Source organism: Leptonotus elevatus, chromosome 1 (assembly GCF_054856555.1).
Source record: "Leptonotus elevatus isolate MCC_2025b chromosome 1, RoL_Lele_1.0, whole genome shotgun sequence".
NCBI classification, from domain to species: Eukaryota; Metazoa; Chordata; class Actinopteri; order Syngnathiformes; family Syngnathidae; genus Leptonotus; species Leptonotus elevatus.
The window spans coordinates 5373068-5494378 of record NC_141239.1 but is presented as its reverse complement, the minus strand read 5'-3'; the positions used below and the strand labels follow the sequence as shown (position 1 = coordinate 5494378).

General features: G+C 40.0%; 9 protein-coding genes and 1 pseudogene across 16 annotated transcripts; 5 read left to right on the top strand and 5 right to left on the bottom strand.

The window, feature by feature from the left end:
• Window positions 1-5915: 5915 nt before the first annotated feature.
• On the top strand, window positions 5916-13197 carry LOC147180494 (presenilin-associated rhomboid-like protein A, mitochondrial). The gene is made up of 10 exons (XM_086077271.1): window positions 5916-6018; window positions 6361-6526; window positions 7357-7464; window positions 7545-7677; window positions 8578-8673; window positions 10138-10287; window positions 11420-11490; window positions 11560-11661; window positions 11853-11950; window positions 12737-13197. The coding sequence occupies exons 1-10, from the start codon at window positions 5939-5941 to the stop codon at window positions 12888-12890; spliced, it is 1158 nt and encodes a 385-aa protein (XP_085933397.1). The 5' UTR covers window positions 5916-5938; the 3' UTR covers window positions 12891-13197.
• A 1988-nt stretch (window positions 13198-15185) lies between these two features.
• On the bottom strand, window positions 15186-37735 carry rc3h1b (ring finger and CCCH-type domains 1b). Of its 2 annotated transcripts, XM_086072015.1 has the most exons (20): window positions 37394-37735; window positions 36264-36297; window positions 35888-36164; window positions 33253-33373; window positions 30377-30616; window positions 30102-30277; window positions 29729-29929; window positions 28015-28147; window positions 27729-27847; window positions 27542-27654; window positions 27198-27437; window positions 25137-25348; window positions 24658-25055; window positions 23043-23177; window positions 22752-22907; window positions 22455-22674; window positions 22221-22363; window positions 19834-20052; window positions 18069-18172; window positions 15186-17987 (listed from the first exon to the last, which is right to left on the bottom strand). In XM_086072015.1, the coding sequence occupies exons 3-20, from the start codon at window positions 36116-36118 to the stop codon at window positions 17831-17833; spliced, it is 3318 nt and encodes a 1105-aa protein (XP_085928141.1). In that variant the 5' UTR covers window positions 36119-36164; window positions 36264-36297; window positions 37394-37735; the 3' UTR covers window positions 15186-17830. The 2 variants fall into 2 exon arrangements, with proteins under 2 accessions (XP_085928141.1, XP_085928133.1); XM_086072007.1 differs by having other exon boundaries at window positions 35888-36297; window positions 37394-37734.
• On the top strand, window positions 36822-54030 carry LOC147180492 (uncharacterized). 6 transcript variants are annotated; one of them, XM_086072043.1, is made up of 12 exons: window positions 36822-37186; window positions 37915-37949; window positions 38027-38158; window positions 38445-39160; window positions 42343-42409; window positions 45287-45436; window positions 45529-46658; window positions 48799-48946; window positions 49784-50000; window positions 51625-51737; window positions 51935-52125; window positions 52954-54030. In XM_086072043.1, exons 4-12 carry the CDS (start codon window positions 38479-38481, stop codon window positions 53145-53147), a joined length of 2892 nt encoding a protein of 963 aa, XP_085928169.1. In that variant the 5' UTR covers window positions 36822-37186; window positions 37915-37949; window positions 38027-38158; window positions 38445-38478; the 3' UTR covers window positions 53148-54030. The 6 variants fall into 6 exon arrangements, with proteins under 6 accessions (XP_085928169.1, XP_085928177.1, XP_085928160.1 ...); XM_086072051.1 differs by lacking the exon at window positions 37915-37949; XM_086072034.1 differs by lacking the exon at window positions 36822-37186 and having other exon boundaries at window positions 37526-37949.
• Window positions 54031-55940: 1910 nt separating this feature from the next.
• Window positions 55941-65361, top strand: LOC147180491 (T-cell acute lymphocytic leukemia protein 1-like). The gene is made up of 4 exons (XM_086072078.1): window positions 55941-56078; window positions 57117-57773; window positions 59211-59299; window positions 62212-65361. The coding sequence occupies exons 2-4, from the start codon at window positions 57202-57204 to the stop codon at window positions 62718-62720; spliced, it is 1170 nt and encodes a 389-aa protein (XP_085928204.1). The 5' UTR covers window positions 55941-56078; window positions 57117-57201; the 3' UTR covers window positions 62721-65361.
• A 5921-nt stretch (window positions 65362-71282) lies between these two features.
• LOC147180490 (uncharacterized) lies at window positions 71283-72058 on the bottom strand (annotated as a pseudogene).
• Window positions 72059-75323: 3265 nt separating this feature from the next.
• Window positions 75324-87501, top strand: ppm1la (protein phosphatase, Mg2+/Mn2+ dependent, 1La). The gene is made up of 4 exons (XM_086072813.1): window positions 75324-75986; window positions 79138-79312; window positions 81776-81937; window positions 83141-87501. Exons 1-4 carry the CDS (start codon window positions 75588-75590, stop codon window positions 83494-83496), a joined length of 1092 nt encoding a protein of 363 aa, XP_085928939.1. The 5' UTR covers window positions 75324-75587; the 3' UTR covers window positions 83497-87501.
• A 5294-nt stretch (window positions 87502-92795) lies between these two features.
• On the top strand, window positions 92796-94345 carry arl14 (ADP-ribosylation factor-like 14). Its single transcript, XM_086072827.1, has one exon. It carries the CDS (start codon window positions 92909-92911, stop codon window positions 93521-93523), a length of 615 nt encoding a protein of 204 aa, XP_085928953.1. The 5' UTR covers window positions 92796-92908; the 3' UTR covers window positions 93524-94345.
• Window positions 94346-95332: 987 nt separating this feature from the next.
• LOC147180487 (putative membrane protein C3orf80 homolog) lies at window positions 95333-96444 on the bottom strand. The gene is made up of 2 exons (XM_086085387.1): window positions 96031-96444; window positions 95333-95341 (listed from the first exon to the last, which is right to left on the bottom strand). Exons 1-2 carry the CDS (start codon window positions 96442-96444, stop codon window positions 95333-95335), a joined length of 423 nt encoding a protein of 140 aa, XP_085941513.1.
• Window positions 96445-98490: 2046 nt separating this feature from the next.
• zp3b (zona pellucida glycoprotein 3b) lies at window positions 98491-102523 on the bottom strand. Its single transcript, XM_086079423.1, has 8 exons — window positions 101936-102523; window positions 101288-101403; window positions 100957-101060; window positions 100698-100875; window positions 100493-100610; window positions 99161-99246; window positions 98847-99076; window positions 98491-98701 (listed from the first exon to the last, which is right to left on the bottom strand). Exons 1-8 carry the CDS (start codon window positions 102317-102319, stop codon window positions 98664-98666), a joined length of 1254 nt encoding a protein of 417 aa, XP_085935549.1. The 5' UTR covers window positions 102320-102523; the 3' UTR covers window positions 98491-98663.
• Window positions 102524-103709: 1186 nt separating this feature from the next.
• Window positions 103710-118999, bottom strand: LOC147180485 (schwannomin-interacting protein 1). 2 transcript variants are annotated; one of them, XM_086090343.1, is made up of 8 exons: window positions 118768-118999; window positions 118397-118648; window positions 110487-110596; window positions 109931-110048; window positions 108627-108833; window positions 108383-108506; window positions 106284-106377; window positions 103710-104573 (listed from the first exon to the last, which is right to left on the bottom strand). In XM_086090343.1, exons 2-8 carry the CDS (start codon window positions 118586-118588, stop codon window positions 104522-104524), a joined length of 897 nt encoding a protein of 298 aa, XP_085946469.1. In that variant the 5' UTR covers window positions 118589-118648; window positions 118768-118999; the 3' UTR covers window positions 103710-104521. The 2 variants fall into 2 exon arrangements, with proteins under 2 accessions (XP_085946469.1, XP_085946471.1); XM_086090345.1 differs by lacking the exons at window positions 118397-118648; window positions 118768-118999 and adding an exon at window positions 114324-114459.
• Window positions 119000-121311: the final 2312 nt, after the last annotated feature.

Here is a 121311-nt window from a genome sequence, read left to right as displayed (position 1 = left end):
TCGCTCTTGCTCTCGCTCTACATCCCCCCTCTCTCTCACTCTCTCCCTCTCTCACTCTTGCTCTCACTATCGCTCTGTCTCTCTATGTCTCTCTCTCGCTCTCTGTCGCTCTCTCCCTCCCTCCCTCCCTTTCTCTCTCTCTATCTCTCCCTCCCTCCCTTTTCCTCCCTCCCTTTCCCTCCCTCTCTCTCTCTCACTCTCTCGCTCTTGCTCTCACTCTCGCTCTCTATTTCTCCCCCTCCGCCCCTACCTCTCTCTCTCTCTCTTTCCCTCTATGTCTCTCTCGGTCCCTCTTGCTGTCTCCCTCCATCTCCCTACCTCCCTCCCTTTCTCTCTCTCCCTCCCTCCCTCCATTTCCCTCTCTCCCTCTCTCTCTCTCTGTCTCTCTATGTCTCTCTATGTCTCTCTCTCACTCCCTCTCGCTCTCGGTTGCTCTCTCCCTCCCTCCCTCCCTTTCTCTCTCTCTCTATCTCTCCCTTCCTCTCTTTCCCTCCCTCCCTTTCTCTCTCTCTCTATCTCTCCCTTCCTCCCTTTCCCTCCCTCCCTCTCTCTCTCTCACTCTCTCGCTCTTGCTCTCACTCTCGCTCTCTATTTCTCCCCCTCCGCCCCTACCTCTCTCTCTCTCTCTTTCCCTCTATGTCTCTCTCGGTCCCTCTTGCTGTCTCCCTCCATCTCCCTACCTCCCTCCCTTTCTCTCTCTCCCTCCCTCCCTCCATTTCCCTCTCTCCCTCTCTCTCTCTCTGTCTCTCTATGTCTCTCTATGTCTCTCTCTCACTCCCTCTCGCTCTCGGTTGCTCTCTCCCTCCCTCCCTCCCTTTCTCTCTCTCTCTATCTCTCCCTTCCTCTCTTTCCCTCCCTCCCTTTCTCTCTCTCTCTATCTCTCCCTTCCTCCCTTTCCCTCCCTCCCTCTCTCTCTCTCTTTCTCTCTCTTGCTCTCTCTCTCTCTCCCCCAACCCTCCCACTCTCTCTCCCTCTCTCCCGGCTGATAAAGGCACAGTAGATTTGAACTTGTCTCTGACTTCTTATGATTAAGATACAGTAAGCTTGTTTGTGGGTCTTATTAAAGCCCATAAGTCAGAACGTAGACTAGGCATCAATTTACGAGATCGATGAACGAATGAATGTTTTATCACAATATTTGACAAAACCATCCCAATATGCCCTTCGGTGTGGTACCTTTATTAACACATTATGTCTCAGGTTCGGCCCAACGGTGAAGCATTCTGTCTCATAACTGCTGACCTAATGCTGTAATGTTTTAACAGCAGGGCAGGCAGGTGATAATTTGCTGCGGGGATATCAATATTTAATGAAAGAATGCGATCGATAGATGACGTCCTGAGCGTCCACTCCATATTGTGGCAGTTATTTGATACGGTGGCAGATTTCTGATGGATATTGTGTGCGGTAGATTGAGTTTGGACTACAATGAATTTTTTACCCATATTTGATGTACAATCGGTTTTAATTTAATCATTATTTAAGTTGGTTTTTCCAATATTGTAAGTACAATGTTAATGCTACTGTGGCTTCAAATAATAATAAATATACTTCTTAGTGATGAACACTTAGGAGTGCTTCTGCACCTATCAAATGTTTTTCCAAACAAATGTTCCACTGATTATTCCATCAGGCAATCGTAAACACAATACGGTGTGCATGTGAAGTGCAGTTCAAATTTTGGTCCCCTAGGGGTCGCCATCCTCACATTCTACTGTTAGTGTCTATGACTTTGAGTGTGTATGGTTTGAAAAGGCAGGGCCCAGGGCTGGTGAGTGACATGGGTGTCAGCGAAAGAGAGTGTAGCGCTGGCTACATGAAAACTGGCTAACCCGTTAGCCAGCCTGTGTGTTGAGTGACTCGGCATGAGTTGTTCCAGATCATGCCTGAATGTGTTTTAATTATTTGAACTTTTTTCAACATTCCAACTTGCACATTCCTCCGTGGATACAAGCTAACGTCAAAATGTTCAGGTCACTCGGAATGCTACTATTGACCCTGCTATTTTTCACATTCCAAATAATTGCATATTTTCAATTTTAAAAAAATATGACAATTTCTCATGTGACATTCAAAATGACATTTTTAAGATTCCACATTTTTAAATCCCCAAATTTGGAAAAACTTTACATATTTGTATTTTTCTATACATTCTCTATAAATCGGCTTTTACGAGTCTCAAATTCTGCATTTCCTTCATTTCAATTCATTCTCCAGCATTTCCCTTCAACATCTGCTCTTGAGCGTTTACACGCAATTTCTACCAAAACGACACTTTCTAGTTGTTTTGTTGTTGAGCTACACTTAATATGTTGCATTTTTAATGCTAAAAACATAAAAAAAAAATGATGCGTGGTCAAATAACTAATGTGCAGTGGTGGCTTTATTTGAAATGTCACTGTATTAACGTCCCACTGTGACCAAACAGCGCAGCCGGGAGAGAAAATGACAGAAAACAAGCGTCAGTGTGTTCATGTCCAACGGGCTCATTGATCAGTGTTGGAGAAAGCGCCCTGTCAGCACTTGCGGGACTTCATGATAACAGCTCCAGTTTCCTCTGATGTCCAAAAAAGACTTCTGGCAGCTAGAGGCTAACGTGTCATACTTGTGCCAGTGAATGTATCTGCGTAAATTGCCACAGAAGACACCGTCATTTTTTATTTCATTCTTTAAAAGAAAAATGAATGAATGAATGACATGAATGTTTTTGTCAACTGTTGTCGCTTTAAGATCGTGCACGTACGCGCACGCGCACCATGAACGAGCCGGACACAGATGCTGCTGTTACGCTTTGGGCCAGGGGTGGCAGTCATGAGTAAAAAAGTGGCAAACTGCACAAATTAAATTATTTAAAATAATCGCCTAAGTCATTTTGGAAAGATTTTTTTCAGGAAACACAAAAAAAATTGACCATTTGACTGGCATCATGAAAAGATGATTTAGGCACACAAAAAAAAAAAGTTTGCAAAAGAATGACTTAGGCAATTATTTTAAGAGGGTGACGATATTATTATTATTATTATTATGATTATTATACGAATGATTTTTCTCATATCGACGCCTTCTTAAACACCTAAGTAATTTTGGGGGGAAATTTTCAGGAAACACAAACAATTTAACCATTTGCATCATGAGGGGAGGATTTAGGCAAAAAAATAATAATGGAAAAAAAAATGACATTGGCAATTATTTTAAGAGGGTTACAATATTACATTATTATTATCATTATTATTATTATTATTATTATTATATGAATTATTTTTCTCATATAGATGCCTTCTTAATCATCTAAGTCATTTTTTTGAGAATTTTTTTCAGGAAACACAAACAATTTAACCATTTGCATCATGAGGAGATGATAAAGGCAAAAACAAAAAATGCAAAAAAAATGATTTAGGCAATTATTTTAAGAGGATTATAATATTACATTATTATTATTATTATATGAATTATTTTTCTCATATCGACGCCTTCTTAATCAACTAAGTCATTTTTGAAAGATTTTTCAGGAAACACAAACAATTTAACCATTTGCATCATGAAGAGATGATTAAGGCAAAAAATGCAAAAAAATCATACTTAGGCAATTATTTTAAGAGGGTTACAATATGACATTATTATTATTTTTATAAATTATTTTTATTATATTTTTATTTTGTTATTTCAGACATCTCTTTTCCTGCTCCACGATGGAGACCCGGTGCCTTATTGCCGTCAGTTCCCTGAGTGAATCGATGACAGTACCCTATGAAAGAGGACACGTCTGCTAAGGGCAAATAAATGTCCTGCATTGATCAGGAAAGGAACCTGAACTCTTGCATAGATTTTGATATCAATCATTCCATTAAAAAAAAACATGTACAAATGGAGCTTTTGAACCAAAGGGGATTGTTCTCATATTGATGATGATCACCTTGTTTTTTAATGTGTGCTCTCCGATTACTGTCACCCTTCATCATGTTTCTCCTCTGCTCACCGTGTCCTGATCCGACCCACTGGATAATATCGTCAATAGGATATCATCTAACTTGGCAGAGTGTCCTTGGGTCTATACGGTGGCAAAGACATAATGCAGTCCTTTTAGGGTATATTTTCACACGAGTGCAAATAAGCAAGAGGAGCAGCCGTCGCTTCTATGATGCCAAAGGCCGGCACGTGTATTGCGGACGTGGCCTTTTGGAAGTGAGCCCTTGCTTCTCTGCGGACACTGCAGTGCAGCTATATTGGAACTTCTTCCCCTAATTCCGGAGTCAATGGCGAGCTTGTGCGAAGTTTGTGGAACTTGTCCGGATGCCAATAGCAACGCCCACCGCCGTCAATACTGCTCACCTCGGCCGCGAGGCCTTTCGATGCTTTCTCTCGTTTGCTTGGGAACAAAACTTTGACCTGTTGTATGACTCAATAAGCTAAATGATTGTATATTAGAAATATATGAGTAGATGGTTATATTGGGCAGGTGTGGCTTTATGCAACCGATCTTCATTCACAGTCTGGACACGGGAAAGAAGGTACGGCAATGAACGGAGATCTAAATCCAGGTTTGAATATAGTGAATGAAATTTTTTTTTTTTTTACTCATTCACTGCCATTGACGGCTAAAAACGTCAAAAAAATAATTTGAACTATTTCTATTAGTTTAACTTTTTTTTCTCTTGAATGAAAAGCTAGATTTTTTTTTATTGTACATTTAGAACAGATATAAAATTTGTGATCGTGAGTTAACTAGTAAAGTCATGCGATTAATTACGATTAAAATTTTAATCACCCGACGTCCCAAATTTCGAATCTTCTTTTTTTATATATATATATATATATATATTCTTTTAACTATTTCTATTCATTAAAAAAAATCCACTTTTGTTAACAAGAATATGAAAACCTTGAATTTTTTTCATTGTTCATTTAGAACAGATATATAATTTTCGATTAATCGTGAGTTAACTCCTGAAGTCATACGATTAATTAAAATGTTTTGCCTGTCGCACCCCTAATTTTTTATATTTTGTTAAATTAATTCATGGCAGTGAATTAGTTAATAATAAATTATGATCAAATATTATTTTAGTTAATTATTAATAATAAAAAGTGATAACTTAAAATAAAATAGCATAGGCACACCTGCTTCACTTTCTCCTTTTTATAAGCAGAACTAGAGCTTGCTGTTAGTAAAACAGTCCTATTACCAATCGACGGAAGCATATTAAATCTTTGATATACATTTTAAGCTATGGCTACAATTAATAAGTGTAGTTTGATGAATTATTGTAAATTTATTATTAGGTTAGCATCTACTTAGTAAAAAAATATTTTTGTATGTAATTATGTCCTAGTAACTTTCATTTCTTGTGCTATGGTTATTATCTATTATTTCCATTACTGGTTGAAGGTTACTCAGTTGTCTGAAGTCTCACATAAAAATGAGCATTTAATACAATAATGCGTCATTTGTACTTGAATTCACTACATACAGAAAAAGTGTGATAAGTAATTGTGTAATTGATCAGAATTTGAACGTAATACATGCATGTGATACTCAAAATGTAATTCATTGATGACAAATAATTTCATTGCGTTTTTAATTTGGTCAAAACACATTCTGAAGTGCCTACTTTGGCCACAAGAGGGAAGTGCTGCATAGGTGCTCACAAAAGATGCTGCTTTCATGTTCAAAGACTCCACTCGGTCTATATTTTGACTTGAAACATCGAGTACAGTACTTTATGTTTTTCTTTTTGTCTTTGATGTACTGGACACTCAACGCATCTATGATTTGATTCAGTCGCTAAACATACGCTACGTTTTGTTTTGTTTTCTTTGTTTTACGTAGCGACAAGTGAACGCACCAATTTTGACGTACGATGACGTTAGGAACCTAGTAACGCAATTGGCTGAAAATTAACTTGTGGGCGGGACTTCCGGGGAGATCACCAACACAAACATGGCGTGGAGATGCTGCATTATAAAATGTACCCGAATAAACCTAATTCCTGCGGAAAACATAGCTTCGCGAGCTTCCAGGCAAGTTGACAAAAGATGATCGACTACGTATTATATTTGTCGAGAATTATAATAATAACAGCAAGCTTGTGAGTGCGTGATGCTAGCATAACAGCTAGCTACTGTCATTGAGAACCAACTGTCATTTAATGACATCTTACTGTCCTTTTTGCATTTCATGTCTGCTAATCATCTCGATTTTGCACAATGCATACTAATCACATCGAACATGCTGTTGACATGTCGTACATATCTACGCCATGCATACTATGCAGCCTCTTTCAACTGAAATTGTGACGTAAGCTTTTAGTGTTTATGTCATTTGATGATCCTTTGACATGCTTCCCCCGTTTTTTTTTAAAGGCTGGACTTTAACTGTCAAGCGAGGCGTGGATTCCGTCGTGACGTGAAAAGACCAGAAACAAAGAAAGGCAACATTTCCCCTCCGGAGCGCCCACAAGGACCAACAACACTCCGTTCTCATGTCCCCAAGCCGAAGCTGCTCAAGCCTCTGATGTTTACAGCGGGCGTAAGTCAGGGCCTTTTGCAAGATGACAGATCATTCCTGCAGAATAATTGCACTATACTGTTAAAGATAGCTATGTACTTTATCCAGCAATTTACAAAAAATAAATAAACAAAATGTATCGAGTTCAGTCGACCTGCGCCAAGTCTCTAATTAAGATAGCCTGCCTTTAATTTGGCATAAATCAATTCCTACCAAAGCAATGTATTGATCTTGAGTTTTTGCAGAAAAAAAATCAACCAAAAATCTATGTTGTATTAAATAAATATTAAATTCGCAATTTTCTTGTTTCGTACCCAAAAAATAAATGATCGTCTTTCTGCACAGTCCACAAGCTGCACTACAACTTAAAGTTTTTGCCAACATAAACAAAGAAATAAATATATATTATTATAGATATATATTATTAGAAATATATATTATTAGACATTCTGTTTGGTCCAAAAGGAACTTACATAATTATAGTGTTTCTATTTCTTTTTTAATTGGTCTTAATATTTTTAAATGCATTTTCTTGTTTTGTACCCAAAAAAATAATCGTTTGAATAATCGTGATTTCAATTATTGCCAAAATAATCATGATTATTATTTTTCCCACAATTGAGCAGCTTTGTTTAAATGACCTTAATCAAACGTATAGGTCCAAAAAATAGTGTGCAGCATAACTGCTATATGCCGCTTCACTGTGTTTGCTTTGAACTCCGGGCTAAAAAAAAAAAATAAAAATGCTGTCGATTTCATCTTAAGTCTGTGTATTACTAGAACTTTTTTATCTTCATATGAGCTTTCCAACTTTGTGTCACGTGACCCAGTTTGCCCTAACGCCACATCAGTTTACAGGCTGCTGTTTCGGTGCCGCGGCCATCTTGCAGCATGAGAACTTACTAAAGTCAAGAGTCCGAACTTTAAGGGACGAAGAGGAGTCCGAAAAACTCTTACGGGTCAGGTTACGTCAAAAAAAATTATAATAATAATGATTCCGCTTGGACAGTCATTGCGGATGTTGGTGTTGTGTGGTCAGGGTTCCACAGACATGGCGTACTGGCACGACTGGTGGGGTCAGCTGACGCTCTTCCAGCGCCAGGTCATCCTCTTCATGTCCGTGGCCGACAACTTCTGGAGCCGACTCACCGAAGGCCAGAAGACCGTCACTGGTGAGCAACATGGCTTTGTTCAAATGTCTGTAGTGGGGTTGCGCAAGTATGCACGCCCTCTTGAATTGAACAATTTTGGGAATTGATACATGTTTTGGATGTCTCCCTCCCCCAACACACCTGAATCAAATACTGTGTGAATCAAATGCCGACAAGCTGATCTGATTCAGGTGTGTTGGAGGAGGGAAACATAGAAAACAGGCTGCACAGGGGCTCTCAAGAACCGGACTTGGGCACCACTGCTTTAAATCATGATGTCATGTTTTCCACAGCAACACATTTTTTGTATTAACTCATTCACTGCCATTGACGGCTATAGACGTCATAAATTAATTTGAGCTATTTCTATTAGTTCAACATTTTTTCCCACTTTTGTCAACAAGAGTATGAAACCCTAGAAAAAAAATTTGGAGTACATTTAGAAGAGATATAAAATTTGTGATTAATCGTGAGTTAACTAGTGAAGTCATGCGATTAATTACGATTTAAAAAAGTATTCATTTGACACCCCTAATTTTTAATTATCTTTTCTTTTTAAAAAATTACAATAATTGTAATAATTTAAAAATAATAATAATAATCTTTTTTTTTAAAGAAAATATTATTAAAAAATTTGGGGCGTCAGGCGATTACCATTTTTAATCGTAATTAATCGCATGACACGATTAATCACAAATTTTATATCTGTTCTAATACAATAAAAACAATGTAGGTTTTCATACTCTTGTTAACAAAAGTGGGAAAAATGTTAAACTAATCGAAATATTTCAAATTCATTTTTGACGTCAGTAGCCTTCAATGGCAGTGAATGAGTTAATTGTACAGGTCAGAGGTCACATTCATGGTGGAAAATTTGAACAGGGGGTGTGTAGACTTTTACTAACTGCCATGGCTGTGTAGGTATCATTGTGGCGAACGCCGTGGTGCTGTGCTGCTGGAGGATCCCCTCGATGCAAAGGAGCATGTGGAAATATTTCACATCGAACCCCGCCGCCAGTGAGTAGCGCAACAATCAAACGGACTTTCGCAATCAAATGTTGTTGTGTTTTTTTTCCCCAGTAATTTCATATATTCATTGGTATCTATACAGGGGAAATTTACAGTCACTAATTGTATGACTTTTTCTTTCATGTATCCTCTTCTTGTAATATTTATTTTGTAATTATAAATGTCAGCTTTGTTTAAAAAACAACAAAAAACAACAACGGTGTACTCCCACGACTGGAGATAAGGGACCAGTCCAGCCTGTGAATAGTGAAAATCTGCCTATAAAAAAACATTAGAAATCCACTGGGATTAGCTCTCAAAAGTAAAAACAAACTCTTAAAAAATATATTGGGGAAAAAAATCCGTTCATACAGTAGCTTTTTGTATTTGATTTGCAAATGGTTGTATATTTTTTTATGAATCTTGCTCACAAATACACAAAACAATTGAATACTAAAATGAATTAAAACAACTACAACAAAGGACTTTTGAAGAAAAAAACTAAAACTAACACTCCTGCTCTGAAAACTATTTAAAACGAACATAATTTTAAATACAATTCAGTTTTAAGCACAACTTAAAATAAAATCAAAACTATAATGAAATTCCCAAAACTATTCTAATAACCCTGATGGGGGTTTATGGGAAATAATAATAAAAACAATGTGTCCATATTTGGACATGCAAAGTTTGCACGTGACAGCAACGATACAGAATTAAACTGACTTGATCGTAAAATATATATTTTTTATTTTCTTGCATCATTTTGGACTTTCCCTGTTCCATTTGACTTTTTCCGTACAATCTTGCAACTTGTAGTTTTATTTAGGGGTGTGCCAAAATATTGATTCCCATAAGAATCACGATTCTCATTTAGAACGATTCAGAATCTATTTAAAAATTTCCCCAAATCGATTTTATTTAAATAATTTTATACTTTCTTGACTTTGTCTGTGTGTGCCTTTATTGGGAGCGCTGTTCTTGTTGTACCCGATTTGGCCCCTGAGGGGCAGTGTGGTTCCACGCGGTCTAATACACTGTTAAGTTGTAGCCACATTAGAGAGTAGAAGGAAAAAGTCCCGATCAAGTTATTCCAATAAAATAAGTTTTTTTTTTCAGTGTGGAGCCGTTCTTTTGAGTGATAAAAGTGCCGCGAGTAGCGCGCTAATTAGCATTAGCGAGTCAGACTGGAGCAGATCATTACAATTCCTTGCACATCTATAAATTGAAACAAAAATCGTTCTTAATCGAAAATCGATTCTGAATCGAATCTTGAGACGTTCAAAGATTCCCACCCCTAGTTTTATTGCATATTATTTCTCGTTCATTTTTATTTGTCGTACATGACAACTTTATTCTTGTTGAAAAAGGTTTCACCTTTTTATGACGTGAATTGCGTGAGTGACTGAACCGGAGCTCAGCTGACGCAGCTTTTGCTTCTTTTTTTTTGGTCTTGTTCTTCCCGCCGGTCAGCGGGTCAATGTCTTCCCATGGTGCTGTCCTCGTTCAGTCACTACTCCATCGTCCACCTGATCGCCAACATGTACGTCCTGTGGACGTTTTCCTCCGGGATCGTCTCGCTTCTAGGGAGCGAGCAGTTCCTCGCCGTCTACATGTCAGCCGGTAAGTTTGGCGTGAGGCGTTCATTGGTCTCGCAAAAAGTCTTTTTTTTTTTTTTTCGTGACTAAATTTGTTTTACCCGCATCGAACAACATTATTCTCGTCAAATTAGGAACGTTTAACTTTTGCTTTGCAACTTGCAATTTTTTTAGTTTTTTAATATTGAGACTTCTCATAATAATCAAATGTTTTAATAATAACATTCCTTTATAACAGAATGACATGTTTTCACATAATAAATGTAATCTCTACAATATGAATTATTTGTGTAATTGCTACATTGTTTGTATTTTTTTCCTTGTTAAACTTTTTCTGATAACAGCTTATTTATTCATATTCCCATCAAAGATACGGAAAATAGATACCTCTTCCCTGAATTTATATTTGTTGCGGCTTGTTAAATTGCAATAAAATACAGGGGGGGGGGGTTATTTTATTTATATCTTGTATAAAGTGGCAGAAATTTGTGGGATGACATCTTGTAACTTTAATCTTGTAAAATGACTTCTTTTTTTTCCTTTTTTTTTTAAATAACATTCATACTCAATTCTTAACTCATTCACTGCCATTGACGGCTATAGACGTAAAAAAAATTATTGGAACTATTTCTATTAGTTTAACATTTTTCCCACTTTTGTTAACAAGGGTATGCAAACCTAGAAATAAATACTGTACATTTAGAACAGATGTAAAATGTGTGATTAATTGTGAGTTAACTAGTCATGCGATTGATTACGGAAAAAATTACGCCCCTATTTTTTCATAATCTATTCTTTTTTTTGTTTAAGAAAAAGAAAAGATTATTAAAAAATTTGGGGTGTCAAGCAATTAATTGTTTTAATCATAATTAATCACATGACTTCACTACTTAACTCATGATTAATCACATTTTATATCTGTTCTATATATATATATAATTGAAAAAATCTAGGTTTTCATACTCTTGTTAAACAAAAGTGGGGAAAAAATGTTAAACTAATAGAAATAGTTCAAATGAATTTTTGACGTCTATAGCCGTCAATGGCAGTGAATGAGTTAAATAAACTTTCCGGGAAAAAACACCTCTATCACTTTCTAAGTTCTCAGTACTTTTCAACAGAAACGATTCACTGACCGTCTTCTTATTTCCCTGCAGGTGTTATTTCCACTATGTTCAGCTACATTTGTAAAACAACGTCCGGACGAATCTTCCCTTCATTAGGAGCGGTGAGCCACTTTTTTTCAAATCTCAATTCATACAGAACAAATTTTTCTTTTCTTTTTTGTGCCCATCAGTCAGGCGCAATCATGGCGGTGGTAGGTGTGGTCTGTTCCCAACTCCCAGAAGCCAAAGTGAGCATCCTCTTCCTCCCTATGGTCACCTTCACCATGGGAACTGTGAGTAAAGTGGTCTGATGAGACCCCCCCCCCCCCCCCCCCCCACCTCCTTTCCATCTTGACAGAGTTTCGTTTTGATTTAACAAAACCGTTTATTATCTCTGGCAGACGTGAATGGGAGGAATAAAGTACGAGTGGTTTTGCTTTCATGCAAGTTGAGCAAGTGAAAAATCCTTTCTGCTGCTCTTTAGGCTCTGAAAGTTTTGGTTGCCACGGATACGGTAGGGTTGCTGCTGGGATGGCAGATGTTAGACCACGCGTCTCACCTCGGCGGAGCTCTCTTTGGCGTGTAAGTGAAGAAAACCAGATGTGGTGAACATGATTTCAAAAAGATAGAAAATTGCTGTCATGTGCTTTAACTCGTTCACTCCCAGCCATTTTTACGGAAGCAACCCCCTTCGCTCCCGGCTGTTTTACTGGATTTTGACTGATTTTGCAAGGACCACAGAATATTGTGTTCTCGTGCTATAAAAACATGAGGGAAAGATTAGCGTCTCTTCTTTCATCAGGAAAATAATATATATTTGTATCTGTTTTCGTTTTGCAGCAATTAGCATTAGAATATAGCTAAGTTTCATCATTATTCACAAATCTGCTTCGAACTGTGGCTAAATCAGCTTGTTTCCAACATGGCCCTGGTTGATCTCGTATACTCTGCTGCCACCTGCTGGCCGTTTTTTGTAATAACTACAATTGCTTTAAGCGACCTCTTCAGGTCAGAGGCTGCATCAAAGCCTTCTGTATGCTCTAGCATAAAAATAAAAAAAACTTATAAATACGTTTTTGGAACCATGGCAATATTTAAAATAGACCGTTTTTATACATTTCTGGGAGCAAATGAGTTAAATAGTTGCCAGAAATTTCTGCAAATCCGTCAGTGTTGACTTTTTTTGTGGTTCAAATCAAAAGAAAGTATCTCAAGCCCTAAAAATTCTAATAAATCAACAAAGTCATTCAACATTATGCTCATTCCTAAAATAAGAAGTCAGTTTCAAACCTTTTTTTTTATTAAATGAAGAATGAAATGGATTAAAATAATGACAATGTATTTGAATTAAATACATCTGTTGTGCAGCTGGTACGGGACATACGGTCACAAACTGATCTGGGGCAAGAGGGAGTCCGTGGTCAAGATGTGGCACAGCATTCGCACGGCTGGCGGCGGAGGGTCGAGACCTGGAGGCGGGCCCGGCGTGGATGACAATGGAGGACCACACGGACCCAAGTGAAACTCGCCCCCGATCCCCTCAGGAAACTGGATCCTGGTCCTCCCGTCGTCCTACTCGGAATATGCAAGCAGATTCTTTGGATTGGAGCTAGATGGCGTTTGTTACTTCACTTCACTATTTTTTTATTTTTTTTACAACTGCTATTTTTGGGAAGTATTTATTTTGGTGACAATTGGGCTCTCCTACCTCGCTAACCGCTACCAAATACACACATTTTCTAGAGTACTAAAACAAAAAGCCCATTGTGACTGTGCTTCCACTTTTATCCGCAATAAAGTCCCAAATATTAATTTGGTTCTATAAGTGAGATGGTGTCTCTTTCCTATCTGGCTTTCGGTCCCATGATGGACCAATTACCAATAATGAAAGATAGAATGTACCATGCAATTTTCAGGAATGTGGGAAGCAGCATGGAGAGCGTATTATTGACCAAAACTGCCAAAATAAAATATTTTAAAAACGGATATAAAAAATTATTCAATAAAGAAAAAATATAAATGGAAATAAAAAAGAGATTAAAGAAAAAAATGTATGTGGAAATAAATACACAAATATATAAATCCTTAAAAACGAACTTGTCTCACTTGTGCTGCAGTCAGCATGAAATGCGTCATGAAATGTTATCAAATGAGGGGGCGGACCTAAGTGTGTCTTGGGTTGGACTATGCACACAAAATACTGGACCTTGTTGTTTACAGGGATTTGTGCGAAATCTTTGAGCAACGAGAAATTCAAGTTGCAAGTTTTGGTGACTGTGAACAAGGCCGATCTGCTTGAACAAGAGAACGCGCCACCGCCGAATATCCCAATCAGGCCACGAAGATTACCGCTTCGATGCGGAAGTGACATCTTTGTTTACGCTGAAGCCGAATCACTGCCGTAAATGCGATGCGCTGATTGGTCAGAACCTTGGCGAATTACGCCAAGTTGGAGCCAATCATTCCGCGATTAAAAGAAATAGTTCTACTTTTATAGTCGAATTACTAGGGGAAAAAACGCAGGTATTTGACGTGTGGAAACTTTGTGTGAGTATGATGGGTTTATAGACTTTAATAATATTCAAAAAGATTGTATTTCCAAATTCTTGGAACGAAACTTCACGATACAAAAGCTAGTTTATGCTCTAATAGTCCAACCCAGGACACGCTTAGAACCGCCCCCTCATTTGAATAACATTTCATGAGGTATTTTATGCGGACGGCATCTGCAGCATTAAAATAATAAATATGAGAGCAGAGCATTTTTTTAAAGATTGATATTCCATTCTATTTACCCGTATATAATTTTGTATTCCTATTATTTTTTTTTTTTATATATATACGTTTTTTATTTCCATTTATATATATATTTTTTTTATACCGTTTGACATTTTGGTCCTCCATACGACAGATTCGAGATTTGAAAGAGTAATGGGATTTAATTATAATTCACTCACATGAACATTCCATTATCAATATGTCAGTCACACAAGTGTAAGAAGTTAACCATATTGGGTAATGAAGTAAAACTACTTGTGGTTGTGTTCCAGCTCCTGTGCTTTTTGTGGGGGAAATGCATTTATTGACCTTTTGCACGTGACGTCACAGCCCTCATAGGAACGCTAAACGGCAAAAGAGCCACTTGCCTGTATTGTAACCATTGAATCTCGTAGTCCTTTATCTAATCGATTATCTTGTAAAATGGTCATATCTTGCTGTGCGGTCGGTTGTACAGACAGACAAAGAAGTAACTTGGACTGACAGGCGACCTTCGGTTGAAGTAGTATATTCCATAGCTCTATGGGCAATAACTTTTATTTTGTACAATAACAGTCGCTAAATCGCTTCGGGTCACGTCAACGTCCATTCAACTATCATTTCCTTCTGACGTCCGTCATAGGGCAGGCACGTGATCGCGTGACGTCATTGCAAATGGTCAATAGCGCAATAAAAACAAGGTGGGGGTGGGATTGAAATGATTTACCTTGAAATCAACTTTCATCACAAAATCCTCAACAGGGGTGTGTAGACTTTATATCCACCGTGAGACAAGGAGACAAATATTAACATGTCTACATTTCATCTTGGTTCAAAAAGCCATCAAGATGAATCATTTGGTCATAAATTGAAGATGCGGTAAGTATGTATATCGTCACTATGTGAAAAACACTTTTTTTTTCTTCCCTTTTTACATTTTTGGGGTGAACCTGAATGCAGACATCCCAAAAACGTATGAAAATTTTTTTTGACTTGTTTTTCACATAGCAGCGACGTTATGTTTTATGGATGTATTTGCAATAAAGCGAGAACAACACTCAAGAGTTAGCAATCTCATTTAATCTTTTCCCCCTAAACTCGGAATCACTGTAGTACATAAGTTACATTTTGTGTCAAATTTCACAGGTTCACCTTTTTTTTTTCCTCCTCAAACTTCCAGTTTGACCTCTTGCTCGTATCAAACAAACAAACAAAAAAGCAGATTGTATTATACAAAAATGCAAACCAATTTTCACACAGTGAATTCTCTTACAAAGTCAAAATGGCGTCGTAATGGCTACATCCACATTGGAGGAAGATAATTCTAGACATTCCTTAATGGAGTATAATATACATATAAAAACTTTTTTTTTTTTTTTTTTTGCTGAAATTAAACCTGTACCATAATTTAAGAGATCTTTTTTTTCTTTAACAAGGGAAGCAATCATAAAAAAAAGCTATTTGCAAATTCTGTTGCCCACAAAGTCGGGGAAATAAAATGCGAGCGAGCCTCAAACAGCGGTAACAGAGCTCAGTGGTGAATTTAAAAATTAAGACAAAACAAAAAATTGGGGAGTGGATGGTTTGAAATGGATTCTCTCATTGAGGGGGCAGTAGGCAGCAGTTCCACTCGGAAACATCAAATCAGCATCTCTTGCTATTAAAAGCGACGTTATCCCACCGAAAAGGTGTTTGAAAAGCAGTCAGGCAGACTTTTTTTTTTGTTTTTTTTTGGTTGACTTGCACTTGTGATGGAAAAAGCTCAAAAAAGAGCAAAAAAAAGTTGACTGAACGTCACCCAAGTTCTCTTGCAGTTGTCGATTAAGACTTGCAGGTCAAAATTTCCTTGAAAAACAACAACATTTGTTTTGGCGGTATCGCATTATTTGAAAAGGGTAATAAGGACGCCGCGTCATCAGAACTTTGATGCTTTAATATTTCAAAAACCAAAGAGGATGGTCCGAGGCCGGCCTTTTAAGTCAACTTCCTGAGTATCCTCATAAAGGGGCGGGGTTTAACGCTTTTCTCATTTTCAACCTTTACAGCACAAGTTGAGGGCAACGGAAATAAAAGTGGGTAACATTTTTTTTTCTACAATACAACTAACACACACACAACGCTCCATTTAAGTCTCCCAAAATAATCCCCCCCCCCCTCCCAAAAAAAAGATACAGAATTGTTTTTGTCTTCTTCGGAAGCATAGTCTTATCTTTGTTTGAACACAAAAGATTTAAGTGAACACACGTCAAATGCGCACAGAAAGTCCTTCGTCTGGGAAAGGATAACGTCTGTGTTGGCAACCAGTGGACAGAAACAATAAAAACGTCCCAAAAAAAAAAATGCTGATTCTAAAGTAGAGATCATTTAATATAAATGCTGAGCGAGTAGAATAAGAGGTGGCACGTTAATAGTGCTTTAGTATATTAAATGTATGTATACATACTGGTATGTATAAGTGAGCGGGTGTACCTAAACGATAAATGTGGCGGTTAAAAGCGGGCGGGAAGAGATCCGGGCGGACGCAAACTCAGATTGCGACCAGTGAACGGAACGACGGGGCGCTCGAGTGGTGGCGGTGGTGATGATGACAGCGCCGGAGGAGTCGCAAAAAAAAAAAAAAAAAAAAAATGCAGCTGGAAAATATTTCCCGAAAAATGCCCCCAAAATCGTAAAGGATGTAAAGCATGAAAAAAAAAAGGAAAAAAAAAAGGGAAGGCAACTTCATAGAAGTCATGCGAGCACGTGACGAGATAATCCCAATGGGGAGCTTTTTTTTTTTTTTGCGAGTGGCCAGACGAGAAGCTCTGAGGAGGGAAAAGCTCATCAACCTGATGCAGGAGGCGGCGGCCGGCCTGAGGATGTGCAGCCATTTTGTTTTGTTTTGAGTACAATATTGTGAGGAAGAAGCACATTCCCTTATGAAGAAAGTTGCAATCTTTAAAACAGAATGCTTCCATTCAATATTTAATATTATTTATGCAAAAAAAAAAAAGAAAGAAGACATCAGCAGAGTCCATCCTAAAAATGCATCCATAAAAAAAAAAAAAAAATCAAAATAAATCATGCTTCTTGTTGCGTTCAGGTGGCTTGCTTTCCCTTCCCAGACCATCTTGATCTGTGCAACCACTTTTGTTTGTTTTTTTCGATTACGATTCTGGGGGGGGGGGGGGGGGGCAACTTGCATGCTGCTTGCCTCAGTAACCGTTTGGTGTTTTTGCTCTGCACGTCATGTGACATGAAATGAATCGTGACTTTTGGGGGCGGGGCGGGGCGGAGGGGGGAGGGGGAGGGGGAGGTGGCAGATCCCTTTTGAGTGCCACTGTCACCATCACCACACCCTGTTTCCTCTTCCTGAATGTGAGCCTTGTTACGTCTGGAAATTCAAAAGGGGGGTTGGGGGGGGGGGTAGAAGGAACAAAAACAAAAACAAAAACACACACAAAGAAATGTTATCATAGGCCCTGGTTTCCAGGCAAGGAAAGTCATTTAAAATAATAATTAAAAATAAAAAAAAAAGCTCATTCACAGAACAAAAAGAAAGAGAATCATATCACGGCAGATACTGCTCATCTTCTAAATAGAATCTGTGTGTGTGTGTGTGTGTGTGTGTGTGTGTGTGTGTGTGTGTGCGCATGCTTTTCAACAGAGCATCTTCTGTGTGTGTGTGTGTGTGTGTGTGCGTGCGTGCGTGTAAGTGTGTACTGCTTAAGAGCAGGAATGGACGACCCCGTTCTTCTGCATTTCCGAGCCCGTGCCGACCGGCTCGGAACACAGGCTCAGCGTCGACGTCTTGCTTGTCAGCGACAGCATGGACCCGCCCACCGCGCCTTCTTGCAGGCTACTCGAGCCGTTGGACACCTCACTGCACACATCGGCGCAAAAAGCCGCCGTCACGGGACAGAAACCCAATGCGAAAAGAGCAGCCAAATGCGCTTCAACGTACCCGAGCGCAAGGGAGATTTCTTCCAGGTGAGTCTTGTGCTCGGGTTGTCCGTTCTCGGCCGATTTCATCTTGTACTGTTGGACCTCGTGGGCCACGTGGTTCTCCTGCATTTTGGAAAGAAACATATTGACACTGGGGTCATTGCTGGTTGCTGGGGTCGCACTCGAGGGGCTGATGGAACGATAATTGCAACATCGTCACCATATTCACTTATTCACTGCCATAAATCCATTTTTAAAAAAAGATTGTAAAAAATTCAGGGCATCAGGCGCTGACATTTTTTTATCGAAATTAATCGCATGATTTCACGAGTTAACTCACGATTAATCACAAATTTTACATTTTCTAAATGTACAATAAAAAAATTCGAGGTTTTCATACTCTTGTTAACAAAAGTGGAAAAAAAAATGTTAAACTAATAAAAATAGTTCAAATGAATTTTTGACATCTATAGCCGTCAATGGCAGTGAATGAGTTAAGCGTCAAATAACTACTGAGTCATGCGATTATGATTTAAAAATTGTAACCGCCTGATGCCCCGAATTTTTCATAATCTTTTCTTTTCTTGTTTTTAATTCATTCATGGCGAAAGACGGGCACTTTTCTCCTCCGTCTGCTCTGAGTCAGCGGCTGTTGACTTCCTGCAGCATTGGCTCGCCCACAGCGCCATCTGATTGGTTGCTCGTGCAGTGCTAACAGCCAATAAACAGCAATTAGCGGCTATTAGCCCGCAAGCTAACGGCTAGCTCGCGGATTAGCCTATTTGGGATTTAGCGTGCGGGAGAATGGCTAGCCCGCGAGCTAACCGTTAGCTCGCGAATTAGCGGCTATTAGCCCACGAGCTACCTGGCTAGCTCGCAAATTAACGGCTATTAGGTTAGCCCGTGAGCTAACGGTTAGCTCTCGGGCTAACCTAATAGCCGTTTTTTTAGCGGCTACTTGGGAGTTATCCCGGGGTTAGCGTGCAAGCTAACAGTTAGCCCGCAAATTTGTGGCTATTTTGGAGTTGGCATTATAGTTGGTGCAAAAGCTGATGGCAAACAAAAAACCTTTTGCAAATCACAAAAGATGTTTAATAAACATGTCATTGAAAGCATTTAAGCAGTCAAGTGCTGGAGTTTTTATTATTTTATTATTAAAAAGTTTGACACAAACACCAACCTCCTGCAAATGTATATTGGCTTCAAATATCGGTTATCGGCCTCCCTGGCTACCAATAATCTGTATCAGTATCGGCCCTGAAAAAAGCATATCGGTCTCTATAGTTACTTTAAAAAATAAAAAGTAGACATTTAAACAACTCAAAATTAGTATTAATAATAATTTATTTTTGTTTACGATTATGATAATTTTTTAATTGCGGAGTGCAATTGATTACAAATACAAAAGGCTACCAGTTGGATACACACTTCTGAAATAATTAGATATCATAACTGATATTCACGTCGGTAACCGATTAAATATCAATAGGCAACACTTTTTTCTCGAAATCTCCGGTAGTGTTCACGTGTTCAAATGATCCCTTGTACAACACTCCCAAGAAAATCACAATGTCTCATCACTGGTGAGCTTGTTGAGAACAGGCATGCAGGCTGCTCGAGGTCCTTGGGGGAACCTTGTCGGTGTTAACAGACGCTAGTGACAATTTTTATCCTTTGCCTCTCCCAACTAATAATCGCAATTTCAGAACTTCTCCTACATTCGAATAGATTTTGACGATGACGAGGAAAAAGCATTTTGAATTTCAAGTTGAAGGTCTCCTCACCATGGCCATCTCCCGTGTGCGTTTCCCAATCTCTCTCTCCACCTGGTGGAGCTCCAGGCTCAGCTGTTCACTGGAGACTGCCGCAGCACCGGCGCCCCCTGTTGGCCACTTGGGGGGCTGCTGGGACTGCGCGGCGGCCGCCTGAACTTGGCTGCCGGTCACCGGCGGGCCCGCTAAGGCACCGGCGTCTCTCGGCAGCAGTAAAGGGTTACTGGCAGACTGTCGACGCAAGAAGCAAACGTTTGCAAACGTCAAATCATTCGCAAGCTTTGCCCAAAACATGACCAGGAGTAAACTTGCGAGTCATTGAGGACGGACCGGGACCTTCGCAAACAAATGACAGTGGCCCTCGCTGGCCAGATAACATTTGTGCTTCTTCCATTTCACTGTTGAGACACAAGCGAATATCGTCGCATCTCCACAAGCATATTTTCGGGAACTATATTAACTCATTCACTGCCATTGACGTCAAAAATTAATTTGAACAATTTCTATTAGTTTATAATTCCCCCCCCCACTTTTGTTAACAAGAGTATGAAAACCTAGAATACTTTTTTTATTGTACATTTAGAACAGATATCAAATTTATGATTAATCGTGAGTTAACTATGCGATTAATTACAATTAAAAATTAGGAGCGTCGGGCGATTAAAATCGTAATTAATTGCATGACTTTACGAGTTAACTCCCGATTAATCACACATTTTATCTGTTCTAAATGCACAATAAAACAATTCTAGGTTTTCATACTCTTGTTAACAAAAGTGGAGAAAAAATGTTAAACTAATAGAAATAGCTCAAATGAAATTTTGACGTCTATAACCGTCAATGGCAGTGAATGAGTTAAAAAAAATCTTCTATTCTAATTTGGACTGGTTTGTAAAATTAGCAGACCCACATGGAGGCTGATCAATAGTATCAATTGGTTTAACAAATATGAACTTGAGCAAATTTGGATGTCGGTTTCCTTGTCAGTTCCCAGAATGCATTGCGTGGCACAACGCATTCTAAGTTATGAATCTTTGTTACCAGTAGTTGAATGTATGTCATATTGAAAGGGATACGTGAATCATTTCACCATTTTCAGCAATAAAAAGTTCATACTTATTTGTCATAAAACACATTTTGCCACTTGCCGTTGACTGAAAATGACATCACAGGTGCTCGCGGCTCACCTGTTGTCTGGGTTTGATCATGTGATGTTAGCAAACTGAGCCATGATTGGTCATCACCTGAGCCACGTGATGTCATCTTGTGTGTGACAAAATGCCTTTTTTTTAAAAGGTATGCATTGTACATGAGAAATGATCATCAAATGTTACACATTTGGGTTTGCACTATGAATGGCAAATGGTACTTGATTTATATAGCGCTTTTCCACCTAACAAGGCAGGCCCTCAAAGCGCTTTACGTTCACCCACTGATGACGCAGCAACAGGAGCAACAGGGGGTGGAGTATCTTGCTCAAGGATACTTCGGCATGGTCAAAATGGCATGGGATCGAACTCACAACCTCTGGATTGGGAAACGACCGCCATACCACTGAATTAATTTGTTTTGTTTTTCTTTACACAAACCATGACAAATTCCTTGCACAACTTTAAAGAATCGGCAAAAATCTGCAATTTAGCCGATTATTCTTGAAGGGCTATAATGGGCCGATTTAATCAGGCAGCTGGTTAGTCGGTAGGGTTGCCCATTTGGAGTCGCCATTATCGCTTTCAACTGTTGTATACGTGACTTTGGCTTGATAAAGACTAGGGCTGGGCGATATGGCCAAAAATGAAAATCTTTTTTTTCAGCCATTGAGGATGATTACGATTTTAATCAATTTTCATCTAATAAACCCAACAAACATTTACTTTAAAGTAACATTTATTCAAAAATAATTCCTGTGCAAAAAGTTCAGACAAACAATAATGTATAGTGATTCTAAAACAGTTTTAACAAAAACTTAACATTTGTAGTTTGTGCTTAAATGCCACAATGAAGTAGTTGGTAGCTATTGTAAACATGTCTTGTGAAGCACCCATCCAGCATTCTGCCACTTGTGCAAAATTACAATTCACAAAAACATTTGAATGGAACAGAACAACTCAACTCAAAAACTCAACTCAATCTAGCAAATTTTCAATGATAATTTTTTTTAAAATGACAATTAATCGAATGAATCAGATTTATTGCCTGGTGAGTGACATGGGTGTCAGCAAATGAGTTTCGACTTGGGCTGAGTGTTGAGTGACTTGACACGAATGCGTACATAAATATTCTTATGACGCATTTGTTTCCACATCATGCTGTAAATGCCATTTTTGCTGCGAAAGATTATTTGATGTAATCGGTGATTTGAATTGTTCTGTAGCGGCTTGTGCAGACGAGACGTGTACCTCCATGCTTTGCATCTGCGTCTGTTGGTTGATCTGCTGGTTGACCTGCTGCAGTTCAATCTTGAGCTGTTCTCTGTCTTGGGCCGTCTGGTGGGAGGCGTATGACGTCGCGCCCCATCCCGCGTGGCTTCCGTACGTGTATTCTGCCCCAACGCAAAACGGACGTCAAAGTGAGGCTGACGACAAACGAATATGTGCTTGAGACAGTATTGATTTGGTTGGGTTTTTTTGTACCGGCCATGGACATGTGTTTGGAGTTTGGATTCTGGGGCGCGGAGACCAACGCTTGGACGGGGCCGGTCTGGTAACCCGTCTTGGATGTACGGGAGATGGCGCCGAAGCGCGAGACGGTGGGTTGGGGACCAAAAGGAATAATGGGGTCGTCGTCCTTCACTTCCGCACCCCTGCGAGGGGCCTCGAGTGAAGGTTCCCTCAGAACCTTGGCGTCCACATTCTGAGAGGAGACATGAAGGTCAGTCAAGTTGCAACATTTGACGCTTTTTTTTCATTGCGTTTGACGTCAGAACTCACCATCATGTCCATGGCACCGGAAACCAAAACATCTCTGGGTTTGGCATCCTTGGTGCCGATGTAGGAGCTGATGGTGTCACATGACCACGGAGAGTATTGGCCAGCGTAGTCCGGCTCTCGGCATTTCCCGATGCTGCTCGAGCTCTCGTCGCCATACTGAAGACGTACACGCACACACAAACACAAAAATAAAAAATAAACACATTTTGTGACAGGTGAATATGACGTCATTCTCGAATATCTTCGCAATTGGATGCGTGTCCATGGTTCGAGACTGCAAACGGTGCTGACCTCAGGAGGGTAGTCGCTGGGAAACGGGTGCGAGAGAGTTGGGGAGGCGGCAAAGGGCGGAGGGGAGATGACTTTCCTTTCCTCCAGCTGGGAGAGGAGCTCCTGGCGCCGGCGGTGGAGATAATCCAGACTGGGCTGCGACATGGAACGAAAAGGGGGAGGTGCTCAAGTGCTTCATTGAACAATGACATGCAGTCACACTATAGTTCATCGTGGGTGGGTGGGGGGGGATACCTTTCACAATAGGTGACCATCCTTAATAATGAAACCATTATAAAAATTAAAAAAAAGTGTGTATTTTAGGGATGTTCAATAACACTATTTTTCAGACTGATATCACTATGAGTATTTACATGTTTCAATTATATTTGAATAATTGTGAACTTTTTGACATGTGATTATTCACTGATGTGTTTAATGGCTGCAGTGTAGCACCAACCACTGGCAAGGAAGATAAGTATCTGTGGGTGGTATCAACATCCTTCATAATAGCGATACTACATTTTTTATTTAAAAAAATGGTAAAACTGTCTAATTAACTTATTCACTGCCATCGACGGCTATTGAGGTCAAAAATTCATTTGAACTATCATTAGTCATTATTAGTTTAAATTTGTTTCCACTTTTGTTAACAAGAGTATGAAAACCTAGAAGAAAAACAGATATAAAATTTATGAAGTGATGCGATTAATTACAATTAAAAAAAATGTATCGCCTGATGCGATTTAAAAAGAAAAGATTTTTAAAAATTAGGAGCATCAGGCCATTAAATTTTTTAATCGTAATTAATTGCATGGCTTCACGCGTTAACTCACAAAAATGTTAATAGAAATAGTTAAAATTAATATTTGACGTCTATAAGCGTCAATGGCAGTGAATGAGTTAATTAGACAGTTTTACCCTTTTTAAAATGTTCACTTTTTAAACTCATTGTATATTTATTTCAACTAGGGCTGTAACCAACAATTTTTTATAAAGGATTAATCTGTAAATGATTTAATAATAGTCTTAAAAGCATGTTTTAACTTCCATCCGGATTAAAAAATATGTAAAATCAGTTGAGAAAATGCACAAACGATTATGACTCAGCTCCTGTTTTGGTCTGAAAAATGGCAAAAATATCAAAGTAAAAGCAGATGTTTTGAAAAAAAATATTGAGATTTGTATTTACACATTAGATTTGATTTCATTTAATAATATTGTGGCACGTGTCAGGAGAGATTATTTAATGTTTGCCTGAATAATCCGTTTTATATATGAATTTGTTTTTATCTTGGGACATACAAAGTTCTATTGTATTCTATTCCAATAATTTGGACAATTTTAACCTAAAACAAGGGCCGTATGTTTTATTTTTACATTTTTTATGTATTTTTTATTTTACCTATTGTATTTTACTGACTGCTTTTATTTTTATATTTTACTAGATTTTATGTGTATGATAGTGTGCGGATTTCAATGTGCAGCACTTTGGAAAAGCTTGTTTATAAAAATGTGCACACAGCATACATGAAAAAAAAAAAAAAAAAAAAAAATTGCTGAAAGAAAATGATGCATGGACAAGAATGATGAGTACGGAGACCCTCATAACGACAAAGGATTCCAAATGACTTACCTTGACATAAGCCCTCATGTGTTGTGAATGGGCTCCTGGTGGGTAGTAGCCTTCTGGTGGGTATCGATCCCGCACGCTGGCTTCCGGGTGGTACATGGAGTTTGCCTGCGAGGCCGATTGTGGGGCGACGTCCAGTGGCGTGGAGCTTATCCGGACCAGACCGTCCCTCTGAGATGGGTACGGCTGCGGGGGAGGCGGCGGGCCAGCGTAGGTCCCGTGGCGGTGTGATGGAGGAGGGTACGAAAAGGGGGGACCGGAGTGGTGGGCCTGGTACGGGCGCTCGGGCGGGCCATAACCAGGGTATGGGTCGTGGTAAGGAGGTACCGACTCGCTCGGGGGTGGAGGGTTCCGGATGTAATCGCGAGAAACATACTGTGGTGGCTGCTGGTAAGGGTAACCTGAAAAAGGAGGAAAGAAAAGTCCCGTTTCTAGAAGCAACACCCACTAATGTTGCATCATCGCGCTCAGCTGAATCGTACCTGGGGCATACTGTGAGGGCTCATACTGGGAAGCAGAAGGTGGGGGGCGCGTGTCAGAGTAGAACATCTCGGGGAGCTGCTGCTGGGGGTACACGGGCGAACCTCGGGCGACGGGCATCTGCTTGACGCCAGAGAGATGATGCTCGGCAGCCATCCGGGGGTGAGCCATGTGAGGCGGCAGAGGCATGCCAGTCTTGGGCACGGGGTCCAGGCTAAGCAGAAGGTCAATGTCAAAATCCCATTAGTGGGTCAGTTAACATCCTACTCAGCTGTCACTCATGTGCAAGTATTATGAAGACTCGCTTTTCTCTCTATACAATCCAGAGTGTGACGTTGTCAATTTTTATTGGATCTAGTTTTCTGGCAGATAGGCAGATAGTGATTTTGACTCAATCAAGCTTCAGTACAATATTCACTTTGTACTGCCATACCAGAGCTTTGGAGTGCCCCTAAATGAGGCATTTTGCCCCCAATTTTTCTTGTATATAGAAGCAAAATTGTAAACAAGCCGGGAGACTTTAGTCGTTCCGATTGAAATCATTCCGAATGGAGATCTCTGGTCACCTGTTTGCATGTGACGTGATCCATTCCAATGATATGCTCCCCCGTTTAATCAGATCAGCCCCGCACGGCCATCGATCACGTGATTGATAAAGATGGAGTTCATTCGTCATTTAGCACAGTAGCTGTGATAGCGTTAACACTTTTATTGAAGCAACATCTTGATAAAAAAACAAGTTTCGAGTATTTAAAAACAAGTTCTCCCCTCGCAGAAAGGCTCTGGGGAGACGCCGCTAGTTGCTAGCGAGTTGCTCTCCCTTATGTGGTTTCAGCCAGTCTTCTGTAAAAAATTAATACTGTACACTAAAGCACTTTCGCGACTGCAATTGATATTAGTTAGCCATTAGCAATTAGCTTCTCCATCTTCTGTTTTCTCTTCTTGCTCGGTTAGTCGCATACATAGCTACTCCCCCCACAACTGACTTTTGTGATAATACTTTTTAGAAGTGTAGTTTAAGGATTATTTACTTCTCCGCACCACGCAGCTCATAGCTCAGATAAATAGATTCCCCCAAGTTTGCGAGCAGCTTGGAAAGCAAAGCATTGACGATGGGTGTCTATGCGACGTGCCGTTTTTTTTTTTTTTCAATCAAAGCAGTGTAACTCCTGAACCGTTTGCGCTAGCAATGTAACTCCAACATCTTCTGAAAGCAGAGAAGCGGAGCTTTACTGCGAGAGCGAGGAAAATCAACAACAAAAACAGGCAGACTGCTATAACTGGAGTATCTAAAGCAGGGGTGAGCAAACTCGGTCCTCGGGGGCCGGAGTCCTGCCTGTTTTGGAGGTTTCCCGCTTCAAACACGAGCTGATTCCAATGAACAGGTTTGTTATCAGGCTTATTGCAGAGCTTGCTGACGAGCTGATCATATATCAGCTGTGTTGGAGAAGGGAAACGTCCCAAAACCTGCAGGACTCCGGCCCTCGAGGACCAAGTTCTCCCACCACTGAATTCTAAAGGGTTAAACCACTTTGGAGCTGATTGGTTAGCGTGACCTGTGCACAAGTAGCAGGATGCTACTTCTGATTGGCGAGGTGGGTGGGAGAAATGCACTGGCGTTAAAAAGAAAGAAAAATAAGAAAAGGAGAAAAAGCACTTTTGTCTGATCACAATTTTGATCCAAACAAATATAAATTAGTGTAATGTTCAACGTTGTTTACATCCAGGCTCCCCTCGCAGTGCTAAAAATGCATATTTCCAGTTCATGTAAAGCTGCTACCCCAAAGCAGTACAGTAGGTGTTGATGCAGTTACATTGTGTACTCCAGGGTTTCCCCCAGTGTTCTTTTTGGAAGCATGGTTCACATCTAAAAAAAAAAAATTGGGTCATAAGACAAAACAAAAAATATCATCCAAACGACAATATTTTAAAATGTAAATTAGTCACAGAAGTCCGATCTGCTGTATTTGTAAAAAAGCACTCAGCATTGACAAGATGAATATCCCCAGCTTAGTGCACTGCACATGAATGTGATCCGTAGTTTGGGGGAATTCGCTACTCACAGATCAGGGGGTGATCCCGGAGAACTTGGATTCCCGCCGTCCATCTTGAGGGGCTTCCGCAGCAGTTCGTACGGGACCGCGTCTGCGCCGCGCGCGATGAGCTGGGGCAGGGAGTGCGCAACGCTGCCGTTAGTGAGAGGTGAAGGCTTCCTGGTCACGGCCACGTCAAGAGGAAGACCCTCTTCCGGCCCCCCTGAACCGGGGAGGCGAGCTGCCAAGCGCTTATTCATTTTTCGATACCTAATGAGTACAAAACACGGGGCGGAGGTTTTAAATGCTGCTTTCTTTGGGCAACCCGCTCGGGAAATCGATGTCAATTCAAGCAGAATGAAATTGAAACTAACTTCTCCAGTTCTTCCTGAGAGTGAGCAAAGGTGCAGCTCGCTCCGCGGGGACATCCTCCTTTCAGTTTCATGTCACGACACATGTACGTCTTGTACTTGCTGTGCTGAGGAGGCTACAAGCACGGTCGACTCTTTTTATCATGAGTAGAAGACAAGCAATTTGATAAACTGACAGATAGAAAATTACCTGTTGGGGGTCGGCCCCTTTCTTGCTGTGATTCTGGATGAAGTCCACGAGGCCGTGCACGACCGTCTTCACCGCCACCAAGCCCTTCTCGAGTTGCTCCCATGTGGGAGGGGGAGCATCTGGGTGTGAAATGAGCAAAGCCGGGATTATGTTTCCATATATCGCAATTTCATACCTGAACAGTTTTCAACAATTCGGCTCACAGCTCAGCCATTGGAAGCCATCTTTTTTTCTTTTTCTTTTTGGTCTTGCTACGTAGTTGGAACGCTCTGGCTCTCATTCTTACCGGGGCTGGGATCAATGTCGGCGAGGAGTTCAAGGTGAGGCCGCAGCCTGTTAAGGTTGGCCGGGTCTCCGGTCCGCTGCAGGGCAATCGTGAGCTCTTGGACACTCTGGGCAAAGGACGCTGGGGTCTGCAGCTATGTAGGTCACAGGAAGTCAACGCATCAGTGCTTATGCAAAACACACTTGAAAAAGCGCGTTGGCGATTACAACAGCGCCGTGAAAAAGTCCCTTCTCAAATTTGTATTTTTCACAGTTTCCTCACTTTTAAGTGGAAGTCAACCTTAATGGGATACTTCATTGGGCCACTTTCAACAGTCAGAAGATAATAATTTGATACCTTCCTGATTTTTCATGAACAATGAATACATTTTAAAACAAATTTTGCCACTTGCTGTCAACTGAAGATGACGTCATCTGTGCTAACGGCCAACCATGGCTCAGTTTGCTGACCAAACACAGAAAACAGGTGAGCCATGATTGGTCGTTACCTATTTCCTCAGCACAGGTGATATCATCTTCAGTCGACAACAAGTGGAAAAATTTGTTTTTAAATGTATTAATTCCATCCCTCCATCCATTTTCTTAACCGCTTGTCCTATCCCAGCTGGCTTCGGGCAGCGGGGTACACCCTGAACTGGTTGCCAGCCAATCGCAGGGCACACAGAGACGAACAACCATCCACACTCACAATCACACCTATGGACAATTTGGAGTGTTCAATTAACCTGCCATGCATGTCTTTGGAATGTGGGAGGAAACCAGAGTACCCGGAGAAAACCCACGCAAGCACGGGGAGAACATGCAAACTCCACCCCAAGTTATCAAATTAATTCTAGACAAAATATCAACTTTTTACTGCAGAAAATGTTATATGTGACCTCATAACTAAACATGACATTCTGATTAACATTGCACTTGTGGACTATGAGTTGTGAAGCAAAATCCAGACGTTTTTATCCATCTCGGATCCACTTGCTGTTGACTGAAGATGACATCACAGTTGCTCGGGCAATGACCAATCACAATTCACCTGTTTTTTTAAGCTATGCTGTGATTTGTTGTTACCTGAGAAACATTGATGTCATCTTCAATCGACAGCAAGTAGCAAAATGGACGCCCCCAGAGATGGATGCAAATTTTGCTGCTTAACTCATAATCCACTAACGCAATATTAACCAGAATACTTAGACCAGTGTGGCTGCATAGAACATATTATTGTCAAAACACACTTTTGGATTTAATTCCTTTTTAAAGCTTTATTATTTGTGATACTTTCTAGTCTGTTGTAGTTAACCAGTTCCTAACCTGGCGCTTTACTTTTTCATTTCTTCATATTCCACTAGCGCAATATGAACCAGAATACCATATTTAGACTAGTGGGGCTGCATAGAACATATTGTCAATAATTTTAGGGGGAGTTGATTTCCCCTTTACGATCAAATAAATGTAAATATCAAACCAATGTAAGTAAACATAAAAGGCTTAAATACTAAAAAAAAAATGAAATGGTGATTTTGTAAATAAAATCTGCAACAAAATGCCACAATCCAAAGCAATTCAAAAACAGATGAGATATAAAGCCACGGACATCAATTTGCCGCGAAAGCGAACCACCACGGTGAGAGCCATTACCCATAAATGGAGAAAACATGCAAACTACGCAAACAAATAAGAATTTCCGAAGGGTCAAATACTTGCACCACAATGGAACGCACCTTATCTATGATGGACTGCATGTGTGACTTGTGCGACTGATCCCCATATAACAGAGAAGACCACTGGTCGGGTGCGATGCGCAAGCCGCCCTCCATGGCAATTTGCACAATCTGAGAGTCGTGCTCGCGCCGCAGCGCCTCGTAAGTGCGGAACTCCTCCTTCAGTTGCATGAGGGATGAATCTTCATCACGTTTGGTCACCTAAGCAGCCAAAAAAGAATATAGACATTTAGTTGTTTTTTTTGTTTTTGTTTTTTAAATGTCTGTTTCTGATATTTAAGATTCTGAAAATATTCACTGGTCCAAAGAATGATGCTCAAAGAGACAAATTGTTATTGTAAAGACAGTGAATCGAGCTGTTCTTCCGGCGTACCTTGAAGCAGGAGGCCCTGTAGAGGAGCTGCACCACATGGCCTATGCTCGTCTTGGACGCCTGTGGAAAGCGAGGTTCGAGCCTCTGGACGACAAACAGAACCAAAACCTTCCTGGATAGAGCAGAGCCGTCCTCCAGAGCAAGAAGGACCAATTTCAGGGCTTCTTCTTGCATCGCTTTGAGAAATGATTTAAAAATTTAAAAAAAAGGGAAAAAATTAATTAGTCACAATTTAAAAGTCATCTTTACTGAGCGGTCTCATTTGTGGATTCTACCTGGGCCAAGAAACTGACAGCCGCGCGCACGGACAGCGGCCCACAGGTTGGAGGACAACTGCTGGGGGTTCTGATGCTGCAAGATGAGCTCGGTGACCGTCCGCTCGCCCAGAGAGCGGGCGGCCCTCATGGCCCGGACGCGGCCCTCCTCCTCCACCAGCTGGCAGTGGACGAGAGTGACCAGTTTCCTCTGCATGGGTCGACTCAGCATACTTTGGGCCGTGCTGCTCAGACCGACCCCTGGTGAGATAGCGGGCCAAGAGATCAGTGGCTGACTTTCAAACAACATTCGAAACGTCAACTTTTCAAGCACCTGTCAAACTTCACCAGCACTTCCCACCTACCGCATTTGTTGTTTTATTTGCATGTATTTCTTGTGGAGGCTATATAATGCTCTAAGATTCCCCCCCCACCCCCCCCCCCCGCCATGTGCACCCAGTGCTGCAGAGCGCTGGGCACCCCCGACCCACTACTCCACCCACATTCCTCCTTCCCCGCCTCCTACATGTTAAAGTCTAGAGATTTGTTTTTAATGTCTATACCATATGCTATAAGCTTGCGTTTTTCTTCTTCTTTTCTAAACCAGGCTCTTACCATGCTCCCTGGTGGAACATGGTAAGAGCCTTGAACTTTTTCCTCCCCCTCGTCTCATTTTTAGTCGAAGATCTCGGGAGCGCTCACTCTACTTGTGCAATGACATTAAATTTGATCTCGATATGAAATTCGATTCTGATTGAAGTATGTTCACGTGAGAGACTAACTTCTTTGTGTTGGGGAGGAATTAAATTTAGCCTGGGTTCGAAGTCAAAGGATGGAAGTTACAGAGTCTTTGCCAAATGTACATGAACACTTCCAGTGTTTTGGAATGGTAGTTTGTGTTAAATTTAAAATGTTGATTATTAACTCATTCACTGCAATTGACGGCTATAGACGTCAAAAATTATATTTAACTATTTCTATTAGTTTAACATTTTTTTCCCACTTTTGTTAACAAGAGTATGAAAACCTAGAATTTTTTTATTGTACATTTAGAACAGATATAGAATTTGTGATTAATCGTGAGTTAACTAGTGAAGTCATGCGATTAATTACAATTAAAAATGTTAATTGCCTGTCGCACCTAATTTTTAATAATCTTTTTTTTAATGAATTTATGGCAGTGAATAAGCTAATATACGTTATTAATAGGGGTGACCGGCAATTTTTTTTTAATTGTAATTAATCGCATGACTTCAATAGTTAACTCATGATTAATCACAAATTCTATATCTGTTTTAAATGTACAATAAAATATTAGTTTCTTTCTAAGTTTTCATACTCTTGTTAATATAAAAGTGGAAAATAAAATTTTAACTAACTTTAATCATTGATACAGTAATTTCATAATAAATCATAAAAAGTTCAAATGAATGAGTGCAATATGGATTTGTGTTGGTCATTTTTCTGCCACTAGATGGCATAATTGCATTTGTAAGACTGCGACAGCTCAGTGCATTTTTCTTTTCATATTAAGAGCTAGCTCATCTTTAACATGAACATTTTGCACATTTGTGAAATTGTAATAAACAGTTTGATCCCAACTTTCACAAATACTTGCATTATTATTACATTTATTACTGCTAAATTTTGACATGGACACGGTTGGGTTGCAACTGGAATCCTCCCAGTACAGGCTTTCCAAGTAAGGGGCGGTCATTAATCCCGCGTTTAAAAAAAAAAAGTGGCGTTAAAAGAACTTTAAATTAACTCAAAATGAACGCACTAATGTTGACACCACTAGTTATTAGAGATTTAATTTTGGCTGATGTTTGATTGATTGTTGATTGATTGATTGATTGGTATCAGGGACAGTACATATTAATAAACATTTCAGTACATGCCAGAATGAGCCAAAAGGCAATTTTTCATCTGCAGTCCCGAGACAGATCGTAAACGCAACCCTAGTAAAAATTCACTTGTGGTTGTCCACTTAAATAGTTTAAACAAGGCCAGGGTCAACATTGCACAATCATTCATCACTGCCTATTATAAGGACTTGGCAGCATCGACTTCCGCATTTCAAATTTATTACACGCCAAGTTGGTGAGGTAAACCTAAACAGCACATTTGCTGTAGTTTACACACTCAACGATAGATTAAGCACCATTGTGGACGTTGCATGAATTCGTTTTTACAATATTTTCACCAAACTGTCAGCATGTGCTGGCATTTTTCTGCCTTTTTTACTGCTCGGTATAAAAAGCACCAACGCTGGAGGAGGTGAACCCGTAGTCTGCAATGGCCGCAGTGGGGTACGCTCAATGTTGTCCGGCAAGTTTTTTTGTTTTGTTTTTTTAAATGGCACACCAGATGCTGCCGAGTGTGACGACTTGGATCACAACATGCCATTGCAATGCCATCACAGATAACCATCACGGTGCCAAACAGAAGAAAATCATCTTTTATTTTTGGAAACAACGGCTTTTATGACTTTACACAGCTGAGCTGCCAACTCCGATCAACGGGCAGATGCACGCCGTTACATAACCGTTAAATGTTAGTAGCTGCGCCTTAGTGGAATAACAAGGCACCATTTGAATGACTTGTCCCTAATTATCTCATCGCAAATCACAGCCATGATGCCCAGCTTGTGCCCGAACATCAGCCCGGTCGATAAGGATGTCAAAATCGCTCATCACAATACGCCAATTGGCGTGAGTAATCGGGCGGGCCGTGCGGCTCAACCACACGGGTGAGTAAACGCACAACGTGGTGGCGACACCAGTGGTTATACTGTATCACTATTGAGTTTCAACTGATGGCACCCTTGAGATTCTCGTGACGCGTCGACAACGAGAACCCGCCCGTCAAAGACGAGCACGCGCGCGTTGAGGTACCTCGTGTGTTGCTGAGGGGTTTCAGGTAGAGGGCCAGCTCCTCCACGCACTGCCGCGCCTCCTCATAATGCTGCGAGTCCTCAGGACTGCTAATCAAGGCAACTGGCTGAGCCTTCGGAACCTGCGCACAATGACGGGGAATGCAAAAAAAAAAGGGGTCAGATTAAAGTCACTACGAAAGATAATTGCAACACAAATCATTTATTGTACAGAAAAATAAGCATTGAGCTTTCACTTTCCTGCAGGTCTATAATGGTAGTCGGTGTATCGCACCACTATCATCATTATGAGAGTTTAAAGAAAAAAAAAAGCTGCTCAAATCATCAAACGCTCGTGACTTTGTCACATGTATGGATCTTTTAACTGTCATCACCCATTACAACGTTAACAAAGACCATGTAAATATCTAAGAACCATTTCTATTTCCGGGCTGTTCCTTTTCAGCAGTGCCGTTTTCAATTCAAGGCCTAAATTAGAACGTACTAAAAATATCATCCATTACCATATCAAAAATCCACCCGCTTGTCCTCATTAAGGTCACGGGTGAGCTGAAGCCTAAACCAGATTGGACTGGTTGCCAGACGATCACAGGGCACATATCATGCCATTCAAACCAACGGACAATTTTTAGAGTCTCTCGACTAACCTAACATGCACGATTTTGGAATGTGGGAGGAAGCCGGAGCACCCTGAGAAAACACACATAATCAATATATACTGAAGATTAAAAAAAAATAAGTTTATTACAACTGAGATCCTACTTGATGTTGACAAAAATAACGCCAATTGTGCGCTTTATAATCAGCAATACACGAGTCTGAATCATTTCTACTTGACCACCAAATATTTTAATTGAGCCACGCTCAGCCCCCCCCCCCCCCCAAAAAAAACCACCACCTCGCAGAATTATTATTATTCTCGCTAAACAAACGCACACAAAAAACCAGAGCCTCACAATTGCTTACTTTTTCATAACGAAGCTTCAAAATCTTATTTCATCACTCAAACAAGACATTGATAAACTATTGGGGACTCTTGTCAGACAAAGTCATCTTGATTTTCTCATATTGCAATACAGTAAATCCTCTAATGTCAAATTAGAGGAGCCCTTGGAATTGTTGAAAGCCATTCTGAAACCAACCATCAAAGAACCATTCGATAACAAAGCCGCACCACTGAGCAGAAAGCATTTTTGACATTGGTGTAATTCAGTGACCTAACGCTGCCTAAACTATTTTTTTTTTTTTTAATGGGAACAAATTGGGGGCTGACAAGCATCTCTGAAGCCGACCGTAAAAGTAAATTTGTGAGTAAATAGTTTTCCCGATTATTGTTATTATCTTTTTAATAGATAGTACACAAGTCTGCAAAGCAACACAGACCGCGTCATAAGGGAACAATATGGCCAAACAAATCACTGAATTTGGAAAAAGCCAGTTTGGCAAATGTGACACATTAAAATGACTTACCATTAAACAGTTGTCTATAACTGTGGATTGTTTTTGAAACAAGCAAGTCTTCATGTATTGCCAAGGGATCTGGCTCGAAAACCGATTTAAGGTGATCGTGCTCGATCACAGAAAAAATTTAATTCCTAAGCGGGGCTGAACAATTTTGAAAAAATATTTTAATTTCAGATTTGAGAATTTTTTCCCCCTCAATATTGCAATTGCATTTTAATGTGTTTATTTTTTAAGGTCTTCTTCCCACAATAAATCTGTTTTATTAAACATGTTTTTTGTTCTTACAAATTAGTTACGCTTAGGGTGTGAATTGCCTCGTACCTGGCGATTCGATTCGTATCACGATTCATAGGTCACGATTCGATTCGATTAATCCCGATGAGACTCTATAAATTGATTATTGGGATTTTTTAAACTCAAATTTAGAAAATGCTAATCAGTAAACTTGTACATGTACGCTGTAAGATTTGTATGAAAATGCATTTATTGATCTGAAAATTCAGGCTTATAACTGAGCCACTGCATTTAACAAACAGGTTGCAGTCTGTTTCATGTCTGAACAGCACTGAAATAAAATATTAAGGCTTAATGTTCCATTAAAATAACATTCTTCCATGCTTAATGTGTGAATCCTAACTAAGTAAGACGTTTTGTTGAATATTTCCATAAAAAAATTATGTTTAAAAATCGATTCGGCCACATATCGAATCGATTCGAGAATTGTGCGCTGTAATATCGCGATATATTGTCGAATCGTTTTTTTTTAACACCCCTAGTTACTAAAATAAAAGCAAAACAAAACTCTTTTTACTGTTTTTTATCTACTATAAAACAAAATAGTTTTTTTTGTATCTACTGTCACCGCTAACACTTTAAAATGTTTACTACAATTTTACCACATTCTACCAAGCAAGTGTGACATAAACCTAAATAACCCTCAAATCAGATTACAACAATAATTCAAACAAATTTGTGGTTGTTGTTTTTTTTGCCTTCTGCTGCATTGCTTGAATTTGATCTATTTTCCAGCCCTACTCTCCCAAATCGGCATTGCCCTTTTGACACATTTTCACTCGAGAGTTTGCCATGACTTTTCTAATCGAAAACACGTGCCACGGGGCTCAATCAAGATTGAGCAACACTGCAATAAAGAGCAAAAAAGGGTGTCCTACCTGGCCTCCCACCAGTTGCAGCAGGGCCGTGTTGACAGGCAGCTGCTCGATGTCCGTGCTGATGGCCGTCTGGTCGAAGGGACAGGCCTTGCGGTGCAGCTTGTTCAGGCACATCTTGCAGACGGTGTGTCCACAGCCCAAACTGATGGGCCGCCGAACAGTCTCCTCAAATGTCTGTGTGCAGATCGGACAGAGCAGGAACTCTGTCCACTGTGGCGCTTGAACTGGCATGATGATTATATGTGGGTGGGGACGAGTGCGTGCAAATGTGTATAAACTAGGACACAGAAAAAAAAATAGAATAATAATAATAATATATATGAAAGATTCCACTGGAATCAAGAATTGTTTTCTTCCGAACTAAATGTTCTCACACATTGTGGATTTTGGGTCACATCACACGATGAATACTGCAGGGGGGGAAACAAAAAAGAAAAGAAAATACATTTTACTGTCAGGAAACACTGCAATGCATTTACATAGTGTCAACATAAGACCCAATAATTCATACTCACAACATTTAATTAGCAAATCCTTGCACTATTTTAAACGCTACGTTGACGTAAGGGTTGGTTTTTTTTTTTTTTTTTTTTTGGTGTGTCGCTACTTGAGCATTCAACACCATCCAAACAAAACTCCAGAGGTAGTCAGGTATCCCAAATGCAAATCCGAAGAATTGTGAGCAACTACAGATGTGGGTTCGAGAGCAAACAAGCCCAAAACAACTGCTTATGTGGCCTACTTAATCGTGCGGCTCGCCACTGAGGCTATGGACAAAGGGTGCTTGAATTAGCTAATAGCCTGTCTACGCTATCCCGAACTTGTTGTGTAGCTGACGTTTGCCAATAGAATTAAAGTAGCATTAAGCCACAAGCATTCTTTGATTGTAGGCTCCAGTTGCGTGCTGTCGTAACTATCGTGTCACACGTACCGAGACGGTAACTGATAGAAAGCTCGCACTCAGCTGATTTACGGGGCTGCAAAAAGATGACTTGTTAGCACCGCCCGGCTAAAGGGGTGGCTAAGCGAGCTAGCGTCGGGCCAATTGATAACTTAAGTTACTTTCTTCGTTACATATATCATCGGGAGGTTATGGCACGGGCGTTTTCTTGCCATTTTGACGGATTTATCCCGTCCTCGTAGGCTGCGGGCGCGTTTTTAATCAAGAAAACCCCGTGGACGAAGCAGCGAAAAGTGAGGCTAGTGTCGGGAGATTATGTAACACAAGGGAAACCACACATCCGAAATGGCTTACGATGTGTATTTACGGTTATATTAACCAGGTCATAGAAATTATGGGTAAGTGGTTTAATTACGTTTTGGAGACGCTGCGAAAAGAAAATAGTCAGGTCGCAAGGCTAAAGGAGGGGGGGGGGGTGTTGCTAACATGCTAACGAACAAACCCAAGCTAGCGTTCCGAGTTTCTGCATCCGCGAATGGCACTAAAACGAACACACAGCTTCCAAAAAACACGCGAATATCCACTGCAACAGCGCCGCTACTCACTCATTCCAAACGGCTTGGAAGATGTTCATCTTTTGTTAAGAAAATGCGATATTTCCTTGCCATGTCGACGGCGCAGCGTAGCCGCTGCCGAGGTGGGGGTTTGTCGGGGAAAGGGTGTCAACTCTACGGGGCGAGACCAGACGGGGCTAGCCGGTTACAGCTAGCTGGGGCGCGTGCGTGTGTGTGCGCGCGCGCGAACGTCAACGGGGTAAGGGCTCCCCCTAGTGGCGAGAGGCTGCACGCGCGCTCAAGAAAAAAAAAAAAAAGAAGCCCCGAACAAATCACATCTGGAGATGCGCGTGTATGAATGTGCGCACGTATGAGAACATTAGATATGAAAACAGAGAAGGGGGGGCTGAAGGGATGTTATGACAAATAAGACGCACGCACTGTTGTGTCGTTTTATTTTTCGATGATTTAAAAGCATTTAGATGAAACAGCTGATGCACCCTCTGCCCTCTTTTTGTTATTTAATCCTCCTCATTAACATATCAATGTGCGGATCGCACGTTACGCAACAGTAGAGGAGCTCCACTCGGGAAAGCTGCTACGCGAGGCAAGGGCGAATTTTAAGCAGTTTTTTCCCCTAGTTTTTTTTTTATTTTTAATCCCTATGTGATCATTTCTGGGTAGGATTACCGCGCCAATCATGCCAAAGGGACCGAACTGGATGGACATCATGGAAGTGGAAGAAACCTTGGCGGGATGTTTTGGCAATTCACACTTGGACCTGTGATTTTAGTGCAACTCTAACAGAATATTACGGTAATTTCCTTCATTGATCAAACATAATGTTCCTGTTTTGTTTGCCACTTTGTTCCCATATTCTGCATGCTTCTAATTCAATATATCGACATGATGACTTCACTCATTTTGTTATCTTGTTGTTGAAGCGGCTCAGTTGCATGCACTTGCTTATTCTCATTTGAAAGGATTATCCTGCAAAGTAATCAGCGGATGAAGCAACGTGACCGAATCCTCGTTTCATATCTCTTCGCCGTGCAAGAAAGGAAGTTGTCGTTTGGTAATATTTTTTGTTTCATCCGTGCAGCGCATGAGTGGACTTCATTGTGCACAACGAGCCAATGGAGGACGAGAAGGTGGCGGGAGAAATTCAAACGGAATCCGTCGCCAATTCGCCCCTGGGCTCGGCTTTGCTGCCGTCGTGTCAGCAGCCCACCGGTCAAGACGTCGCTCCTTCCTGCCACTCGGGTGCACTGAGCAGCAGTGACGAGGAGAAGGAGGAGGTGGAGGTGCAAGTCAGGTTGGAGATCCACAGCCCGCCGGCCGACGCACCGGTGCACCTTCAGGAAGATGAAGAAGAGAAGACCGAAACACCTTGTTCCCCTTCTGCAATTCTACCTGGCAACTCCAATAGTAGAACCAACAACCCCATCCTACCTCCTCCACCTGTGCTCTCCTGCTCCATCTTACCTACTCGCGCCCAATCACCTCCCCCCACCACAATCAGACATTGGGCACCCCCGAAGGGTTTTTGGAGGGTGGCCCGGCCGGAGACGTTGCTTCTAAACGGCGTGGACCCTCAGAACGTCGCCTCCGCTTTACCCTGCAGGGATTACACTCGAGAGGACGACAAGACAGCAGGCGAGGGAGACGTCGCGGGAAATGTGGATGACCCCGAGGTGTGCACGTCTTTATCGGGCGGGGGCCTCTGCGCTGATGAGAAAATGGGGCAAAGAGCGTATGAGAAACTGAAAGAGAGACAACAAAACTGCAGAGAGGCAACAGACAGCGTGGATTATGAAGGTACGTCTGCTGGTCCAAACACTTGGAAATCCCGCAGAGGGCCGCTGCGACGGCGAAACCAAATAAACGGTCAATCGTGCCATTGTTCAAATTACTGTAAAAAGGCTAACATAAAATCTCAAAATGATTTGTTGCACGTGATGATTTGAAACTGGTCCCGATTTGAGCAAAGATCATATTATCTGACACATAACTTGCTTTCACGGGCCGCATAAATTGATGTGGCGGGCCAGATCAGGCCCCCGGGCCTTGAGTTTGACATCTGTTCTAGGCAGTTGAAATCACCATGATAAAAAATAAATATAATACTTTTCTGCTTTCTGAATTCATTATACTGTATTTTACACTTAATAATAATAACAATAATAATAACTCATTTGCTCGCAAAAACATATAAATACGTTCTATTTTAAATATTAGCATGCTCCCAAAGACGTATTTATACACGTATTGTGTTTTTTTTTTAAATGCTAAAGCATACAGAAGGCTTTGATGCAGCCTCTGAGCTGAAGAGAATGCTTGAAGCAATGGTAGTTATTACAAAAACGGCCAGCAGGTGGCAGCAGAGTATAAGAGATCGGCCAGGGCCGTGTTGCAACAAGCTCTTTTTGCCAGTGATTTCAACAGGTTTGTGAATAATGATGAAACTATTCTAATGCTAATTGCTGAAAAACGGAAACTAATAGTAATATACTTTTTTTTCCCGATGAAAGAAGAGACGCTAATTTTGCTTTTGGTAGGTTCCATGTTTTTTTTTTTTTTTATAGCAATAGAAGACTATTCTGTAGGCCTTTCAAAATCAGTCAAAATCCAGTAAAACAGCCGGGAGCAAAGGGGGTTGCTTCAGTGAAAATGGCTCGGAGTGAATGAGATAATGATAATAATAATAATATTTTTTTTAAATATTTTTTATAGAAGTTTTTTTTTATGTATTATGCTTTTAATCTTTACTATTTTTACTCTCTCCACACTTTGGACACCTTCATACCGATGGGACAAGGGATGCAAATTTGTCAAACTATAATACCATACATACTTACATTTGTAAATGTTCATTAATATGTTTTGTCTTATTTAAAAAAAACAAAAAAATAAATGAAATGAAATAATAATATACTTAAGTAGTGTATAGGAAAAGTGTAGCAGTAAAATGAAGATATTTTCCCCAATTTGTCATAATCACAGCGACTCCAATAATAACAGGAACAATTGTGTAAATTATTCCAGAAGTAGTCATCACTGGTGTTGCATAAAAGTGCAATATGTAACCTGGCACGTTTCCTGTTGAACAGATGAGCAGATGTGAGAGATGTGGATGTTGCTATTATTAGCAAGCCGGAGCTGCAGGGGGAGGTGGCTCTCTTTATAATTCCATGTATGCATTTATATATATGTAGAATAGGTCTTTTTTTTTTTTACTGTATGTCAATTTTATTATTATTGTGCAATCTATCTCTGTCCTAATAAAAGCTTCTTTTTTTTGTTCAATGAGTGAAAGCCAACGAAATTGTAACCACATTACTTGCAAATGTTGAACTAGAAAGTCAAACTAAAGTAGCATTAAGAAATGCAAATGTCTAAAAAATTTATAATAATAATAATAATAATAAGTGGAACTAAAGTCATACAGTGCCGTACTTGCCTAACCTAGTGGTTTATCCGAAGGTCAAGAAACATTTTTTATTGCTCGTGAAGAATTTTGTAAATCACACCATTTGTTTTAACGTATCTTTATGAGCAATCCCTTTCAAGAAAGGTAGACATAACAAAAAAAAAAAAAATTGACTTTGTTGCAAAAAAATATTATGAGAGGTACTTGCCAAGGTGAAGTCGCACATTTCTCAACTTGTCTGAAAGACAACAGCAAAAGTCACATTGGTTTATAGCAAATATTGTTTTGGTTTTGGTGTTAAATTTGTGTTTTGTTGGTTTTCTTCTCTGAACATAGCTGATGCTTGCTTTTTTTTTTTTTTTAGTTCTGAAAATATTTATTCTGGAAGCGTATTGCCTTCATTTGAAAAAAAAATTGGTGGGAGCTTTGTTTTTGTTTAGTTTTTTTATATATAGTTTTTTTCTGTTTTATTGAATATTTTCACCTGTTTTTTTTGCGTATTTTTTAAAAATATTTTCTTCCATGTTTTTAAGATGTTTTTTAAGAGTAATTTTGACCCTGTTTTATTAGTATTTAAAAAAATATTTTGTATAAATATTTATTTAATCAGTTTTTAATATATATATATACCCCCCTGCTTTTCTGAATGTTTTTGTTTTTCTGAGTAATTTTTCCTCCTGTTTTTCGGAAAAAAAATTTTGACTGAAAAAATATTCATAAAAACAGAAAGAAAAAAACACACACACAAACAAAGCTCCCCCAAAAAAAATTCAGAAAAACTGGATTTTTTCCCCCCAAATGAATGCAATACGCTTCCGTAATTTATCCCAAGTTCCACCTCATAAAATACTTTTCTCATCAAGTACTCAAGTAGCTAGTACCATAACCACTTAGGGGTGTGCCCCAAAAAAATCGATCCTCATAAGAATCGCGATTCACATTTAGTACAATTCAGAATCGATTTTAAATGTCCCCAAATCGATTATATTAAAATTATTTTACACTATCTTGCCCTTGTATGTGTGTGCCTTTATTGGGAGCGCTGTTCATGTTATACACGATTTGGCCACTTAGGGGCAGTGTGGTTCCGCACGTTGTGATACACTGTTAAGTTGTAGCCACATTAGACAGTAGAAGGAAAAAATCACAATCAAGTTATTCCAATAAAAGTTGTTGTTTTTTTTCAGCGAAGGAAGAGCAAATGCCGGCGCGTAATGTTAAGATGCTTCTCTGTAAGCGTTCCTGAAGCGTTTTTGTATGAACAGCCATTCTTTTGAGTGATAAAAGTGCCGCGAGTGGCGCGCTAATTAGCATTAGCGAGTCAGACTGGTGTGGATCATGACGATTCTTTGCACATCGCTATAAATTGAAGCAGAAAATATTGCACGCAAATGCATTGCGCTTCAAAGTTAAATAGTGATGATTTTGCGTGCCACGAGAGAAAGCCTGCATCCCACATTTTGGGAATCGCTGCTCAGTATTAAAATACTCAAATCAACGAAGTGGCCAGCTGAAATCGTAACGGGATGACACGTGGCGAACTTCACACCTCCTTTGTGTGTTTTTGTAGCAGATCAGGGAGCCCGTGGCGGTTTAGAGGACTCAATCATTCTTCAGGAACTGGAGCCCTATTTAAGGTGAGCATTTAGTTTTGCGCATAGAACGTGTGGCGCGACACGTGTTGTGTATTTTTATCCTCTTCTCTTTATGGCCGTGTCATCTCAGATTGTGTTCATCATGTCAGTTTTGTTTAAATACAACATGATGCGTGTCAAAGAAAAGGCAGATGATGACATGTTTTTTTTTTTTTTCATGGGGATGATTCACACTTGTTAATATTAAATATGACTTATTGTGACATGCACACGCCCAGTGACTTATGACGGCATCCCTCCAATTATTTTTCCTACCAATGGTGACAAGTAACGAAGTATGAACACTCTCACAGTACTCGAGTAGATTTATCAGGTTCTGGCATTTGGTTTTTTTGGGGTGTTGGGTGGATGATGACAAAATCACCACCGCACATTAACAGAAGCCCAGAGGTGTTGATTGAGAAGGATTACACGCGTAAACGTGCCGTGTTTAAGAAGTGTTTATTTCTGAGCGAAAACTAAAGACCTCACCTTTTAAGATCTTGATTGATTGAAATCTTGGGGTCATAAAAAGGCAGCGTCATGGAGGAACATGAACCAGCGAGCATTAAGGATGATAGTAGCGGATTCTTGAGAATTGTTCAATGTTGGTCTGCTACAATAATGGATAGTGGTAAGAGCAAGCCTATGTCTTTTTTTTTTCTTCTTCCAGTTATCATTAGCTTGTAGCTTATTAGCATTTCTAGGGCTGAAATGATGAATCGAATAACTCAAGATAGTTTGAGATGTTAGCGAGCCAGGAGAAAAGGGTGCGCAAAGGACAGATATTGTCCAATGTGTCTATTGAAGCTACGTGGCAATGGAGCAGGCTCCGCCCATTTTCATGACGCCATTTTGTGTGCTCATCAAGTCAGTTTGAGCTCCTCTCAGAAAAATGCACTCTGGCTGGTTAAAATTCGATTTTGGAACTGAAGAGAATGCTTGAAGCAAGGGTAGTTATTGCAAAAACGGCCAGCAGGTGGCAGCAGAGTATAAGAGATCAACCAGGGCCATGTTGCAAACAAGCTTATTTCCCCACAGTTCTAAACAGATTTGTCTCAGCCTCTGAGCTGAAGAGAATGCTTGAAGCAATGGTAGTTATTACAAAAACGGGCAGCAAGTGGCAGCAGAGTATAAGAGATCGGCCAGGGCCGTGTTGCAACAAGCTCTTTTTGCCAGTGATTTCAACAGGTTTGTGAATAATGATGAACCTTAGCTATATTTTAATGCTAATTGCTGCAAAACGGAAACCGATAGAAATATACTTTTTTCTCCTGAGGAACGAAGAGACGCTAATCTTGCTTTTGGTAGGTTCCATGTTTTTATAGCAATAGAACACAATATTCTGTGGGCCTTGCAAAATCAGTCCAAATCCAGTAAAAGACGGGGGGCGAAGGGGGTTGCTTCAGTAAAAATGGCTGTGAGTGAATGAGTTAATCTGCCACTTCAATTTCAACAAAAGTGACTTCTTCTTTTTTTTGCAGCCATTATCTAAATTAGATGGTATTATTGTAATCATGATGAGAATCCGCAGACTGAAACAGATGGCCGCCCAAAACCGGCTGCTCGCCGTCCCGTGTTTGTCGACGGTGGGATGAAAACATTGACATGGCAAACTTTTAATCTAGTGCAAAACAATATGTTCTTGCCTTGATACACATTGGCGAATGAATCCCAGTGAGTCCGTGACGAGGATAATCCACACGCGAGTGTATCATGCTATCTTTATCGTTGGGCCAGGGCTTAACGGCGAGTACAGACGACGAAGCACAATGCAGAGCAGCTTAGCCGCGGGCCGCAAGGAGGAGGGATGGATAGATGACGTGTCGCTTTGCCGCTTTAGGCCAAAGCCACGCCCCCCCCCCCCCCCCCCCGGCCTTGCTATGATTGCGTAAGATAGACTCTGGAAGCTTGCTTCGCTAATATCGCTACACACAAGCATTTCATTCAGCAATGGGGTTTTTTATTAGATTTTACCCGGAAAGGTGTGAATGGTTGTTGTTGCAGTAGCAGTTCCGTTCTGAGGTTCAGGGTTCGAATCTTCATAATAGTGTTTTTCTTCGCCGCACCGCTTTCCTTTTTGTGTAAGGGGATATCAAACTGTTTGTCCAATTAGATTTCGGCTTGTGTTGCCATGACAATCTAACTTGCCCAGGGCCTTCAGAATCAGTCGTGCTAGCCATGTAGCTTGAAAAATACACAGCCAAGCCAAGCAACCCCCTTTGCTCACGGCTGTTTTACTGGATTTTGACTGAGTTTGCAAGGCCCACAGAATATTGTGTTATAAAAACATGCAACCTACCAAAAGAAAGATTAGAGTCTCTTTTTTCATCAGGAAAAATCTGTTTCCGTTTTGCAGCAGTTAGCATTAGAATATAGCTAAGTTTCATCATTATTCACATTCCTGTTTGAAAACACTGGCAAAAAGAGCTTGTTGCAACCTGGCCCTGGCTGATCTCTTATACTCTGCTTTAAAAAACGAGCTGTTAAATGAATAAAAAAAAATTATTAGATGAATCATATCTTGATTAATCATGATTAATCTTTTAACTAAAAATACTTTTCATCAACATTTTTTTGCCCGCCAAATTTAAAGAGCACCTTTTATGTGTTAATTCTTTCGACATTTAATGTTATATGGAAATTTTCAAAAAAAATTGTATCCACTGCACACGCTCAATCAATGAGTTAACGCTTTAACTTTCACAGCCCTAAAAAAAAAAAAAACACAAAAACGTATTTACACGTTTTTGGGTTTGTGTGAGTTCAAATAGTCGTCGATTAATCTGATCGCCGATTACTTGTCGATGAATCGATTCATTTTGCCAGCTCCACAACGCACCTAATCGCATTGCCCTGTCTACCGACGTCGCCGTTTAGATCGCTCCTGATAATCGGCGATGAACTTCCTCTGAGTCCAAGACACGAGCAAGCCAAGCGTCTCTTGGAGCGAGCGCGTCTCAAGGCTCGCTCCAACCACGTTAAAGGTGAACGGCCCAGCAGACGCTCCCATTCTGATCACAGATCTGTGTAAGTTCACTGTGTATCCCAGAAACTGCACACGGAACTGCATTCCGGTCGGTGATCACTGATCATCCGTGTCGCCGGTCTGTCTGTTGCAGTAAGAATCCGGCATCGGTGCAGAAAGTCATCCAAGCCAAAGAGGATCTCGCTGCTCAAAGCGTGTCTGGTCCCCTCCTTGTCCCCGATCAAGGAGACGCCTCCGCGGATCAGGCCGGTCGATCCAGGCGGTATGGCTGCTCACCCACTCGGGTTCGCTTTGAAGACGAGTCAGAGAGAGAGGCCGAGTCCCGGTACTTGGACAGGGTGCGGCAGCGCGGCAGACCTGCTGCGCCCAAGGCCAAGAACAGGGACAGCAATACAGATTCCAGCAGTAGTGGTTCCGAGAGAAGTAGGAGCCACAGGAGTGTCTCGATGCCTCCTTTACAGAAACAAGAGACGGGTGTGAACCCTGAAACCAGGACGGTGATCAGGGAGATCGTAGTCCTGGTCAAGAAATGCGAGGCGTGCGGTTCTGTGGTGAGGGAACCTCAGGCCGTCTCGTCACTAACAGACTCGCAGATGCTTGAGAGTGGCAACCCTGAGGCCACCAGGGGCAGACCAGTTCCTTGTTGGGTGCCTACGGCCAAATCAGAAGTCAGTACCCGTCCCAAAGCTCCTCTGACGGTCACATTTGCGGGCGCCTTTGTTCTGGGGGAGAACAAAGAAAGAAGCACAGGCTGGACGTCATCGGGTTTTGGGAAGCTCAGGAGAAGGAGCAGGAAAGGAGAAAGTCGAGTGGAGTCCGGCAACGGCCCCTACGGTCCGTCCTGGGCTCAGAGGCGAAACTCCAATCCCAGGAACAGGGTCAACTTGAGCAGAGCCGTTTCCTTCGCGCCCGACAGCCCTGTGACCTCGGAGCCGCGTTTGACGGGCGCTCCCGGTGGAGCGAGGGAAGCGCCCGCCCTGCCGATCAAATCTGCTCTCAAGTCCAGCTCGAGGAACCGCTCCGCTGCCGCTCAGTCGACCGTGCAGTTCCAGTTGGAGGGAGGTGAAGTCGAGCCTCAGCATTCGGCCCTCTTGGACTGCCCGGAGGCCCGAAGGGAGTCGCCTGCGTCTTCAGCGCAAGGATCCTCTGCCATAAGCAACCCGGCGGCGTGTGTCAGGCCGTCTACGCTGAGGTACTCGCCTGCCCGTCTCAACCCAGACATGCCAGCTGCTGATGTGTGGGATGCCACTTTGGATGGAGCGGGTGAGTGCACGTGAACACAGTTAACGTCGTGTGCATCGTGTTAAAACACCTACGGACGTACAGTGCGCGATGCACAAAAAGTTTGGGATACAGTTTTTGGCTTTTGGGTGACATTTCAGGATGATTCTCAGATCATCATCAGTCGTAGAGCCAACAGTCTAAAAACAGTTGGGTCAAAAATAACCCAACTTTGGGTAAAAAAAAAAAAAAAAGGACCGATCCTATACTTGGGTCAATTTGACCCAACTTTGAGTCATGAAATTGGTCTTTTAGTGTAAAATAATTGTTCAGATCCTTCACTTGGGTCAAAAAAAATGGGGTCGTTTTGTATAAAACAACCCAGAAAGTTGGGTCAAATTGACCCATAAAGTGGATTGGTCTGTTTTTGATCCATAATTGGTTTACTTTTGACCCAACTGTTTTTAAAGTGAACTGCCAAAAATAACCCGACTTGGGTCAATTTGACCTAACTTTCAGGTTGTTTGGTATAAAACAATCACATTTTTGCGGTTCCATCCATCCATGGGGAATCCATTATTCGAACTATTTATCTTCAATTTTGGGCTCAAAATGACCTAATTATTGGGTTGTTTTGTACAATATGAACACATTTTCTGGGTTGTTTTGTGCAAAACGACTCCATTTTGGGGAATTGTATACAAAATAACCCAATTTTTTTGGGGTTGTTTAAAACAAAACAACACAATATTCTGGGTTATATAAACAAAATTACTTGAAAAAAACAACAAAATAACCCTTTATTTATGCATTTGTTTGTTTGTTGTTGTTTATTTGGGGGGGTCTAACATAAAACTACCCAATTTCTGGGTTTTAAACAAAATTACCCAATTTTTAAAAATAGTTTATACAAAATGACCCAATTTTTTTCCAATTATTTTATAAAAATTTTTGGGTTACTTAACACAGAACGATTCAATTTGCTCGATTGTTTTGCACAAACCCAGCAGTTGTTAGAGCAGCGGCGGGCAAACTCTGAACTCAAGGGCCGCCGGCGTCCTGCAGGTTTCCCCGCTGCGACGCAGCTGATTCCAATCAACAGGATCGTTACCAAGCTTATGCAGAGCTTGCTGACGAGCTGATCATATATCAGCTGTGTTGGAGAAGGGAAACATCCCAAACAACTGCAGGACTGCGGCCCTTCGAGGACCGAGTGTGCCCACCCCCTGTTTTAAAATGCGTAATCTCGCGATCAAAGCATGCATGACGTCACTCGCGTCGGCTGTGCCAGTAAACGAAGGGTGAATGTAAACAAACAACTGCTGTTTTTTTTGTTTTTGTTTTTAATCTCTCGTCCCATTCTCTCCCACTTTACTTCACGTCACTATTAACAATTGATCTGCTTTACCCTTACAAGGCTTCAAACAGGATGTTGTTAAAGAGAAGTGCCCAATGAGTGTCAGAGTGGATGTCCTTGGAAAGTTTCACGGATCAAACACCTCAGCTGTTGTAACCAAAAGTAATGAAACATTGACATTTGGAAAGGTCATTTGCACGAGAAGCCCAAAATCTCTTAACTTTAAGTGTGGTTTGTCGATACCGTATCTTGAAAAGCATTCGTTGGACATCACTTTTTTGGTCCCATATTCTTATTTGATTGATTTGATTTTGGAATGTGTACTGATCCAATCTCAACTACCTTGAAAGTCTTGTGCCTTTAAAAAAAATATATATTTAAAAAATCATTCAGGTTCTTGCTTTGACCTTTGTTTGAGAGTTATGGCTGCTCACAGTGCCGGGAAAGAAAACGTTACTGTCCCATTGATTTAAGCTTCCTGCGACATCCTGTGTTTGATACCATTCGAAATCAATAGACGGCTTGCTCTGACATTGCGGCACATTGAAACTGACATTGACAAAACATGCCCAATATAATTTTATTGTTCCTTATTACTATTATTTCTAAAATCATCCCTTTACAATGCCAGAGGGGTAATAATTGACAATGTTATCCTTTTGATTTGTATAAAATGTCGTGGTTTTATATATGAAAATCTACAGGTCCAATTGATCAACAAAGCTTTGTTTGAATTTGACTTTCGTCTTGTTTTGAATTTTCATCTCGAGATGCTATCATGCAATGCAACAAAATCGTATCCCCGCTTTCCTATTCTTTGACCAGTGACGACAGACGCGGCCGCTGGGTCAGACTTCCATCCCGCTATGCGCAGTCTGGCCTTGTCTCGGGCTGAGGATCTCAGAGCCGAGCTGTTGCGAGCCGAGCACCTGAAAGCCGAGGCCGTATGGGAGGACAGCTCGGATGGTTCCAGGTGAGCCAAGAGGAGACTTAACTTTGACTTTTGAACCTAATATACAGTCTGCTTGGTTACTTTCCTCTTTGGCCACAATTTCCAAAAACATGTTGAAATGTGGACTCGTCAGACCACGGAACACTTTTCGGCCTTGCCACTTGCATGCACTTCTTCACAAAGAGGCGAACCACGCCCCATTTTTGCTTGTGAATGACTGAGCAATTCAGGGAAGCTCATTTTATACCCAATCATGGCATCCAGCTGTTCCCAATGAACCTTTTCACCTGTGGGACGTTCCAAACAGGTGTTTGATGAGCCTTCCTCAACTTTCTCAGCTTGTTGGAAAGATGTTACAAATGGAAGTTAATGATTATTTGCTCAAAACTAAAGTTGATCAGTTTGAACAGTAAATATCCTGTCTTTGTAGTGTATTCAATTAAATATAGGTTGAGCATAAATTGCTTTTATTCGTTTTTATTTCTGATTAAAACAACATCCATTTCTAAAAACAAACACGGTAGTAGTAACAAACATTGAATTTAAATGCTCGTGGCATGGACAATAATAAAGCCCCCCCCCCCCCCCCCCCCACTGACAGCATCCCCAAAGCTACTCTACAGGGGATTACAACCATGAAGTCAGCAGGTTGCCGTTGTGAAAAGGAATCTTCATATAGTCAGAGCAAGGCTGCCCTCTACTGGAAATTGAATGAAATGCACTTGCAGAATTTAATAAGGAAAGCTGAAACGAAAGCTCCAAAATCAAACACAATTTGTGAATTTAGTCCAGGCTCCAACATCCCAAAAACCTCAAGAACCACTCAGACAATTCTAACATATACCTGTGCTTTCACAGGAAAGGGGACGGGCGACCAAAGCTTTTCTTGCGCCGCTTCTTTTCCTCCATCGGCCTGAACAGCGTGGGCAGACTGGTGAAGGGAGGCCGTTCCAGTAGCATGGAGCAGCTCAGCATTCCCGCCGCCAGGCCCAACACCACTTCCCCGAGCCCCACGCGCAGACCGCACCCCGCCATCCGCATACAGAGGACGCCGTCGCTGCAGACGCTGCACACGGTGAGCAACGCGGATGCTTGCTTTGGCGATTCCGCGCCGGCAGACGTTCACACAAAGCCGAGGAAAGTCTTTTTCGGAGGCCCCGCCCTTAAACTCAGCGTCGAACAAAAGCTCAATTCAGCGGATGCTGTCTAAGAGTGATAAAGCTTTACCTGTACCGACTTCGGGTTATTATGATGCTCAACAACCTGAAGTGAAAGCTTTTATCACTGTGAAGCATTCGCCGAATCAAGCTTTTGTCAGTGCTGAGTTCCATAGCGGCCCTCCAGCAAGATTTTCCCTGGCTTTGCACCAGAGAATTTTATCAGTCATAGTAAACCTTCCGCTACGAGGTTCGTCAAGAACAGATCCTGTTTGGAGAAACTTGCCATGGATGGTGTCAATTCTACGACATTTTGGACCAATGTGACGGCCAAAAAAAAGCTTCTCAATTATCATTTTTTTGTTTGTTTGTCACGATCTCCCAGGAAGAAGAAAACATTTTGCGCCCCCGCCGACAACTCTCCCGTCATTTACAGGGGTCTGCAACCTGCGGCTCTGGAGCCACTTGTGGCTCTTTAGTCCCTCTCCTGTGGTTCCCTGTGAATCTTTTAAAAATAAATAACGGTAAAAATGTATCATTTTTCTTAACATATTTTTATTTTTTAGATAAAATATTCTTTAAATGAATTCATGAATAACTAAAAATAATAATAATTAAATATTCAAAAATTGTAAGTGTCAGAAAAAAAGAGGCGAAAGGTTGATGAAAACGTTTTTTTTTTAAATACCTTAAAATGTCCAAAAAGGAAAGGGAAAGCAGAAAATTACCATAAAATGTGCATGAAATTGACAATTTCTTTAAATTGAATTTAAAAAAAAAAAGAGAAAAGAAAATGTTCAAAAAGTAACCATAAAATGTTCCAAAACAAAAGAAGAAATCCCCCAATTGATAGTAAGAGAGGCTGAAAAATGTTTAAAAAAAAATAATAATAATAATTATTATAATAAAAGAACAAAAAGGCAGAAAATCACCATAATATGTCCATAAAATTGCCAAAAATGTCAGAAATCTGACAGAAAGGCAGAAAAGTCTAAAAAAGTGTATGAAAAATGAAGTATGAAGCAAATGAATCTCTAGGTATTGGATGTTGCTTATGCTTGCATATTTTGGGGTCCTGGTGAAGCTCTTGGGCCCTCAGTACATTAGACCTAAGACTAACACATCGTTTCGTTCATCGCAATCGTCAAATGTTTGCGGCTCCAGACAGATTTTTGGTTATTTATTTGGCCTCAAATGGCTCTTTTGACAGGAAAGGTTGCTGACCCGTGGTCTATAAAATTGCTGTTGCTATTACTCCTTTTGCACTCTCTGACACTGACAATGACATGCACTGCCACCTACTGTAATGGATTTGCAATTACATTTCTTTGTAGTACGACAAAAAAAATAAAAGTTTCCGGAAAGTCGCTACATGACATCATCGCCTAATTTGCATAATTGGGAATTTGCATGTAATTGGAATGGACGTTGCCGAACACACCGGCGCACTGTCTGCAATCTTGATCAAAACAAAAAATAACATAAAGCACACTTGCTCAATCTGCATTTTGTATTGTTTTTTTGTTTGTTTTTTGCCACTAGGTGCTGCCACTGGCCCAACTGCGTAAAGCCTCCTCTGTGCAGAGTTTAGAGAGGCGAACAGAACGTACGACCATCCTGGGTGAGGTGCAGATACCTTACGGCCTAGCGCCAAGGTAAGTCAACTGAAAAGCACAAGGACACTTTCGCCATCTGATGACATCCGCTACAAGAGATGTATCAACAATTCGGTCTTTATAATGATAATAGGGTTCGCTTTAGCTCCAGTTAACCGCAAACCTGTTAAGGATGGCACCAAACAAAATGGCGGTTTGCATTGAGAATAACAACAGAAATACCTGTTCTCTGCCAGCCCTGACAGCCCCCAGTTGGACCTCCACCGGACCCTGAGTGTTGAAGACATAATATCCTCCAGGGTGGTGCGACCGGCAGGGAGGGTTTCTCAGGCTTTTCCTGACGGGTCTCTTCTCCTGGACCTCATCAGACCCCCAAATGGTCCCTTTGGTTTTGTCATCTCAAGGGGCAAAGGCAGACCTGACACAGGTACAGCAGCTCTGGAGCCGTATGTGGCTCTTTATCCCATATCTTGTGGCTCCCTGTGGATCTCTTTTAAAAAACAAAAAAAACAAAAAATCAAAATTTTCTTTTTTAGATAAATATTGTTTAAATTAATTCATGATTTTGATTTTAAAAAATTAAATATGCAAAAAATGTCATAGTCCAAATTTTTAGGTTGCCAGATAAAGACACGAAAGATTAAATTATCTAGCAATGTCCGAAAAATGTAATTAAGAAAAAGCTGAAAAAAATTCCCAATTTTTTTTAAAACAAAATTACCATAAATAAAAATTAAAAAACAAAAACAATGTCCACAAAATTATCACAAATGTCAGAAATTGAGAGCAAAAAGGCAGGGGGAAAAGTAATTTTAAAAAAACTATAGGATTGTCCAAAAAAGGAAGAACTCAGGGGAATAATTACCATAATACATCCATAAAATTGTCCAAAATTCAGAATTTTTTCAAAAAGGCGGAAAATCTAAAAACATATGAAAAATAAAGCATGAAAAAATTAAAAAACTGAAGATGAAAGGTAGAATAAAATTAATTTTTAAAGTATTGGTATTGGATAATTAGCACTTGGGCCCTCAGTACATAGACTAACGCTAAAACACTGTTCCCTTCGTCAATTAATTTAGTTTTATGTTGTGTTTCTGTAAAGCGTCTTGGGACAGACTTGACTTACTATGTTCAAATGTCTTGCTCTCCAGACAATGTATTTATTTATTTGGCCTAAAATGGCTCTTTTTGACATGAAAGGTTTCTGACCCCTGCTATAGATGATTGTTTACCTTTCATTTTCTACTTCCAGGTGTTTATGTGGAGAAAGTGGGCGACGGAACCGGTGACGTTCCCTACGTGGGCCTCCTGGGCGTAGGTGATGAGATTGTTCAGGTGAATGGGGAAGTGGTGGCAGGACTCAGTCTGGACCAGGTGACCCGGCTTATGACGCGGGAAAGCGTCGCCTCGCTGAGGATCATGCCGGCGCGACGAAGCCCACGCTGAACGGAGACAGCAACTGACAATGTGGATGGACGATACACGTATGCAGTGAATCTCCAAATATTCGTAGCTTGGCATTGAAATTTATAATCAACCGATACAACGACAACAAAATCGAATTCTGTTCGCTTTTTTTGTGCTCAGGCCAAAGCAATAGTGAAAGTATTACTTTGCCGCCATCTTGTGGTAGCTTTAATATACTGAAATGCAACTGCTTTCGTTTTATATTTCATGATGAGGAATACTTTTATCCTAAATCCTCTCAAATATAATATAATATTGTCATTCTGACGTTAACAACGGATATGATGTACTCATTGACAATATGATGGCACGAGTTGCACCTTTTAAACATTTGACCCGCAATCTGACATCACACAAAATGTCCAGAAATGTGTTTGCTACAGTAAGGGTGCCCTTATAAAGTTGTTGTCAGTCGTTTCTAAATAAGATCAGACTATATAAATTATTAATAAACTGCAATGACTTTCAAAGGCTTGTGTTGGCTCACTATTTGGCAAGCACGAACATACTGCTGCCACACTTTATTTATAGTTATCTATTGTTTTAAATGTCACCATATGCTATACAGTTCAGGACTGGCAAAAGGAAGAAATTAAGAGTATTGGATAAACCTAACATGCTTACTGGAATGTGAGCGGAAGCAAGAGTACCCGTCGAAACTCCACACGGGCCGAATGGAACCCTGACCCTGATGATTGTGAGGCAGACAGCTAACTGCTAACCACCACGCTGCCTGCAATGAAAAAAAAATGCTATTGTTAAAACTAATGTAAAGTATTTAGAAAGCCTAAGTGATATATTTCTTCATTGGAAGCATGTACTATATTGGATATATTGCAAAATAAAAAAATATTTCGTGAAATGTTGATATTATTTCATTGCGTTATTGCACAACATGCACCCAACCAAATCATTTTCAAGAGAACTAGTATTGACTGCCAGCTAAGTAGCTTTAAACTTGTATTCGTCGTCTGTGAATATTTGTTTTACTTGTACATAACTAAACATCGTTATCGATTTCCGTATGCCTTCAAAATAAAACGGCCGCCCGACAGGAAGTTAGAAAATAAAAGGTCACGGATTGTCGCGACATTATAACGGCTTTTCGTCACAGGCCCAAGAAATGTTAGGAAACACGGACTAAAGCATAACAACAACAACCAATGCTTACATTTCGTTAAAACGTGAATCTGGTGTTTTCGATCGTGCACACGTGGACCCCATGCCGGATGCAGGATGACGGTCGTGACTGGATGCAGGAGGACCGCGGTCGTGACTGCACGTTGCCCCACGCGTGCAGCAGACATCGTGACTTTGCTTTGCAAACATCCGTCGGAGCACGGGAAGAAACAATCCATAAAATACTGATCGCTATCTTGGCGACGTCTCCCACTTGAAGCACGTTTTCGCGCATTTAACGCACTTAGACGAGCAGACAGAAATCCGTTATTAATGGCGTCCGTTATTACCTGCCGCTATTTGGGAGCTGCTGCCAATGTGCTCGGTGATAGCGTGTCACCGTTAATGCTGCTCCTTTATTTATTTATCTGATGTGTGTGTGGTGACCACAAGCCGATAGCCCGGCCGCACTTTATCTCCCCCGGCCATGAACCAACCACCCCCCGTGGGGAACCGCCACCAATCCTCCCCCGTGGCCCTCAGCACAATGACACTTGTACTTATTTTATTTATTAATTAATTTATTGGGGGGGGGGGGGGGGGCTGATAAAAAGCATTATATCAGAGTCATCACATAACAGCCACCTGTTTATTTATTTGATTGCATTGCATTTTGTTTAGTCCAAGAAAACATCATTTAAAATTATTAGAATTAATTAGCCTACTAATTTTGCCTTGCAATAAATTATTTTCTTTCATTCATTGATAAAAATGTTATGTCAATATAGCAATATTGCAATATTCAACACCCATATCACATATTGCGTGTTTTTCCAATATTGTGCAACCCCTTTTTTTTATATATATGTTTTTTTTTATGTGTCATATGTTGCGTTTTTAAAGAATTGTATCATTTGGGAATTAAAGCGGCGTCTCGGTCATTTCATTAGCATTTACGCATTTTATTTGTCATGTTTTTTCTTCCTTTTACAGTATATAAAAGCAATGATAATCCTAATCGAACATTTTATGTACTATTTTGTGCATAGCCTACACACACTACATATGCACGCATTTGTGTTTATTTTCTCTTTATAAGCGTCTCAGTGGTTCATGCATTTTGAAGAAAAATATATCAATGATTGTATCAATTAGCCATTAAGGACCCATTTCTGTATGTGATCATTGTACCTTCATCATTATGGATTAAAAAGACATTGATCTTTTTAGGGCGGGGGGGGGGGGGGGGAGAATTAGGATAAAGTCTTCTTGTATCAGATTTTAGGATAAATGAGACGAAAAGAAAAGTCGGTCAAACGCTTAAACCTGAGCTTTTTGTTTCTTTTCTATTAAAAAAAGAAAAAAGAAAATGGAACACCTCGATAGCCATGCACCGTTACAGTAGCTACTACCTCACGTCGTTGCTCCCCCCCCTCCCCCTCCCTTTCCACACGCCCCCCACCCCACCCGCGACAGGCAAATAATAATGAATCATTTCATAAATAATGGCTTTAGGGGGGGGCTTATCGCCAATGAAGAGGCCGCCGCCGTGCGCTTATCTCCCTCGGCCACATTGCGGCCTGAGTTCCGCCGAGCGAGCGAGAGAGCGCTGGATATACGGCGCCCAATACACACACACGTACAGTAGCGACACGCACACACACGCACAACACACAACACACACACACACTGAAAGCCCAGGGAGAAAAAAAAAAAAAACGTCAGACATGGATGACCCACTCACAAAATGGCTCCACTTACGCGGTAGCATCAACAGCAGCACTCGCGACGGTAAGTGCTCCAAAACGGACGCCGCTCCGACATGTTGGTCGTCGTTGGGGCTCGCTTTGTGATATTATTTGATCTTTTAAACGACATTCTGCGGTGATTATTGTGTGTCTGGCTATCGTGCTATATTCGCTGCTTTTGGATTGTAATATGCTCGGTGGGCTGTAACGGATACGAGGCCTGGGAGGGGACATTCTGGAGGAATTAAGACACTTTGAATACGTCACATTCACAAATTAAATACTATTTTAAATGTTCGTTTATTGACCGATCCAAGATGGTGTTGATTTAACATGAGGATCGATTTTTTTTATTTTTTTAACAGCAACGTCTTGGATTTAAAAAGAGGCTTAAAAAAAAAGAAGCTATTTTTGCCGAAATTTGATGCATCTATTTCTATATGCCAATATAAAACATAACTAAATGTGCAAATATATCGTGGGTAATTGTGAAAAATGCTTGGAAAGGATTAAGCTATATCTGCACCTGACAAAATAAATTTATCTGAAATTAAATGAAAAGGTAAAAAACTAACATTTGTTATAGAAAAATGAAAGCAATTCTTCATATTGTATTGTCACACACAAAATATTTTTTTTCCAGGCAAATACTTTTAATTTTTAAAGCTCTTATTTTCGTTTTGAAACACAAAAAATAAGTGACTTATGAAACTATTAAAGAAAAAAAACGTCCTCTGGTTTTGACACAATGTGACGAATGAAAAACAATATTAAAAATTGATTTTAAAATACCTTATTATCATTTTGGCATAAAATATCAACTTTTCAGACATTCCAATTAAAGCTCCGATTGACATTTTGTGACCTTTTCATAAAAATGATTAATAATTTAACAACAACAAAAAAGCTTTTGTCATTTTGTCACAAACGTGACTTTTCAGACAATAAAAAAAGAAAAATGTGTCTGTGAAGTAAATTTTGTTAAAAAAAAAAATTTCAATTAGGCATCGTTTACATACAATAATATATTTTTTATTGTCTGCCTAAAAAGTATGTCAAATTATTTTGCTTTTTTCTATAGGGTTGCACGTAATGTTTTTATAATGGCGCATGACTTCGTATTATTAATCGGGAGTGTGTGAGACGAGAGACCAAAAACCCCCAAAATGATGGAAAAAAGGCAGCCGGACCTTTGTCGTGGGAGTCCAGATGCAGAGTCCGGTCGTGGAAAGCCTCACGAGGACTCCTCCGTCATCATCAGATGCGAGGAAGAGGAGGAGGCGACGATGAGGAGGAAGAGGAGGAGGAAGAACGAAGAGGAGGAGGAGGAGGAGGAGGAGAAAGACGAAGAAAAAGAAGAGGGAGGGCGCTGTGACGACGCGGCCCTGCAGAACTCCACCAACGGGACCGTCATCGTCATCAACGGCGTTGCCAAGGAAACCGCCTCTCGCGACGCCCTTGACCTGAAAAGGGAAGTGCCGGTGATCGAGCTCTCCAGGAGGGACGCTATAAAGGCGCTGGAGAGGAGGGCGGGCAGCCATTTGGTGCCCATCACGGAGCTCCGCAGACCTCCTCTTCCTCCTCCTCCTCCTCCTCTTCCTCATCCCGCTCCTCATCCTCCACCGACGCACACCCAACGAGACGACGCTCGAATGGTCCAGCTGAGCCCCAACGCGTTCCCTGTCCCGGCCCGGGCCATGCTCTACAACCTGGCGCAGCCTCTCGCCGCCATCAACAGGTACACACGCACACGCACACGCGCGCGCGCACACACACACGCACGCAACTCCGATTATTTTTAAGCACTTGTCAGATGAATGATCACATTGACATTGGCATGTGCTGCATGGTTGCAATTAATTGACGATGTTATTAACATGAATGGCAATTTGCATCACTTTGCATGAGGGGGGGGGGGGGTATCTGGGTCCTATAAGCTTAAAAAAAAAAATAATAATTCAACATAACTCAGCACATGTGTGTCATGATTGCTGATGTAATGATGAGCTAATATAATCAATGTTAACATGTTTCCCCGCAAGAGATCTTATTTATTTTTTCTTCTTTTTTTTTTAACAGATCGTCATATGATGATGCAAAAAGAAAAATAATGACGCGAAGGACAATATAATATCGTTTTGGGGACATACTAAAGAAGATTATAATTACGTGCACGTGATCTGATCACTTAAACATATATTTACATATCAGCCTATAATGATGACGATGATGACGTTCGTGTTAACGAATAATCGTTTACATAAATGCTCTTTTTGAAAATGTGACGTGAAAACTCATTGATGTGCAATAATAATAATAATAATAATAATAATAATATTAAAATTACCATATTAGCAGCGTTAATACGCATTTGACAAGTCATCATTTGAGGAAGTTTATAAGTGCAAAAGTAGCATTTTAACGTATCTCGATGACGTCATGACGAAGTGAAAGCGAAAGCTCACTTGCTGTTAAACATGTTTTAGTTCCATGTGGTTTTATTTTGATGATACTTAAAAAAAAACATTATAACATTTTAACGTATAATGCTGATGTAATGACGATTAGTTGCAATTTCTTTCTTTGTGCGTGTGTCTTTTGTTTTAATGATGACGCGACGATGATAAAGCTAACATACGACCAGTAATAACATCCTCTTTTTTTTTTCTTTTTTTTTTTGCTGTAGTCTACACGCAAACTAGTCAATATTTTAAGGTATATTGATAACACACGAATAATGATAAAGCTAATATGAGCAATATCGACACTTTTATTTTGTTGATGATGTGAAAATATAACGTTTTGAAGTGATGACAAAAGTAACTGTATACTGTATCATTTTAACGTGCATTTCCCGTTTGTGCTCTTTTCATTTGAATGTATACCGATGATTTATGATGACGATAAAGCTAACACATCCGGCGTTAACATGCATTTTCCTTATTTCGATTGATGGCTATATGAAGAAAATTAACGAGACGTATTGTGCACGTTGAAACATTTGAAAAGGAGGCAGCTAACCATGTTAAAAGCTAACGTGCACGCATGCTCTATATTTTCACGACGATGTCCTAAAAAAAAATGTCATTTCGAAAAATATCGAACAGCGATGATTTATTTGCTTGTGTCATGTGGAAACGACGTGTAATGCAATGCGCTGCATCTTGTCTTGCAGTCTTGGAGGGGATTGTGAGCAGTACAGCATGTACCCCAGCAACAGGGTCAAACGCCGCCAGGCGCCTTATGAGGTTGAACTCGACGAGGGTAGGCGCATTTTGAGATCTTTATAAGTATGGCAAGACGCACTTCTGCTGTGTCCTCCCACCTGCCGGTTATAGCCCCCCCCCCCCCCCCCCCTCCCATTCCGTCATCCATCCCCTGAAATGGATCTACCAGGCCTTGCCAAGTAAAATAAATATATAATAATAATAATAATAAAAATAAAATCACTGTCATTTCAGGTAGATTTTGTATTTTCTGGTTGGGAAGCATCTTCTCCATCATTGCCCACTCATACTGACACATGCGAGGATGGAGGATGGGAGAATGGGAGGAGGGTTGGGTGGGTGGGGGTGGGGGGGTGGGGGTTGTGGGGGGTGCTTTTGCTGCTTCCACCTCCATGCCAAGCATTTACTGCAGAGTGGGCTGAGGGATTAAGATAGACTGGGTGTGTTCCAAGGACGACAAAAGCCTGGAAGACACCATGGATGGGGGTGTGAGGATGTGACTGCATGCAGCTAGGGTTTTTTTTTTTATGTGCATCTAGACTGTACATTCATAAATTGTACACTCGAATTAAATACATATACCTCAGTGGGTCATATTTGTTTCCGGTGGTGCCTTGCGATACGTGTTTTTCAAGATACGAGCAGTCGTTTGCTTGTCATTTTGCTTTGGCTTGTGAGCAAAAATGTCACATTGATGGTGGCGGCGAAGTCAACTCCCAATAAGCAGCAGTTTGGCTCAAGGATGTCAAATAAATGCTCAAACGGCTTCATGGAATGTCAGCAAAAGATCCGTGTACTAGTACGCGCTTGGTCCTCACAGGGGTGTAAAAAATAATAATAAATAGGTTCGCCGATATATCGCAATATTACAGCGCGCAATTCTCGTATCGATTCAATATGCAGCCGAATCCATGTTTAAACATAATTTTTTTTAATGGAAATATTCAACAAAACATCTTAATTGGGGATATGGTTCACACTTTAAGGATGGAAGAATGTTATATTAATGGAACATACAGCCTTAATATTTTTATTTCAATGTTGTTTAAACATGAAACAGATTGCGATCTGTTTATACAGTGGCTCACATGAGAAGTCTGAAGTTTCAGATAAATGTACAAATTACAGTGTACATGTACAAGTTTACTGATTAGTAGTGATGGGAAAATGAAGCTTCATGAACCTTCATGCATGGACTTGCAACAAACGTGTTTTACTCCTATAGATGGTGCTCATGGTTTAAAGATAATGGCGAGGGAAATTGATTACATTCCCACTGCATCTTTAAACCGAGAGTGCCCTCGAGAGGAGTCAAAAAATAGTGCTTCGTGAAGCTTCATCTGTCTATCTGTCTGTCTGTCTGTCTGTCTGTCTGTCCGTTGAGTTGTTGAGCTAGCAAGCTAGCTAGCTGGCACATTTAAACCAAGAGTGCCATCTAGAGGAGTCAAAAAATAGCACAAGTGCTTTGTGAAGCTTCAACTGTCCGTCTGTCTGGTTAGTTGTTTAGCTAGCTAGCTGGCTAGCTGGCACCTTTAAACCAAGAGTCCAATAGAGGAGTCAACAAATATCACAGGTGCTTCATTAAGCTTAATTTGTCTGTCTGTTAGTCTGTCTGTCTAGTTAACTGTTTAGCTAGCTAGCTAGCTAGCTAGCACCTTTAAACCAAGAGTCCCATAGAGGAGTCAACAAATATCACAGGTGCTTCATGAAGCTTAATTTGTCCGTCTGTCCGTTTGTCTGTCTGGCTAGCTGTTTAGCTAGCTAGCTGGCACATTTAAACCAAGAGTGCCATCTAGAGGAATAAAAAAAAATATCACAAGTGCTTCATGAAATTTCATTTGTCTATCACAACTGATTAGTATTTTCCAAATTTGGAGCAAAAAAAAAAAATCACAATAATCGACTTTTAGATTCAAATCGTGATCAATCGTATTGAATCGACTCGTGACCTGTGAATCGGGATTCGGATCGAATCGCCAGGTAATAGGCAATTCACACCCCTAGTCCTCACTAATAAGACAATTCAGTGCACCAGTAATGTTGTTTTCCACTGCTGCAGTCAACGGTGGCACACTAATGGGACAACTACAACTTGTGCAATTTTATTATGTCACAAGTATTAGCACACAGTTGTAAACTAGTGCATTTTTAGTCTCACTAGTAACAAATAGTATGTCAAAGTTGTCTAACTACTGAGGGCAATTATTTGATATCCTTGCTAACATTCTTAAAGTCGAAATCAACCTTAAACATTTCTTGACAATAATATGTTATACTGTATGTGGCAAGTCTAAACATGCCATTCTGATTAATATTACATTTGTGGAATATGCGCTATGCAGCAAAATCCAGCCGTTTTTATCCATCTCAGGGGGCGGCCATTTTGCCACTTGCTGTCGACTGAAGCAAGGGCTCCGGTAACAACCAATCACAGCACAGCTTTAGAAAACAGGTGTGCTGACCTGAGCTTTGAGCAACATTGATGTCATCTTCAGTCGACAGCAAGTGGCAAAATGAAGCAGCAAAATCCAGCAGTTTTTATCAATATCAAATGGCAGCCATTTTGCCACTTGCTGTTGACTGAAAATGACATCACAGTTGCTCAGGTGTCAGGTAACAACCCAATCACAGCTCAGCTTCAGAAAATAGGTGAGCTGTGATTGGTCGTTGCCTGAACCCTGAGAAACTGTGATGTCATATTTTTAAAGAAAAAACAAACTGATTATGAATCTTAAAACAAGTGGCAAAATGGCCGCCCCTTGAGCTGGATAAAAATGGCTGGATTTTGCTGCATATCTCATATTCCACAAACGTCATATGAATCGGAATGTCATGTTTAGACTAGTGAGGTCACACCTAATATATTATTGCCAAGAAATGTTTAAGGTTGACTTCCCCTTTAAGACTTATGTAGTTTACTCACGTCACCTTTCCTGTGTCTCCTCCCAGCTGGCCAGCCGAAGATTGTCCGGCGTATCTTCACCAACAGCCGCGAGCGCTGGCGGCAGCAGAACGTGAACGGCGCCTTCGCCGATCTCCGTAAGCTCATCCCCACTCACCCTCCGGACAAAAAGCTGAGCAAGAACGAGATCCTGCGTCTGGCCATGAAGTACATCAGCTTCCTCTCCAACCTCCTGGAGGACCAAGACGGGGGACGCAACGTTGGCGCCACAACAGACGCGGACACCGGGATCCTGGTGGGGGCCCACGAGGGGGCGCCCCAGGGCGGGCCGCGTCAGGACTCGGCGGTAGGCTTGGCCGGGGACGACCTGCTGGAGACCATGTCGCCCGGCTCCAGCTGCGGGAGCTTACCCGACGGGGACGCCGAGGGCAGCCCCGAGAGCTTCATGGAGGATCAGGACTCGCCTCCCGCTACGAGGACTATCGCGGCTTCGCGCGGCCCTCCGCTCCATCTCAGGCGCAACGGACGCCAGCTGGATGGTTCCGGCCGACGATGATTCTGGCGGCAAAAAGTTTGGAGACTTAGAAAGAAAGATGGAGAACGAAGCTCTGCGTTGTGAGACAACATGGACCTGACTACCTACCTTCCCGTCTCCACACTTGACTGGGTTGACCAAACGCTGGAATTTAGCCCAACAAACAACTTGTAAATTCTGCATGTCTTTGAGCGAGCGGCCTGCGGATGAGACTTTTCTTTGTTTTGAAAGAGGTTCCGGTAGCGGTGGAGAAACCTGTGGGCCAAAATCCCTTGTATTGTATTAGAAGAAAAAAAAAAGTGCAATCAAAGTAAAAATGAGACAAAACCAAACAATAATGACGCGCTGTACAAAGAAAAGCAAGAGACCACTGACTATTGGTTTAATTGAGGCACAAATCCAAAAGGAAATTGGGCCTTCATGCCCAACAATGTAATGTGTTACCAAAATGACCAAGGGTAGAATCAGCTTGTTCTCACGAGAATTTATTTATTATGTAATTCGTCAAAATCAGATAAAAAAAATTCTCCGAGCTAATATGAAACAAGCCCATCGCCAAATTTTAACAAAAATAATTGAGCAGTTTGTCGACAAATTATCATTTAAAATGTAAAGCTACTGAACGCAGAAAATTCAACTTCGAGTCACTACTGCCACCTGTTGACGAAGAATGCAACTGCACAGACAGAGGGCGGGAAATTCAAATCCGAATCCGGTCTGAAAACTATTGGCCATATTGTTTACTACTGTAAACAGCTAAGGTGTTAATCTCCTAATTAGAAGATGTTTCAGTCATAAATGGTCAAATAAAAAAGCGATTGTAAAGATATTTTTGGCCAAATTGTTACAGAGAGCAGCTTTAAAGTCAATCATGTTTATGCTAATCGCTAATCTCATCTTCCAATCGGTCAGTTTTGCGGAGGACTTTTGACTCGGATGTCTGCTGCCGTCGCCGGATTAAAACGTACAAAAGAAAATTTAAAAACATCCGCACAACCGGGCGACGCAATCTTCAAGCTGGTTGTTGCTCGTCTTAAAAGTATTCATACTGGCGGCACCGCGGCACTGGCAGCGAGGACCACCTTTGTCTCAAAATGCTAACATCCGATAATGCGTGGGCCACAGCTGTGTCTTAACGAGAACTTCATTCATACCACAACTCGCACCAATGAAGATCTCAACGCTTGTGTCGCTTTACGACATTTGCGTCAAATACAATTAAAGCGCGAGTGGAATAGAAGCAGTGAAACAAAGTCATGCTTAATTTTTGGGAATCTGGTTACAATGTATTTTTTGTCTTAAGATAAGCAACGCAAGATAAGACCAGTCGACACTTAATTCCAACTACATTTAGCGTAATGCTAAGTTGTTTTTTCTATTACAGCTCAGACACACGCCTCAAATCTGTGTTTGCTATTCGTGTTGACGTTAGCGAGCGAATACCAAATCAACTGGAACCAGCTACTTATTATACTTTTCCCCTTTAAACAAAATGATAAATTGACTTAGCGTATTTAGATACGTTTTCAAATAAGTCAACGAATGAGGCTAAAGCGCTACATGGGTATTTAACCTGAACCGGGGCGTACACCGAGGTGCATTAACGCTAACGTTAGCGTTTCCCTTTTTACTTTAAAATGATTTACTTCAAATTCCAGAATACCCTGACTTAACAGTAGAACCCAGTGTTTTTAAATAAAGCCATCTGTATTGCGTTGTACCAGATAGCTAGCTAGCGCTAAGCTAACCTGTCATCTCCCATCCGGCCTGCGTGAAACGACGGCGTTGACAAACCGTTGACTGCTTAACATTTAATGCTCATAAGTATTCCAAAACACGCACAAACAAGACGATTTTGCAGTTGATTACATCAATTAATTCCACCCTGATTCTGAGCTCATGTTTTTTTGTTAATGCAGAATTACAGGGCAGCGCATTTCCACAAAATTCTCGTGAGAACACAGCTCAGTATAGAAAGCATCGCAAACTGCCCCTTGAGTCTTATCATAGTCGAGCAACGGCGTATTGTAAATAGCTTTACACTTTTCGTGTGCTTGAAGACGTACCTATAGTGTGTTGTTTTGTTCACAGGTTTTTCGTTTAAAGGGAAGAAGATGTGCAAAGCGGGGCGGGGCCGCGAGTCGCAAACATGAAACGTCGGTACCGTTTCACCTCGTTGCATTTTTTTGCCGGCGAGAACGCGACAGCGGACTCGTATGGATTCGCGCAACTTTGCTTGGGAGGTACAAGAGCACACGGTGATTCTCGAGGTGTACAAAAAATGTCGGTCACGACGTCAATTTGACGTGAATGTCTGTTTCTTAACTGTAATGCTTATGTAGTTTTAGTAAGGTACAAAAAAGATAAGCCCCTCCGTTGCCGAGCTTAACACCGGACTGACACGGCGCGAGCGTTAAGATGGCGACAGCACCGGCAGTTTTCTGACAAGAGACACTCAAACATATTTGCTCACTGGTGTTGTGCACTCTGCCTTTTTCAGCAGATTCTACTAACCTATATTGGTACCTTTGGTAATTATGGTATTTTATGAATTGCGGTAAAGGGACATTGTACGTTTGGTTATGACGTATTTGTTGTATGATAGATGTATCTATGAATATATCCAATGTTAAATCCATTGAATTTTGCATAAAAAAACCTCTGAATAAAAGACGCAAGACCAAAAAAAGTCTACCATGTGCTCAATCGTGTCGAAAAAGACACGCTTTCCATTTATTCCATGATGTTCATTTTGGCAGTAAATCTCGACTAAAATTGCAATTTGTATTCATTTTTAACAGCTAAATTTCTTCATAACAGAGGGAAAAAAAACACGAGTTGTACAATAAATACTTGTGTCACCATTTTTAATGACTTCTGATTTCATATTCAAATTTGCTCTGAAAATGACACATTACAATCAAAATGACGAGGTGACAAAATGGATATGAGCCAATTCACCAAATGGGCGCCATTTTCCCCCCTTCAAAATACATTTGAATTTGAATCATTTTGCAATCCTAAATCTCATAACAACCATAATACGTTACTCACAATTGTCTGGATTTGTCTTGAATCTCCTCATTTGAGTAACAGGACTGAAAAAGAGTTTTAACACAGGAATAGAAAATAGATGAACTATAGCCACATGGCATTCATGACAAAATCCTTTTGACACTAAGCACTCAAATTTAAAAGAAAAATATTTACAAAACAAGACTGCACTGAGATTTGAACACTCCCCCGTCATGGCTGAAATCTCATCGAATTTGAGAAAAATACATTTACTTTTGGCCTTCCCAAGGGCTGTGGTTGTAAAAATATAAAATTTCTACAGAATTTAAATTATTATATTTCATAGAAACAAGCAACAAATGCAATTTTTCCACTTTTAACGGTAGTTTAAATCAATCTTTTAAATTGTATTAATTATGTAATCAGATCAATGTGCTATTGGATACTATATTTATTTTATAGCATAAGCATAATATATTGGCAAACACCACTGCAAAAAAACAAACAAAAAAAACTTCAATCTAAAATTGTAAGAGCAGATGTTTGATTGTGCTCTCATTATATTGTGCAGGTGTTCCTAATGGTGTGGCCAGCCGGTGTGTATTCCTGAGCGACCCCCACCGGCCGAAAGTGGCATTCCACTTCTTTAAAGCCGGCCGCAACTCCGTCATGAATCTCGCTGGAATCCTCACTTCCTCCCTGCAAGTGACAACTTCCTGTCGAGGTCATCGTGGCTCAGTGACCTGCAGGATATCCTGCCATTGTCAAAGAGCCTTCGACAGCCTCCCCCAGCATTTGTCTCTACATACGCTGTTGTGTCTGTACTGCGCCAGTACAACTCCCACTCTAGAAAGCGGAGTATGCACATACCAATAATTGCGCACCTTCGTTAATGATTGGCTCGAATCTAACATTCCCCGCTACGTCCACAGTTGATGAATTATATGTATATATACACATATATTAGGGGTGTGAATTGCCGAGTACCTGCCGATTAGATTGGTATCACGATTCATAGGTCACGATTCGATTCGATACCGATTAATGAAATTTAGAAAATACTCATCAGTAAACTTGTACATGTACACTGTAAGATTTGCATGAAAATTTATTTATTTATCTGAAACTTCAGGCTTATAACTGAGCCACTGCATTTAACAAACAGATTGCAATCTGTTTCATGTTTGAATAAAATATTAAGGCTTAATGTTCCATTAATATAACATTCTTCCAGGCTTAATGTGTAAATCCTAAGTAAGACGTTTTGTTGAATATTCCCATGAAAAAAGATGTTTAAAAATCGATTCGGCCGCATATCGAATTCGATAATTGAATCGAATCGAGAATTGCGCGCTGTAATATTGCGATATATTGCCGAATCTATTTTTTCCAACACCCCTAATATATATATATATATATATATATATATATATATATATATATATATATATATATATATATATATATATATATATATATATATATATATATGACAACTTAATTTGTAGTAAAAACCTTTCTAATACCTGAAAGAGTGACTTGTCTTCTGCCATCTACTCGAAAAATTGTCAGAGCAAACGATCCTAATTATTAAATCAAAGAAAGAAACGAGAAAAAGTCAGTGAAGACAGAATGCTTAGATGTCTTAAGGTTACCGTGAGTGATTATCCTGTGGTGTGCGTTAAGAGTAATTTTTCCTCCTTGACGTACTCGGAAAATATTGAGGGCTGGATAATCGTAAATCGTAAATCAGCTGGGTTCATCAAACTCATTTTAATTCATTACCAAGAACTCTAAGATGCTGTAGAAAAACAATTAAAAACTCCCTGCGGTACTTTTACAACCAAGAACTCCCTCTACTCAGATCTCAAAGATCCTGGGCTTGTTGGTGGAAAAGCAACTTTGGAAAGCCTGTACTGGGGGAATTGCAGTCGCAACGCAGCAAACATGTCCACGTCAAAATTTAGCAGTAATACATTTAAAAAATAATGCAAATATTTGTGGAGACTGGAGTCAAGTTGTACTTTACCATTTCAAAAATGTGCAGAAGTTCACAAGTTACTTCATGTTAAAGATGAGCTAGCTCTTAATATGAAAAGAAAAATGCACTGAGCTGTCACCGTCTTACAAATGCAATTATGCCATCTTGTGGCAGAAAAATTACCTCAACACAAATCGATATTACATAATATTATTGTTTTTTTAAGTACAATACATTGTTTTAAATGTAACTAAATTTAATGATTGATTATTAAATTACTGTATCAATGACTCAAAGATGCGGCCATATTTATATTAGCTTAAGAATTGTTTCCCACTTTTATGTTAACGAGAACATGAAATAAAAATATGTTATTGTACATTTAGAACATATATAAAATTTGCGATTAATCATGAGTTAACTATTAACTAACTATTGAAGTCATGCGATTGTTTACGATTAAAAATTGTAATCGCCTGACACCCCATTTTTCCTGTAAATGTTGAAACTATTAAACATTCACGAAAACATGAAAATGGAGGAAAATGCCAGAGAAACCCACTGACCTGAATATATGACTGGATAGCCGATACACGCCCGTGCAAACCGTTGAAGTCACGGGGCGGCCATCTTGCTCCTCCCATCTCGCGAGCAGACTACTGTATAAACCAGAGGTGGGCATGGAGGGCCGAAGTCCTGCAGGTTTTGCATGTTTCCCTTCTCCAACACAGCTGATATATGATCAGCTCCATCAGCAAGCTGTGCATAAGCCTGATAACGATCCTGTTGATTGGAATCAGCTTGTGTTGGAAAAGGGAAACCTCCAAAACCTGCAGGACTTGTAAAATGTCTGAAGTATTCTTGTTTATGTTTAACAAATTTAAAACATCATAAATTGTGCTTGTTCTGTCTAAAATGTTCTCCAATTTCGATATTGTAAATGTATAGGATCGTACGCCGAGAAACGTTTCTTGGGGAGGAGCAATATGGCGGCCTCGCGGCTTCAAAAGTCTTGGCCTATTGGCTTATCCAGTCATATATTCAGATCAGTGGAAATCCTTCAAGAGTTAGCCTAGCCTTGACTATTTCTTCTTTGTATTTTCAGGTATTCTGGAAGCCCTTGTAGCACCACGCTGCCTCTCACAGGACAATCGCGGTACTACAACAGACATTTGGTTTGGAGTAGGCGACTCGCAATTGTTAGCGGAGTTATCGTTATGTGTGTGGTGAGCACACCACCTACCATAAGCATATATGCCGATTTTTTTTCTATGTGAGGGGTCTCTCACATTTAAAAAAATATCTATTAAGATGTGAAAAACTGCTTTGCTTGAAACAGCACGTTCCTAAAAAAAATAAAATAAAAAGCGGAATTGCTTACAGAAATCGTGCATGTGTTTGAAAAGCCGCAGCGCGCTTTGGCGTTTTGGCTCCACCGAGGGGGCTCTCCGGGTTAATCCCTTACCTGCCTCAGTGTTCCTCACATACCCCCAAAACTCACCAAAAGAGAACGAGCGTGTATGAGAGGAGGCCCGCGCGCGCGTGTGCGCCTGAGTAGGAGTGTACGCTCTTGCATAAATGCACGCGCGTGTGCGTGTTTATCAGCACGGTGCAGATGGGTGGCTGAGTGGCTCTTGCAGCCAAATGATTCAGTATGCTAATTAGTTGTTATCTGCGCCGCAGCAGGAACAATATACTGTCTTTCTCTCAGTGGCAATCCAGCCTGCTGGGAGCAGATTACACTGCACACATTTGCCAACGTAGTTATTTTCACGCCTGGTAGTAGAAAATACACACACACACATATTTACGGATAGGCCTATAAACAAACAAGCAGGATGCATTTTTAACACGCGCCATCACCAATGTAACATTTGGGCTCGTTTGGATACTCATTTAACATTACGTCACTTTTCTGTGTTGGCGTCCTTTTAAAAATGTGTTTTGTTAAAAAAATAAAAATACATTTGCATTCATAAAAAAAATCTACTACTGATACGATAATGCTGCTTTTGATTGGTTTTAAAGCCAATTATTATTACTTACAATGTTTATTTTTGTGGTTGCAAGTTTGCAGTGGTGTGAAAGTGCATTTCCTAAAATAAAAGCCTAAGACATTTTTCCAGAAAAAACTAAACCTGAACCAAATACTGATTATATTATATTTAAGAGTTTCAAATAATGGGATAAGGATATAGATGATTTAAGGCGGATAAATATTAATTTTTGGTCAAAATATGACTTGAGAGAGTAAAAGATCATTAGACAAATTTTGTTAGTTAGTACCATCAAGTGATTGGTTATGTACTCACCGAGTGTAATTACACATAATGAATCAATTTGCGTCCATTTTGTATGTTGAGAGTGTTGTCCCCCCCCCCCCCCCCTAATTATTTGAGATAAAAACAAAAACTGCTGTGAAGTATGAGGAGCTGGGGTACCATATAAAATGTAATAGTAATTATAATAAAACAATATTTATTGTTTTGGTAGGTTTTCATACTGTGCATGTAATCATATTATCAGGTGCATGCGTTGTAGCGAAATGCTGAAAATGGAAATAAAAGTGCATCAGCAGTTCAATTCAAAAAATGAAACTCGTATTGTAGAAATACATTAAACCAATAAGGAAATACTTTTCTTAAAGATGATTGCTACCTAATTGTTTAATAAAAATAATAAAAAAATATTGTTTCTTTTGGAATATATTCTATATTTTGTATATTTAATATTCTAATTTATAGACATGAATTTGGGGTTTAAGTCAGCTATGATCATCAAAATTAACTCAACTCAAATTTATTTAAAGAGCACTAAAACAACCTTAGCTGCAAACCACCGTACGAATCAGACACATAAAAACAGAAGACAGTTAAAACAGATTAATCACATAATGAAAACACTAAAACAATGCTGAGTCGAAAGCCAAAGCACAAAAATGTGTTTTAAGATGGATTTTACAACAGAAATATGAAATATTTCACTTTGTGTGCCGTGACGAATCAATACGATACACGTGCTGCTTTTTGAATTGAACAAATTAAATCAATTAGGTCACAGGTGTCAAACGTAAGGCCCGGGGGCCAGATCCGGCCCACCTTATATAATTTTAAAGAAAGAGTTACAAAAGTAAATCATGTGTGTCAACTTCAACGATCCTTTCTAAAATCTCTTCCAAAATTTCTAATTGTCGTGTGTAATAAATAATGAGACATTTTGCAAGATTTTTTTTGTTACATTAAAGGGATACTTGACTCATTGAGCCAATTTTCAGCACCAAAAAGTTTATATTTTGTCCAGAATTCATTTGGTAACTTCATTATTTTTCATGTACAATTAATACCTTTGAAAACGAATTTTTGCACTTGCTGTCGACTGAAGATGACATCATCTGTGCTAACGACCAATCATGGCTCAGTTTGCTGACCAAACCCAGAAAACCGGTGAGCCATGATTGGTCGTTACCTACTTCCTCAGCACAGGTGATGTCATCTTCAGTCACCAGCAAGTGGAAAAATTAGTTTTTAAAGGTATTAATTGTCTTAATTGTATTAATTGGATTGCGGTTTCCCTTGCCCGGACGCGGGTCACCGGGGCCCCCTTCTGGAGCCAGGCCTGGAGGCGGGGCTCGAAAGCGAGTGGCTGGTGGCCGGGCCTATACCCATGGGGCTCAGCCCGAAAAGGCAACGTGGGTCCCCCTTCTCATTGGGCTCACCACCTGTGGGAGGGGCCAAAGGGGTCGGGTGCGCAGTGAGCTGGGTGGCAGCCAAAGGCGGGGACCTTGCCGGTCTGACCCACGGCTACTAAAGCTAGCTCTGGGGACATGGCGGCAATCCTCGAACACACCCGCTGTAAGGGATGCCGTCAAGCTGAAGAAGGAGTCCTATCGGGCCTTTTTGGCCTGTGGGACTCCGGAGCTGACAGGTACTGGCTGGCCAAGCGGAATGCAGCTTCGGTCGCTGAGGCAAAAACTCGGGTGGAGTTCGGTGAGGCCTTGGAAAAAGACTTGCGGACGGCTTCGAATAAATTCTGGTCCACCATCCGGCGTCTCAGGAGAGGAAAGCAGTGTGCCATTAACAGTGTGTATAGTGGAGGTGGGGTGCTGCTGACCTCGACTCGGGACGCCGTGAATCGGTGGGGAGAATACGTCGAAGACCTCCTCAATTCCACCGACACGTCCTCCTTTGAGGAGGCGGGGTCTGGGGACTCTGAGGTGGGCCCCCCTATCTCTGGGGTTGAAGTCACTGAAGTGGTTGGAAAGCTCCTCGGTGGCAGGGCCCCGGGGGTGGATGAGATCCGCCCGGAGTTCCTAAAGGGCTCTGGATGTTGTGGGCCTGTCGTGGTTGACACGCCTCTATAACATTGCGTGGACATCGGGGACAGTGCCTCTGGATTGGCAGACCGGGGTGGTGGTCCCCCTTTTTAAGAAGGGTGTGCTCCAATTAGGGCTCAAGAGGGATCACACTCCTCAGCCTCCCTGGTAAGCTCTATACAAGGGTGCTGTCTACGTTCCTACCCTCAGCTATGGTCACGAGCTGTGGGTCGTGACCGAAAGACCAAGATCCCGGATACAAGCGGCCGAAATGAGTTTCCACCGCAGGGTAGCCGGGCTCTCCCTTTAGAGATAGGGTGAGAAGCTCAGTCATCCGGGAGGGACTCAGTGTCGAGCCGCTACTCCTCCGCGTGGAGATGAACCAATTGAGGTGGCTCGGGCATCTGGTTCGGATGCCTCCTGGAGAGGTGTGGGCATGTCCCAATGGCGTGAGGCCCCGGGGACGACCCAGGACACGCTGGAGAGACTATGTCCGGATCCTGTCGGAGGAGCTGGTTGAAGTGGCTGGGGAGAGGGAAGTCTAGGCTTCCCTGGTAAAGCTGCTGTCCCCGCGACCCGACCCCGGATAAGCGGTAGCTGATGGATGGATGGAGGTATTAATTGTACAAGAAAAATATTGAAGTTATTAAATTCATTCTGGACAAAATATTCACTTTTTACTGCTGAAAATGGCTCAATGAGTCAAGTATCCCTTTAACTTTAACAGTAACAAACTATTACTTCTTAACTTCTGATTTCAAAACTATCCATGCAACAATTTGTTGCGTAAATATAATGATGCTAAAACGTGTATTTGGTTCCACCAACTGAACGACCCTCTGAGGGAAGCCGCAACTACAAAGTGGTCCGCGACAAAAATAAGTTTGAGATCCCCGAATTAGATGTTGCATGATATTCACATGATTTGAGACATTATGATTAAATCAATAAATTATGACCTATGGCAATCCATTTTGTTTTCTGATTCTTTTGAATGAGTAGCAGATAATGCCGAAGATGTAAGATAATTGTCAACTGAGATCTCATCGTATTACAATTTTTCAGAAATGTGAACATAGTTGAACTGCACATTTTTTTTTCTTTCATAAGTCAAAGCTCAACCTTATGAATGTAAACAACTTACATATTTCCTCTGCGAAGAAATTCATCACAGGCAGGCGGCTTAGCGGAATGTCACTGTAACATAAAAAATATTCTTTAGAAACACGTCGGCGAGATGGATTGCTGCTGTGTGCAGGCGAGTGAGTAAGCGCCTCTCTGGGCAGGGATGCAACATTTGTAAAACTCAGCGCCATTTCTCACTGTATGGCGAGGGTACGGCCCAGTTGTAATTGATGGTGATGTCATGTCGTGTCTTTACTGCAGAAGGTTATCCGTTGCAAAGGCAACTCTTCCGCGTCGCCTCGAACAGGCTTTGTTTTTAATCGCACGAGTCGCATCACTTTTATAAGGAGGTCGTGGTGTGCTGTGTGTGTGACGGAGGGTGCGATTCACCTTCGACCTTTTCTTGAAAGACAACAACACGAATGTCCAAAATGGCGACGTGAAGATCAGTGATAACACACCACAATTTAAGAAAATTTCAGGGTGTCAAATATTGCATTTTTAATATTCGTAATAAGTCAGGATGGTGTCCTTTTTAAAAAAAAAAAAAAACTATTTGTTTGTTTCTGCAATTGGAAACTAAGAACAATGTGCCCTCTAGTGGAAACCATAACAGAGCGTACTGTAAAAAAAATTTAAACGGTTGCCAATAATCCAAGGCGATATAAAGGTCAGGGGTCACAACTTTCTAAAGATGAGAGCGACTTCTTGGCTACTGGTTAATGCAAAGGGCTACCAGTCACACATTTGCTCAACTTACATGTAATAATGTGATTATGATTTAAGCTATTATTAATAGTTCATGATACTGATTATTGTGATTACTCACAATAATTAGGAAACAGATCAATATGCAAAACTTATTTTCTATAATTCTCTGCTAATGCTAGTTTTTAAATAATTACGTCTATAATATTCCTAGGAAATTACAATTTCCTATTTTTTAGAACTGGCCTGCAGGTTACTCAAGTTGTGGACCTCTCATATAGACAAACAATGGACTGGTCAGCAGTCAATTAGGGAACATTTAGACAAACAATGAACCAGTCGCCATCAATCACAGTGGTCATAAAAGCCAACACTGGATAGTGTCCCCAGTCAACAAAGGGCCACACATCTGGAAAAGAAAAAATCACACTCGACCTCACAAACTAGAGTGTATAAAGGCCTCGCAACTTCATCATGCTACAATAAATTCAACTTCAACCATTGAAAACAACTATCAGACACAGGAAGCTGTTTGAAAAGCAATACTGTCACCTAGTGGTAATTCCTAGGTATGGCTGGCTGCTTCACAGTTGTGAGGTTTGCATCTCGCCAAGAGCAACAAGACAGAACTGGCAAGGACATTGACAAAACCTATTACCTTTGAATGGAAACGAAACAGGTGGCTCATTGCTTTGGTCTCGTCCTCCAGTGACTTTTTTTTTTTACGATGGCCCGCTAGCACAACTCCAGTATCTGATATTGAATAATGACAGAACAGGGGACAGTAACAATTTTTTTTTAAATGCATTATTTAAAAAAATATACGACTTTTAATGTAAAAAAAAAAAAAAAGAAGACGTGCAGTTTAATAACATATTACAAATGCAATCTTGAACATACCACTTTTTTTAATCGCTAAAATATGACTTTTCTCACATCCAACTAAGTATTCTTGAAAATATTTGTATCTATTTTTGTTTTTACTTTATTCATGATATATGACTTTACTCTCGAAAACAGGACTGTTGATCTAAAAAAATATATACATTTTGAAAATAATTAATTTTTTTAACTTGAAAATATATTTTTATAATACAAATTAGACTTTAGTCATGTAATATTTTGTCCTAGTCCAAAAAATATGCATTTTCATTCATGAAATTATAAAATTTAATTATTGTAACATGCACAACACATCACGTCAGCCCGAAAGCGACAACTTGCTGTGTTGCAACTGCGCTTTTACAATCACGTGACGTTAAGCATCAAGGTAAACACTCGAATGTCGCAACCGCTGTGGATTTTCAAAACAAAAGCATATTATCAAACCCGTGGTTTACTTCCGTAATAGTTTTACCTTGTACAAAGTGATGCGTTTATGCGCGTGTTTTAATGCCGAACTGTTTCGAAGTGAAACGTAAAATGCGGGTCCGCCGTAGCCGAAAGGGAGGAAGGCTGTTCCTCTTCCTCCCCCCGCCCCCCGCGTCGCTCTCCTCGGGGTGGGTCTATCCACCAGCAACATCCGCGTCCGCCTCGTGAGATGGACCGCGAGACATCGGGCTCAGTTCGGTAGTCGTTTCGCTGCTGATTTAAAGCCGAAGCGAATGAGGGTGGCCCCGTCGCCTGTTTCATACCCGCCCGGCGTGCGGTAGTCGCGGCCGCACAAGCTCCGTCAGGCCTCGGAGGCGACGGTGGTGCGTTCAATGTCCCCCGTTGATGGAGTGAACCGTGCTCTGGGCGGCGTGTGATGATAGGAGACACGATGACGCTCTTGTCTCTTCTGGGTCGGATCATGCGCTATTTTCTCCTCAGGCCGGAGACGTTGTTCCTGCTGTGCATCAGCCTGGCGCTATGGAGCTACTTCTTCCACACGGACGAGGTGAAGACCATCGTCAAGTCGAGTCGCGACGCCGTGAAGATGGTGAAGGGCAAAGTGGCCGAGATGATGCACAACGACCGGCTGGGAGGCCTCAGCGTGCTGGACGCGGAGTTCTCCAAGACCTGGGAGTTCAAGAGCGACAACGTAGCCGTGTACTCCATACAAGGCAGAAGGGACCACATGGAGGACCGCTACGAGGTGCTCACAGACATCGCCAACAAGAGCCACCCGTCCATCTTCGGCATCTTTGACGGCCACGGCGGGGAGGTAAGCGGCGCGGGCCTCCCTGTTGCACCTGAATGCGTCATTCTGGACGCCAAAATACACGAGCAGCATCACTCGATGCAGAGAGGCCACACAGGAAATGCCTGTGTGTTATGATATTAGATAGTAGGTGCAGTGATGTGAAAGTGGGCATTAATTATCTTATTAGTAGCAGTAGCATTAACTATACGTTTAAAACAGAGAAGTTTCCATTCTTACTACTGCTTTGTGTTTCTTTGTGTGCACCCCCCCCCCCCCCCCCCCTTACTCGCTGCTGGGGCCATCACAAAGAAAGCGCATGTGTGTGTTTTTTTGGTCGTCTTCCCACTCATTGTGTCGTCAAGGGTCAGTGGATTTCATGTCATCAGTCTGAGCATTCTCCCCACATAAGTCCCAATATACAGTAGTGCCTTGAGATACAAGTTTAATTTGCTCAATGAACACGCACAAAACTCAAAACCATCTCAAATCATTTTGCATTGAAATGAATGGAAATGAGCCTACTCCTGCAAAAAAAATAAAATAAAAAGGAAAATAGTGCTCTATAATATTATACATTAAAAACATAGCCTAACAACTAGGGGTGTTAAAAAAAAATCAATTTGACAATATATCCCAATATTCCAGCGCGCAATTTTCGAATCAATTCAATATATGGCCGAATCGATGTTTAAACATAAATTATTTTATGCAAATATTCAACAAAACATCTTACTTAGAGTTAAGGGTCACACTTTAATCATGGAAGAATGTTGTATTAATGGAACATAAATATAACTGCTGTGTGAATAGGTGGATGTGAGGCTTTGTAAAGCGCTTTAGCTAAACAACGCTATATAAATAGCAGTCCATTCCATTCTATTAAGCCTTGATATTTCATTTCAGTGCCGTTCAAACATGAAACAGACTGCAACCTGTTTGTTAAATACGGTGGCTCAATTATAAGCCTGAAGTTTTAGATAAATAAATACATTTTCATACAAATCTTTCAGTGTACAAGTAAAAAAAAACACAATAATCAATTCATAGATTCATATCGGGATTAATCGGTATTGAATCGAATCGCCAGGTACTAGACAATTCACACCCCTACTAACAACATATTCAAATTGATTGAGTGCATGACGATTCAATGCAATCCGATTCAGAGCTGCTCCTTCTTGTGTGCCCGCCTTGGCCACAAGGAGGCAGTAAGATGCAGTCATGCAGGCAAACAAATAAGAATACTACTTCTGCTACAGTAAGGGATTCAATAAGATGCTGAAATTGTCTTCTTTTTTTTTAGTTGACAAAGAATAACCCTTGCTTCTAAAAACCGCTACTATCGATGCTAACCGTTAGCATGTCAATGGCGTTTTGCAGTGTTTATTAGCATGAAGCGAAGCAGGCATTGTTATGTTTGAAAGGTAACAAACTGGGAGTGGCATAAAACAACTTAAGTTGACGTTGTGCTATTATACTGAGCACAACTGTGTTTTCTATTGTTTGGTGAGATTTGGTGAGAAATTTCCAAACTGTTGGCACAATCATTTTGAAGCTTAAGGATTTAATTTCCTCAGGAATTTTCTGCGGATGAAAAAAACGTAATTGAACATTTTTTTAATGCGGTCCTCCTGCTGCAGGGCCACCGCAGAACTCGACACCCTCTCCTTCCATATCTTGTATCCGTCTTTCATTTCCTGTCGCTCTTGGCAGTTTGACTGCAAGTTGGAGACTGTAAATGTACATTTACTCAACGGGACGTTTTTGGTTTTCTTTTCTTGTGCACTTTCCTTCCTGTCTTTGACTTCTTCTTTATTTTCATTCTACGTTATATTTGATTTCTTGGGGTTATTGGACCACACGTTTATTGGGTTTCTCTGACAAGGTGCTGCTCTTGAAGACGGCAGTTAGAGTAATCTCAGATGGCAGATATGCAGGTAATTATCAAACATGGATGGACAATGGATAGAAACTTAGTAATGTGGTTCAGGCTACCCCCCCCCCCCCTCCCAAAAAAAAAAAACATTAACACTCACTACACATAACTAACCTTTTAACATCAACATCAAAGTTACAAAAGCCAAATAAAGCTAAAATAAAGCAAAACTGCTGACTTTATGAAGATGCCTGTCAGGCACATAATAAGCATAAATTATTATTATTATTATTATTATTATTATCTACTTTAGTAAGAATTTTGTAAGGGCCAATTCTTCTGTTTACATGTAGGTCACAAAGTTGACCTTTAGGTGTCACTATTGCATCAGGTGAACGCCTATTAATAATAATAATAATGCATCGGATTTACGGAGGAAGTGCTCACCATTTTGCTAAATTTTTGTTAAACTTGTCATTAAAAACGACTTATTTCAAAAACCTGATCAAGCTTGTCAAACATTGCCTGTCTATTCATCCTCAGTGTCATTCATTTGAAATTAGCCACTACAGATTTCATTTAAATATATTGCACATGAAGTTAAATAAAATTGGACCTACAAATTTTTTTTGCTAGCTAACAGTTCTAAATGTATTGTATTTCAAAGTGAAATACCATCAAATGTACTATACGCCATTAAAGAAAATGTTTAAGCCACATGACATAATTTAAAGTCCGAATAGTTACTATAATTTGGACTACAGTTTGAGAATCTAGTGTAAAATACATATATATATATATATATATATATATATATATATATATATATATATATATATATATATATATATATATATATATATATATATATATATATATATAAAAATAAAAAAAATTATAGAGTAAAACATTTTTTAAAATTTATTACAGCACATCCTACCATAATGTGATGCAGAGCTTCCCCTGTTAAAAAACACACACACTCATTTGCATCCAAACTATAAAAATAAAATAAAAATAAAACATAATTCTGGATATATTATGATTATCAAGATTTTCCATAATCTTACCAAGCAAAATGATGGAGAAAGCAAGAGCAGGGCAAACATGATGGAGCTTGCGTAATAATTCATCAGGAGTGCTCAATATAAGTGACTGTAAAATTAAATTAAAAAATTGGTCTATCTTATCCAAAACTTCAGAAGTGGAAAAAAAAAAAAGGGGCTGGAAAGTTAAACAATCTGCTTTGTGTTCACTCCTCCTTTTATCCCCATCATCCCCGCCCCTTTCCACAAGGCCGCAGCAGACTACGTGAAAGCTCACCTGTCCGAAGCCTTGAGGCAGCAGCTGCAGGCGTTGGAGCGAGAAAGGAAGGAAAGCGCCCCGTCGTACGCCGGCATCCTGGAGCAGCGCATCCTGAACGTGGACCGAGAGATACTGGACAAGCTGTCGGCCAATCACGATGAAGCGGGTCAGTGTACAGGAAGCTGTTTGCACTTGAAGGGAGGAAGCGGATCCTCAATAACTTTAAATGATGACGTGACTGTGAAACAAGGTTCATGCGGTTTTCTTGGAAGTCGTTTCTTAACTCATTCACTGCCATTGACGGCTATAGACGTCAAAAATTCATTTGAACTATTTCTATTAGATTAACTTTTTTTTTTTCACTTTTGTTAACAAGAGTATGAAAACCTAGATTTTTTTTGGGGGGGGGGGCATTTAGAAAAGTGTTTTGAGTTACAAGTATGGCCACGGAACATAACTCATTCTCTGCCATTGACGTAAAAAAATCATTTGAACTATTTCTATTTGTTTTTTCCCCACTTTTGTGAACAAGAGTATGAAAACCTAGAAATTATGTTTTATTGTACATTTAGAACAGATATAAAATTTGTGATTAATCGTGAGTTAACTAGTGAAGGCATGCGATTAATTACGATGACAAATTTTAATCGCCTGACGCCCCTAATTTTTAATAGTTTCTTTTTAAAAATATTTTTTTCAAGAAAAAAAGATTATTAAAAATTATTACATACATATATACATTTTTAATTGTAATTAATCGCATGACTTTACTAGTTAACTCACGATTAATAACAAATTTGATATCTGTTCTATGTGCAATAAAAAAAAATCTAGATTTTCATACTCTTGTTAACAAAAGTGGGGAAAAAATGTTAAACTAATTAGTTCAAATCAATTTTTGACGTCTGTAGGCGTCAATGGCAGTGAATGACTTAACACACGTATAGGGCATTCAACAAAACTAATAGTTAATAAATAACAAAATACTGGAGGACACTTGATTCCTAACACATCACTAAAGGCACTCAGCAAATAATTGTACATTATGGAAAAAATAAGAAAGGGAAACTAGTATTTACAGCTTGAACATAGTGAGGCATTGTGGGAGACTTCAACTTCACATTCCCGTCGGGGAAAATGACATCATTGTTGTTGTGTCACGTTTTCAGCACGTTGACTACTCGCGTGTGTCAATGCTATGCTACATAAACAGCAATGGAGGAAAGAGACATTCACGTTTTCAAGATGGAAATGCAGTCACTATTTTGAGAAATGTTAAGGTTTGTTGCACACTCGTTGCTGCTGACAAAGTGTTTTCTAGCTTCAATAATACTATTTAAAAAAAATCACAGCGCAGTATGCATTCTAGCTTAAAAAGGAAATGTGAATTCTAGAAAGATTTACAAAAAATAAATAAAAACAAGTAGCCTATTTATGTTAATTGCAATCCAGAAAAGTATTATATAAAAATAAAAATAATCTTGACAATATGTTCTATGCAGCCCCACTAGTATTCTGGTTAATATTGCGTTTGTGGATTATGAGTTAAGCAGCAAAATAAAGCGTTTTTTGGTTTGTTTTTTGTTTTAAAGTAATTTCAGAAGGCGGCCATTTAGCCACTTGCAGGTGAGCTGTCGTTGCCTGAGTCCTGAGCAACTGTGATGTCATCTTCAGTCAACAGCAAGTGGCAAAATGGCCGCCCCCTGAGATGGATAAAACTGGCTGGATTTTGCTGCATAGCTCATATTCCACAAATGTAATATTAATGAGAAAGTCATGTTTAAACTAGTGAGGTCACATATAACATATTATTGTCAAGAAATGTTTACGGTTGACTTCCCCTTTAAATAAAAATAATTATGCCCAAAAAGTTGTCTTTATTTTATTTTTAATAACATTGAACTTCATTCCCAGATGTCATTGTTTTGAAATTGTACTTTTACTTCCTTTGTAAGTGGCAAAACCGGGTCTAATTTTCATTCTATTAATGTCGCTCAAATTGTAATATAACTTAGTTACCTATAAAATCAAGTAATCAGCAAAGTAACTAAGTTACTTTTTCAAAGTAACTGTGGCAACACTGGTGTGCAGTATATGGCACGTAGACGCAATCACACACATACACCACTGCCATCTGCACGCACGCATTCACTTAGCTCACCTTTTTAGCCAACACGAATCCGTGCATCCAACAAAACCTGATGCAGCTCTGCTTACCTTTTGGCTTCGGCATGATAGCAGGAGTGTCCCCCCCGCGGGCGATACGGGTATTTCTGCATGACTGAGTGTTTCGGACAGTATAATCTGGCCGCCGCTTGAAAATGGCTCCAGATCTTCACCCTGACCAGTTGTCGGACAACTTCCTGAAAAAAGTAAAGTCAGGGTTCTTAGCATTGCTGGAAGGCAAAACATTCAATTCAAGAAAGTAATTACTACAACAACAAAAAAACACTGTAAAAAGTATGGTAGGCAGGTAAATGGCAATGAAAAGAAACAATATTGGGATCTTTTAAATCCGCAAGTTTGACTTTAGAATTTATGTATACAGCTTAAATGTATTTCCACTGCTAAACAATTCACATTATTTGCTTCCGATGATTTATGTCCTTTTCAAAATGGTCTTGTCCAGGAACAACGTGTCTGGTGGCGCTACTTTCAGACAGAGAATTGACGGTAGCCAACGTCGGCGACTCCCGCGGCGTCCTGTGCGACAAAGACGGCAACGCCGTCGCACTATCACACGACCACAAACCGTATCAGCTCAAAGAGCGCAAGAGGATCAAGAGGGCGGGTAAGATAAGAATACGAAAACTATTCGAATGAGGACAAGTGATGAATGTGCCGTCTCAATCGGTGGTCGCCAGCGCGTACCGAGACATGGCACATTTTGGACGTGAGAAGAATTCCAAATATTCGAAAACCAATGATGAGTTTGTCTCATTTTACTCACCAATTTACTTTTGTTTTTGTACTTGTTTAGTTGAACACAAATCTATTACTCTGTGATATGAATGGCAACACTGGTTAGTTGTTCCTTCTGACATCTAGTGGAAGAACATGTCATTGTCAGGGCCGTTTCTAGCTTCATGGTGGCCCTAGGCAAGATGCTGTTCGAGGGGGGGGCTAGTTTGCCAAACTACAATGAAAAGATTCCTAACCCTTTAGATGGTCTCCTAAGATACCACTTTCTATTAGACTTTATGAACAAAACAGACTACAGTTAAAATAAAATAAAATATTTTTACATCAATAAATAAAACAGCTTTTGAGTGTTTAGACAAACGTTTAATTTAAATAAAATACAACAAAAAAAAACTCAATTTTTAAGTGCAACAAGAAAAACAAACTAACTTAAAATAATTCCTTAGGTTATCAAGTAAATAAACCATGAGTGAATATTCCTATTTTTTTTTAATGACAGTAATACAGAATATTAAAATTATTCTGTTTTATATTAAAAATTGTGATGTACAGTGTCTTTTTAAAGCTTGCACCCAATTACAAATGTGTCACTTTTAAGCATTTTCTACAACAATTTACATATTTTAGGAAGGTTACCATCTATAAATAAATGCCAGAGGCTAGCGAGCTGGCTAGCAAAACAAATAAACTTGCTAAAATTAAAATAAAATGGAGTTTCGCCTCCAGCTATCCATCACCAACAAGTGCCATCTTTTCTCCTTTGACCGTTTTTTTTTCAGTTTTCTTTTTCTTCTTTTTCTTTTTGATGCCATTAACGGTGTCTGTTTTGTTCAGTACTCTCGCTAACAGGAAAGGTAGATGGGTAGATGTCAATCATTCTCGCATCTTAAGAAACTCTTAATTACTCACATCTCAAAGTCACTACTGTATATAGGAATTTCCAGCGGCACACCTGATTTATGATCTCTTAACTTCACCCGTTTCTGAACCAAAAGTCTTGTGGCAAACATTTGCAGCACTTGGACGCCCCCTCCTGGCCTATTCTGACACAGCATGTTTCACCCTTCCACAGGAGGCTTCATAAGTTTCAACGGTTCCTGGAGAGTTCAGGGAATTCTGGCCATGTCCCGCTCTCTCGGCGACTACCCACTAAAGAACCTCAACGTGGTCATCCCTGACCCGGACATCATGACGTTCGACCTGGACAAACTGCAGCCGGAGTTCATGATCCTGGCGTCCGACGGCCTGTGGGACGCCTTCAGCAACGAGGAGGCGGTGCGCTTTGTCCGCGAACGGCTGGACGAGCCGCACTTTGGCGCCAAAAGTATCGTCCTGCAGTCCTTCTACCGCGGTTGCCCAGACAACATCACCGTCATGGTGGTCAAGTTCAAAAGCGGGGCGGGAGGGAGCAGCAAGGCGGGGGAGTAAGTCAAGTGGATTGTATGTGATTTTCACCCATCGTGTACAATACTGCAGGAGGACAGAGACCAGCACGAGCGTACAACTGGATGAATCAAAACGCACCAAATTAAGACAAGAGAATCGAAATACCATGAAATATTGCCTACAAAAAAAAAAAAAGTACCAGCATGTATCATTCAAGTACTACAGTTTACTGTACCCGATTGGTTCAACCCTACAGAAGCTTCTTGGGAAGAGGCTAAGGTTAGTGCCTCATTGTAATCTACGGGAAAACTCCGACCTTCTTGCTGCATTGTATAAATGTCCCCATTTACCAGATTTTCTCAAATAGTGGCATCTGCTCTAATAAACGCCTCGCCCCAGTTAAACGTGAACAGCCCTCTGCACACCCCTGGCTTGTTTTCTTTAGGGTAGCGGGTGAGCTGGAACCAATCTTTGCTGACTTTGTTTCGGGTGAGAGGACACCGGATTGCTAACGCTAGTCAACAGCGAATTTTAAATCAGAGATGGTGCAATATGTCACTTAACATTTTTTGCACTGATTTATAAAATGTCTTCTTTTTTTCCCTACCACATGTTTTTGAGATATTTTCATTGTTTGTTTTGCTGGCAAAATACGGATTTAAGGATTTTTATGACGTGTTGCCATTTATTGCTATGCTGCTGAACCTAAACCTCTAATTCATAAATATTACTAAATATTAGGGTTGTTAGAAAAAAATCGATTCGTCAGTATAAATTATTACTCTGAATGCTAAAAGCATTCATTCATATGTTATTATGTTTATGTTTATTATATGTTTATTCCGCCATTTTCCGTTCTTCAACTACTTCTACAATTCTCAACAGATTCAAACCATTCTAACTTCAACGTGTTCCAAAAATTCATGCTTGGTGGGCTATTATTTTTCTCATTCCTAACTTTCACCGTTTTTCCACAGTTCAACATTTTTCACCCACAAAAAATCCCATTCATTTTGAATGATACATTAAAAAATTCACTCCCATTCGAAATTCAAACTGTTCAGCTCATTCAATTCACCTTGGGATCAATCTTCAGCGCTCCCCCCATTCTCACATTTTTCCACGAAATATTGCATATTTTTACCAACAAAATATTTTTCCTATTCAAAATTCAAAGGTTCACTTCTTTCAATTTGCCTTACCATTCAATCTGATACATTTCACCCATGCAAAATCTTTCCGCGTTCCACATAATTCTATATTTTTGACCCACAAATTCCCCATTCATTTCCAATGACACACTCAACAATTCCTTCCCATTCAACATTCAAAATGTTAGATCATTCAGTTCACCTTGGGAATGATTCTCAACATTCCCACATACCAAAAATGTCACACTTTTAACTCACATATTGCACATTTTCATCAATTATCATTTCCCCTAATTCCATACAATTAAATATCATTCAATAGCATTCCACATCATTCAATGCACGCATTTGCACCACTACCTATCAAGAGCATTCTAAATTCTTCAATGTCATTTAATATCATTCTAAATCATGCAATACAATTTGACATAATTCCATATTTTTCAACAATATTCGCCCTTATTCAGTATGATCCCATGTTTCTATATTTTTTCATTTAGCATTTCAGCAATCACACGCAATTTCTCTAGAAATTACATCATGTAGTTATTATTAACTTATTCACTGCCATTGACGTCTATAAACGTAAAAAAAATCATTTTTAACTATTTCTATTAGTTTAAATTTTTTCCCACTTTTGTTAACAAGAGTATGAAAACCTAGACATTTTTTTAATAATCTTTTTTTGTTGAAAAAAAATAACTTATTAAAAATTAGGGGCGTCAATAATTAACTCACGATTAATCAAAAATGTTCTGTTTTAAATGTACAAAACATTTTTTTCTAAGTTTTCATACTCTTGTTAACAAAAGTGGGAAAAAATGTTAAACTAATAGAAATAGTTCAAAATATTTTTTGACGTCTATAGCCGTCAATGGCAGTGAATGGGTTAAGAAAGCTTAATGTGCTAGAGGAAAAAAGGAGGGCAAAGTTAGAATCAGTGCAAAAAATAATAATCTTGAAAAGTTTACTTGCGTCTCTGATTCTGATTCAAATTCATTGGCCAATGTGGTCAAAAGACAGACAACCCGTTTTCACACTCCCATCTATGGACAATTCTTGAATTCATCTAACAGGCATGTCTTTTAAACTTGTGAGGAAGCCAGATTGTCCAGAAGTATGCAATTGTGCTGAGATTCAAACTCGGGACCTTCTTGACAAATGGCCAGACATGCTAATCGCTAGTCCACCCAGCTACCATTGCAGAACATTCCAAAGAAATTGACCTTATTTAAAATTTGAGAATTAGGAAAAAAAATATCTATTCGCTGACAAGAAGAGAGTGCCTCACTGGAAAAACAATGTTAGCAAGTAGCTCTCCAGAATGATTTTAAAGTGGATTTCAGGACTAACATAATTGAGCCCAGAAAGTGATACGCAATGGAGATGTCCCCGTTCAGTGACTAATGGGAGGATGTAATGCTATCCAGCCATGCATTTTCTATAGCACTTGTCCTCATTGGGTTTATGAATCTGCCGGGACCTCTCCCAGCTGACGTTGGGCGAGACGTGGGGTAAGCGTCTGAACCGTTTGCCAGCTAACCGCAGGGCACGTAATAAATAAAATAACCATTCACACTTACAGTATGGGCGATTTAGAGTCTTCAATTAACCCAAGAAGCATGTTTGAAGGATGTAAAAACATGGGGAGGACATACATATTTGTAATGCAGTACTGTATGTACCATAAAAAAAATCATATAATGATGAATCTGCATATGTAAATTGATCTCCCTAAAAGATGCCTAGTATGCAACAGTTGAGTAAAATATCCTCTGGGCACTATATGAGGAAAATACAGTTTGATCTTAACATTGCAGATCAGGCTCCCAAAATTATGACTAGAATCGTATTCAACTTCATTGTGCAGTGGTGCCTTGGGATACGAGTTGAATTTGTTCCGTGACCATGCTTGTAACTCAAAACATCTTTCCCCACTGAAATGAACGGAAAAGCAAAAATTGGAGGGAATGTAGAGGGAACTGAAAAACAAAAGTGTAAGGAAAAATAGCACGGTGTAATATACTTTATGAAAAGCATATCATTAAATAGAATGTAAAGAATCGGTTGACCAAAAAAAAAAAAAATCCATTCAATGGAGATTGTGCATGCCTTGGCCACCCGGAGGCAGTACAATACAGACACGAATATGCATGCATTAAAAATAATAATAATAAATCAACCCAACAGCAGCTCATATCCCGAAAAACTCACAAGTCGGGTATCTCAAGTCACCACTGTACTATTTAAATGCACTTTTAGTTGCTGGCATTCTTAATCACTTCCTCTTATGAAGCAAGAGGATTTGACCGGATAGTACCTGATGCGGTTTATTAGCGGTCCTTTCTGTACACGTCTCCGAAGCTCATGGACAAAAGTAGTCAGTGGCAGCTGCCATGAGAATCTGAAAGATGAGGCATAGTGTCGCACTACACGACGCGTACAGTGAGACGTAACGCGAGTGGCCCCTCGAGCAATATGACCAGTGTTGTCAGCGGCAATATGTTTCAAGCAAAAGCTATGGTAAACCATGACTCATCACTATATTCCTTGAAATGCATTTTGTGTTCTCGCTGGGATATAGTCACATATTGTACAAGTTGAACAGTACTCCGCAAACTTAAAAAAAAAAAAAAAGCTTTTTTTTAACATTTAAATTTTGCTCTAAATTTAAAGGTTTTTCCTTTAAAAAGTTTCCATGCAAAATCCAACAAAATTCCCTTGAAAGGTGGCTTCTTTGTGAAAGAAGTCAAAGCGTTTTATTTGATTTTCAACTTACCTTATATGCCTTATTTATTGAGTTTTTGTCGTCGAGCAGATTGGCAAATCTGTGTACTGTATATTCATCTTGTTTTTGTTCTTATGTTTTACAATAAAATACATACTCATCACTTCACTCTGGACATTTTCATTTTAACTGGTCAGGGGAACAATATGACACGTGGACCACATGAGAATTTTTTTTCCAATCAAATTTTTACATTTTAAGATAAATTCATACTGTTCGGACTTTAAAGTGTTATCCTTACTGCCAAAATGTTTTCAAACAATTTTGCAAACTAAAAAACAAAAATTACGATTTTTATTTCCCTGCTCTTTAATTTCTAAAATGTTTTGACCAATACGAACAGTTCCAACTTGACTTATTCTTACCACAGAATTTATTCAAAATAAAAACTTCAGAGTTTGTTTTTGTTGTAACATGCTAGCGCAGCTACCGCAGCTAGCATAGCTAGCGCGGTCGGGCAACTAGCTAACTTGCCGAGATTCTTCACCTCAAATTCACAATTGATAAATGTACATAGCAACCAATAAAAGCCGAAAGTACAGAAGACGTACGTCTTGCTTACACATGTAACGTTAGAGGAAACTGGGGGGGGGTGACATTCATCAATAGCAAAATAATATTCAATGTAAACAATAAAAACACAGCCGAGTCTGCTGGGAAGTTGACCTAACATGAGGAGCGGGCTCGCGATCCCGTGACGTCAGTGAATACTACGTATAGTCAGGTTGCTATCGAGCTATATGTTAGGATTTAAGTTTTTCTCCTTCACAAAAGGTACCTGATCACAGAGCACAATGTGAAATCTATTCAATCTACTTTTGTATATTCTGCACTCAGGATGCCGTCTTGCTATATGCTAGCATACCAACTGTTGGAATTTGAGCTATTCCCTTTGAGTCCAAAGATTAAAATAGCTCCACAAGGCAAGCCCAGCCCGCCGTAAATCTTTCACAAAAAGTCACTTATAGATTTGCAACAGGTAGCAGAAACTTTTACAATTTCCATGGGAATTTTTCTTAAGGCTGCTACTGCTTTAGCGTAGGGTAGTGAATGAATTACATTGCGTACGCATTATGTTGCAGTCGTAGAAATTAAACTGGCCCACAGTAGTATTACAATGGTACGACGGCGTATTAGTGCCACGTATAAAAAAAATATTTTTTTGAGGACGCGGGCAATATTCAGAGAAAAAAACATGCAAATTTGCCACTTTATAAAGTGGCAAATTTGGGAGTAAAAATAAATAGATCTGAAACTTAATGAGAAATACACGTAGCTTAGCTATAGTCTAATGTGAGGATTCGTTGGTGGTTAATGGGACACTGTTTATAAAATAAAAAAGCAGGATGGAGACTGAGTCATTCTTAATTAAACTTTACTTGTTATACATGGCAGCTAGAGGAACAACACTCTCTGATCCCCTATCAGCTGACTAAAACACTAACCAATCAGAAGCTAGCATACTTCAGGTAAATGACGGAGAACAACAGACTTAGCTACTTGTACAAAAAAAATACCAAAATGTATGAATGTGTAAATAATAATTCTGGAAACATAAATGTACAAGCAAATATACATTTTAACAAATTAACTTAAATGCTTGATCGTCAGGGTGTACCCAACGCTTCAAAGAGCTAATGCTTGATGATATGGTTAAAGCCATTTCTATCTCCTTATTTGAAATCCTGACCGAAAAGGCACAAACATCCGAGTAGTATGCTACATGTATTTCTTGTAAGTTCCTGAGTTTTTTTCTCGCAAATCTGCCACTTTATAAACTCTCAAATTTGTGAGTTTTTTTCTCCCCGCCGTCTAAAAAAATATATATTTATACGTTAGGGGTGGCAATCTTTGAATGTCTCACGATTTGATTACGATTTTTGGGTGCACGATTCGATTCAGAGTCAATTTTTGCTTAGGGACGATTTTCGATTCAAAATGATTTGATTGACAATGATTTTTGCTTCAATTTATAGATGTTCAAGGAATCTTAATGATCTACTCCAGTCTGACTCGCTAATGCTAATTAGTGCGCTACTCGCGGCACTTTTATCACTCAAAAGAACGGCTCCACGCTGCAAAAAAAAAAAAAAACTCTTATTGGAATAACTTGAGCGTGACTTTTTCCTTCTACTCTCTAATGTGGCTACAAATGAACAGCGTATCAGACCGCGTGGAACCACACTGCCCCTAAGTGGCCAAATCGGGTACAACACGAACAGCGCTCCAAATAAAAGGCACACACAAACAAAGGGAAGACAGTATAAAATAATTTAAATAAAATTGATTTTGGGACATTTAAAATCGATTCTGAATCGCGATTCTTATGAGAATCGATTTTTTGGCACACCCCTATTATACGTGGCCCAAATACGGCGTTGTACAATAGCGCTTCCAGAAGGTCAAATTGGACTTTCATTAGGAGGACTGTAATTCCATCAACAGTGGTGACATCACCAGCGCGATGACTCTTCCTGGCTGCCAGTAAACAACGTCAACACGGCACACGGCAGTGAAACCCAACTCCTCTTACATCAATGTACGACGCTGCACGTCCAAGTGATGGCCTGCGCCAGGTGCACACACTCAGAATAGTCTGGAGCAGACCGCAAGTGTCTGGTGACCACAAAACCCACTGACTGCTTAACGGGAACACTCTAATAAACACAACAGAGACGGACGGGTTGAACGCGGTATATATTAGAGAGAAACTTCTGAAAGTTGGAGAAGTTTGCATCAAAAATGGGTCAGCAAGGTTCCAAATCTCCACCAGAGGCACGCGTGATTTTCCAGCGTTTTGCCGCGGTGGATTTGTCTCACAAGCTCGACGCGGGTTCTCCTCAAGGCCAGGTCGTAAGCATCCAGAGGCCGGTCAGCCGGCAGTGCGGGCAGCGGCTGCCGCCGGAGAGGCCCGCGGGACGCTCACCTCGGAGCCACGGCCACCGGGACGCCGCAGGGCTGGTGTACGTCATGGACAACCCGACCGGCGGCGTGTGGGTGAAGCAGAGAGAGCAATGGACGAGAACTTGACCCCGGGTGCAGCACGAAAGGAATTATCAAGCGAGGAATAACACAAATCCAAATGTGTTGGGCCTTTTGGATTTGGCGCTCCCAACGCACGCCGATCTGCGGCCTTTTACGTGGAGCAGGTCCATGATGGTGGTCACCTGGTCCGCCTTGGAATTTGATTGGATGGATGACTTTTATTGATTGAGTCACTTGACACATCCATATGGTCAACGTTGGACTTCATTGACGAGAACGTGAGCCCAAGAGACAAAGAAGTGGGCTATCGGATGGAAAAAAATAAATAATTTTGTTTATATGCAAAGCGAGCTGTGTTTTTGGGAACCAATAATACAGGACTGTATTCTTTACATGCGTGGCATCTATACAAGTGTAATGGGCTCAAATTAAAGAGGACATTTATTGTATTTATTCATTTTTTGTGGCATCTTCACTTGGTTATATAAATGTACTTTGTTGTATGATGGTGACGAGTATGTGTGTTCGCTGAGGTTGATATTATGGTTAAGGAATAGCATGTTCAGAATGTCTCCGGCAAAAGATTTAATTAGCCACATTTTAAATGTCATTTTCTTTCCACAAGTAACTTGACTTTGCTTTGTTTTGTGGATGTGAAGTATTCATAAAATGTAATCTGTGGTTCACCGGGTTTTTTTTTTAAATATATATTTTTTAATACAGTTGAATGAGCCAACGTGTTCTAAATAGTGGTGTGTTCCAGGGCGTGGGAATTTCCTTTCTGGTCACATGTCACTACATGCCTATTTAGCCTGTTTTGAATCTGGTCATAAGTCAAACGAGTCAAGGCATTTACGATGACTTCTGTACAATCAGGTTATACTTCTTCTAAGTTGCTTAATGTGTTCACTTGTTTCTTTTGTTACACAAAGCAATACGGGAGTAGACATTTTATTGTACTGCGATGTCTCTTGACGTGTTTATTCAACAATAAACCTCCTGTTTATATTTTTAGACACTGCGTGGCTGACGATACAGTGATTGTTTTTGTATTCGTTGCCTACCGCTTTTATGATACGATTGAGCTATTATGTTAAGTTCAGTGGTGTCCAAACTACGGCTCGGGGGGCATTTACGGCCTGTGGTCCATTTTCAGCAGCCATCGACACACATTAAAAATGGCTGTTTTTATTGATTTATTTTAAATAGCTGAAAGCGGGCAGAATAAGAGTAAATAAAATGGTTTGTATGCTACAGAACTTTCACAAAGATGCAAATAAATTAGTCGGAAAAGGGTGGCGTGCCCTCTCCGGGTCGGGGAGGAGATCCTGCCCCAAGTGGAGGAGTTCAAGTATCTTGGGGTCTTGTTCACGAGTGGGGGCAGGTTAGAGCGGGAGATCGACAAGCAAATCGGTGCGGCGTCTGCAGTGATGCGGACTCTGCATCGGTCTGTGTTGATGCCCGAGCCAGTTGAGGTGGCCCGGGCATCTGATTCGGATGCCTCCTGGACGCCTCCCTGGAGAGGTGTTCCGGACATGTCCCACCGGCGGGAGGCCCCGGGGACGATCCAGGACACGCTGGAGAGACTATGTCACTATGATAGTGACTACACAGTAAATTCTGTAGAGTAAACTTGACTCTATTTAAAGTAAATTTGACTATTTTGAGTGGGACCAAATAGACTTGGTTTTAGAGTAATATTTACACTTGGAAGAGAGTAAAATAAAAGAATTGATACAAAAAAAATAAAGTCACTGAAGGTTTGAGAAACCTTAAGGTTGGGAAACGGCCGCAGTACCACCTGAGCTACGCCACTTCTACTGTTTGCTTATGAAGATTCCGGCTGACACGAGAGATATACTTACGACAGTAACACACAGCAGGAGCTCTGTTGCTCAGGGCGTTGATTGGCTGTCTCCGAAGCTGAAGGGCGTGAGTTTGTTCCTCAACCCTTGAGTGACTTTTACTTATTTATTTTTTACTCTTCCAAGTGGAAATATTATTCTAAAACTGATTCTATTTGGTCCCGCTCTAAGTAGTGTGAATAAAAACTGTTGCAATTTCCTTGACTGCAAGTAAGAGAGATATAGATATAGATATAGAGATAGAATTGCCCCCCTCGTAGCCAAGGCACAAACACAAGTAGCAGCACAATGTAATGAATCATGAACTCATGATGCACAAACTGTTTTGTACTTAACATCCTATTTAATTGTATTATTACTGTGTGTTTTATGAGGATCTGGCACAGATTGGCATTTTCATGTCTTTCGATGTGGAAAGATGATTTAAGATATGGTCATGGTAAGACTAAAACTCAAAACCCAATGGCACCACCTTCTCCTCCGTGGTGTACACACGGTTTGAACATTGACCAGCATCCTTTGTACCTTGTCAGCTAATAGTTGATCTATTAATGTCATTAAGTCAGGAACGGAAGGAAATGACGTTTGAGCAGGAACACACCTTAAACCACATTTCAGCAGGTAAAAAGAAGAAACCGTACCTTGTCTGTACCTGTATGACCTGAATGGGGCAGCGGGGCTCCACGCAACCCGAGGCCCGGGTCCTCCTCCTGGGTCTGGACAACGCGGGCAAGTCGACCCTCCTGTACAAGCTGAAGCACAACACGACCGTCGGCACGGTGCCCACCATCGGCTTCAACGTGGAAATGTTGAACGTGAAAAAGAAAAAGAAGAACTTAGCCCTGACCGTGTGGGACGTGGGCGGCCAGGCGGAAATGCGCCGCCACTGGCGGAGCTTCCACCAGGACACGGCGGCCATCGTCTTCGTGGTGGACAGCGCCGACCGGGCCAGGGCGGCGGAGGCGAGGCGGGAAATGGAGCGCACCCTGAAGAGCGAGCAGCTGCGCGGGCGCCCGCTCGTCGTGCTCGCCAACAAGCAGGACGTGGACGGCGCTATGAACGTGAGCGAAATCAACGAGGACTTCAACCTGCGGAGGGTTTGCGGCGACAGGGAATGGTACGTCCTGCCGTGCTCCGCGTCCACCGGCGTCGGCCTGGAAGAGGCTCTCAAGAGGGTCGCTCACATAGTCAAACTGCCGTCGGATTCGTCGTCCGCCGCGGTGAAGGAGAACTTTAAGGACACGGTGAATTATATCAAAGCTAAGTCTGTCAGGCGTTGAATGGCGATTTGGACCTTTTTTTCCCCTTTTTCAAAAACACTTGACAAACTTGAGAAACACACACACGGTTGAGGTGTGGTTTTGGAAAAGTGAGCAATAGAATACAACTTCCATAATGAAAAAGATTACACCATGTAAGGAAATGGGGCAATGTTTCAAAGAAAACATGTAAATACTGTCATAATACTTAACTAAAATGAACTGAAATCTTAAAAACGTATTTCATTTGGTGATGTTCTCATTATACAATTACACGAGTACACTGACTGAATCTTTATATAAAGTCGTATAAAGAACATTGATACTATCTCCTACATTTCATCTGAATTATGGTTTGGAAAAGCGCAATATTATTTGAATGAATGTAAGCAACTTTGAAAAAAACTCTTGGCCAGGGATGGTGCAACACCGGGGCGAGGAGGGGCTATACAGCCCCGTCAGCCCCAGTTGAACCCCTCCAGCATTTTATTCAAAAAATATATTTATAAATACCCCTTAATGCAAATGTGTCATATCAGTTTTTCAGCAACTTAATTGAGGCAATGTTTTAAACAAACATGTTGGAAACCTTTAATAAAAGGTTTTGAAATCTTAAAATCCTGCATCAATATTTTTGTATGTTACCGTAAAAAAAAAATGCAGATACACTGAACACTACTAATGGACTGCAATTTTGAAATATTCAATCCTGTTAGTATATACATTTCATTTGAATTGTGGTTTGGAAAAGGTATAAGTTATAGTAGTAGGCTTTTTTTGTAAGCAACTTGATTTGAATTGTAGCATTCTGTCAACCACAAAAACTTTGTAGCATTACACTCAAAATGGACTTTAATTCAATCTTATAAACTAACTAGAAAATGCAATTTCTGAATAAATTGCGTGTGAAGGCTGTGAGGCTGAATAAAAACTGAGGAATGATATTGAATGGCATGGAATGATCTAAACAATTTAAAGTTGAAACGGCTTGAATCGGTGAATAAAGGAAGAAATTAGAGCAGAAAAAAAACAAATATGGGGTAAAGTTTGAAGAGTCAGGTACGAAATGGAATAATGTTTGAAGAAACTAGTAGAGAATGAATAAAAAAATCATCCTTAAAGTGTAATGAAAGAGTTAAATGCTTTGAATGTCACAATGAAAAATGTGGAAGTAAATGTGAAATCTCTCATTAAGAATGAGTGACGAAAAGTAGAGTACAAAATGGGGAATTGTGGGTAGGGCGTGAATTTTGGAACTAAAAAAGATGGAAGCGCTCATGGTGTGAATTAGTGGAATATGTTGAAGTTGAAATGAAGTGAATCGGATACAATTTGTGGAAGTAAATGTGAAATTTAAAATCGAACCCTAACCCTAGTAGTAGTACATGTAGTAGTAGTAGTTTCTGTAGTATTAATAGTAGTACACGTATCAGTAATAGGTAGTAGTACATGTAGCAGTAATTGACCAGGGCTGACCTGGCAGAACTTGGGAAGCTTGACTGGACGTGGAGAACTTAGCAGGAACCTGGAGAGCTTAACTGTGAAGAGGACGACCAGACTGAGACGTAGACAACTAGATTGAAACAAAGACGACTTAACTGTGACGAGGCTTAGCTTGATGCGACCGGGACGGGACGGGACGGGACGGGACGGGACGGGACGGGACGGGACGGGACGGGACGGGACGGGACGCACAGACTCCGACACAGGACTTCAATACCTGACGTAGACAATGATCCCACACACCAACTGGACAAACACAACAGACTAAATACACCAACACTAATGAGACACACCTGGGGAACACATTAGGAAGAGTGCATCGATTGGTCAAACACACTGGGAAGGGAACAGGCACACAGGTGGACGTCATCAGGCATAACGAGACAGGGGAAACGCTCAGAAACACGAGACAAACACCAATCACAGAAAGACACAACAAACACACCAAAATAAACATAACCCATACAAAGCCGCAACGTGACAAATAGGGTACAAAATAAGGAATTGTGGTTAAGGCGTGAATTTTGGAACTGAAAGAGTTGGAAGCGCTCATGGCGTGAATTGGTGGAATATATTGAAGTTGGAATGAAGTCAATCGGATGAAAAAATAAGGAAGTAAATGTGAAATGTAGAATCTCCCATTAGGAATGAATGTTGTTTAAAAAAAAAAAGTGATAAAAACAAAGTGCTGGTGCATCTAATAAAGAGGCAAGTTACTACATAAGACGTGCCTTGAAGGGATTCACCTGTGATTTAGAGCACTAAAACAGAGGAAATGCAGAGTTATTAATAGTTTATTCCAGATCTGCTATCAGGTATTGGTGAATTATTCATCAACATTAGCAAAAAGCCATTAAAGTCAGCTACTTATGTAGCATCAACGGTACCTCATGAGGAAGTGTTTTCTTGCTGACCATAATCCTTAGAAGTACATCAAAATGTAATGGCGGTCTTTCTCAACGATATCATTGGACCTTGTGTCAAGTAGTTTGTCCCGCAGACGACCGAGGTTGTCCATACCGTACTGTCTCCTCGTACGTGGGTAGACGCTTGCACTGCTCGTACGAGGGCAGATGAGCCGAGATGCCGCCGTCCCGGAGGCTGTCCGGCGTGGAGCTCTCCACCAGCAGCTCCTGGGAAGCGTTGACGGCCGGGTGTCCGCCGTTGTCCGGGCTGAGCTGTCGGGAGCGGGAACACAGCACGCGCTGGACCAAGTATCCCAAAGCGAAGAGAAGGAGCATGATGAGGACGCCAGAGAGTTTGCGAGTCGCCATGGCGACGTGGTAGTAGTCCCCGTCCTCCAAGGGCTTGCAACAGGCGCTGGCGTTTCCCCGAGGGCAGCATTCCTGGTCGTCCTGGCAAAAAGCGGGTCCGCATTTTTGGCTGGAGTGCGCGGCGAGAACAGAGGACATGGCGAGGATAGCCAGGTGGGAAAACATCGCCGAGTGATCAAATGGGCCGACGGGAGAGGCAGGATGCGTTTGGCGCGGCGAGTCACTGACGCATCATGAAGCGCCTCGCTCTCAGCATGTCCCACTCGCATGTGCCATGCAACGCAAAGAGCACAACACATTTATTATGCACTTAGCCAGATCATTAAAGCTTCTAGCGAATTGCAACCAAAAAGCCTTACGTGCGATTCATTTTTGCTATGAAAGTAAACAGGCGCCCGGGAAATCGACCGTAGCACTGAAAGACAACTCGTGATTTATCACAGGAGGGACAAAACAAGTTTCAGAACCGCAGCCGGCGCTCCAAACACCCCCAGGAACTTTTAATGTAAGAGATGCTTGACCAGAGGTGATGGAGATGCTCATAAAAGTATTTGTGGCAGACACTGAAAGCCCCCCCGTGAATAAAATTTTAAGAGATTAAAAGCTCGTCTACAAAAGCTGTCTTGTGTGGTTGAATGGTCCCTGGTGGGGTGTTGCAGGTTTTGGGAATTAATGCTTAAAGGAAAAATCAACCCCAAAAAATAATCTTGGCAATAGTATGTTCTACGCAGCCCCACTACTCTAAATGTGGTATTCTGGTTAATATTGTGTTAGTGGAATTAACTCACTTGCTCCCAAAGACGTATGAATATACATTCTATTTTAAATATTACCAATGTCCCAAAAACTTATTTATACATTTTTTGTGCAGTTTTTTTTTTATGCTAGAGCATACAGAAGTCTTTGATGCAGCCTCTGAACTGGAGAGAAGGAAGCAATGGTAGTTATTACAAAAACGGCCAGCAGGTGGCAGCAGAGTAAACGAGATCAACCAGGGCCATGTTGCAAAAAGCTCTTTCCCCCACTGTTTTGTGATTTGTGAATAATGATGGAACTTAGCTATATTCGAATTGCTGCAAAACGGAAACAGCTAGAAATACTTTTTTTTCCTGATGAAAGAAGAAACTATTCTTTCTTTTGGTAGGTTCCATGTTTTGATAGCAATAGAACACAATATTCTGTGGGCCTCGCAAAATCTGTCAAAATCCAGTAAGTGTCTGGGAGTGAATGAGTTAAATTTAAGTTAAGAAGCAAAATCCAGCCGTTTTTATCCATCACGGGGTGCGGCCATTTTGCCACTTGTTGCCGAGTGGAAATGACATCACAGTTGCTCAGGTAACAACCAATCACAGGCCAACTTCAGAAAACAGATGAGCTGCGATTGGTCTTTGCCTGCACCCCGAGTAGCTGTGATGTCATCTTCAGTCGACAGTAAGTGGCAAAATGGCCGCCCCCTGAGAATGGATAAAAACGGATTTTACTGCACAAGTCATATTCCACAAATGTAATATCAGAATGTCATGTTTAGACTAGTGAGGTCACACACAATATATTGCCAAGAAATGTTTAACCCTTCGGACCCATAGATGACTGCAGTGGAAATGACATTTGTGTGTCTTAACGCATAATTTGGATGATGTCAACACTTCTGGCTCATGATTGCATCCTAGCTAACCAATTATAAATCGCAAGTTGATTTTCATGATGTTCATGTTAAAAACTTTACATATAAGCTTGGTCAGTATACAACACTTGACATAGTCCACTACAACAAATAATGTTAATTTGGCAAAATAAAGTACAGTATTGCTCAGAGATCCACATCTTATTGTACGGTTTTGTCTCCAAAGGTTACATCAGGCACCTCTCACAACAAACAAGCAATCAATAGCGACTGCATGATGGGCAGGTTGCGGGTGGTAATGGAAGGAAGTGCTCCTTAATAGCATCCCTCCTCTATATAGAACAGCCGATATGTTGGATTGATCAGAGGATGCCGAAAGGGTTCACAGAATGTTTGTGTACTTTAACAGAAAGAGCCAGAGCAGCTCTCAAACCCATTTATGTTGTCTTGGGGCTAATGACGCTGAGTGCCTAGAAACCCAACGCTAATTAAATTGTTTACGAATGTCATTTTGAGTCCCTGCACAGAGATACAGGAAGCTAGCAAAACAATTCGTAAAGTGGGTTAAAAAAACAAAAAGTCACGGGTATTGTAAAACACGTTTATTGGAGAGAGAGGCTGGTAACTACAAACATGCAAGTGGGTAAAGAAATTCAATTTTAGAAATCAATTCCATTTCCAGTGTTTGAAGTTCATCTTGGATTGCGCATTTTCAACCAGGCTGGAGTTCCGTCCTGGTGAAAGTATCCCCGAGTGATGTCTATTGAATGGCAAGAGGCCCAACCTGGACGATTCTCACTGTAATACGGCATTTAAAAAAAACACACACACACACACATCAGTACACGAGTGGACAATGTGCAGTGTAGCCTCTAATCTGACGTTTAGTAAGCAGACTCGAGTCAAGCTGTCCCCATTTTCACCCCCCTGTGCTTGTTCTCACCTGATTTGTAATCCCTTTCTCTCTTGAGACCAGAAGAGGGCATCTGAGATTTGTGGCTTTGGAACGTTTCAGGATGGACGCTCAGATAATTAGTTGGTTTCTTGGGTTGGTAAGGAGCGAAATTCTGTCCCGAATTTGGGGGCAGTCTCGTGTCCATAGCCGCTTCCTTTGTGGCACCAAGTGGATCGCAGGTTCGACAGTTGGCATGATCACCGTCCGCTGACCTCCATCTGTAAATGACAAATACACGATTGTCTAAAAAAAAGGTGCGATTTGTTGTCATTCCTGTAACAAGTGCTGCACTGTGAGATTACCTGTTGTCAATAAAAGAGCAGGCCCTGTGCCGAGTGCTGGCAGCTGACGAGTCGGGAATTGCCCTCAACCAGCAAGTGATGTAAACCTGTGGAGCACATTTTCAAATACTGCTGGCTAAACAGGGTACATTATGATAACTACAATCACGTAGGGCTGGGCAATAAATCGAATTAAGATACATAGTCATAAAAAAAAAAGCGAATTGTTGAAAATTTTCTAAATCGTGAAATCAAATTTTGTCTTTGGATTATTAAATTATTATTAATCATTAACTCATTCACTGCCATTGATGGCTATAGACGTAAAAAAAAATCATTTGGACTATTTATATTAGTTTAGCATTTTTTCCCCCACTTTTGTTAACAAGAGTATGAAAACCGAGAAAAAAAATGATTGTACATTTAGAACAGATCTAAAATTTGTGATTAATCCCTAGTCAACTAGTAAAGTCATGCGATTAATTACGATTAAAACTTTTAATCGCCCAACGCCCCTAATATTTTATATTTTTTTCTTTTTGTAAGCTTTACTTTTCTAGAGATTACAAAAAAGAAAATATTAAAAATTCTTAATTATAATTAATTTCATGGCTTCACTGGGTTTTTTTTTGAAGAAAAGATACAAAAAAATAAAAAGATAAAAAATTAGGGGCATCAGGCGATTCATTTGTTATTTTAATTAATCGCATGACTTGTTTATTTTATGGGTATTTATTTTGTGTGATTTTGCACCAACTCTGATGTATGGATGCTTCAAACGAAGTTTCGTTGTTCCCTTGTGCCAATGACAATAAATATTCTGAATCTGACTTCCCTAGTTTTTTTTAAGAAAAATATTTAATAAAAAAAAAAAGATAAAAAATTAGGGCCGTCAGGCGATTATTATTTTTAATTGTAATTAATCACATGACTACTAGTTAACTCACAATTAATCACACATTGTATATCCGTTCTAAATGTACAATAAATAAAATCTAGGTTTTGATACTCTTGTTAACAAAAGTGGGAACAAATGTTAAACTAATAGAAATAGTACAAATGAATTTATGGCAGTGAACGATTCAAGCTGGAGAAGTAAACAAAAAAAACAGCAGATGGCAGCATTGGTCTCCTTTGGATGAGCTCAACGCAGAGGCTGGCGGATCTTTGGACATTTGACTGTTACAAGCAGCTTGTGATTGATCAAAACTATTCTGTGAACCTTGAAAAACCTTTCAGAATGTTTTTTTATTTAATTAATTTTTTTATTTCTACATTTGAAAAACTTAAAACCTATGTAAATCCGTATGCGCTTGAGGTCCAAGGCACCATTTTAGGAGTGGGGAGGTTTACCTGACTGTTGGGCTGATGGTGGAACCTGAACGCTTCAAGCTGAAACTGAAGTGCGTGTCCTACAATCCTGGGCAGGAAGTGAGAGCTGGACTGTGTATGGAAGGCATCCGAGAGACACCTGGTGGGGTCAATATCAAATCAAGGTGTGTTACGCGATCTGATTTAGAGCTGCAAGATCATGCATGCCATACCATTCATCACTCACCCGTTATGCTCAATAAAGTCATATCTTAAGGCGTCACGTGGGTCCGGGCCGGCCGTGGCAGTGCAATGCTCCACATAGACACGCAGGGGCTTGTGTTTGCGGACCGCAACGGACACCTCGAAGTGCATCGGGTCACCCACAAAGTATGCATGTGAGCGTCTCTCAAATTGCCAGTTGTCTGAAACAAAAAAATTATTTAAAAAAAAAAAAAAAAAATTCAGTATAGCAAATTTGGAGAAGACAACAGAATACTGTCCACCGGTCATGAGCCGCAGCTTGAAGTCGATGAGACTCTCAGCTGAGCCCACGGAGACGGACGGAATCCAGGCGGGTTGCAGGGAAATTCCGCCCACAGAATACCTCCTGAAAACAATTTCACTGATCAGCCATTTAAAAGTATATCTAATTTGCGGCTACAAAACAAATGTAGAGGGATTTAAGAATGTGCACTAGTATGACTATACAAATGTGTTTAAATGGCCCAATGAGGGCAAACAAGTGTGATGAGTATGAGTTTCATATTCTCAAAGTCATCTTTATTTATACAAATCAAGGCATTCGGATAAAGCCGATGAGTAAAAAGAAGTTACTTGTCAAAATGGCACTCGACCGGAATGGTCGCTTCGTCCAGTCGAAACAAGCCTTCAGATGACGGCTCAGGTGAGTAGACCAGCGCATTCGAATAGATTATCTTGTCTTGTGTCGACTACAAGGAGAGAGAAAAATGAGTTTTAGAAAGTCAAAGGTTCATACCTTTTTAATTTTTGCACATAAAAAATATATTCAGCTGTGACCATTTTAACACAAACTTTTTTTTCTCGTTTCGCTCTAAAGAGCAATTTACAAGCAGTATACATCCAACAGACAGCTGTTAAACTATTGACAATTCTGAACATCCGGGCATTTCTGATACTTCCCCAATGCAACGCAACGCAAATGATTCCTTTATATAGTGAAAACAAACAGCACATTGTATTGATTGATTATGCCTGATGTGACTATCATACAAACCACACAGATTATAGTAGTCAAACTACATCACATTTTAAAATCATAACAATCATCATCAAATCAAAACGATCCGAAGTACCAATGCTTTTCAATGAACAGATTTCTTTGACAGAATTGACCGCCATTTTGACTTGTGACGTAATTTCACAATATAAAGTAAATCTCTATCAAAATTAGGTTATAACATTTTTTTAAATTATTTCAAAATTGTGAAAACTTGTGCTTGCCGAGAGCCGAGTTCCACAGTCCAGCAGGTCAGCCCATATGGTCAAGGTCTCGCCGTCACCCGTTGGTCTGGCACTGCACGACCCACTTCCACCCGCTGTGTCGGAACCAAGGCGCAGGTGTCCCGGCTCCACCAGAAGGCCCAAGTCGAATAAATCCGCCAGAATCACGAGCTCCATGGAATCCGGGTGACATCTTACAAGCACAGCTTTAGGACGAACTTGCACCTGCTCTGTAGGCACTTGAGACTCATGGCCGGAAGATGACGCCAAGTTGGGCCTGTAAGCTCCGCCTTGGTCGTATGATACCAAGTGGTAGCGGCGGCTTTCAGTGACGGTGAAAACGGCGCAGAGGATGAAAAAAGCCCAGCAAGAGGAGCCGTCCATTTTTAGGTTCGAGTGGTTTGTAAAAGTGTCGCTAAGCCTCACCACCGCTGAAGACCGTCTTTAGCCAACACCAACGTGTAACTATGCCGCCCAGGTGAGGATGGCATTAAGCTCCGTTCGTTGAGTTTCTTCTTTTCGTTTGGCGTTTATGCACTTTCATCACGAATTCTCCCGCCTTAATTAGCCACAATTGGTGTCAGGTTTTGCGGTTATGTGAGGTCATTTCCGGTTCCGGTCATCAAACCCGCTGTGTTTCGCTTTATCGAGATGTACATTAATTTAGACAAAATGTTATTAAAAAGTGATATTATGTAAATTGATAACGTTTTTTTTTTTTATTAAGGGGGAAAAGTTTTAAAATGGGAATTGACGTGATTGATATTTGAGGTCATTTCCGGTTCTGTGGTTCTGCATGACAACTTTGGGACAGTCGTCCTTCTCTTATAAGAGTTGTAAACTCTGGAACACACTGCCATCAGAAATAAAATCCATATTATTTTAATATGTTTGCTTCCAAAATTAAAACTGTACTCACCTCTAAATAGGGTGGTTTAAAAAATATATATATATATTTTCTGGTATTACTTACTGTAGGTTTTATGTCATATACTGTTAGTGCAATCTTGGATTATTGATTTTGAAATGTGTGTGTGTTTGGGGGGCCTTTTAATTTATGTATATTTTACATTTTATACTGCAATGTTGTGGAAGAGCTAAACTGGGGATTGGAGTTGAGAATTAGCTTAGCTATAACCTGTATGCATCACATCAGCTGCGAGTTACTATGTCTGTCAAATAAAGATTTGAAGTAGCACCACAATGACAAATAGTGTAGTGTTTCAAAATAAACATCTCTAAATTATTACAGTGTTCTCTCACATTTCGCTGGTGATACATTCCTATTCAGTTAGTTGAATTAATAATTCAGTGATTCTTTCGCGTAGTGGTACTCTTAACACACTTTGAACAAACATGCTACTTTATAGGAAGTAAAATGTTTTGTTTTTTTAATGCACATATTTGATCTACTTCATTTTCATATTGACAATTCCGAACATCCGGGGCATTTCTGCTATTTCCACAATGCAACGCTGAATTTCCACAGCGTATTGTATTGCTTTTGCCTGGAAAACAAACCAGGAAAATTGTTGTTTCATTTCATCACAATTTGAAATTAAAATAATTCTCACAAGGAAATTAAAACGAGACAACTATTGGAATTTCAGTTATCTAATACAAAACAACTTTTTGTTTTTGTTTTTAATACAAAAAAAATTAGTTTTTTTTTTTTTAAGTAGCAATTTTGTTGGGTCACATGCAATTAATGAAAAACCTCACTAGGTGGTGCTTGCTACCAAATCCAGTTGAGTGACAAGAATCAGTCAAACCACACACTTAAAATGTTTATTATTCCACATCTTTACAGTCATTATACAGGACATGTATCCACATAGCATACAATCGAAAAACAAAGTTGACTTTATGCTAAAAGGACACACTGACAATGAGCAATAAGTTCTATTTATTTAATAGACATATTTTTTCCCCCATAAACCTTTGTATCACATAAAATAGACATAAAATAGATATACCTGTATGTTTAGTCTGGGATTTAGTTGTTCAGTTTTTAGTAAATCAAACTTCACAAAAAAACAACAACAACAAAAACCTTTTGAGGCAGTTCATGATGCTTTTTCTACTCCTACAAAATACCGTTCATATCGTCCATGTGTTGTACGCAATGTAAATGTGCAAAGAGAAAGCTCAAAAAGTACAATGAAAGTGTGCACTATAGCAGCAATTGTCGTACATCCAGTGGTGGGTCTTCGGGATTTTTCAGTAGTGCTACAGCAATGAAGCGAGGCTGGAGACTACATTTCTATTGCAACAGTGAATTCCAGTTTTAACCATGACAGACAAATAAAAAACAAAGTGTGCAAGTGCTCCCTGTATCCTTCTAAAAAAAAAAAAAATCTACCTTGCAAAAACCCATAAATTGGCAAAGTTGCTTTTGTGATGGAATTATATCACGAAGATTCCCTTAACTCTTTGAAATATGCCATGCTTAATCCAGCAGTACAAACACGATATGGCCTCTTCTTTTCTCCACAGACAGCACAGATGGGGTTTCCGTGGCAACACAAGTGACAATCCAATGAGTGGGTACGACGTCGAATGGCGTGCAGATGGACACACGGGAATTTATTTTGCGTTTGCTTTCTCAGCCTGGTGACGCTGATGACTCTGAGCATGTCTGGGACAAGACAAAAAGAAAAAGCAAGTACAGTAAATGTGGATTCATCAGTGGTGGGCCGCCGAGAAGTAATTATTACAATTGAGGTTGGAAATGTAGGTATTTTTTCCCCATGAAATCGTATTAACTCATTTGTTGCCATTGACGGCTATAGACGTCAAAAGATCGATTTTTACTGGGCTGGCAGTGAATGAGTTCAGTTCTCTTCATTTAATAGCAATTCTGTTAGATTTTTTTTGCCAATCAGATTTCAGCCTTTAAATTAATCGAATCTGCTCAGGGCCTTCAGAATCAATAGTTCTGGCAGATGAAATATAAACTATTCACCTCGGATTACGAATTAAATTCATTTTGTGACCCCGCTTGAAAAAGAAATGTTCGCAATTAAAAGTTAATGTTTCCCAGTGAAATGAATAAGTTATCTATTAATCCATTACAACGCCAAAACAAATTTATATTTATCATATTTTTATTATCGGGCTGTGGTTAAAATAAATACTGTCCAATATAGAAATAAGTGAAAGCACATTATGGAGAAATAACATGCTATGTTCACTAGCAAATTATCTCGCAACGTCTTAGCCTTTCAGCGTATACTATTTTAAGCTCTGGCCCAAAATGCATCAATATTTTGCATTGGATTGTGGGAAAATTATGTTGCATTATATCTACGATGAATCTAAATACTGTAATGCTGTGAGGTCATGTGGGTGATTCACGGGCAGACCACATATAACCAGTGTTTCATTGTTGAGCCTGCTAACTAGCCATAGCTAGCTCTCCTCGCTAGCTCGTTCTCGAAAGCTGTGTTCTGTTCTGCAATGAGCACGATACAAATTTGATGCATTATTATTACTACATCAGCAGGCTACAGATCGTAGATTTTGCTGAACTGCGCAGCGAGAGCGCAAAAGTTACACAATGTTTCCTCTATTTTTTTCAGGTCATGATAGCTTCTTAATAGCGCAATCGCTAGCAGCTTTCCTTTCTTCTTCTTTTTTTTTTTTTTAAATAGTAATCCTGATTCTACATTTAATAAATCTATTGTTAGTATAATGTATTTTATTTACATTTTTTATGTTTTTAGATAAGTAACTACTGACGATGTACAGTATGGGTCACAGTTATGTACAGCGTGGTTGATTTCTAAAATGGCGACCTAACGGTGGTGGTATTAAAGAGGAAGTCGAGTAAAAATGTTTCCCTACCACATTATCTCTGTGCCCCAAGTAGTCTAAACACAATATTCTTATTAATATTGCATTTATGGAACTTGAATGAAGCAGTTATATCCACCTGTTTTTATCCATATCAGGAGGCGGCCATTTTGCCTTGTACTGCCACTTGCTGTTGACTGAAAATGACATCACAGCTCAGCTTGTGAATGTCTCAGAAAACAGGTAAGCCGTGATGGTTGTTACCTGAGCCCTTTGGAACTGTGATGTCATTTTCGGTCGACAGAAAGTAGCAAAAATGGCCGCCCCCTGACACTGATTAAAAACGTGTATATTTTGCTTCTTAAATTATATTACACAAACGCAATATTAATCCGGATGCAGTATTTAAGTTAGTGGGGGCACATAGAACACATTGTAAATACGATTCTTGACTTGATTTCCTATTTAACTCTATTAAGATTAAGTCCCACCACTGCTTTTTTTTTTTAAATACATTGGCAGAGGAAGTGGACACTGGACAGAGTGAGTTCACCTGGTGAGGTCCTCGACGTCCACCAGCATGGCATCCTGCTCAACATGCTGCTCGTCCCGAAGCAGCAGCAGCTGCACCAGCTCCTCGTTTAGACCTGGAATGTACACTCAGAACTGTGAAGCAGACGTGCTTATCCACTACCGCACCGTGCTGTGCAATGTAAACTAGATCTTGGTCAAAGTTACCAATGTTTGAGTTTGAGATTTGAGTTTAAGTGATCATGAAAATGAATAAAAACTAAACAAAACCAGCTAAATTCAACAAAGCACACGTAACAACGATTTTCCATGTTCAAAAGGGAGTGGGAAGAAGTCGCAAGACTTATTAAATCCCCTCTTCTACTTATTTTCTTAACTTATTCACTGCCATTGACGACTATAGACGTAAAAAATTCCTTAGAACTATTTCTTGTTAACAAGAGCATGAAAACCTTTAAAAAAAAAATGGATTGTACATTTAGAACAGATATAAAATTCCTGATTAATCTTGAGTTAACTAGTGAAGTCAAGTGATTAATTACAATTAAAACATTTTAATCACCTGATGCCGCTAATTAAAAAAAGAAGAAAAGATAAAAAAATTAGGGGTCAGACAATATTTTTTTTAAATTGTAATTAATCGCATGACTTCACTAGTTAACTCACGATTAATCACAAATTTTATATCTGTTCTAAGTGTACAATAAAAAAATTATAATCGAGGATTTCATACTCTTGTTAACAAAAGTGGAAAAAATGTTTAGCTATTTTTTTACGTCTATAGCCGTCAATGGCAGTGAATGAGTTGGTTTACATTAATGGTAAAAAATTAAAACAAATAAAAATCTCACATGGACCGTTCCATAATTTCACCCCACAGAATGATAAACAGAACCTTCTCCTGTTTGTTCGAATGATGTTAATTTTTAGATTGTATTTCCCTCTTAATTTATAGCCCCCCTCTTTCTCTCCAATTTTTAAAAAAATATTTTGTGGTAACATATTTTTAACTTTATACATAATCCGTGTTGTCTGAAAACAGACTATATCAACACATTTTAAGAGTTTTGACTGTAAAAATAGTGAGTGTGTATGATCCAGATATTCTTATTGCCCTTTTTTGTAAAGTTATTATTGAACTAATTGAACTTATGTAATTATTACCCCGATTCTAAAATATGGCAGAATTATGGAACAGTACAAGATGTTTGACTTTATTCAATACTGCAATGCTTTTTGATAATTTGGTATGTATGTATGTGTTTAATGTGCGACTTCCAACTAATTTTCTCATCTATTATGACACCCAAAAATGTATTTTCTTGAACCTTGTCGATCTGCACCCCATCAATCTTTATTTGTATTTGTACATTTGTTCTGCAATTCGCAAACAGCATGAATTTTGTTTTATGTAAATATAACGATGGCTTGTTTCTGTCAAACCAGATTTTTCATATTTTCTATTCCTTCAGTGATTTCATTCAATAACTCATTTACATTTTCCCCAGAGCAAAAAATATTGGTGTCATCCGCAAACAAAACCAGTTTCAGAACATCTGATACCTTACAAATGTCATTGATATACAAAATAAACAATTTGGGGCCAAAAACAGACCCTTGGGGCACACCACATACAATGGTCCAAGATAGATCACCGAGCTTCACATACTGCTTTCTTGACATCAATAAATATCCCAATAGCATACTTTTGATGATCAAAAGTTTTGATGATGATGCATTTGTTCTTTCTTCAATCGCTTCTGTTATTGCCAGTGATGTTGATCTGCCCGCTCTGGAACCATCTTGGCTGTCAGAGAGTAATTTGCGCTTTTCTATAAATGCATCCAAACGATAATTAAACAGTTTTTCTAGTATTTTTTTTTTTAAAGGAAGGAAGGAAGGAAATAAGTCTGTAATTATTGAGGTGATGTTTGTTCCCAGTTATGTGCAGTGGGTTGACTTTGGCTATTTTCATTTTGAGTGGGAATGTACCAGTTTGAAAAGCTAAATTACAAATATATGGTAACGGTTTTGAAATTCCTTCGATTACTTCTTGTACCAATGTACCCAAAAGCAAAAAAAAAAAAAAAGACAATGACGCGAGTCTGATGATCTACTTACTCTGGATCTGCGAGTGCATATCGTTTGTGATGACTTGAAGCTGCCCAAGACTCATATCCCTCATGTCACCTCGCCTCAGATTCCTCTTCATCAAACCCTCGCTGATGTGAGGAAGATGGGGAAGCTGTGTGAATCCACAAAAACAAAAACGTTGAACTAATGTGTTTTTTTTTTTTTTTTAGTTTGCAAAAAGTTTGAGAAGCGCTGCTTTACACTCTAGAATCAATTGTGATTACTGACTGACCAGATCTGCCACAGGCGAGCGTCTGTGCTGCTGGATCTGCCTCTCCACCTCCACCTGCATACGAGCCATGGGTCTGGCTAGGGCCAGGGCCACCCGGGCCTCCTCCTGGAGCCTCCGCTGCACCCGCCAAAACCCGCCACAGTCATCCAGCGGATCCGAGTCCTCTTCCGCCGTGTCTCGATCGGATAGCGACGAGCTCTGCTTGCTCTGAAAGGAGGAGCATTAGGATTATTGTCACGATGAACGTATAACATGCTGGTTACACATTTTAACCTTTCGGGTCAACTGAACCCTTAAGGATAAGTGGTTTAGTATTTTAATGACACGCTGGTCCCCATACGTAGGTGTGTTTTTTTTGTTTGTTTTTTATAAATAGGACCCCGAAAATACAGCTCATGGACCCAGGGGGGGAGTCCAGGAGCCCCAGTTTGAGAACCGCTGGTGTGGAAGAGTGAAGGTGGATAATTGGTCAATCTTGTCGTGAGGAAACCTATGGAGGACCAAAAATGCCAAAATAAAAATAAAAAAAGTGAAAATAAAACAGATATAAGAAAATATAAATAAAAATCAAATAATGTACATATAAATTAAATATAAATGGAAATACAAACAAAATATAGATATAAACAAATAAGTTAAAAAAAACGAAATTCAAAAAATAAACCTTAAATACTATATGCAAATAAATGTGGAAATAAATAAATATATAAATAGAATTAAATGTCAATCACTAACTAAAAACGCTGTGCTCTCATATTTATTTATTTCATGCTGCTGACGCCGTCAGCATGAAATTCGTCATGAAATGTTATTCAAATGAGGGAGCGGTCTTAAGTGTGCCTTGGGTTGACCTATTCACCTCTTGGTTGATCGACATTTCAGTCTATGTCGGACTCTGCCCGTACCATCATTCCGTATTTATTTGTATTTTTTGAGTCATTTTTTATTTTTAGTTATTTATTTGTTTTTGTTTTTATGTCAATTTATATATTATTTTATTTTGTTCTATTTAGTTTGTTAATTATATTTTTATATCCGTTAAAATTTTCACTTTTATTTATTTCTCAATTTTTTTTTAATTGGGGCATTTTTGGTCCTGCATACTTTCCTGCTTCCTTGACACCTTTAGATCACCCATTGGAATCTTATTTGTGTGATTGATTTGTGTCTAACCCCAAGCCTGAAGCAGTGCCGTGGGCTAAGGCTCCATTTGAACCACTGGTCAACTCTTACCTTTGGGAGTTAAATAAAGAAACCTACAAAGTAATCAAACGGCGAACCAACGACAGTCTCGCTGTGCGTACCACGGGTGACAAGGGCGTGTCCAGACTGGTTTCCGTCCTGCTGTCCTCGGCATCGCTGTCTTTGTCGCTGCTGCTGTCGTTGACGAAGCACACCTGCAGGTTGACTCCACTGTGGAACCTGGCAGGAGGATCGAGACGAGACGAAAAGGTTTGTGATGACGGGAGTGACAATCACCATAAGGCGCCTTGAGATGATTTTGATATGGCGATGTTTTGATTTTGGATAATATGCTGCTGCTGTCAATATCAGACCAATTGCAGATATACCAAAGATTTAAAATACGAAAGGCAGCCCAGAGACAGAACATAATGAGACCATTCGATTAAATACAAATTGAATCTTTAGGCCTCCTTGCGCGCATTCATAAACTATTCAGTCGAGTCGAGCCGCCTTTGTAAGAAATCGAAAGAGCGGCAAGCGTAATTAAATATCCATGACGATAGAGGGAGGGAACGTCAGCCAGCGTCGAAAATAGATGGCGAGATCAAACGCGTCAGTTGGCGGTCAGAATATAAAAGAAAGCAATACTTCACACGCTGCGTTCAAAAACCCCACCGAGAAGAAAGGTCGTTCTTGCTGCAGCTGGTGAAGATGACTGGCTCGTCGTCATAGAAACTGCCCAGGGCAAGTTTCTGCCTAATAGATTCTCTCTCATTTCGCTGGGCCTGTCACAAAAACAAGGAAAAATGCAATTAAGGAAACAAATGTACTGCATGTGGGATGACATTCCGGATACACGTATTGTTGGTAGATTGATGACATTTTTAACTAGGTAAGTCATGCGATTAATTACGATTACACATTTTAATTGGCTGATGCCCCTAATTTTGAATAAACTTTTCTTAAAAATAAAAAGATTTTAAAAAAAAATAATTTAAGGAAAGATTATTAAAAATTAGGGGCATCAGGCGATTCAAATTTGTAATCGTAATTAATCACATGACTTCACTAGTTAACTCACGATTAATCCCAATTTTTATATATGTTCTAATACAATAAAAAAAATTCTAGGTTTTCAAAAAGTTACAATTAAGTTTTGACGTCTATAACCGTCAATGGCAGTGAATGAGTTAATTCATTAAGACAATCATTAATTAATTAAATAATGTAAAATAATTAAGACATTAATCACATGATTTAATTAAGACATTAAGACATGAATCATTAACTAATTAAATCATGTGATTAATGTCTTAATTAATTCATGATTAATTTCTGCAATGGCTGGCGAGAAATCGAGGGTGTACAACAAGCCCCTCCCCCAAAGTCAGCTGGGATTGGCTTCTGCTCGCCTTCGAAACTAATGGCGACAAGTGCTATACAAAATGGATGAATGGATGTGCGGCTGTTATAGCAAATAATAGTAATAGATCAGAGTTTATTCAAACGTTTTCAGCTCAAGAGAGATCCAAACTAGAAATGTAACTCCTCCCCATGACCCAGACTTGCACAAGGTTGTTCAGCCATTTTTTATTTTTTGCTTTGATTTATAAGCAAAAATTTCAGACATGAAGAATGAAGATATTTGTTGGCAGTGAACTAAACTGAGTTCACTTCAGAACAAGCAGCAATTTGGCACAGAGTGATCAATGCTTTAGAAAAAAAGAGGCTTCAAACTGTTTAAAGTTGCTCCCAGTTCAGTTTTGCTATCAAAGTGAGCATAAAACAAACAATTGCATGTTGTGTGTTTCGAATAACCACATAGCTTTGTGTGAAAAAAGTCCATCTGGTTTAACGCTAACAAACAATGCAAAATGCCATAGACGGGCTAACGACGAGCACCGCCCTGAAATTAGTCAGGTTAATAGTAACGAAGGTCTAATTTTAATGTTTGAGCCTTTTTTTTTCATTTCTTATGGTAATCAGGAATGAAGTATTCTCATTTAGTACGATTCTGAATCGATTTTAAATGTCCCAAAATCTATTTTATTTAAATGATTTTATACTGTCTTGCCTTTGTCTGTGTGTGCCTTTATTTGGAGCGCTGTTCATGTTGTACCCGGTTTGGCCACTGAGGGGCAGTATGGTTCCACGCGGTCTAATACACTGTTAAGTTGTAGCCACATTTGAGAGTAGAAAGAAAAAATCACGATCAAGTTATTCCAATAAAAGTTTTTTTTTTTTTCAGCGTGGAGCCGTTCTTTTGAGTGATAAAAGTGCCGCAAGTAGCGCGCTAATTAGCATTAGCGAGTCAGACTGGAGTAGATCATTACAATTCCTTGCATATCTATAGATTGAAGCAAAAATCATTGTCAATCAAATCATTTTGAATCAAAAGTCGTTCCTAATTGAAAATCGATTCTGAATCGAATCGCAGACCCAAAAATCAAATCGAATTGTGAGACATTCAAAGATTCCCACCCCTAATACATATTGATGCTAAACATTAGGATAAGGCCTGTTTGCAGGTCAACCCATCAAGTGTGAAATGAAACAACCAAGAAAAACAATTTGTCATCTGCCTATTTCCGAAAACATGTCAGCTCGTGAGCCATTCTGCACTGCCATGTTACTTACAATGAGGCCAAATGACAAAACACAACTCCACCCAAGATACGAGCATAAGCAGTTAGGCTGGGTGAAGATCCAGAAGCACTTTCAAGCAACGGCCAAAGTCCGGGTGGGCAAACATGTCACGGACACGGCGATGTGTCTCACCGCCACATACACAACGTGTACAAACTTCTGTCTCCGCACGGTTGTCATGGTAACTAAAGCTGGAATAGCCTTTGGCCTCAACGCTTGCGGCTCACTTGCATGAGACTCCTACAAATGTGTCTGCCCTCACAATGCATGATGGGATAGACAGGTGGATGCCATAGAAACGCAGGAAGGAATGATGAGGCAAATTCAGCCTCGCCCTGATTGAAACTGACCACATTTACAACATGCACTCCTGCTGTGTTGTTTTATATTGTAACAACGAGGGGTGTCGGGCGATTTTTATTTTATTTTATTGTAGTTAATTGCATGACTTCAATAGTAAAGTTTTCATACTTTTGATGACGTAAAAGTGGGGAAAAATGTTCAATTAAGAGAAATATGGCTGCATCTTTTAGCCAATGATACAGTAATTTCATAATTCATAAAATTGAGTTAAAATTAAAAAGATGTACTGTAAAAAAAAACAAACGCATGCGATATTGATTTGTGTTGGTCCTTTTTCTGCCACTAGATACCATAATTGCATTTGTAAGACATTGGCGACAGCTCAGTGCGTTTTTCGTTTCATATTAACTCATGCACTGCCATTGACGGCTATAAACGTCAAAAATTGATTGTAACTATTTCTATTAGTTTAACATTTCTTTCCACTTTTGTTAACAAGAGTATGAACACCTAGATTTTTTTTATTGTACATTTAGAACAGATATAAAATTTGTGATTAATTGTGAGTGAAGCCATATGATTAATTACAATTTGAAATTGTAATCACCTGACACTCCTAGTTTTTAATAATATTTTCTTTAAAAAAAACATTAAAAAAGAACAAAAAAATAATTACAATTATTTTTTCCCCCAAAAAATAAAAGATTATTAAAAATTTGAGGCGTCAGGCGATTACGAATTTTAATCGTAATTAATCGCATGACTTTACTAGTTAACTCATGATTAATCACAAATTATATATCTGTTCTAAACGTACAAAAAAATAATAATCGCCTGTTCCTCCTAATTTTTTATATATACATTTTTATGAATTTATGGCAGTGAATTAGTTAAATTAAATTAATCTAATCTTTAACGTGAAGTAACTTGTGAAATTTTGCACATTTTTAAAATTGTAAAATACAACTTGACCCAAGTCTCCACAAATTTGCATTAGTATTAAATTTATTACTGCTAAACGACTGGAATTCCCCCAGTACAGGCTTTCCAAGAAAGTGGGGGTCATTACTCGCACGTAAAAAAAAGAAAATTGTGGCGTTAAAGGAACTTTAAATTAACGCCTAAGAACAACATATTGATATTTTACACATTTCTTAGCCACATATAGTAACACCATCATTTATCTCAATGTCAACACAACACTTCAATGGGACACCTATGACACTATGGCAACCTTCTTTTTTTTTTTTGCATAATGAGATTCATGTCCCAAGGCCGTTTTTTATGGCGCGCACACACACAAGCATATTTAGTGGAATAAAAAGTGTGATAAGATCTCAGTCAGACTTCCCATATATTAAGTACATTTGACTTTTACCGCAACAAGCCTTTACAGACGTCCTATGTGATGAATATGATAGCGATACGCAGACGACAAAAAGAACACGCCCGCCTCTGTATAGCGGAATCATCCACAGCATCACGCCAGTGATGCTGTGGCAATCGCGTAACACCTGACAACGTTTCCACACGACATGGCACGCACACAAAAGGGACACACACCTGGTAAACGCGTTTCTCCTGGTGCACCATCCTTCAGCGCATCGTACTGAACACGCAAGCACGCCCTGCCCTTCTACACTGCAGTGGAGCCGGACCCAGGAGACCCTCTCATATACTGCAGGAGGGAGGGAGGGAGGGGGGAGGGGGAAGCGTGGGAAGACAAACGCAGGAGAGGAGAGGAGGGATGGAAGGAGGAGGGATGGAAGGAGGAGCTCCCACGCGCTCCTCCAGATGTGCTATCTGTTCCTCCATCTTTGTTGTCTTTTCAAGGCTTAATAATGCGAGTGCGCTGACCTCGGCTCAAAGTAACCAGTCTGACTAGATGAGACGTCAACCCAGGTCGATAACGAATCAATGTATTGCTCGAATAATCACTTTGGGTAAATGTCAAGACAAAAACGGCATTCGCTATTCGTGTTCGCGTTAACGAGCGAGTAACGAATGAACTCCAATCGGTTAGTTATTGTACTTTGTCCTGAAAAACGCTTCATAATCCAACAAATGAAGAACCCAATTTGATCAAAAAGGAAAATGGAGTTCACTCTTATCTACACCGCGGGGTTGTTAACCTTTTCTATCTTGGGGCTCAACTTTTCCTGTGAAAAGTGGCCCGGGGCCCATTCAGAAATGTTGACTTATTGTTTTTATTAACTAAATTAAAAATAGTTAAGGCTTATAAACTCTTTTTTTTTATATTATTTAATTACATAGTTGTTAAAAAAAGACAAGTGAAGCTTTTTTTAAATTTTGTATTTATCCTCTTTGTTTTCCTCTATGCTCTGTTTATGATGTACTCATTCTGATTGACTGTTTAAATGTGGGTTTTTTTTAAAATAAAAAAACAAAACAAAAAACATTTTGTGTGTGCTGACAGTCCGTGATTGTGACGTATGGTGGAAGTGGCGTCAAAGTCGAGCAGTTTTTGGCAAATTACTGCCGCCTAGAAGCTTGACATGCATCTAAATGAGCTTAAAAACACACTTCTCCGTTTTTGTGTGCGTTCATGTGGATGTTTTTTTTTTATTTATTTTTAATTTTTTACAAATGAGGAAATGTGGACGGATTTTTTTTCTACACGGGGAGGGGGGAAATATTCGGTATTAAAAATACCCTGCTACATGTGTACAAAGCCTCACTTGATAGCTGCCTGCGGCCCTTGAGGCCCACAGTTACAAAACTGAAACTACTTTGTGGCACACTAGATGGCGCTCGGCCCAATGGTTAACTCATTCACTGCCATTGACGGCTAAAGATGTCAAAAATTCATTTTAACTATTTCTTTTAATTTTTTCCACTTGTTAAAAAGAATATGAAAACCTAGAATTTTTTTTATTCTACATTTAGAACAGATATAAAATTTGTGATTAATTGAGAGTTAACTAGTGAAGTCATGCGATTAATTATGATTACAAATTTTAATCGCCTGACGCCCCAATCTTTTCTTAAAAATAAAAAAAAGATTAAAAAAAATGTTTTATGCATTCACTGCCATTGATGGCTATAAATGTCAAAAACTCATTTCAACTATTTCTATTAGTTTAAAAAAAAAATCCACTTTTGTTAACAAGAGTATGAAAACCTATTTTTTTTATTGTACATTTAAAACAGATATAAAATGTGTGATTAATTGTGAGTTAACTAGTGAAGTCATGCGATTAATTACGATTAACAATGTTAATCGCCTGTCGCCCCGAATGTTTTTTTTATTAGTTTGTGGCAGTGAATGAGTTAAGAATCACTATATGGAGGACCAAAACTGACAAAATTCAAAATAAAAACAATTATAAACAAAATAATTAGAAAATGGAAATAAAAAACATCTATCTAGCTATATATATATATATATATATATATATATATATATCTTACATAAATGAATACATTTGCATTCAATTATATTTTTCATTTCAGTTTTTTTCCACTTTCAGTCATTTATTTATTTAGTCATTTATTTATTTTTAATTTGGTCCATAATGCCAGGACGAAATGTTATTCAAATGAGGGGGCGGTCCTAAGCGTGTCTTGGGTTGGACTCCGCCCTTGCAAACCTTACTACCATAAAAAAAAAAATTGAAAAAACTATTCTATACTCAACCCACCTCTCCCCCAAATGAGGACAAGCCTCTAACCCCATTTCGCATCACAGATCCCCATGTGACAAGACGATACTACGGCACACACAAATAATCACAGCAGCAGCGACACACCCCCACACACACACTTACGGCTCATAGTGCTGTGTCATAGGAAGGCATTCTGGGTAAACAACATTTTGTTTTGAGTCATCTATCCCGCTTCATTACATCAGATAGCTATAAATATCCCAGGCGTTTCTCGAACAAGCAAAGGCTGAGCTGTAATGAAGCGTGCATGTGCATAAAGACTAAAACACAGTTGTGGCTCTTGCATGTAGTAAAAACCTACAAAGTAGAAGACTTACACAACTACTACATTTTGTAAACAATAGCACCAGATACTTTGCGGTACTTGCAGTAATCATCAGGCAAAAGCCTTTTTTTTTTTTATTATATGCTACAGTATGTACTGTACCTCATCCATACAACAATAGTGATTTATTTTATATTTTAACAGTCAACTTAATTTCAGTCCACTGACTTGGACACTTTAGAGTGCCTCGTTGTCAGCCGCGAGTGCATGCACGTCACACAGAGAAAGGCAGAACAACGACAAGGCGGAAAATAAAAGTCAGATTTGACAGTGAGCATGTGGACTGAGGCTTCAGGCTAGCGTAGGCCACTTTAGAGTGCCTCATTCTCTGCCGTGAGTGCCTGCATGTTATACAGAGATTGTGTTGTCACAGCACGGAAAAGCCCTGTGACAGCCCTGTGGACAGCCCAGTGAGATAGCATAGTGAGGCAGCCACTGAAGTCCATCCATCCATTGTCTTAACCGCTTGTCCTCACAAGGGTTGCGTGGGGTGCTGGAGCCTATCCCAGCTGGCTTTGAACAGCTGAACAGGGTGTGGTTTCAGCACATTCATTTTATAAACTTGGTGATTGTTCTAATCATTCAAATTTGGTCGGCTCGCTATCAACATACTTGTGTGGCTGTCAAATTTACAAGGCATTTATTTTTTTTTACTTTAAGTTAGCAATTGAATCTTGAATTTGTAGTGGTGGTATTTGTTTTCACTGGCTAATGTGCCGTTATGAAAGTTGACCCTTCATAGATTATTTTAAATGATAAATGATATCAACTCCAATGAATTAGTAATTAATGTTGAAAAGGAACCTTGTTAGCACATAAATAAGCATAACGATATCCAAACATCACAATGCAATAAATATCCCAATATGACCCTCACGATATAATCATCACGATATTGTGGGGGGGGTTGTCGATGTATAATAAAAAAATAAAAATAAAAAATAAAATAAAATAAATCATGATACCGTCTAAAAGCTCTTATTGCAAAAAAAGAGAAAGAAGCAGATTTACATGAGATAATCGCCGCAGTGGCCAAAACATTCCTAAATAAAATTAATGACGGCATTGTGTCAATTTTAATACGCAATATCATGATATTGCAGCTATCGTTACATCCCTAGTAATCTTACTCTGCTGGATGAGTTAACATCTTTTAGTAGTCTATTTTAAACGCACTATTCAACTATTGTATGATGCGTAATGTAATGCGTATCAATAGATGTTTCATGTCGACACACATAATCATGATACTTTTGCACAATTAGCCTATAGAGCGTTTCCCACACCATGTTAATACTTGGGCGGGCCGCCCAAGTAAACTGGCCACCACCCAAGTATATTTCAAGAAAATTTAATAAAAACAAAAAAGTGTTGTGACCCGTAGTCCACCCACCCAAGTAGATTTCTAATCTGTAGGAAACACTGCTATATTCATAATTTAGGGGGGGAAAAATATATTTTTTGATTACATTTAAATTTCTTTTCAGCCCTCCTGATTTGCAACATTCTGCGTGGTTACTGAATCAGCCCAATGTTGTTTACTTCAAGCATGTCTAACAATTCAGCGCTTGGATAATGTTATTCTGATCAGATCTACGCAATCCGAACAAAACAAAATAACTCACCAAGATGCTGGACAGTCTGCTTTTTCCACCGTTATAACACTCCTGAAGCTCCTCAGCCCAGCTGCGACTGTTCACCATGAAACCTCGGTCAGCCTCTGCGCCGTCCTCCTTCCCAAAGTCCGTCCACCACTGACCCGCGCCGACCCTTTCCATGAACACTTCACCCAGGTCCACATCATAGTCCTCCTCCATGGACGGATTGCGCGGATAATCAAATAACCTAAACAGCGGCAATATCCGTCTTCATGTTTCCTAGCGGGAACAAAATTCAACATGATCAACATTGAGAATTGATGTAGTGATAGCAACACTATGCATGTTTTGATAACAATCCTGAAATTCAAATGCATCCAGACGACCAAAGCACTCACCTTCGTTGTAGACCGTCCGCTTTCCAACGCAGCTCCAGCACAGAGGATGAAACGAGATGCTTCCCTCTCCCATGCTTTAATGGGATTTATAATAGAACCATTTGAGGTTGCAATTTGCATTAGAGGAGGTTCATGAGGCTCAGTGCCCGACGAGGACGAGAAACACGAACGCGCGGCCCCGCGTTGGCAATGCTACATGAACTGGGAGGTCACGTGCGGCCTGGCTCCACTCGTGTGTGTGTGTGTGTGTGTGTGTGTGGAGTGCGCATCACGGCCGAGCCGCCCGGAGGAGATGGCGCCATGTGGAAATATATAGGAACGGACAGAATGGGGTGGAGGGTGCATGCGCACTGTCAAGCGAGGCTTGTTTCACCAAAAAACAAAAACAAAAAAACTGTTTATTCCCCCCTCATCTTGGTTTACATTTAAAAAAATAATAATAATACAGCTACAATCAATAAAGTATATGAGTAAAATGCACTGAATATGCAAGAGCAGCACTTTTTCCTCACTGAGCACTGGAAAAAGTGTCACATGACACACCGTTGGAAGAAATGTCATCAATCAAGGGTTTATTTTTATTTTTTAGCACAGTAATGCACTCTAAAAACAGTTGGGTCAAAAATAACCCCAATTGGGTCAAAAATGGACCGACCCAACTATTTCAGTTATTAGACAAAATATATTAACAAAATTATTAAATTAAAAATAATTTTAAAAAAAGAATCCACAAAGCAACCAATTTTTTGGCTTGTTCTGTGGGTTAATTTAACCCAACTTTAGGGGTTAATTGAATAACCCAAATGAATTTAAAACTTAAAAAAAAAAATAAGAACCGACCCAACTGTTTGAGTTACTTAATCTTAAATGTTGCATCAAATAAAATAACCCACAAAACACAATTTATTTTTTGTTTTGTTTTTTACTATTTTTGACCCAACTTGTTGGGTAAATTGAATGAACCAATTGAAGGTGAAAAGTGAACCGACCCAAATTTTGGAATTATTTAACCCAAAAAGTTGGGTAAAATTAACCCCACAAAGCAATCCAATTTCAGGATTCTTTTATGGGTAATTCATTTGACCTCATTCAACTTTTTGGGCTACTGGAATAACCCAAAAAGTTGAGTTGGTCCCTTTTTGACCCAATTTGGGTTATTTTTGACCCAACTGTTTTTTGATTGTGGTAACAGCTGTATTTGTTTGGAGAGGTCAAGTATGGGGGTTGAAAGGGGCGCATCATGTTTGCAGGGGCGACACAGGCTCCTGTCTGAAGTCCTTTTTCGTCGCGTGGTTTAAGAAGGCCACAAGCAGCAGAGGACAACTAATGGCTTGGCGCAACTTGGATAGTTTAATTATGACGTTTTGTAAATAAGTCCGCTAAAATAACACTAAATTACTCCGCCCCCTCTCTCGAATAGATTTGCCAGTTTGAGGCGCCTTAACACTCCATTCCGTGATCCCTGCCCCTCACACATAAGGAATGAGTTTGCCAACTGCACCCTGATAATTGCAGTGTGAAAAGGGCTTTATACCATTTCAAACAGAATGGACTTTTTTTGCTTTTACCCAAATTTGATATGGCTCAAGACTTGTCTTTCAAACAATATTAAAGCATAAAAAGTTAACCACTGCGAAACAAAACGAAGGCAAACGTCTTCAGCGTTGAAAGACAAGAGCAATGGGCAGTAAGAACGTCTTTTTTTGGCAAGCTGCTCTGGTCAATGCCCAACTCATTAGGCCTAATGCTTTCAGCTAAATGATTTAGCATCTGCCTGCTGAAATTGTAGATAATATTGAACAGCTCATACTGTAAAGGGCAGCCAGAACTTTTCCATGTCACGCTGAACTATTAAACTTTATTTTAACAAATTAGTGCTCAACAATACTTGAGCATGCTAGCTCAGCTCATTGAAATTGGTAGCGAAAACAAGTGTTTCATTCACATTTTGGTTTAGGCCATATGAGCACAGATTTTTCCCAATTTGCCTCACTGGGCCTACAACAGCAGTATTCCATTGTCTCAATGAACTGAGCAAAGCGTGTGACTGCCAAGTTCGACTAGAAAACATGCCACAATACACCATCTGTGGATTTATGATGAATTTGAATTGTTTGTAGAACTAATATTGATACCGAACTGCATGCTTTTGTATTCATGGGAAGTCCAGTTACAATTTGTCTTTACGTTATGTTTTAAGCACCCTCACTAATCTAAATATTTATGTTATCCATCCATCTCAGGGGGCGGCCATTTTGTTACCCAAACCAGAGTCCTTTGGCACTCATCAGTTGACAGCAAGTGGGAAAATGGCCGCATCCTGACGTGGATAAAAACCGGATGGATTTTTCTGCTTAATTCAAATTCCACAAACTATATCAGAATACCACGTTTACATTATAGTTGGGGACGGAGACAGTCAACAGAATTGTAAAGACAGTTTTTCTCTAAACTTTTCCTTTAAAAAAAAAGTTAGACTACAGGTGTATGGTAGTGAATTAAAGTGGAAGTCAACCTTAAACACTTCTTGACTATGTTATGTGA

Coding starts and splice junctions, on each gene's coding strand:
- ppm1la (XM_086072813.1), top strand. CDS start 75,588: ATGATAGGAGACACGATGACGCTCTTGTCTCTTCTGGGTCGGATCATG. Junction 75,987..79,137: donor TTGACGGCCACGGCGGGGAG/GTAAGCGGCGCG, acceptor CCTTTCCACAAG/GCCGCAGCAGACTACGTGAA. Junction 81,938..83,140: donor CAAGAGGATCAAGAGGGCGG/GTAAGATAAGAA, acceptor ACCCTTCCACAG/GAGGCTTCATAAGTTTCAAC.
- LOC147180485 (XM_086090343.1), bottom strand. CDS start 118,588: ATGGAGGAGGACTATGATGTGGACCTGGGTGAAGTGTTCATGGAAAGG. Junction 110,597..118,396: donor GCAGACTGTCCAGCATCTTG/GTGAGTTATTTT, acceptor TTTTTGTGACAG/GCCCAGCGAAATGAGAGAGA. Junction 108,507..108,626: donor GCTCGCCTGTGGCAGATCTG/GTCAGTCAGTAA, acceptor GGATTCACACAG/CTTCCCCATCTTCCTCACAT.
- LOC147180494 (XM_086077271.1), top strand. CDS start 5,939: ATGGCGTGGAGATGCTGCATTATAAAATGTACCCGAATAAACCTAATT. Junction 6,527..7,356: donor CTCTGATGTTTACAGCGGGC/GTAAGTCAGGGC, acceptor ACGCCACATCAG/TTTACAGGCTGCTGTTTCGG. Junction 11,662..11,852: donor TCACCTTCACCATGGGAACT/GTGAGTAAAGTG, acceptor GCTGCTCTTTAG/GCTCTGAAAGTTTTGGTTGC.
- LOC147180492 (XM_086072051.1), top strand. CDS start 38,479: ATGGAGGACGAGAAGGTGGCGGGAGAAATTCAAACGGAATCCGTCGCC. Junction 45,437..45,528: donor CATTCTGATCACAGATCTGT/GTAAGTTCACTG, acceptor TGTCTGTTGCAG/TAAGAATCCGGCATCGGTGC. Junction 52,126..52,953: donor CAAAGGCAGACCTGACACAG/GTACAGCAGCTC, acceptor TTCTACTTCCAG/GTGTTTATGTGGAGAAAGTG.
- zp3b (XM_086079423.1), bottom strand. CDS start 102,319: ATGGACGGCTCCTCTTGCTGGGCTTTTTTCATCCTCTGCGCCGTTTTC. Junction 100,876..100,956: donor CAAGCTGCGGCTCATGACCG/GTGGACAGTATT, acceptor TTTTTGTTTCAG/ACAACTGGCAATTTGAGAGA. Junction 100,611..100,697: donor GACTTTATTGAGCATAACGG/GTGAGTGATGAA, acceptor TGACCCCACCAG/GTGTCTCTCGGATGCCTTCC.
- LOC147180487 (XM_086085387.1), bottom strand. CDS start 96,444: ATGTTTTCCCACCTGGCTATCCTCGCCATGTCCTCTGTTCTCGCCGCG.
- arl14 (XM_086072827.1), top strand. CDS start 92,909: ATGGGGCAGCGGGGCTCCACGCAACCCGAGGCCCGGGTCCTCCTCCTG.
- LOC147180491 (XM_086072078.1), top strand. CDS start 57,202: ATGATGGAAAAAAGGCAGCCGGACCTTTGTCGTGGGAGTCCAGATGCA. Junction 57,774..59,210: donor CCTCTCGCCGCCATCAACAG/GTACACACGCAC, acceptor CTTGTCTTGCAG/TCTTGGAGGGGATTGTGAGC. Junction 59,300..62,211: donor TGAGGTTGAACTCGACGAGG/GTAGGCGCATTT, acceptor GTCTCCTCCCAG/CTGGCCAGCCGAAGATTGTC.
- rc3h1b (XM_086072015.1), bottom strand. CDS start 36,118: ATGCCAGTTCAAGCGCCACAGTGGACAGAGTTCCTGCTCTGTCCGATC. Junction 33,374..35,887: donor TGCAACTGGTGGGAGGCCAG/GTAGGACACCCT, acceptor CATTGTGCGCAG/GTTCCGAAGGCTCAGCCAGT. Junction 20,053..22,220: donor CGCAGATGCAAAGCATGGAG/GTACACGTCTCG, acceptor TTGCGTCGACAG/TCTGCCAGTAACCCTTTACT.